Source organism: Malania oleifera, chromosome 9, assembly GCF_029873635.1.
Source record: "Malania oleifera isolate guangnan ecotype guangnan chromosome 9, ASM2987363v1, whole genome shotgun sequence".
NCBI lineage: Eukaryota > Viridiplantae > Streptophyta > Magnoliopsida > Santalales > Ximeniaceae > Malania > Malania oleifera.
Genome location: NC_080425.1, coordinates 52,786,988 through 52,931,166, shown reverse-complemented (window position 1 = coordinate 52,931,166; position 144,179 = coordinate 52,786,988). Strand labels below are relative to the sequence as shown.

Below are 144,179 nucleotides of genomic sequence, written 5' to 3'. Positions count from 1 at the left end.
ATTTAAACATCCCTAGGCCAATACACTCCATTTAATCAATTAAATTCTAAGTAGTTAACACATTTTTCACCCTTACCTCAACTTTGGAGTGGTGCCTAGGAACCCCCAAAATACGAATTCGCTCCGATTAACTTGCTAAGGGTCGCTCCTAGTACCCTGTAGTGGTGTTTGATCGTCGAATCAGAATGAAATTAGAGAGAAATCGAAGAGAGAAGGGAGTGGCTTCCGCAAGTTTTAGAGAGAGATAGAGAGAGGTTTATATTTTGATTACATTAAAAAAAGGTTGTAGGATCTATTTTATTAAGCACTGCCAGACGAAACTGTCAACGCTTTGGATTTTTAACCCCTCCGTTTTTCAAAGTTTTATCGTTACTAGACCGCGATTACACAAAATCATCGACGATTTTCTAGCCTCCCACCAAACTGTCGAGAGTTTGGTCTACACCAAACCATCTTCCATCTTTTCTTTGTTTTTATTATTATTTAACTTTTTTGAGTCTCTACACTGCTGCACACACGCACACACACACAGCCAGGCCCAATTCTACATCTTGCCCCACTCACAATTACACACACATCTCCTTTATATAGCCTTTAAAGGGGGGGTGTAATTCAAACAAGGTGGGCAAGATTGGTGGCTGCATTTCAACCATGGTAGGCGAGGTTGGTGAAGTGCTACTGGTCTTCTCTACAAAATCAACATAAGCTGCTAGGGTTGGTGGCTTCCGTCTCCACATATGGCGCACAGCTCGACAATCTCCCACTTGGAAACGGAGACACCATCTCAACCAGTGTGTAGATAAATGATGTGCTCATATCTGTCTTCAACCATGAAGACCAACCGAAGTTGAGCACAACTTCAACTTCTCTGTAGTCACCACCTTCATCAAAACTGATTTGGTGGTCGTCAATTTCACAACTGGTGCAAAGATGTCGGCGCAGTCAATTCCTTCCATCTGCTCGAAGCCTTTGATTACCAGTCAGGCCTTGTAGTCAATTCCTTCATTCTGCTTGAAGCCTTTGACTACCAACCGGACCTTGTACCTTCTGGAGGCATCCCGCTCCTCTTTAATCTTGTACATCCACTTGTTATGAAGAACCTTCTTACCTTTGGGCAACTCAACTAGTTCCCACGTTCTGTTGGAGGTGAGGGACTTCATCTTGTCCTTCATCGTAAGCTCCCACTTGCTTGTATCTGCCACCTGACATGTTTTATCATAACATTCAGGCTGTCCTCCATCTATAAGAAGTAAACAATCCATATACCTTTTTTTTGGTACATTGGTGCATCAAACATCTCTATCTATAAGCTCTTCTTGTTCGACATCTCTATTTGCCAATTTAGAGATGAAATTAGCTCAAATGGATAGCACAGTTGGATCCGAAACGACCGAAAACCTTAGAGATGGTTCCATTCGTTCGAAAAATCGACCCGAAATGACTCTGAAAAGCCCAGTCAAACCTTTGGTCAAAACGATCAAACTTTAGTCAACTATAACGAAATATTCCCTTAACTGACAGAATATCCTGACGACGTTAGTGACGCTGTTAACTGACGTCGTCTGTTGATGTAGCATCATAGGGCCCACCTCCTATAGGACCCACTTGCTGATGTGGCGATAATGTGGCCTTTTGACTATACTAACATCGTGTTGGCGTGGCATGCTGACGTCACTCTAACGTCAGGTTCCTTCAACCTCCTACCTTGCTATTTGTTCGCCGGTGTGTGGGAGCGCATAAGCCCATCGTCTGATCACCTGTCGGTGCGTAAGGGTGCATGCAACTTTGTCTGAGCTCCGTTCGAGCTCCGGTTGCCATTGTTGGCTTCTTCTTGATGAGTGGAACATGTTGGTGGCCTCAAAACTGAGTTTTGAGCTACTAGATAGAGGCTCCAATCTGGCAATTTTGCTTTGATTTGGCGATTTCGCTCCAACCTCGCTATGATACCAATTGTTGGGTTGGATCTAGGAGCAACAATCTCACACGAACAAAAATACACAAGCAAGCAATGCAACACCAGATTTACGTGATTCGGTCCAATCGACCTACGTCCACGAAGCACACACAACTTCATTATAAACTAGGAGAATAATATAAGGAGGAGGAGCCACACTGCTCAACTCTCTCTCTCTCTCTCTCTCTCTCTCTCTCTCTCTCTCTCTCTCTCTCACCACAACTCTTTGTTCCTCACTCTCTACACACTATGCTCACAACACACCACACAGCATACAGGAACTCTCTGTTCTTGCCACAACACACAGCTACACACAATTATGCATCTTGCCCCAACTCACAACACAATTCTGCGTGTACACATAGCTCTGCACACAGCTCCCTGCTGCACGCACACACACACACACACACAACTCTCTACTGCACACACACACATATAGCCACGCCCAATTCTACATCTTACCCCACTCACAATTACACACACACATCTCCTTTATATAGCCTTTAAAAATGGGTGTAATTCAAACAAGGTGGACAGGACTGGTGGCTGCATTTCAATCATGGTAAGCAAGGTTGGTGAAGGGCTACTGATCTCCTTTGCAAAATCAACATAAGCTGCTGGGGTTGGTGGCTTCCGTCTCTACCTATGGCGCACAACTCAACAAGGACTAAATCCTAAATATTAACCTTACTTTTGGGAGTACAAATTTCTTTAATTGGACTTAGATTTGTATAGGTTTGGACAAAAAATATAGTATAAAATTATATTAAAATTCTTACAAATTTATAAAAATTTAAATTCAAGCCCTGAAATTTATGCTTCCTAACAGTAATTAAATGAAAAGCCTCTTTAAGTAAAATTCCAAAGTGGATTCTTATTTGAATTTTGATCTCATGAAGCATTCATATATTTACACCAAAACTATCACAACGTAAGAGGGATTCATTTCATTTACGCTATAGCAGCGCAAATTTTTGCGATTACATAGCCCATCAACCGTTTGAGTTTATATTTTGACAATCCAGGGGAACATCTTTATTTATATCTTTAAGGGGTTCAAAACAATACCAAGGATGCATAAATACGCCTCGTAGAAAAATCTCCCAGGAGACTCCCAACGGTTCTAGTAAACTTCTCGAATGCGAAAACACGGGCAGAAGCAGCGGATCAAATGGTAGCCGAAGCTGGCTGCACGCCGGAAAAGACCCGCAGCCCTCTCTGCTCTAGCCGCAGGCACAATGGGCACGCCATAAGCAGGATTTGGGACCAAATACTGTTGATAAGAAGAATTGGTGATGGGTAATGTTGGACAGAGCGGGCTGATCTCTGAAACATAGTCCTGCGAGGAGGTAACTAAGTGAGCTCGACTCGAATCGGCTAGAAAACCGGATGAACCCGGCCGATCCGCAGCTGCGAAAACAGCCGGCTCCGGGGTCTGCTGGGCATCGAGCCACACCGGGATGGGCGGAGCGGAAGGCTGAAGTGAGGAGGAGCAGGAGCAGCAGCAGCAATGATGCGTTGGGGGAGGATGCAGGTAGAGATTGTGGGAATGCTCGAAGGGGGTTTTCTTTTTCTTCTTCTTTCTTGACCAGAACTTGAGCTTCTTGACAGTAGTCTTCATCATTTTGGATCTGGAAATGCTGTGGTGGGAGATCGGAACTTGAATTTTTGGCGTTGTGTTTATGCTCAAAAAGCAATGACACTGATATATTTGGAAAGCAAATGGGCGCCTACCTGGATGGCCGGTTCAAAGCGTCAAAGGCTGCTTCAAATTTAAATGCACCGTTTTGCTTTCCGGTGTTTAAAAAAGTTTGAAAAAATAATAAAAAATCTTGTGACCGTTGCCTTCCAATCAACTTTGCCTACTCTGCAACAAGTCATCCAATTATAGGCCCACATCACTGTAGCTTATTAGATCAAATAAGTAAAATCAATTTTATTGTATCTATTTTCTTCCTGTCACACACATTATAGGTCTATGACACTCAGCATTTTGTTACAAATTGTTGTATAATTTCGGTGGCTCGTGGAAATAATAGTCACGTGTTTGAGGCGTGGATGTAAGGTAAGGTTGCATACTATAAATCCATTGTAATTCGCCCCTTCTCTGAACCCCACATACGTGAGCATTTTGTGTATCAGATCGCCCTTTTAGTAGAAATAATAGTGCCCTAGTGAAATTTGTTCAGACTCCCATTTTGCCTACTCCTTATATCAACCCGCAATCGTCACAAAGTCATAACAAGCAAAAGGAAATGTCATTAGCATTGAAAAGTTGCATAAAAAAGATTATATAAGTAATTTAAAAGAGAGTTTAAAGTTGTTAGTATATCATGTATTATTTGAATAACCTTTGAGAATATAAATTTCAATTTCAATTTGAATTTATATGGACTCGAAAAAATTTAGAGTGTGAATTTTGAGATTTGAATTTAAACTTTGTGTATATTTAGACAAAAATTCAAATCTAATTCATGTCCTAATGCTATGCTCTCAAACGTAGGTCGATATAATTTTTTACTATGTTTTGTCCAAATTCAAGTTATGAAATAATTTCATACTCCCAAAGAAAAGGAAAGTGATTTTGAAAAGCCTTCAACATTAGACAAACCATTGAATGCAAACTCTATTTGTTCCCTTCTTATATTTTCATTACCATTTGGGAGAATAGTCTTGACCCTATGTTTGGAGAGACCTTACCACTTTGGATTTATAGTTGTATTGGATTTGAATAAAATGTAATACAAAATTGTATTGAAATTTATCTAAATCTATCCAAATTTAAATTCAAAGTCCAAATTCATACTCCCAAACGCAATGTGAGTACACATTTGTTTCCAAAATAAGAATTCTTAGGGGTTGTTTGGTTCATGGTATCAAAAATATTTCCATAGAATGACATTTTCAAAAATCTCATTCCTGATAATAGGATGTTTGACTCATGGGGATATTTTTATTTGGTTCACTTTATAACATTTTTAGGAATATACATAGGATTCTTATGACAATATTTGCTTCAATATGAGAATCTTGACAACTATTTAGAAATATAACCATTATACCCTTGTTATGTGAGTGTAACTAATATATGAAAACAATCATATACTTAAATAAATAAATATATATCCTACAATTTTCAATAATTATAAATTTAAAACATTTAGAACTTGATAATTAATTGACCGAATAATTGAGGGTATATAGTGTCTAAATATTAACTATTGTATTAAATTTTTGTAAGAACATTAATAATATCAATTTTATTTAATAACAATTACTAATTTCGATATTCAGTTTTAGTTTGGGTTTTAGAAAATATAAATTTTCAGTTTCGATTTCGGCTTCAGTTTCCAAAATATAGCCAAATCAAAAAATTGAAAAAATAGATTTAAATTTAAATTATATATTTAAATTAATAGAATTACTTAATTAGAATGTTAATACATGATTGATCTATTTAATATTTAAAAAACAAAATGTCCAATCGATTCTCAACAACCCTTGCGAAAAGTAATTATTGAATATTTAGAAAATTGAAAAAACGGTAACCGAACTATCAAATGTTCAGTTCGATTTTGATTTTAATTTTGATTTCGATTTGGGAATACTAAAAATCGTAAGGTTCGGTTTGGTTTTCTATTTGGCCCATAACTGAACCATAATAAACTGATTACACGCTTGGAGCTAAATAAGGAAGGTCATGAAGATAAAGGGAGTTCATGTAAGTGGGGAGGTGAAACTCAAGAAAAGAAAAGAAAAAGTGTGTGTGTGTGTGAGAGAGAGAGAGAGAGTAAAGAGAGAAAGAGAAAGGGAAAAAGTAAAAGAAAAATGAAAAAAAGAAAAAGAAAAGGAGAAAATAAAAGAATATAACAAGGGAAGAAAGAAAAGATGAGAGAAGAAGGAGGGGGGCTGGGATGAGGTGTTGAGCTGCGCACAGTATGTGGAGATGGTAGCCACCGCCCCAGCAGCTTATGTTGATTTTCTAAAAGATACCAATAGCCCTTCACCAACCTTGCCTACCATGGCTGACATTAAGTCACCGTGTATGAATTTTTGCTAACCACTCCACCTCCCCATGGCTATATATAGCAGTGTATCGTGAGTGTTGTGTGTGTGCAGCGTGAGGATAGCTGCGTGCATGAGTGTATGAGGCAGAACATAGAGTGTTGTGTGTGTGTGTGTGTGTGTGAGAAAGAGAGAGAGTTTAGTTGAGAGCAGTAACCTCCTCCTCTTCATTGTAATCATTCTCCTAATTTATAGTAAGATTGGCGTGCTCCGTGGACGTAGGTCGATTGGATTGAACCACATAAATCTGGTGTTCTTTTTTTGTTATTTATTTTTACCCGTGTGTGATTGTGGCTCCAAGATGCATCCCAACAATTGGTATCAGAGTGAGGTTGGAGCAAAATCATCAGATCGGATAAAATTTTCCAGATTAGAACCTCTGTCTAGTAGCTCAAAACTTAGTTTTGAGGCCACCACCGCATTCCTCTCGTTGAGACGAAGCCAACGGTGGTAACCAAAGCTCGAACGAAGCTAAGACGACAACGCACGCGCCCGCATGCGCCATTGATAGTCAGATGACGTTCCTACGAGCCACATGCGCCCTTAGGCGCTAATAGGTGATCGAAAGGTGGCCTAACGCGCTCCTACGCGCCGACGATCGGCCAACGAAGCAGCGGAAGGTTGAAGGCGGTCCGCATCAGTAACACGCCATTAGACACCTCAACGCACAGTTAGCACCCGGTCAGCGTGCCTCATCACCGCCAGAAAGCCACCTCATTAGTGGTCCACATTGCCGCACATAATCTGGGCCCCACTCCACTTTAGCATCTGGGCCCCACAGTGGGTCCCATAATGGAGCGCCAGTAAGTGGGCCCCATAGTGACACGTCAGCAAACGGCGTCAGTAATGATGTCAATGACCATTAACATCGTTAGGTATATTCCGTTAATGGAGGGAATATTCCTTTAAAGGTGACCAAGTTTGACTAGGTTTGACTAGAAGTTTGAACGAACTTTTCGAAGCCATTTCAAGTCCGTTTTTGAACTACTTGAACAATTTCTAAGGTTTTTGGCCGTTCCAGATCTAACCATGCTATTTTTTTGAGCTAGTTTCATCTCTAGCTTAGTGAATCAAGATATAAAAAAAAAGGGCTCAAAGATCAAGATGTTTGACTACACCAACTTCGATTTCTGGAAAATGCAAATTGAAGACTACTTGTTTGATAAGGAGTTGCACTTACCATTGAAGGAAAAGACAGAATCCATGAAGGAGAGTGAGTGAGAGTTGCTTGACTAAAAAGCTCTCAAAGCTATTAGAATGATGTTGGCAAATTTTTTCGCCTTCAACATCAAGCACTTGACAACAACCAAATCCCTTATGGATGCGCTATCCAATATGTATGAGCAGTCATCAACCGCGAATAAGTTACACTTGATGAAAAGATTGTTTACCACGAGTATGTCTGTAGGTGAAAGTTTAGCAAAAACTTGAATAATTTCAATGAGCTATCGGATCAACTCGTCTCGGTTGGAATTACATTTGACAGTGAGATCCATGTCGTATTGATTCTTAGTTAGCTGCCTGAGAGTTGGAAAGGTATTGTTACTGCGATCAATAGCTTCGCAGGAAAATCAAAGTTGAAGTATGATGAGGTTATCAACATGATTTTGAAGAAAGAAATCAAAATGCAGTCGATTAATGCCTCTACTTCAAGTTTAGCCTTGAACGTGGAAAGCCGAGGAAAAGGAAGCGGGCATGGATGATCAAACACTCGCGGTAGATCTAAGACCAGACGATCTACATCCAAAAATCCCAAAGGTTCCCAGGGCACAAAGAACGTTGAGTGCTGGAACTATAGAAAGGCCGGACATTTCAGAAATCATTGCAAAAGTCCAAGAAATGAATATGAGGCGAAGACAGAAGCAAAAGAGGAGCATGATGACTCCAGGAGGTACAAGGCTCAGTTGGTAGTCAAAGGCTTTGATCAAAAGGAAGGAATTGACTACACCGACATCTTTGCACCAGTTGTGAAGATGCCAATCCTCATATCACTCTTGAGCATTGTTGCCTCGAAAGGCCTACATCTCTAGCAGTTGGATGTGAAGACGACATTTCTTCATGGTGATCTTGATAAGGAAATTTACATGCATCAGCCAGAAGGATTCTCAGTGAAAGGTAAAAAGAATATGGTGTGCAGGTTGAATAAGAGCTTGTACGGTCTCAAACAAGCTCCAAGATAATGGTTTCGGAAATTTGATGACTTTATGCACAACAATGATTTTCTAAAGTGCAACGCCGACCACTATTGCTACTTCAAGAGGTATCAGTATAGCTATATTATTTTGTTATTATATATGGATGACATGCTAATCGCTGAACCAAAGATAGGAGTTTGACATGAAGGACTTGGGCTCAGCAAAGCAAATACTTGGAATGCAGATCTCTACAGACAAGCAACAAGAAATGTTGCAGTTATCTCAGTCGGAGTACATTAGCCATGTTTTACAGAGGTTTAAAATGAGCAGCGCCAAAGCAGTAAATACACCATTAGCAGGACACTTTTACCTCTCTAAGGATCAAACTCCTCCGACAGATGAAGAGAAGGACTACATGGCTAAGGTACCTTATGCCTCAGTCATGTGAAGTATTATGTACGCCATGGTTTGTACCAGACTAGACATTGGCCAAGCAGTGGGAGTTGTCAGCAGGTTCATGTCAAATCCAGGAAAGACTCACTGGGAAGTAATGAAGTGGATCTTTAGGTACCTCAGAGGCACTGTTAATAAGTGCTTATGTTTTGGCAAAGGAGACTTGAAAGTCAAAGAGTATGTAGATGCCGATTTTGTTGGTGAAGTTGATCCCCACAGGAGCACCACCAGATATGTGTTCACTATTGGCAGAACAACTATTAGTTGGATGTCGCAGATACAAAATATTGTTGCCCTAACCACTATAGAAGCTGAGTATGTAAAAGTGGCAGAAGCCAGCAAAGAGATGATTTGGCTTCAGGGTTTGTTGACAGGGCTTGGATTAAAATAGCAGAGGAAGGTTTTGTACAACAACAGTTAGAGTACGATACATCTGGAAAAAAACTCTGCATTTTATTCCAGAACCAAACACATTAGACTGCATTATCACTTCATCAGATCTCTATTAGAGGATGGAGTGCTGACACTTTAAAAGATTCAAGGTTGTATGAATCTAGCAAACATGTTGACGAAGGTGGTGACTACTGAGAAGCTGAAGTTGTGCTTAACTTTAGTTGGTCTTCATGCTTGAAGACAGATATGAGTGCATCATTTGCCTATACACTAGTTGAGATGGTGTCTTCGTCTCCAAGTTGGATATTGTTGAGCTGCACACAGTATGTGGCGAAGGTAGCCACCACCCCACCAGCTTATGTTGACTTTCTAGAGGAGACAAGCAACCCTTCTCCAACCTTTCCTGCCATGGTTGACATTAAGCCACCGTGTTTGAATTTTTGCAAACCACTCCACCTCGAGATGATTTGGCTTTAGGGTTTGTTGACAGAGCTTGGATTAAAGTAGGAGAGGAAGTTTTTGTACAACAACAGTCAGAGTGCGATACATCTGGCAAAAAACTCTACATTTTATTCCAAAACCAAACACATTGGATTGCGTTATTACTTCATCAGATCTCTATTAGAGGATGGAGTGCTGACACTTTAAAAGATTCAAGGTTGCAAGAATCTAGCAGACATGTTAACGAAGGTGGTGACTATTGAGAAGCTGAAGTTGTACTCAACTTCAGTTAGTCTTCATGCTTGAAGAAAAGTATGAGTACATCATTTGCCTATACACTAGTTGAGATGGTGTTTTTGCCTCCAAGTTGGATATTGTTGAGCTACACACAGTATGTGGAGAAGGTAGCCACCGCCCCACCAGCTGATGTTGATTTTCTAGAAGAGACAAGCAGCCCTTCACCAACCTTGCCTGCCATGGTTGACATTAAGCCACCGTGTTTGAATTTTTGCTAACCACTCCACCTCCCCATGGCTATATATAACAGTGTGTCGTGAGTGTTGTGTGTGTGTAGAGTGAGTAGAGTTGCGTGCATGAGTGTGTGAGGAAGAACAGAGAGTGTTGTGAGAGAGAGAGAGAGAGAGAGAGAGAGAGAGAGAGAGAGAGTTGAGAGCATTAGCCTCCTTCTCCTTATTGTAATCATTCTCCCAGTTTATAGTGAGATTGGTGTGCTCCGTGTACATAGGTCAATTGGACAGAATCACGTAAATCTAGTGTTCCATTTTTGTTGTTTATTTTTACCCGTGTGTGATTGTTGCTCCTATATCCATCCCAACAATTGGTATTAGAGCGAGGTTGGAGCAAAATCGTCAAATTGGAGAAAAATTCCTGGATTGGAGCCTCTGTCCAGTAGGTCAAAACTCATTCCTGAGGCCACCATCGCGTTCCTCTCATTGAGAAGAAGCCAATGGTTGTAACCGAAGCTCGAACGGAGCTAAGACAACAATGCACGTGCCCACATGCGCCACTGACAGTCGGATGATGTTCCCATGTTCCACACGCACCCTTACATGTTGCCAGGTGATCGGCAGGTGGCCTCACACGCTCCCATGCACCGACGATCAGCCGACAAAGCAATAGAAGGTTGAAGATGGTCCGCGTCGGTGCCACATCATTGGACACCTCAGCGCACAGCCAGCACCCAGTCAGCATGTCACATCAACGCTAGCAAGCCACCTCATCAACGATCCATGTCATCCGCACAACATCCGAGCCCACACAACATCAGCTACCACGTTAGCATTTGGGCCCCACAGTGAAACGCTAGCAGATGGGGCCCACAGTGATGCGTTAGCAAACGACATTAGTGACCGTTAACAGCGTCAAGTATATTTCATTAACGGAGGGAATATTCGATTAAAGTTGACCAAGTTTGACCAGAAGTTTGACTAGACTTTTCAAAGCCATTTCGGGTTCGTTTTTCGAATGAATTGAACCATTTCTAAGGTTTTCAGTAGTTCCAAATCCAACCGTGCTATCCACTTTAGCTAATTCCATCTCTAGTTTAGCAAATAGACATGTCAAATGAAAAGAGCTCACATATTTTAGATGTTTGGCGACACCAACATCGGTTTATAGAAAATGTAGATTGAAGACTACTTATTTGGTAAGGAGTTGCACTTACCATTAAAGGAGAAGCCATAATCCATGAAGGAGAGTGAGTGGGAGTTGCTTGACCGAAATGCTCTCGGAGCTATCATAATGACATTGGAAAAGTCTATTGCCTTCAATATCAAGCCCTTTACAACCACCAAGTCCCTTATGGATGCTCTATCCAATATGTACGAGTAGCTATAAGCCACGAATAAGGTACACTTGATGAAAATATTTTTTTACCATAAGTATGTTTGCAGGTGAAAGTTTTAGCAGAAACCTGAATAATTTCAACGAGCTATCAGATTAACTCGCATCAATTGGAATTACATTTGACAGTGAGATCCATGCCCTACTAATTCTTAGTTAGCTGCCTGAGAGTTGGAAAGGTATTGTTACAGCGATCAGTAGCTCCACAAGAAAATTGAAGATGAAGTACGATGAGGTCATCAACATGATTTTGACGAAAGAAAAATGCAGTCGAATAATGCCTCCACTTCAAATTTAGCCTTGAAAGTGGAAAGCCGAGGAAAAGGAAGCAGGCATGGACGATCAAACAATTGCGGCAGATCTAAGACCAGATGGTATTGATCCAAAAATCCCAGAGGTTCCTAGGGCACAAAGAACGTTGAGTGTTGAAACTATGGAAAGGTCAGGCATTTCAGAAACCAATGCAAAAGTCTGAGAAAGGAATCTAAGGCGAAGACAGAAGCAAATCTCACCTCTTCCTAAGGAGAAAAAGATGCATTGATATACTCTCTAGAGAGCAAGCAAGAGTCTTGGGTCTTAGACTCTGGAATGTCATTTCATGCCACTTGCAGCAGAGATTGCCTAGAGAAGTACACACCAGGTAATTTCGGTAAGGTGTACCTTGGAAATGATCATCCTTGTGACATAGCCGGAAAGGGAGTTATGAAGATCAAGATAAACGGGTCAGTATGGAAGCTGAAGGATGTTAGATATATTCCAGACCTGAGAAAGAATTTGATCTCAGTTGGTCAACTAGCAGATGAGGGATACATGACGAAATTCATTGGCGATGAATGGAAGGTTTCAAAGGGTGCACTAACAATTGCACGAGGTAAAAAAATCAGAACACTTTATCTAACCTCCAATGCCTCAATGTCTATTTTAGTTGCTACAGGAAATGATGATCGCAATATTTATAAAAAACGACTCGGTCACATGAGCAAGAAAGGACTCAGGGTGATGCACTCAAAAGGAAATTGAGTGGTCTACGGTCGGTCAATATTGACATATGCGAGGATTGCATATTCGGGAAATAGAAGAGGATTAGTTTTTAGACAAACACATGTGCCTTAAAGAAGGAGAGACTAGAACTAGTCCACTCAGAAGTATGGGGACCGATGCCCATCTCAGCCATAGGCGGAAGGAATTACTTCATCGCATTCATTGACGATCATTCTCGGAAGGTATGGGTTTACTTTATTAAGTATAAGTTGGGAGTCGATGCTTTCAGGGTATGAAAATTTTTCTATGAGCATGGTATTAGGATGGAAAGAATTGTTCCAGGTACGCCTCAACACAACAGCGTAGTTAAGCAAATGAACCGAATGTCGACTAAAAGAGCCAGAAGCATGCGTATATAGTCAGACTTACCATTGAAGTTTTGGGCAGAGGCAATTAGTACAGTAGTGTACTTGATTAATAGGCCATCAGTACCATTGGACCATCATATACCAGAAGAGGTATGGAGCGAAAAAGAGGTGAGACTTTCATATTTGAAAGTTTTTGGTTGTGTCGCATATGTACATATCAGTGATCATATCAGAAACAAGCTTGATCCTAAGACTCAGAAATCCACATTTGTAGGTTATGGTGAAGATGAATATGGGTATCACATTTGGGATGATTAAAACAAGAAGTTGATCAGAAGCAGAGACATGATTTTCAATGAAAAGGTGATGTACAAAGACAGGTACATAGTAGAATCCACCGAACTGGTTCAGAGAGAGTCAACCTATATAGATATGGATGATGTCCTAGAAGGTGTTGGGAAGCAACATCAGAATGTCTAGAATCCTCAAGTGGAGGAACCAATGGAGTTGATCGTCACACCACCGCCTCCTACTTCAGCTCCAAAGCTTAGCAAATCTTCTCGGCCCCATGTACCAAACAGAAGGTATATAAATTATTTACTTCTTACAGATGGAGGAGAGCCCGAATGCTATGATGAAGTATGTCAGGTGGCAGATACTAGCAAGTGGGAGCTTGCGATGAAGGACGAAATGAAGTCCTTTACCTCCAACAGAATGTGGGAACTTGCTGAGTTGCCCAAAGGTAAGAAGGCCCTTCACAACAAGTGGGTGTATAGGATCAAAGAGGAGCATGATGGCTCCAGAAGGTAAAAGGCTAGGTTGGTAGTCAAAGGCTTTGAGCAAAAGGAAGGAATTGACTACACTGACATCATTGCACCAGTTGTGAAGCTGACAACTATTAGATTAGTCTTGAGCATTGTTGCCTCGAAGGGCCTACATCTCGAGCAGTTGAATGTGAAGACAACATTTCTTCACGGTGATCTTGATGAGGAAATTTACACGCATTAGCCAGAAGGATTCTTAGAGAAAGGTAAAAATAATCTAGTGTACAGGTTAAAGAAGAGCTTATACGGTCTCAAACAAGCTTCTAGGTAATGGTACCGAAAATTTGACGGCTTTATGCACAAGAATGATTTTATAAAGTGCAACACCAACCACAGCTGCTACTTCAAGAGTTATCAGTATAGCTATATCATTCTGTTATTATATGTGGATATCATGCTAATCGCAAGACTAGATATAGAAGAGATCATAAAATTAAAGCAGCAATTGTCAAAGGACTTTGACATGAAGGACTTGGGCTTAGTGAAGCAGATACTTGGAATATGGATCTCCAGAGATATGCAACAAGGAACGTTGCAGTTATCTCAATCGGAGTACATTAGCCGTGTTTTACAGAGGTTTAACATGAGCCGCGCCAAAGCAGTAAATACACCATTAGTAGGACATTTTCGCCTCTCCAAGGATCAGGCTCCCTAGACAGATGAAGAGAAGGACTTCATGGCTAAGGTATCTTGCACCTTAGCCATGTGAAGTCTCATGTACGCCATGGTTTGATAGAGTTTGGATTAAAGTTGGAGAGAAATGTTTTGTACAACAATAGTTAGAGTGCTATACATCTGGAAAAGAACTCTGCATTTCATTCCAGAACCAAACACATTGGACTGTGTTATCACTTTATCATATCTCTATTATAAGAGGGAGTGCTGACACTTGAAAAGATTCAAGGTTGAAAGAATCCAGTAGACATGTTAACGAAGGTGATGACTATTGAGAAGTTGAAGTTGTGCTCAACTTCAGTTGGTCTTCATGCTTGAAGACAGATATGAGCACATCATTTGCCTATACACTAGTTAAGATGGTGTCTTCGTCTCCAAGTTGGAGATTGTTGAGTTGCGCACAGTATGTGGAGATGGTAGCCACAGCCCCACCAGCTTATGTTAATTTTCCAGAAGAGACTAGCAGCCCTTCACCAACCTTGCCTGCCATGGCTGACATTAAGCCATCGTGTTTGACTTTTTACTAACCACTCCACCTCCCTATGGCTATATATAGTTGTGTGTCGTGAGTGTTGTGTGTGTGTAGAGTAAGCAGAGCTGCGTGCATGAGTGTGTGAGGAAGAATAGAGAGTGTTGTGAAAAAGAGAGAGAGAGAGAGAAAGAGAGAGAGTTAAGTTGAGAGCAGTAGCCTCTTCCTCCTCATTATAATCATTCTTCCAGTTTATAATGAGATTGGTGTGCTCTGTGGACGTAGGTCGATTGGACCGAACCACGTAAATCTGGTGTTCCATTTTTGTTATTTATTTTTACCTGTGTGTGATTGTTGCTCCTAGATCCATCCCAACAATTGATATTAGAGCGAGGTTGGAGCAAAATTTTCAGATCAAAGAAAATTTTTGAGATTGGAGTATAACAAAACCAGCAGATCATAATCAACTTGAACCTGTGGGTACCAGGGATACATCGCAATACAATACGGAAGCTTAAGTAGCAAGAAACATAAAGTCATATAATATCATAAACCCAACATCACTTATCACAATATCAGAGTTACTACATCCATTGTATTTATATATACACAATACACAACCCAAAAGAGACCTAGGGTCACTTTTCATAGAATCCATTTGACCCTATCAAAGTACTTACCCTTTAGAAAGGGCAGATCAGTTGTATCTATCTCAGCGGAGCTTTATTCGCTCTCCTATCAGGGGCTCCTGAAATGATCTTGTAATTTTGGGGCGAGACACCTCTCAGTAAGGGAAATAATTTAATAGTAGTGTGTGGCAATATGAGTTTATCCGTGTTATACATAAAAGCATATATAAGCATATCAAGTAAATATGTCTATCATTTCTGGGAAAAACATGTATAATTATAACATGACAGAACATACTGGATTTTCATAGTATAATTCATCTCATATGATAATAATACGAAAACAATCCAGGTAGGTTATTTGGCTGTTGTCATGTATTACCCCCACATGATTGGATTGTGTGGCCCGAAGGTGGAACCTGACAATGGTTAGCTGACCACTGCTAAGTTAAAAGTACAGTCTGTAAGTCCAATGGGTCTGCTAGACCTGGTCTGTACACCAAGGGTGTCCACACTTCTTAAAACCACATCTATCCGTCCTCACGCTACTCCTTACAGCAGTGTTAACATAATATCATGACGACCATGAACATATAGCAACTGTACCGTGCAAGTGTTAGCCTAAACCAAGCCAACCAGGTTCTGATAACATATAGTATATAATGAAACTATGATACATGGATATTTCATACCATTAATTACCAAATCAATATCATCATATCATTTTGCATATACATATATATCATGAAAATCATCGGTCTGTACGCCGGCATTTCATATTTTAACAATCACGGCCTGTACGCTGTATCACATATCAATAGCTCAGCCAGTATGCCAGCAAAACATATCTATAGCTCGCCCCGTATGCCTAAAAAATATATCCATAGCTAGGCCCGTACGCCAGCAAAACATATGCATAGCTCGGCCTGTATGCCGGTAAAACATATCCATAGTTCGGCCCGTACGCCGGCAAAACATATCCATAGCTCGACCCGTACGCCGGTTTTTCATTATAAAAATCCATATCATTATCATATTCCCATAAAACAATAATTCATCATAACCTCTACTCATACCACACAAAATGGGTATTACGTACATTCCGAACATATAGTCATTTTTAACAGTATTATCCAACATAATGCATAATTACATATAAATACATATATTTCTTTGAAATCAAATGCTATAAAATTATACTTATATTTCATAGAACATCTAGCTTAGTTTATCCCCTTACCTGATTCTTCAAAAGCCCATAAGATAAACAATCCTGCACTCGCAGGATTCCCTGTTCAATACCCTGAAAATGATATTCCCCAGAACTAAACTTTAGTATTTCTATGCATACTACACTTTCTACAACTGTTAAGAAACCAAATACTGAGTAGAAAGCCTTACCCTGGATCTGGGATGAATTTCTAACTAGCCCCACCAACAATCCTCTCTAGTAGATATGCAGAGAACTTCCCCAGGAGTGTCGTGGTGGCTTTAGATCGTCGAACTGGCAAAAGATCGGCCCAAGATATTAGAGAGAAGTAAGAAGGGACGAAATTAGGAGTGATAGAGAGATTCTCGTAGGGTTTTCGGCTATAAAATGAGGGTTAGGCCTATTTATACGTTGGCCTTCGTCGACGAGCCACGTCACCTCGTCAACGAGGTCATAAAGACAACTCGTTGATGAACTCTCTCCTCGTTGACGAAATTCAGAATTACCCAAAACCCCTTATTAGTATTTTCTCGTCGACGAAGTGCACCCTCGTCGACGAGCTCAATATGTCACGTTGTCGACGAACGCGAAGGACCTATTGTGTCCCCTTTTTTAATTTCCTTTTTCTCCCTCTTTATTATTTAAATAATATAATTTCTCTAGGTCACTACATGGAGCCTCTGTTCTGTAGCTCAAAACTCTATTTGGAGGCCACTATCGCGTTCTTCTCGTTGAGACGAAGCCAACAGTAGTAACTAGAGCTCGAATAGAGCTAAGGCAAAAATGCAGGCGCCCGCATGCGCCACTGACAATCGGATGACGTTCCCATCCACCACACACATCCTCACACACTGGCAAGTGATCGGCAGGTGGCCTCACATGCCGGCGATCGGCCGGTGAAGCAACGGAAGGTTGAAGACGATCCGCGTCAGTGCCTCATTAGCGCAAAACCAGCACCCGGTCAGCATGCCACATCAGCACCAGCAAGCTGTCTCATTAGCGATCCACGTTACTTGCACGTCATTCAAGCCCATGCCACATCAGCTGCCACGTCAGCATTTGGGCCCCACAGTGAAAAGCCAGCAGGTGGGCCCCACAGTGACGCGTTAGCAAATGGCATTAGTAATGGCATGAGTGACCATTAATGACATTAGGTATATTCTGTTAACAAAGGGAATATTTCGTTAAAGTTGACCACATTTGACGAGGTTTGACTAGAAGTTTGATTAGACTATTCAAAGCCATTTTGGGTTCGTTTTTCAAACGAATTGAACCATTTCTAAGGTTTTCAGCCGTTCCAGATCCAACCATGCTATCCGTTTGAGCTAATTCCATCTCTAGATCAGAAAATCGAGATGTCAAATAAAAAGAGCTCACAGATCGAGATGTTTGACGCCACCAATTTTGGTTTCTAGAAAATGCATATTGAAGAATATTTGTTTGGTAAGGAGATGCACTTACCATTGAAAGAGAAGCCAAAATCCATAAAGGAGAGGGAGTAGGAGTTGCTTGACCGAAATGCTCTTGGAGCTATCATAATGACGTTGGCAAAGTCTGTTGCCTTCAACATCAAGCACTTGATAACCACTAAGTCCCTTATGGATGCTCTATCCAATATGTACGCGCGACCATCAGTCGTGAATAAGGCACGCTTGATGAAAATATTGTTTACCATGAGTATGTATATATATGAATGTTTTAGCAAACACCTAAATAATTTCAATGAGCTATTGGATCAACTCGCCTCGGTTGGAATTACATTTGACAGTGAGATCCGTGCCCTACTGATTCTTAGTTAGCTTCCTGAGAGTTGGAAAGGTATTGTTACAGCGATCAGTAGCTCCACAGGAAAATCAAAGCTGAAGTACAATAAGGTCATCAGCATGATTTGGGCGGAAGAAATTAGAATGATGTCGAACAATGCCTCCACTTCAAGTTCAGCCTTGAACGTGGAAATCTGAGGAAAAGGAATCGGGCATGGACAATCAAACAATTGTGGAAGATCTAAGACTAGGCAATCTTGATCTAGAAATCCTGGAGGTTCTCAAGGCACAAAGAACGTTGAGTGCTGGAACTATGGAAAGGCCAGACATTTCAAAAACCAGTGCAAAAGTTCGAGAAAGGAATCTGAGGTGATGACCAAAGCAAATCTCACCTTTTCCTTAGGAGAGCAAGTAAGATTCTTGGGTCTTAGACTTTGGAGCCTTATTTCATGCCACTTGCAGTAGAGATTGCCCAAAGGAATGCACACCAGGTAATTTCGGTAAGGTGTACCTTGGCAACGATCATCCTTGCGACATAGCCGGCAAGGGAGTTGTGAAGATCAAGATAAATGGGTCAGTATGGAAGCTGAAGGATGTTAGAAATATTCCAGACCTGAGAAAGAATTTGATCTTAGTTGGTCAACTGGCAGATGAGGGATACACGACGAAATTCATTGGCAATGAATGGAAGGTTTCAAAGGGTGTACTAACAATTGCATGAGGTAAGAAAAGTGGAACACTTTATATAACCTCCAATGCCTCCGTGTATATTTCAGTTGCTGCGGGAAATGATGATAGCGACATCTGGCACCAATGACTCAGTCACATGAACGAAAAAGGACTTAGGGTGATGCACTCAAAAGGAAAATTGAGTGGTCTACGGTTGGTCGAGATTGACATATGCGAGGATTGCATATCCAAGAAATAGAAGAGGGCCAGTTTCATGACAAACACCTGTGCCCTAAAGAATGAGATACTATAACTAGTCCACTCAGAAGTATGGGGACCGATGCCCATCTCATCTATAGGTGGAAGGAATTATTTTGTTACATTCATTGACGATCATTCTCGAAAGGTATGAGTTTACTTTCTAAAATATAAGTTGGAAGTCTTTGATGCTTTCAGGATATGGAAATTTATGGTTGAAAACGAAACTGGTTTGAGAATCAAGAAGCTGAGAACAGACAATGGTGGTGAGTATCAAGACACCAAAGTCAAGAAATTCTGCTATAAGCTCGGTATCAAGATGGAAAGAGCTGTACCAGGTACGCCTCAAAACAATGGTGCAGCCGAGCGGATGAACCGAACGTTAACTAAAAAAGCCAAAAGCATGCGTATACAATCAGGATTACCATTGCCGTTCTAGGAAAAAGCAGTCGGCACAACAACGTACTTGATTAACAGGGGTCGATCAGTACCATTGGACCACCGTATACCAGAAGAGGTATGGAGCAGAAAAAAGGTAATACTTTCACATTTGAAAGTTTTTGGTTGTGTTGCATATGTACATATCAGTGATCATGTCAGAAACAAGCTTGATCCTAAGTCTCAGAAATGCACCTTCATTGGTTATGGTGAAGATTAATATGGGTATCAAATTTGGGATGATGAAAACAAGAAGTTGATCAGAAGCAGAGGTGTGATTTTCAACAAAAAAGTGATGTACAAAGACAGGCACACAACATAATCCACCAAACCAGTTCAGATAGAGTCAACCTATGTAGATTGGATAATTTCCTAGAAGGTATCAGGACGCAACAGAAGAATCCCGAGAATCCCAAGCGGAGGAACCAGTGGATCAGGTCGTCGCACCACCGCCTCCTACTCTAGCTCCGGAGCTTAGGAGATCTTCTCGTGTCAGGCGGTAGATACAAGCAAGTGGGAGCTTGTGATGAAGGGCGAGATGAAGTCCCTTACCTGCAACAGAACGTGGGAACTAGTTGAGTTGCCCAAAGGTAAGAAAGCTTTTCACAACAAGTGGGTGTACCAGATCAAAGAGGAGCATGACGGCTCCAGGAGGTACAAGGCTTAGTTGGTAGTCAAAGGCTTTGAGCAGAAGGAAGGAATTGACTGTGCCAACATCTTTGCACCAATTGTGAAGCTGACAACCATCAGATCAATCTTGAGCATTGTTTCCTCGAAGGGCCTACATCGTGAGCAGTTGGACATGAAGATAACATTTCTTCACGGTGATTTTGATGAGAAAATTTACATGCATCAGCCAAAAGTATTCTCAGAGAAAGGTAAAAAGTGCAGGTTGAAGAAGAGCTTGTGTGGTCTAAAACAAGCTCCCGGATAATGGTATCGAAAATTTGATGGCTTTATGCACAGGAATTATTTTCAAAAGTACAATGCTGACCACTGTTACTTCAAGAGGTATCAGTATAATTACATCATTCTGTTGTTATATGTGGATAACATGCTAATCGCAAGAACAAATATAGAAGAGATCATAAAATTGAAGCAGTAATTGTCAAAGGAGTTTGACATGAAGGACTTGGGCTTAGTGAAGCAAGAACTTAGAATGCGGATCTTCTGAGATAAGCGACAAGGAATGTTGCAGTTATCTCAATCGAAGTACATTAGCCGTGGTTTACAAAGGTTTAACATGAGCAGCGCCATAACAGTAAATACACCATTAGTAGGACACTTTCGCCTCTCCAAGGATCAGGCTTTCTAGACAGATGAAGAGAAGGACTTCATGGCTAAGGTACCTTACGCCTCAGCCCTTGGAAGTATCATGTACGCCATGATTTATACCAAACTGGACATTGGCTAAGTAGTGGGAGCTGTCAGCAGGTTTATGTCAAATCCAGGGAAGTCTCATTAGGAAGTAGTGAAGTGGATCTTCTGGTACCTCAAAGGCACTGTTAATAAGTGCTTATTTTTCAGCAAAGGAGACTTGAAAATCAAAGGCTATGTAGATGCCAATTTTGTTGGTGAAGTTAATCACTTAGGAGCACCACTAGATATATGTTCACTGTTGGCATAACAACTGTTAGTTGGATGTCGCAAATACAAAAGATAACACCCTATCCACTATAGAAGCTATGTACATAGCAGTGACATAAGCCAGCAGAGAGATGATTTGGTTTCATGGTTTCTTGACAGAGCTTGGATTAAAGAAGGAGAGGAATGTTTTATACAACAACGGTTAGAGTACGATACATCTAGCAAAGAAATCTTCATTTAATTCCAGAACCAAACACATTGGACTGCGTTATCACTTCATCAGATCTCTATTAAAGGATGAAGTGTTGACAATTAAAAAGATTTAAGGTTGCAAGAATCCAGCAGACATGTTGACGAAGGTGGTCACTACTGAAAAGCTGAAGTTGTGCTCAACTTTAGTTGGTCTTCATGCTTGAAGACAGATATGAGTACATCATTTTCCTATACGCTGGTTAAAATGGTGTCTCCATCTCTAAGTGGGAGATTGTTGAGCTACGCATAGTATGTGGAGACAGTAGCCATCGCCCCTATAGCTTATGTTGGGGAAGTCTCATTAGGAAGTAGTGAAGTGGATCTTCTAGTACCTCAAAGGCACTATTAATAAGTGCTTATTTTTCAGAAAAGGAGACTTGAAAGTCAAAGGCTATGTAGATGCCAATTTTGTTGGTGAAGTTAATCACATAGGAGCACCTCTAGATATGTGTTCATTGTTGGCATAACAACTGTTAGTTGGATGTCGCAAATACAAAAGATAACACCCTATCCACTATAGAAGCTATGTACACAGCAGTGACATAAGTTAGCAGAGAGATGATTTGGTTTCAGGGTTTCTTGACAGAGCTTGGATTAAAGAAGGAGAGGAATGTTTTATACAACAACAGTCAGAGTGCGATACATCTAGCAAAGAACTCTTCATTTAATTCCAGAACCAAACACATTGGACTGCGTTATCACTTCATTAGAACTCTATTAGAGGATGAAGTGCTGACAATTAAAAAGATTCAAGGTTGCAAGAATCCAGCAGACATGTTAACGAAGGTGGTCACTACTGAAAAGCTGAAGTTGTGCTCAACTTTAGTTGGTCTTCATGCTTGAAGACATATATGAGCACATCATTTTCCTATACGTTGGTTAAAATGGTGTCTCCATCTCCAAGTGGGAGATTGTTGAGCTACGTATAGTATGTGGAGACAGTAGCCACCGCCCCTATAGCTTATGTTGATTTTCTAGAACAGACCAGTAGCCCTTCACCAACCTTGTTTGCCATGGCTGACATTAAGCCACTGTGTTTTAATTTTTTCTAACCACTCCACCTCCTTATGGTTATATGTAGCAGTGTGTCATGAGTATTGTGTATGTGAAGAGTGAGTAGAGCTACGTGCATGAGTGTGTAAGGCAGAATAGAGATTGTTGTGTGTGTGTGTGTGTGTGTGTGTGTGTGTGTGTGTGAGAGAGAGAGAGAGAGAGAGAGAGAGAGAGAGAGAGAGAGAGAGTTGAGTTGAGAGCAGTAGCCTTCTTCTCCTCATTATAATCATTTTCCCAATTTATAGTGAGATTGGTGTGCTCCATGGACGAGGTCGATTGGACCGAACCACATAAATCTGGTGTTCTATTTTTGTTATTTATTTTTACCCATGTGTGATTGTTGCTCCTAAATCCATCCCAACATGAGGAACCTTAAGAAGAAAGAGGGCTGGGCTCCTCGTGCGAACAAGCGGCCATGGTCACTATCACCGACTGCCGGATCCCCGTGCGCGATTTCATCATTTGTCCACCTTGACTGCCGCCCGTCTCAGATATCTCTCTCTGTGTGGATGCACCAAGCGGCCACGCTACCACCGCTTAGCCTCCAAACAGCGCTGCACGACATAACCACCATCAACAATGCTAGGACCACTATCGTGCAAATACAACGCCTCTCCTTTCACAATGTCAACGATTCCAAGATCGTTGCCAAAACGAAGGTTGTGACGAGAGAAGAGATTGATGAAGAAAATGAGTTGGAACAATTGTACTATGCCATGTACGATAATGATGATGTTGATCATGATGATGCACCATTGTCAAAAATCTAATAGCTGGTGTGGTCGTAGACGACAATGGAAAAGGGGGAGGAGGAAACAAAGTGCCCTATATTTTTGGAAGTGACAAGTTCGCCAAGCTCGAGTGTGCTCATATATTTTATTATAGCTTCATAGTAACCTGGTTGCGCCGCAATCCCTTGTTCAATATTTACATCTCTTAAATTCACTAGCTAAGTAGCCTAAGCTGGTCTTCTTAGTTACTTTCTTTGAAGTTGAGAGTTTTTTTATTATTATTATTTTTAATCTCTTTGTTCCAGACAGCACTGATTGAGTTGTTTTGTTCATAATTCATATGAATGAATTTGATTTTTCTGCATAATTCCATCGATTTTTATTTTGTTTCTTTTGCATTTAAACTTCTCTTTGTAATTTTTATACTTATTATTAATTATTATTTGCAATTTTCGTGAGTAAAAGAGATTTACTCTTCTTTTGAAAAAAAAAAAAAGAACTATTCACATGACATTTTAAGAGAGGTCACGTCCTTGATTCTTTCTTTTTTCTTGCACTACAAGAGAAATTTTGAATATAATTATTAATTATTAGAATTATGATAATCTCTATTTTTATTATAATATTTTAAATTTTAATTTTCATATTGTCGCAACGTCCCGGAGAAAATTCTGGAATGGCGAGGGTAATAATAGTATAGGTTTGATGGAATCGCTACTAACCTGTTATTTGCTTAGGTGTGATTAGTCACCCAATTACGACTCGTTGATTAGTCTTTAGACTAATTCTAAGCTAAGGAACCAGTAGTTTCGGTCTGCATTTAGTAGAGTTGTGATCGAAAGTTCAGTTATGTAAGAAGAAGGTACTAACACCCCTACATACCCATTCTACAAACGGTACCTAGTTAATTATAAGCTATCCCTAATTGAATCAAATGGTTTTTAATTAAATCAAAATAAATAAATAAATATTAAAAATTAAAAAAATTAGAATTTAGGAACATCTAATAAGACCTTCAAATGAGGGGATCTTATTAGATAAACCCCCTAGAACTAATAAAGGTGAGGTGCAAAATATTTCTTTACCTTTTGTTTAATCATTGGGATGCACAAACATAAAATAAAGTATATACAGATATTAAATACATGAAATGATAAAAAATTCATCAAACTAATGCCAAAAGTCTTCAAAACATCCCAAATTTTTTCCAAAATTTTTCAAGATTTTTTTTAACATTTCTACAATTTTCTATGATTTTTAAAGAATGTTTCCTCCATTTTATCTATTATTTTATTTTTTATATTTTTTTGTTATCTAAGTAAAAAATAACTCAAATAATTTTATTTATTTTTCTTGATTTTTTAATATTTTTTTACTATTTTTATTTTAAAAATTAAAAATTAAATTTTTAATTTAGAAATAAATTGGCGATTCAGGATGGGTCAGACCAGTTCAGCTGATGTGAACTGGGCCAATGAGTTAGTTAGCTCAAGTTGACCCTAGTCAAACCAAGTTAATCCAATTGACGAAAAGGGGCTACCACATTTCAGCCGATGATGGCAACAAGTTACACAAGATATATATATATATATATATATATATATATATATATATATATATATATATATATATATATTAAATTATTGCAGTAGGATGACATCAGCATGACGTCACCTGCTACTTGCCAAAATTCGACCAGCGCTAGGCTTATAACATGAATCGCTGACATGCCAGCGATCCGACCATCCAGAGAAAACATATATTGGATGGTCAAGATCACACCACGTCACCCCCAAATATGTTGTTCTCGCTATGCTATGTGTCATCATCCATATGGTGACTTGTGTCCTACTTATTTCTTCTTCTTTTTTTTCCCTCTTCAAATATTATAACATTTTTTTTATTTTTTTTATTTTTCTTTTCTTTTTTGTTCTTTTTTTTCCTTCTCTCTCTCTCCTCTTTGTTTTCCCATCCTCTCTCTCTCTCTCTATCTTCTCTTGCACAACTCGCTTTCTCCTCTCAATACTATGCTTCCCCCTCTATCTCTCTCTCTTCAAGCCTCTCCTCTCTCTTTCTCTTCTCTTTACTCTTCAATCTCACCCTCTCTATCTCAAAAATCTCTCTCATCTCTGTCTCTTTTGATTTCTTACAGCTCTCTCTCTTTCCTTCCCTTTGTCTTTGATCTCTCTATCTCTTCTTTCTCTCATCTTCTCTCCATTTCTTTCGCACAACTCTTTATCTCCCTCAATCTCTTTCTTTCTTTCTTTCTTCTTGTTTTCTTTTTCTATTTTAACATTCTTACTTTGTCTTTTCTCATTTTGCAAGTCTTGATTGAAAGAGGAACATAAGCAAAGAGCTTTAAGCTCTGCAGTGGAGAATAATAATAAGGGTCTGTAGCAGTGGCTGCAATATTCTGATTTGTAGTAGTAGTAGTAGTAGTAGTAGTAGAAGTGAATAATTGTTTTCCCAGGGCTTCAATGGTCATCTCTGTAGTGATCCTAAAAATAATAATAAATAAATAAATAAATAATAAAATAAAAAATTAAAATTAAAATTAAAATTAAAATTTAAAATAAAAAATTTAATTAATTAAATTATTATTAATTAAATAATATAATATAATAATATAATAATATTATAGGAAAATATTTTATATATATATATATATATATATATATATATGTTATAACCTGAAGGATCTTAGGATCCTTCAGGAAGCAGTTATAGAGGTAGCGCCTCCTTCATCTTCTCTGTCTTCTCTCTCCCACTCTCCTCAATCTTTTCTTCAATATTCAGCCAATCGCAAATCTGAAGATATCGTTGGATTCCTATCACCGCCACCTATAATCCTACTAAAGCGGATTTGTCATAGGAGTGATGTAAGCATATCTCTCAGGGTAAGGTAAATCCTCACTTTTACCTCAATTTTTATTAAATCTTAAGCCCAATTTACGAACAAAAATTGTCAGGAGATTTGTGGGGAGATTCTCTACAATCTAGGCGGAGCGGGTTTTTGAGTTGGAGCTCCGGGTCACCAACCCTAAATCAAGGTAAGTTTAATAATTTAGGCTTTTATAGGTTATTTAAGGTATTCAAAACCTAAGGGGATTTTAGGGAAAGTTATTCTAGGGATTGTGATGAATAATATGGTAAAATTTGAATTTCAGGGTTTCAAGGGTTTTGAACGCCGTGGGTCGTAGGTTGGGGTTTTATCGGGATTTTTAGGAATTAGGTAAAGGGACTAAGTTAAGTCGGTAATTTTATGAAAATTGAATCAATTTAACTGTTATGTTTATATATATATATATATATATAAATATATATATATATATATATATATATAAGAATTTAAATGTTATTTTGAAAACCAATCGTTCGAAATGGTTTTTACAAACTTAGGATATATGGTATGGTATTTTTGAATAAAATGAACGGTGGAAAGCTTGCTTATTTATATGGTTATGTTAAAATGTAGAAATCGTGTGGTAGATGATTTAATCGGTATGAATTATTGTATATCTGGATTTGAGATTTTGAAATACTGAACTGTTTGTGAAATACTAAAATTATTTGCGAAATACTAGAAATGCTCGTGAATAATGCAGGGATTTGATATGAGGGCCAACGGCCGGAGTTTTGTTTAAATGGATGTGAGCCAGATTGTATTTGTGGCCGGGGGCCGAGTTTTTGGAATAAAAGGAAATATATGTAAATTGATGTTTTAAATGGTGATTTCTATTATCTAAATTGCATGATATGCTTTAGGAACCCTAGGGACTAGTGTATTGTGAGCATGATACCATTGCTAGGGATTTGTTATGTGGCTATGTGCTCCCACACCTATGCTGAGAGGTGTAGGGTGGTCTTATCTGATTTGCCTACGTGAGGTGAATGTACCCCTTAGGCGAGGGCATTCAGACCAATAGTTGGAGTTGCATAAACCCGCGGAGTATGTTTGTGGAGAGTACAGATGATTATTGTCTGGGTGGATCCCCCAAGACAATAGTCTAGCCTTTGGACTGCACAACCTGTGCCATGGGAGAAGTAAACGGCGTGTTTGTCATAGGGAGTGTCTTATATGCATATCTGTTAATTCATGTAAATACGAATAATTAATAAGATAATTTCGAGGGTTTGCTGAGAATGTTGTGTGCTCTAGTAGCAGTAATGGTATTAGAGCAGAGGGAAGCTACTAGTATGAGCGGGTAATCTTCCCTATCCTCGGCTAATTGTGCGTGTGAGTGTAAAATAAGAATGATTTCATAAATGTATTTATCTACTTAGTGAACTGGTTATTTTCTGTACACTAAATGCTTGTTGGCCACACACTGACATTAACTTAGTCTTTCCCTTACTGAGCTGTGCCTCACCCCTACTTTACAAACTATCTTTTCAGGAAATCCTAGGGATTGGGTCTAGTAGGCTAGAGGATTCGAACTGGTGGTTTAAGTTTATGTATGTGGTGTGTATGGACATAGATTTTATTTTTGTATAGTTTTATGGGATGTAATTATGTGAAAATGGATATATTTGTATATAAAGATAGTTAAAACTATAGTAATGTAATTTGTGGATTTGGTATTTTATTTTCGCTATGTATATGTGTTTTATATATGATGGATAACGTATCAAGTACAAAGACGTCACTAAAGTAGCACCCCAGGCCCACGTGGCGGGTCGGGGTTGTTACAGATGGTATCAGAGCCTAGGTTTGCTAGGTTCTGTAGACTTTGAGGATTGATAATTACTATAGTATAGGTTGAGATAAGATAGGGATAGAAGTGGGTAGGTTAAGATGAGTTTTGGTCTGGAAGCTTGGAGCCAGAAATCTTTTAACGGACTTCTGTGATTTTCTGAATTAGTCCCAAGTTTTAGAAAACCATGGTAAATCCATCGATGGTTTTGTTTCTGAGTTGAGGGACTGGAACTCAGAAAATTTAGGTTTGAATGTTGGGATGAGTGGGTATGTGGGTGAAGTTAATGTTAGGATGGAGATTTTTACATCAATGGTTTTGTGATAGAACTGGAATACGAATTATTAAATTAAAACTTGTGTATTACATCAATTCTATTATTCCATATTTGCATTAATTATGTTAAAGGTGAAATTTCCAAGTCGAGTTATATCCTATTTACATACTATCATGTAGTGCCATTGTATTATTTGATTCAAGTGCAACCCACTCATTTGTGTTTCGAGGATTTGTTAAACTATGTGGGTTGGGGGCTCAACTTTTAGAGACTGAGTTAGTAGTGGGCACATTGACAGGGTCAGTGTTAATATGTAGCAAGGTGATCAGGGATTATCTAGTAGAGGTTCAAGGGAGAATGCTGCCTACTAGCTTGATAGTCCTTGATATGCATGGTTTTGATATTATTCTGGTCATGGACTGGCTAGCATCCAACTACATGTGCATTGACTATTGCAGAAAGGAGGTTGTATTTAGACCTCTTGAGGAGCAGGAGTTTGTATTTGTTGGGTCGTGTGTGCGTTCGGCACCACGGATCATTTTCTGCTATCCAGGCGAAGAGGTTACTTTTGGGGGGATGCCAGGGTTACCTTGCACTTGTGAAGGAAGCTCCAAAGGAGGAGCTCAAGTTGGAAGATATTCTAGTGATAAGAGAGTTATCTGATGTTTTTCCAGAGGAATTATTGGAGCTACCTCGTGATCGTGAGGTGGAGTTTGCAATTGATCTGATCCTAGAGACTGCACCCATCTCCAAAGCCCTATACATAATGTCTCTAGTTGAACTAAAGGAGCTAAAGGAGTAACTACAGGAGCTTCTAGACAGGGGGTTTATCAGACCGAGTGTATCGCCCTGGGGTGCACCGGTGTTGTTTGTGAAGAAGAAGGACGAGTTGATAAGGATGTGCATCGACTACCAGGAGATTAATAAAGTAACGGTGAAGAACAAGTATCCATTACCCCAAATTGATGACTTGTTTGATTAGCTTTAGGGTACGCAGATTTTCTCTAAAATTGATCTGCGATCTGGATATCATCATATGAAGGTTAGATCAGATGATGTATCGAAGACTGCTTTTCAGACTCTGTACGGCCATTACAAGTTCTTGGTTATGTTGTTCGGGTTGACGAATGCTCCGGTGATTTTTATGGATCTGATAAATAGGGTATTGCACGAGTACTTAGACGAGTTTGTTATTGTATTTATAAATGATATTTTGGTCTATTCGAGGAGCCTTGAGGAGCATGAAGCTCATCTGAGACTAGTACTTCAGGTGCTCACAGAAAAGAAGTTATTTTCTAAACTTAAGAAACGTGAATTTTAGCTAGAGCAGGTTGCATTTCTGGGTTATGTAGTATCCAAAGGAAAGGATTTCAGTGGATCCAAGCAAAGTAGAGGCGGTAGTTGTTTGGGCAAGGCCGAAGAACGTGTAGGAAGTCAGAAGTTTTCTAGGTCTTACTGGATACTACCGTCGATTTGTCAAGGGGTTCTTCAGATTATCAAGGTCTTTAACACGACTCATGAGGAAGAATGTGAAGTTTGAATGGACTGAAGAATGCGAGCAAAGCTTCCCGGGGTTGAAGCAGCATCTAGTCACTGCCCCAGTGTTGACCCTTCTATCAAGTAAGGGTGGATTTGTAATTTATAGTGACGCATCGCAGAAAGGACTTGGTTTTGTTCTAATACAGCAAGGGAAAATCATTGTGTATGCGTCTCATCTGTTGAAAGAGTACAAAAAGAACTATCCTACGCACGACTTGGAACTGATAACAATTGTGTTTGTGTTAAAGATCTAGAGGCATTACCTTTATGGTGTAAGGTACGAGATCTTTACTGACCATAAGAGTCTCAAGTACTTCTTCACCTAGAAGGAGTTAAATATGAGACAACACAGATGGCTGGAGTTGATAAAGGATTACGACTACACCATTAGCTATCGCCCAGGAAAGGCAAACGTGGTAGTCGATGCATTGAGCCGAAAATCTAGGGGTACGTCAGCCTTAGCAGTTATGGCTTCGCACCAGATCATGATAAACCTAGAAAGGTTGGGTGTAGAATTGGTAGAAGGGAATCATCAGGCGTTTATTTCTAGTCTAGTGGTTCAATCGACTTTACGGGAGAGAATTAGAACAGCTCAGTTGAAAGATGTAGAGTTGATGGAGATTGTAGAGAAAATATAGGATGAGTAGCAAAAAAACTTTAATGTTTCAGAGGATGGAGTTCTCAAATTTCACACTCGATTGTGTGTGCCAGATGACGCAGAGATAAAAAGGATGATTATGGGGGAAGCTCACCGCTCTCTCTATACTATTCACTCGGGTAGCACGAAGATGTATAGAGACTTGCGAGAATCATTCTGGTGGAGTAACATGAAGAGGGGGATTACCAAATTTGTGAGACAATGCTTAACATGTCAGCAGATGAAGGCAAATTACCATAGGCCAGTGGGACAACTTCAACCACTTGATATTCCTACGTGGAAGTGGGAGCAAATCTCGATGGACTTTGTAACGGGATTGCCTTCAGTAGTGCATGAGCAAAATGTCATATGGGTAGTTGTTGACAGATTGAAGAAGACTGCACATTTCATTCTAGTTAGAACCAGTTACTCCATAGATAAGCTAGCAGAACTCTATATTTGGGAGATAGTCAAAATGCATGGCATGTCTGTGTCCATCATTTCAGATCAGGATCCACGGTTCACCTTCCGATTTTGGAAGAGTCTGCAGGGAGCGTTGGGTTCCCAACTCACTTTCAGTACTGCATTTCACCCTAAAATGGATGGACATTCTAAACGAACCATTCAGATTCTTAAGGATATGTTACGGGCATATGTGTTAGATTTTGGGGGCATTTGGATTCGATTTCTGCCATTGGTTGAGTTTGTATACAATAATAGTCACCAGGCTAGCATTGGAATGGGACCATATGAGGCCTTGTATGGTCATTGATGTCGATCTCCATTGTACTAGGATGAAGTAGGCGAGTGGCAGATTTTGGGCTAGAACTTGTTCAGCAAGCCTCTGCAAAAGTCGAGCTTATCAAGGAAAGGATTAAAGTAGCCCAGAGTCGGCAGAAGAGTTATGCGGATACTCACCAACAGGAGTTAGAATTCGAGATAGGTGATATGATATTCTTAAGAATTGCTCTGATGAAGGGGTGATGAGGTATGGAAAGAAAGGCAAGCTGAGCCCTAGATACATTGGGCCATTTGAGATTTTGGAGAGGATTGGTTTAGTAGCGTACAGGATAGCATTACCCCCAGCATTGTCTAGGATACACAGTGTGTTCTACGTATCCATGTTAAGGAGGTACGTTCCAGACCCTTCACATGTGATCAGTTATGCGTCATTAGAGATCGGGGATGCTTTAGCATATGAGGAGGTACTAGTTCAGATTCTGGATCGAAAAATACAGGAACTGCGTACTAAGGATATATCGTTAATGAAGGTGTTGTGGCGGAATCATGCAGTTGAGGAGGTTTCTTGGGAGTTAGAAATGAAAATACACCAGAAGTACCCACAACTGTTCAGTAAGGGCTAATGCCAGACGGGTAAAGGTATGGTTGTATATGGATGGATTAGAGTAGGTTGTGTAGTTAGTTGTTTGTAGTTTAATTATTGATACTCTTTGGGAAAATTTGTTATGGTTATTGTAATTTTCCAAAGGCAGTATTGTAACCACAGTATTCCTCCGCCATAAGTGAGAATAATTAATAAACTTTGGACGGGACTACTATGTGGGTGGTTATTGACTCTTCCATAGATAGGGATAATAAGTTAAGAAAGTGATTGGTAATAGTTAACAAATTTCGAGGACAAAATTTTTGTGAGGGGAGAATGTAGTGATCCTAAAAAAATAATAATAATAATTAAATAAATAAAATAAAATAAAAAATTTAAATTTAAAATAAAATTTAAATTAATTATATTATTATTAATTAAATAATATAATATAATAATAATATAATATTATAATAAAATATTTTATATATATATATATATATACATTATAACCTGAAGGTTCTCAGGATCCTTCAAGAAGCAGTTATAGAGGTAGTGCCTCCTTCGTCTCCTCCGTCTTCTCTCTCCCACTCTCCTCAATGACTACTCCAATATTCGACCGATCAGAAATCCGAAGATATCGTTGGGTTCCTGTCACCGCCATCGACAATCCTACTGGAGTAGATTTGTCGTAGGAGCGACGTAGGCATATCTCTTTGGGTAAGGTAAATCCTCACTTTTACCTCAATTTTTCTTAAATCTTAAGTCCAATTGACGAACAAAAACTACCAGGAGATTCATGGGGAGATTCTCTACAATCTAACCGAAGTGGGTTTTCGAGTTGGAGTTTCGGGGCACCAACCCTAAATCGAGGTAAGTTTAATAATTTAGGTTTTTATAGGCTATTTAAGATATTTAGAACCTAGGGGGGTTTTAGGGAAAGTTATTATGGGGATTGTGATGAATAATATGGTAAAGTTTGAATTTCAGGGTTTCAGGGATTTTGAAGGTCGTGGGTCATAGGTCAGGGTTTTATCGGGTTTTTTAGGAATCAAGTAAGGGGATTAAGTTAAGTCAGTAATTTTATGGAAATTGAATCAATTTAATTGTTATGCTTATATATATATATAAGAATTTAAAGGTTATTTTGAAAACCAACCGTTCAAAATGGTTTTTACAAACCTAGGATATATGGTATGGTATTTTTGAATAAAACAAATAGTGGAAAGCTTGTTTGTTTATATGGTTATGTTAAAATGTGGAAATCGTGTGGAAAATATTTAATCGATATGGATTATTGTATATTTGGATTTGGGATTTTGAAATACTAAATTATTTGTGAAATACTGAAATTATTTGTGAAATACTGGAAATGCTTGTGAATAATGCAAGGATTTGATACGATGGCTGAGGGCTGGGGTTTTGTTTAAATGACTGTGATCTGGATTATATTTGTGGTCGGGGGCCGGGTTTTTGGAATAACAGGAAATATATGTGAATTGATGTTTTAAATGGTGATTTCTATTATCTAAATTGCATGATATGCTTTAGGAACCTTGGGGACCAATGTATTATGAGCACGTTACCGTTACTACGGATTTGTTACGTGGCCATGTGCATCCACACCTGTGTTGAAAGGTGTAGGGTGGCCTTATCCGATTTACCTACATGAGGTGAATGTATCCCTTGGGTGAGGGCATTCGGATCAGTAGTTGGAGCTGTATAGACCCGCAGAGTATGTTAGTGGAGAGTACAGATGATTATTGTCTGGGTGGATCCCCTAGGACAATAGTTCAGCCTTCGAGCCACACAACCCGTGCCATAGGGGAAGTAAATAGTGTATTTTTTACAGGGAGTATCTTATATGCATATCTGTTAATTTATGTGAATACGAATAATTAATAAGATAATTTTGAGGGCCTGCTGAGACAGGTGAGTGCCCTAGTAGTAGTGGTGGTATTAGAGCAGAGGGAAGCTACTGGTATAGGTGGGTAATCTTCCCTATCCTCGACTAATTGTGTGTGTGAGTGTAAAATAAGAATGATTTCATAAATGTGTTTATTTACTTAGTTAATTGGTTATTTTCTGTACATTAAATGCATGCTGGCCACACACTGAAATTAACTTAGTCTTTCCCTTACTGAATTGTGCCTCACCCCTACTTTACAAACTATCTTTTTAGGAAATCCTAGGGATCGGGTCTAGCAGGCAAGAGGGGCCGGGCTGGTGGTTTAAGTTTATGTAGGTGGTGTGTATGGATAGAGATTTTATTTTTGTATAGTTTTATGGGATATAATTATGTGAAAATGGATATATTTGTGTATAAAGATAGTTAGAACTCTGGTAATGCAATTTGAGGATTTTGGTATTTTATTTTCGCTACGTATGTGTTTTATATATAATGGATAAGGTATTAGGTACACAGATGTCACTAAAGTAGCACCCTAGGCTCACATGGCGGGTCAGGGTTGTTACAATCTCTATGGGCTTCTTCTTCATCATGCTCATGAGCTGTGGCTGAGGCTGAGGCTGAGGGGCTTGTACTAGTGGAGTTGGACTACTAGTGGTAGTAATTAGAAATTCATTATTAATCATGTGATGGATCATCTTCAAACAATTCTCAATGAAGGAGGTCAAATCATGTAGATCTTTCATGTTAATATTGTTAATGACAAGTTGTTGTTGTTGTTGCTATAGCTCTTGAAGGCAACCATACATGAGTTGTTATAACTCCATCACTTGATTCTTGTTGGGGAGTTTGAGCAGCTGGTCTCATGCCTTGGAGATCCTCCATCGCGTGAAACCTTCTTGGTTCACCATTTCCAATCTAGGAATACCTATACATGGATGCCACTCTCAAGCATTGCAAGTTTCAATTCATTTGTGCATGCTCAACTTGAGAGTATCATTCAGCCAAGTCTTCAACCTAAAATGAGGGCTTCCATAGGCCATTTGGTCATAATCATGGGCTACTTAGCCCATCTATTCATTTATCTAAGTTATAGGTTGCATAAACCTAACTTTTTCATACATTCATTGTAATGATCTCAATATATATATATATATATATATATATATATATATATATATGTAATGATAATTGATACAAGGTTAATATGGGTATTTAATTAAAAGTGTGGGGATATTTTTGTAAAAAGGATAGGACAAATTAGGAATATAATTGGAGTACAATGGTAGTTTTGGAAGATTAAATGGTATTTTGAGTACTTTTGGAGTTAGGAAGGGGCATGTATGTCATTTAGTAAACTTTAAAAATAAACAAATAAAAAGAAAAAAGAAATTGAGAAGGTGACATGTGGAGGAAACATGTCACTTTACATGCTTTGAGAAATGATAAGGAGACATGCATCCCCTTGGTTGAGGGATGGGTGACACATGTCCCCTTATTAATGTTTCTTAGCACATTTATATAAAGAGGGAGGGGTGCCATATGTAGGAATTTCAAGAGATGGGAGAAGGAGAAAGAGGAGGAGAGCAAAATACAGAGAAGTATAGGAAGAGAAAGATAAAGAGAATGAGAAAAGGAGAAAGAGAGAAAATAAGAGAGTCCAAAATTTTGAGGATTAAAATTTTGGGTCTTGAGAATTTGTAGCATGAAGGGTTAAATTAAGGTATGTTTTTTAAATCAAATTTTGGTGGTATAATTTGATTTTTAATATGGTATAAGCATTTTCTTAGTTGTTCAATTTCTTAATTTTAGAGGTATTTATGGTCTTTAGAATTTTCAAGATTTATATTTTGAACCTTACCGAAATATTGAATGTCTAAAAGATGAGGATATCCCTAGGGCTGAGGTTAGGCCCAAAAATTTTGAAATTTGGTGAACTGCTAGTTAATATAACAATATTCTTAAGGATTAAATTTTAAAATTTTCTGAAGTCATTTGATATGGTTTTTTATTTTTTGAAACTACAGTGGGTATGTTGTGAGTATGCTATTAGAGCTATGACCAGATTTACGTTCTGAATATAGTTTATAACTTATGCTTTGAATATGACCACAAAATTTGGTAGGCTCATATATAACATATATAGAAACATTTGGATTTAATTTAATTATTTTTTAAGTTTGATAAGATGGCTTTTTGATTTTTCGAAATCAGTGCTAAATTATGGGATGCTCAGTTCAATTAGCATAACTGAAAGTCAATTTCAAAAATCAAGTTTACTGAAAAAACGATGTTGCATGGATACAAAATTTGACTCTAAATTCTAACCATAAAAAGAAGATCATTTTGAGATAAGCCTCATATTATTCTGAATAGCAGTTTATTAAATACTATCGAATTTAGAATTAGATTCATGAGGGGATTCAAAGAAAAATTATAATTCATTTTCTAAACCACGGATTTGTGGTTATCTTGTGATAGGTTAATGATTTACTAGAAGGTTTTCAATTACAGAGGAGATCAAGGTAAGTGGGTTTGATTATACCATTTTTTTTATAAAATATACTTGAGTTTATCTTTAAAGAAAATATTTTAATTCTCTCGAATAATTTATAGTATTATGATGTTCTATTGACAATAAATATTTTCAACACGAAAACTGTGTTGCATGAGCTTATTTTTATTAAAGTACATTACATGCTTTATGAAACAATGAGTAATGATGATATTTTTACTGCATTATCTACATATTTTAAAACCTTATGGCTCAGAGATTACAGAGTTACATATACTCGATATCGTAACTTACAGTTTGCAGTTACAGAGAACGCATCCACACTGTTCTACAAAGTGGTTTTTAGAGCAATGGATTCTACCGAGTGCACATTTGGTTCCAGATCAAGACTTAATAAGAAAAATCTCACTTATAGTTATAGTTTTGTCTTAGTTTGGTTAGCTGCCGATTAAGTCCAATCTTCGCGCCGCACAACCCTATTATGGGGGTAAACATGGCCCACAGTTTACAGTTATAGCCTAAGGGATGTTTTATAGAACAAGTATCAAAGAATATATATATAAGTATTACAGTTATAGATCACTGTTTTAAAAGGCAGTTATAGTTTACAATTAGCAATTACAGTGTACAGTTACAACTAATTGTTTACAATTTACAATATACAATATACAGTTACAAAAGTTGCAGTTATAGATTAGTGGAAATAATTTTGTGCAAAAATTTATAAATGTTTTACAGTTTTACATATGTAGTTTTTAAGCTACAACATTACATGTTAACTATTACAAAATTTGGTCTAGTAAAGCTTATCATAACTACACACTGATATAATCTTTCTTACTTACCGAGCGTCGTCTCACTAATTTATTTGCCTACCTTATTGACAGCTTTAAGGAGCGTATAGAGAATCGCGCATAGCAAGCACGTGGGCGGGTTTAGAGAGAGCAGTTTAGAATAAATACTAGTATAGTACCAGTGGAAAATGCTTTTATGTTTTGGAATTTTTAAGAATGTTAATTTTTGATATTGGAGATACTCCTATAATGCATTTATTTAGCACTCTGGTATAAAATTTTATGAATTTTTTTTTATTTTCGTTATTTCTATTTCTTACATCACCTATGCAATTTTTTATAGAAAGTCACACCTTAAACCCTAACAAGTTTGGGGCATGACAGTTGTGGTATCAAAGCACAGGTTATATATTCTGTAAACTTTAGCGAATAATTTTTACCAGAGTATAGACATAAATCATGATGAAGGTAGGATTGGGTAGGCTAGCATGTTGTTAGCCTATTATTTTTTTTATCCTTTACAATTGATTTATGATTTTGAAATAACTTTGTTCATTATTTCAGAATAGATACCAAAGATAGTAATGTGAACATTGGAGGGAATGAGAATAATATGGAGACTCTCAATGAGGAAGACATCAAAGCTACTGAGGTGCTACACAAGGTAGCACAACAAGTCATGAAGGATATTGTGCGAAACTCTAGCGAACAGAATCATCAACCCACTTTCGATGGTTGTACTATTGAACAATTCAATCACATGAACCCTCTGACCTTTGTAGGAAAAGCTAATCCTATTGGTGCAAAAAAAAAATGGATCCAAGAAATGGAAGAGCTACTACAAGTCCTTCACTACACAGACAAACAAAAGGTGCTTTACTCTGCCTTTAAGATGACTGGTGAAGCCAAACGCTGGTGGAACTCAAGGAAACTTCTCCTAGAATAAAAACTAGGTCTAGCAATCATTGCATGGGAACGCTTCAAGGAGTTTTTCTTCAAACGGTATTTCCCCACATCTACTAGAGATGCCAAGGCCAAAGAGTTTGCAAACATATTACAAGGAAACATGACCATCCAATAATATGTGGTGATATTAATTTAGCTATCCTGTTTTGCATTGTATTTGATCCTTGATGAGTTGAAGAAAGATCAAAAGTTCAAAGAGCACTTAAGCCCTAGGATCTATGATCAGGTCATGGTATTCCAAATTAAGGACTTCTTCGAGGTGGTGGACAAAGCAACTATTTTTTAGAGAAGTCTAAAAAGGAACACTAAGATGTACGACCAAAGAAAGAGGCACATGCCTTAAGGATTCGACTTTGGTAGAAATCAAGGTCCTTGGAAGAAGAAGAAAAATAACAACTTGGGCCAGAGGCAAGCAAATGGAAACCAAACCTATCTGTTAGCCATAGTGGCAAAGGCTTCTCATTCCAATTGGTTTTGATGATAAAAACCCATTAGTGACCCTCAGGTTACCTAATCTATATTCCCAAGTTTAAGTTCAGGTATAAAGTTCAACACCAAAGCAAAGCATTATGATCAAACAAATCTTGATGAGACAATGAGCAAACGAATCATTGAAGAAGCAATAACCAAAGGACATTGTTGGCCTAACAAGGCTTATGAATCTTGTTTTGATGAAAACAAAGCAAAGGATCTTAACATGATTTGCTAAGATACGTTTCAAGGATCAAAAGCTTTCATAAAAAGAGATCAAGCTCAAAAGTTTTTATAACAGATCGAGTCTCTAAAGGATCAAGCTTAAGTGTTTGTAAAGAAGCTTACATGAATATTATGCTTGGCCTATGATGAAAAAAAATAAAATTGAAGAAAGAAAAGCTTGGATTCAAAGATAGAAAAATTTTGATGAAACTTTAAGTATATTGAAATCAAAGAAAGACAAGCATGAAGACTCCAAGCTTAGAACGTTCTTAAGTCTTAAGAAAGTCTTTTTGTAAGTATTTCATTCAAAAGTCAATATGGACTCTTTGAAGCTTATTAGGATAAATCATTGACTTAGAGACCATATTTTGAAAAACCCCAAAAAATATTTTCAGAAGTCTCAAAGTGTTTTGAAAGGTATAAAAGAACACAAAATATTTTGGAAACAAATTGAAAAACAAGAATTTTTAACTGTTCAGGCGACTCACCCTTGCTAGCCCAATCAACTGGACAATTATACTAAATAAAATTGGGTAGATAGTAAAGGCCCAGTCAACTGACCCTGGCGAGCCCATTCGACTGACCCTACACTGACTTTGAAATTTCACCATTTTTAAAAGTCCAGGCGACTGACCCCTCGAGTCTATTCGCCTAACCCTTTAAAATTTAAATTTTTAAAACCAATGGGAAGTTTCCAAAATTGAGTTTTTGAATTATAAATGCTATGAAAACTTGGGAAACACTCCAAGTCACTTAGGGAACACAAAATACACTTTTTAAACTTTATAAATAACTCCCAAGACAAAGGATTTTATACACCAAGAGTTAAAATCAGCAATCAAGCCCTTTTTGCTTACAATCTTCAAAAAGCTCTTTTGCTCACATACTTGCTGAAGTTTCTACTGATTCTTGCTGAGATTTTCCACCGATCTTTGTGCACAAATTCTGAATCTTTCAATCAAAGAAAGAATATCATGGTGATAGATATCTAAAGCTTCATCTCTATATTGAATTTGATTGAAGTATATTGTGCTTATCACTTGTACTAATCTGCTCTCATTTTGAGTTGTTCTTGTACACAAGGCTCTAGTTTTTGTTTTTTGTTTTTTTTTTTTTTTAACGGTTCAGGTTGTTTGAATCGTTGTACCGAACGTAGGGTATCTCTTGGAGAGCGGACTCCACCCTACTTGAAGGAGTGTATCGAGCGTGAGGTATCGCTTGGAGAGGAGGGCTCTATCCTATTAAGGAGTGTTGTAAAAGGTTTGCTCCGCCCATAGAGGAGTGGTATAGTGGAATCCTTAGGTGTATTGCCTAAGGCAATGACGTAGGCGGGGATAGTCAAACCTCGTAAAATATTGGTGTCGCTCTCTCTTCCCTACTCTCTTCAATTTTCTGCACATATATATACAAACTGCGTGGTTGTGAATTTAATTTTCTACACATATATAAATTGTGTAGATTGATTATTTAATCGCTGAAAATTAATTTGCTTTTGGGAATTGTGGAAACCATAAAGGAGTACGTTGATTGATCAATATTATTGCGGAAACCACAAGGGAGTACGTTAATTTATCAATACCAAAGCTCATTAATATATTGATTGGTTGCATAATTCAAGTTACATATTTGACATCAATATTTGAGTTTTTGAAGTTTGGTTGAATTTTCTATTGTGTTTCATATTGCTCATCTTGTTGAGTGGACTAACATATTAAAAAGCTGAATCTTGGAAGCATTGTTGGAATTGATATATTGTTTTATATTGAAGCTTATCTTGATTGATTAAACTAATTCATTGGGTGTTGATCTAAGCTGCTGGAAGGAGTCTTGAAAGTATTTAATTTGTTATTCTCATTCATAAAGAATTATAAATAAATTAATTCTCAGCTGGACTTGTGATTTAAATTCAAGTCTTACATGTGTGTTTGCTGAAACTAAAAAGGATTGAGAAAGAATTAACTAAAGAAGTTTCTAAAGAAAAACTTTTAATCCCAATTCACCCCCCCCCCCCCTCTTGGGAGTACACCTTACTTTTCAGTCATAACCAAAGAACATCCATGAAACACCGGAAGCACCACCAACCAGAATATATATGAAGACTTATGTTATTTGCATGATTGTTGGGTTGTGTGAAAGGTAGGAACTGCTTTGTAACTCTTGTACGTATGATGTGTATAAGAATACCTTGCAAGAGCTGAGCAATTGCATATGCATATAGTTCATATTAGTTTAGAACATTAAAATTGAGTTTTACATGCATATTGAGTTACACCGTTGCATAAGATGTCAAAATGAGCTTTCATATATGTTTTATTAACCAAGACATCTTATACTTGGTCAAAACTGCATTTGGACAAGGTCAGATCACAATTAGAACAAACACACTTTATTTGTACTTGTCCTAGTACATTTAAAGACTTATCTATGTAGTAAAACAGGGGACTCATTGACTAGTGCAGGGCACTCGTGGACTAGGAGATCCCAAGACCAACTTGAAAGTGCAGAGGTAACTTATCAACGTGGATAGGGGACTCATCGACTAGTGTATGCAGGTCACTCATCGACAAGTGCATGTGTGTGACTCGTCGGCTAGTACATGGACTCGTCGAATAGTTACTACGGTAGACAGTAATAAATGCGTGATAACAACTAGTGTTTGCTTTTTCGTGCTTTCATTAATGCCCAACGACTAGCCAGAAACTTGCTCGTCTCCTTGGCCATAAATATGACCCATTGGCATTCATTAAAGATATTGATTGAATATTAGCTGTTTAGATTTTTGTTGGAGCATTCATTCTAGGTTTTCATTTGCTCAAACCTCTCTTGCTCTTTGTTCTTGTTAATCATCACTTGCTGAAAGAGAGTAGAGTGAGGCTTCTATTTGTATTATCAGCTCAAGAAGGAACACCTCTTGTAATCTCTATATTTGTATTGATTGTAAGCTTGAAGGTTCTTTGTGAGCCATTGTGAAGGAGGTTCTTGGTGAACTCCTTGTTGTAGCTCTTGGTGAGCAACTAGGATAGGTTCCCATTTTGTGAAGGCTTCTTCGTCTTGAAAGGAGATCATATAGTGGATTTGGGAATCCTTGAGTTGGATTCAAGGCGTGGACGTAGGCTTGGAGCCAAACCACGTTAACATCATAGTGTCAAGTCTTCTCTCCTTATCTTTACTTTGCTTGCTTGTGTTTATTTGCTTTGATATATATTGTGGTATAATTCTCTTATTTCTTGCCAAGGAATTTTTGTGATTGTAGAAAATTTCAATATCCGTGAAAAACATCTATTCACCCCCCCTCTAGAGCACCCCTTGTCCAAAATGCAATAGAATGCATATAGGTGAATGTTATAGTGGATTAAACGTCTGTTATCGATGTGGTGAAGCAGGTCATTATGCATAAGAGTACCATGCGCCACTGAATAACACCTACAATCTTAATAAGTATAAGGGAAACAACCAAGCACCTATAGGCAACAATCAGCAAAACACAGCTCAGGTATATATATAGCTTATGTTAAAATGTGTGGGTTTGGGACCCAACCACTAGATACTGAGTTATATGCAGTTACACCAACAGAAGCCTCAGTAGTATGTAGGAAGATACTTTAAGGGTTTCCCAATTTGTATTGAGAGAAAAATACTACCTACCAACTTAGTAGTGTTCAATATGCATGGGTTTGATGTAATTCTTGGAATGGACTAGCTTGCTTCTAGCTATACCAATGTAGAATGTTATAATAAAGAGGTAGCGTTCAGACCTCTTGGAGAGTAAGAGTACAAGTTCGTTGGATCCCATGTGCGCCCTTCACTGCTAATATTATCGCCAATTTAGGGGAAGAAGCTACTCTTGGATGTATGTCAGGGATACTGTAATAGAGGTATCAAAGGAATAATTGAAGTTTGAGGATATTCCAATAGTAAGGGAATTCTTGGATGTATTTCTTGAGGACTTACCTGGGTTGCCCCTCGATCATAAGATCGAGTTCGCTATCGACCTACTTCTAGGAATGGTACCGGTATCTAAAGCCTTATACATAATGGCACCAGCAGAATTGAAAGAACTGAAGGAGCAATTATAGGAGCTATTAGACAAAGGTTTCATTAGACCCAGTGTGTCACCATGGGGAGCATCGGTGCCATTTTTTAAAAATAAGGACGGGTTGATGAAGATGTGTATTGATTATCGAGAGTTAAACAAGGAGACAATTAAGAATAATTACCCACTACCTTTCATAAATGACATGTTTAATGAACTCCAGGAAACACAAGTCTTTTCTAAAATCGATCCTTAATCAGGATACCATCAGCTAAAAATCAAGTCGGAGGAAGTTCCAAACATTGCATTCAGAACTAGATATTGATGTAGGATAGGATTAGTTGACCTATGTCCTACAATTTCAACCCTCAAACAAGCACATACACTCAAAACACTTTAAATTAAGAATTCAATTAACTTTCATAAACACCATAAATCAGAAGGCATTTCACATGTTGTGAGATTTTTGAAACGGTGAATGATGTTGTCCAGAAATAACTCCTAATTGATTCTTTCATAAAGGAATCAAGTTAAATGCAAAGAAAATGTTATTTCAATATTTCAAGAATAAATTTTTGTTTTTAGCAAAACAACATTCCTAGAATTGATTTAAATCTAGTAAGTATCAATATAAGAATCTAATGGTTCAAATGTGCTATTTAAGCATGGAAGTTAAAATTTCAAGTAAAGGCTTGCTCAAGATTAAGCAAGGATTCAAACCATGTGAAATAATATTGAAATAAAGGTTATGGATAACTTCAGTCACTTGGACTATGGGGTCAGTCGTCTGAAGAATTAAGAAACAAAATTCCATATGGGCAGTAGCAAGTCAGTCGACTGAGCCAATGACCTCAGTTGCGTGAATTTCTGTGAGGCTGTAGTAGGTCAGTTGACTAAACTGTCGTGGTCCGTTGCCTGATCTCCCATGTATAGTGAATAAAATTCAAGAATTCAAGGGCTATTTGTCAACTGGGGTGATGGGGCTTCAAGTAGGAGTTCACAACCAGTTTAAGGGTTAAGAAAAGAACAATCTTACTAAAGAAATTGGTAGATGAATTGATATGTTCACCACAAACTCATAACACACCATAGAATTCCTTGGAACCAGCTTTAACACAATGAAAGAAGTAAACTATTGTATGTATGTAATGGTCCAAATGAATACTGAATTTACCAATCTAAATGATGGATGACTTGACGATATTCTACACAAGTTAGATCTCGTCTGAAGTCCTTCGTGCAAGCTGTGAAATACCAATATGTGTGTAGCAATGGAATGGTGGATTGGTGGTTGTGGGCTGTATCTTGGTGGAGATGATTGTGTGATGAGTGTGGGATATATGGATATGGAGTCACTGGATAGAATAGTGGTCTCTCACCACCTGATCTCCAGGGAGAATGATGTAGCCTCTCACTATACAATCACAAGGATTGGACAAAGCTTAACAAGCTTTAGCAAAGGAAAAACCCTTTTCAATTCAATATCAATACTTAGCTTCATATGAGTTCTTACAATGAGATATATAAAGAATTAGCAAGGGGATACAAGGCAATAACTACCTTACACTCCCTGCACAAGCATGGGAGACAACCTAATAAATACTAACAACTTATTAGACACACTAAATTCTAACACAGCTTACTAATATACAACTTACTAGACACAATAAACACTCACAATTTTCTAAACATGCACATGCAAGCAAGTTGTCTTGCATGTTTATAGATTAAATACAACATAAGTCAAAAGGGAGTCCCACTATGTGTGGGGCCCAATAGAGCTGTGTAGGGCCCATATGGATCTTCTTGCTTCAACACTTTACTTGGGGTCTTCTTATACCGAAAGTCTTCAAGTACCTAATATTTTTGAAATAACATATCCAATCATAATATCATAACAAAATCTTCAACCAAGAAAAGTCTTCCATCATAAGAAGTCTTCAAATCAAAGAGTCTTCAAATGATCCATGTGTACCTACAAAAGAGTTATGAACAATAGGGGACATCCAGAGGTCGTATATATGTCATTGCATCTACAAAGAAGTGGACATTTGGAGGCCGTCCATGTGTCACAATATCTGAAAAGGAGATAGGTAAGGCATGTTGATCCCCATCAGATATGGCCATTACAAATTTTTGGTCATGCTATTCGGGTTGACTAAAGCCCCCACTGCTTGCATGGATCTTATGAACAGTGTTTTCCATGAATATTTGGATAAATTTTTTATGGTCTTTATTGATGATATCTTGATCTATTCAAGGAGCCCAAAAGAACATGGGAACCATTTGAGGCTAATGCTCTAAGTTTTAAGAAAAAAAGAAACTTTATGCCAAACTTAAGAAATGTGAGTTTTGGCTAGAGAGTGTTGCATTCTTGGGATATATGGTATCCAAAGATGGAATTTCAGTGGATCCAACTAACATAGAGGTCATAGAAAATTGGGCGAGGCTAAACAATATTCATGATATTAGGAGTTTCTTAGGTCTTTCCGGATACTGTCGCCAATTTGTAGAAGGATTTTCCAAGATATCGGTCCCACTAACGATGCTGACAAGGAAGAATGTTAAGTTTGAATATACTGAGGAATGTGAGTGAAGCATTCAAGAATTAAAGCAACAACTCATCTCTGGTGCTGACAATTCCTTCGGGAGCAGGTGGTTTTGTAACTTACAGTGATGCAACCTAAAAAGGGCTCGGATGCTTGCTAATGCAACATGGAAAGGTCATTGCATATGCTTTTCAACAACTCAAGGAGTATGAGCAAAATTATCCTAAGCACGATTTGGAACTGGCAGTTGTGGTGTTCGCACTAAAGATTTGGAGACACTATATATATGGTGAAAGGTGTGAGATTTTCATAGACCATAAAAGTCTCAAGTATTTCTTCACACAAAAAGAATTGAACATGAGATAGAGGATATGGTTAGAGTTAATAAAATACTATGATTGCACCATTAACTACCACCCATGAAAATCCAACGTGGTAGCAGATGCTTTGAGTAGAAAGTCATTGAAAGCCTCAATTTCATTTGTTGGATATGTAGCTCATATTGAGTGGAATGTATGTGTCGGGAAAGCATAGTAATGCAAAGAACAAGGAAGCTAGTTGCAGGAGGAAACCATCGACTATTTGGTCGATAGTATAAGCAACAATTTGCTTTTGGTATCAAGCCGTCGATGGTTTCATTTGGCGTAGGTTATAGATTTTTGAATTTGGAGATCAATAAATTGGGGGATTCAGAGGTTTTTCCTCTAGTATTTTCTATATAAGTGTTTTAGATGTATTATAAGTTTTTTGTAAGCTTAATGTTAGATATCTAAACTATATTTGTAACCCTTGATGTAAGCTTTACAATTTGATAGTGAAAATCAACTGCTTGCTTCCATGGATGTTGGCAAATTACCGAATCATGTACATTCTTGTGTCTTTGATTTTATTGCTTTCCTTTATTCTCATTGTGATTGCTAGTTTAGTATTTTTATCATTGGTTGCTTGCATCATTTGTTCCGGATTCGATTTGTGTGTGTTTCTGCTACACATTTGAATCAATAATTGGTATTAGAGCTATTGGTTGCAATGGTTGGGATTTATTCAGCGAAGTTCGATATCAATAAGTTCGATGGAACGAAAAATTTTGGACTTTGGTGGAGGAGGGTTAAGGATGTATTGGTGTAGCAAGGTAAGGTGAAGGCACTATACAAAAAAAAACTGCAAGGCATGGACGACACGAGTTGGAAGTGAAATTTATGGCTACTATCAAGCTTTGTCTGGTTGATGACATGATGTATCATGTCATGGATGGGGAATAGTCAGCATCAGTTTGGCTGAAATTAAGGAGCAAGTACATTTCCAAGTCTTTATTGAACAATTTGTATCTATGGGCTTAAGAAGGCAGATGGTTTGGACCAAAACCAACACATCAATATATTTAATCAGATCATCAATGATCAGAAGCAAGTTGATGTCAAGTTCAAAGATAAAGACAAAGCATTGATGTTGGTGAATTCCCTACCTACATCTCATATGCATGAGAATTTGGTTACAACTTTGACATAGGGGAAAAATACTCTAAAGTTGGAGGATATCACGAGTGACCTATTTAGTTTCCATCAAAGGAAGAAGATCAGCGATGAAAATACTCAAGGTAAAGGGCTCATGGAAAAAGGGAACCAGGATCATAGGAGGATCAAGTTCGGGGGTGGACCGAGTAACAATAGGGCTCAATCCAATTCTAAGAAGAGGAAGGATGTGCGGTGTTTTAAGTATAGGAAAAAGGGGCTCATGAAACCCAATTATCTGGTAAGGAAGAAGGAGAATGCTAAAAATAAAGAAGGATCATCAAACATGGTGAATACAATGGAAGAAGGAGACTCTGGGAGCGGTGATGGTGATATGCTTTCAGTTTCATCCGGGTTAGATGTGTTCGCGAATTCTTAGATCTTAGACTCGACATGCTCTTATCATATGATGCCCAACAAATACCGGTTCACCACTTACAAATTGGTGAGTTTTGGTTCCGTTCTTGCCTGCGAAGTTGTCGAGATGGGGAATATCATAATCAAACTATATAATTATGTAGTAAGGACGTTATGTGATGTTAGGAAAATACCAGTGTTGATAAAGAATCTAATTTGATTACGCACCTTAGATTGAAATGGGTTTAGTTACAAGTTTAAAGGTGGGATAATGAAGGTGAGCAAAGGTATTCTGACCGTGATGAATGGGCTGAGAGTACCGAGGAATATATATATACACACTGTTAGGTACTATGGTTGTAGGTAGATTTGCAGCTGTAAAGTCTAAGTCTAATAGAACTATTTTGTGGCATATACGGTTAGGGCATATGGATGAGCATGGAATGAAGGAACTTCACAAGAGAAATATTTTGAAGGGGTTCAAATCATGTAAGCTAGATTTCTGCAAGTACTATGTGCTTGGGAAGCAAAATAGGGTTCAGTTCACGGAAGTCACATACAAAACGGAGGTAATACTTGACTACATTCACTCGAATGTTTGGGGCCGATGAGAGTGGCATCACAAGGGGATCATGCGTACTTCATGAGTTTCATTGATGATTACTCACAAAAGGTCTAGGTGTGCTCCATGTGGCATAATTCAGAGACGTTTTCCAAATTTAAATTATGGAAAGCTGAGGTGGAAAACCAGATCAGGAGAAAGATTAAGTGCCTCAGGTCATACTATGGCATTGAGTACAAAAACTTGAGTTTTAAAGAATTTTGTGAGCAACATGGCATAAGGAGACATTTTGCAATACGCCGGACACCACAACAAAATGGTGTGGTGGAAAGGATGAATCAAACCCTAGCTGAAAAGGCTCAGTGTCTCAGGTTGAATTCTGGGCTCGCTATGAACTTCTGGGCTGAGGCGGTGAGTATGGCTTGTTTCTTGGTTAATAGATCACCAAGGGCATCACAAAATGGGAAATTTGTTAAGAATGTGTTGATAGGTAATGAGGTAGACTACTCCAGCTTGAGAGTATTTGGGTGTCTAGCCTATGCACGCATTCCTAGTGAAGAGAGATCAAAGCTTGAGGTGAAGTCTAGACGGTGCATATTTCTACAATATCATAAAGGTGTGAAAGGGTTCAAGCTATGGGATCCGATAGAAAATAAGGTGGTGATCAGTAGAGACGTGATTTTCGATGAGAAAGCCATGTTGCAACGTATTTAGGAAAAAGGATAGAAACATGTGCCAGAAAACTACAGCAGCAACGAGCATGTTATGCAGGTAGAGCTGGAGACTCAGGGAAAAAATGTAGGGAGATTGCTCAAGAGATCAGCAGGAAGTGTAGGTGGAGTGGGAGACTCAGGGTAGAGATGATAGTGCAAGGTGCTCTAGCTCGGGATACCACCAGCATCGCAGTATGGATGTAGACAGATCCAGACGCACCATCAGACATCCCCCTAGATATGGATTTAACAATCTGGTGTCTTATGCACTTATCACTAGCAGTGGGGATCCTACAACCTTTCAAGAGTCAGTGCATAGCCAAGAGAAGGGTAGTTAGATGGGTGCTATGGTGGAGAAGATGGAATCATTGCATAAGAACCAAACGTGGGACTTGGTGGAGCTTCCAGCTAGGAAGAGGAAGATTGGATGCAAGTGGGTGTACATGAAGAAAGAAGCAGTTTCTAGAAAATGAGAGAGAGAGAGAGAGAGAGAGAGAGAGAGAGAGAGAGAGAGAGAGAGAGAATTTCAAGGTTTTGTTGGTAGGAAAGGGATACTCATAGAGGAATGGAGTTGCTTATGATAAGATCTTCTCCCTTGTGGTTAAGCACACTTCCATCGAGGTAGTGTTGGGATTGGTGGCACAATATGACATGCATCTGGAGCCAATGGATACGGCGTTCCTCCATAGTGATTTGGAGGAGCTTATACACATGACACAGCCAGAAAGGTTCTGCTAACCTAGATAGGAGCACTTAGTTTGTAAACTGGAGAAGTCACTTTACGGGCTAAAACAGTCTCTGAGGTAGTGTTACAAATGGTTTGATGCCTATATGATCCATATTAGCTACAGTAGGTGTGATTACGATTGCTGCATCTATGTGAGGAGTCTTGAGGATGGTTCCCTCATATTTTTGTTGCTTTATATTAACCACATGTTGATTACTACAAAAGACATAACTGAGGTGAATCAGTTGAAGACTTTGTTGGGTAAAGAGTTTGACATGAAAGACTTTGGTACAACCAAAGGATTCTTGGCATAAAGATTCGTAGGGACAGAGTTGCAAGGAGATTATGGTTATCTCAAGGCAACCATGTTGAGAAGGTGTTAGAGAGGTTTAGTAAGGCTAATGCTAAACTGGTGAGTACACCATTAGCAAGTCATTTCAGGTTGTCTTCCACCTAGTGCCCAAAAACAAACGATGAGGTTTGTGACATGTGGAAGGTCCCCTATGCCAGTGCAATTAGGTGTCTGATGTATGCTATTGTATGTACGATGTCGAACCTAGCACAAGCATTCAACGTGGTGAGCAAGTTCTTTTCGAATCTAGGTCGATAGCATTGTAATGCAGTCAAGTGGATTGTTAGGTACTTAAGGGGTATTGTTGATGCGAATGCACAATGAAAACCTCACAAACTCGAATCAATACAGAACAAGTAATAAAAGCACTCAATGATGAATATAAGGAACAAGCAATCACTCACAATGAGAATAAGGAAAGCAAAAAATTAAAGACACAAGAATTTACATGGTTTGGCAATTTTCCAACATCCATGGGAGCAAGCGATTGATTTTTCACTATATCTAGTCAAACTTACATCAAGGGCTACAAATATAGATTAAATACTAACCTTATACATGCAAATTACTTAGACTATATCTAAAACACTCTTGTAGCAATCTCAGGAGGAAAATCTCCTGATTCAAAGTCCGTAATCTATGCCAAACAAAACCATTGACGTTTTCAAGCAAACTATTGACGGAAAGATACTACAGATGATTGAAATCATTGACGGTTTGATACTAAGAGCAAACCATCGATACCACCATCAACTAATCGTTGACGGTTTTCCTCCTACAACCTCCTTCTTTGTTCTTTGCATCACTATGCTTCCCTGGTGTATATGTTCCACTTAAATATGAGCCACATCTCCAACAATCTCTACCTTGGCGAATATTCACCACTTAGGAGAAAACCAAAAGCATAATCCCACTGCTCCACCTGGGACAGTAGATTGGGACCATCTCTTGTCTAGCACCTGGAGATGTAAACCAAGTCCAAGCAATGCTTGAACTTGTCCATGGTAGCAGGAACTCTACCTAATTGAATACCTAGCTCCTTAAACGATATTTTAAACCACAATGCTACCTTGGCAGCCTCAGCCACTACCAAGTAATCCGACTTAGTTGTTGAAAGTACAACCTGAGACTGTACCCTAGACTTCCAAAAAATAGGCCGTTTCACAACATACCCTATTATAGAACTCCTGTCATCCAAGTCCCTTGTGTAGTCTACATCCACAAATCTCACAAATGACAGATCACTTTATTGCCTGCCGAAACACCGCATTGATCTAGTGTAGGGGACATTTGACATAATACGAACATCACCGTCCGTCCTTGGGTACTGAGTGGTAGAAAGTTTACATTGATTCGCCACCAGTGTACCACCCTGAGATAACCAAAATTTCCCTGCGGTTATGTCCAAAAAACCACGCCACCCTGAGATAACCCCAATCTTCTTGTAGCTTTATACTTGTGAATCTCCAACCCAAGAATCCTCTTGGCCGCATCCAAAACCTTCATGTCAAATTCCTTTCTCAACAGAGTTTCCGACTAATTAATCTTAGTCAAAATCTTCCCAAAAATTGGCATTTCATTCACATAAAATAATAAAATAATTACCCACTTGCATATTATCACCCTCTTCCCCTCTAGAAGCACAACCAACTCCCACATCTGATTCTTATGCAATAACTTCATCTCCTCCACTATAACACTCATCCATCTATTTTTCCTTTTCTATGCACCGCATCTTAAAAATTAGTAGGAACCTTGCTGGCAGTAATGAATGCATTAGATATTAGATCATCAAATTTATACCTAGGTGGTGGCTTGATAGTGCACCTGGGCCCGTTGTGATCCTACTGGACTCTCGAGTTAGAACTCCCTACAATATAAACGATGTCATCTCTGCCCTAAGTTTGTAACTCGACTTGCATCACAATCTCCTTTCTATTGTTGTTTATATTGTGATACTGCAGGTCTTCTAAGCTAGAACTCCTTGCACTTCTGCTCTGAATCTCCAACTCCTCCACAACATGCTCATTGCTACTACAGCTTTCTGGTGCCTATTTCTCTTCATCTACTTGAGTACACTACACCATGGCTTTAACAACAAAAACCATGTCTCCACCGATCACCACCATGTTTGCCATTGGATCACAAAACTTGAACCCATCTTTCTTATACCCTAGAAAGATGTACCATCCAAACATTGCACCAAGCTTAGATCTCACCTCACTAGAAACGTGCATTGCTGGACCTCCAAATTCTCTCAAACTAGAGAAGTCTACTGCATAACCTGTCCAAACCTCTCCTAAAACTCTCCCGTCTAGTGATACCCTTGGCGATTGGTTAATCGAGAAACATGTCATACTCGCTGAATAAGCTCCTTGCAAGCCCTACATACAACCTGACATGCTCACAAAACTCCTTAAACACCAACGTACTTGGCTCCAATGTCTAATTTGAGGAACTTTCTCTCGGTTTGGCATTCCACCTCAACCACAAGTTAACCCTGGCAAACATCTCCAACTTGTGTTGCATGAAGTACCCCCATACCTTTCGTGATAAACTCACGAAGTGCCTATATCCAACTTATGATGATGCCCTCACTGGTCCCCAAACATCCAAAACAATTTAGTTAAGAATGCCTTCCATTTTTTGTGTGGTTGTTTTACAAAAAATGGTATTATCTTACTCAGAATTTTCAGTTGTAGCTCCACCTACAACTATGTTACCCAATAATGCGTAGAGATTCCCTGCTAACCTCTGTCCCTTCATCACCATCAAGACACCTCTACACACCTTCATTGTCCCACTTTCAAGCTTGTAACTATATTTGTTACAATCCAAAGTACCCAATGATATCACATTCTGTAGATCAGGTATATGTCTTACACCACATAACGTCCTTACCACACCATCATACATCTTGATTCTAATATCCCCTATTCCAAAAACTATGTAGATAACATTGTTTCCCATCAAAACGAAACCAGAACTCACCAATATATAAGTGGTGAACCAGGCTTTGTTAGACATCATATGATAAGAACATCCCAAGTCTAGGATCCAAGAATTTATGAGCATTCTGAACTCGATGAAACAGAAAGCATATCATAATCACTGCTCCCTGAGCCTCCTTCTTTCACTACAATTGCGGATTTTGATGAACCCTTTTGAGTTCCTGTATTCCCCTTCTTCCACTTCGAACACTTTGATTTTATGTACCCAATTTTCCTGCACATAAAACAGCAAACGTCCTTCCTTCTCCTGGACTGCAACTTAATTTTATTACCACTCGATCTGCTCCAAAACTTGCCTCTCCCACGATTATGATTACCTTTTTCCACGAGCCCTTCACCTTATGAACTCTCATCGCTAACCTTCTTCCTCTAATGGAACCCCAAAAATGCACTCGTGATATCCTCCAACTCTAGGTTTTCTTTCCCCCATGTCAGAGTCGTAACTAGATTCTCGTACATAGGAGACGTAGGTAGGGAATTAAGCAGCATCAACACTTTTTATTTTTCCTTGAACTTCACATCAACTCGTTTTATATCATTAATGATCTAATTGAATACATTGATGTGCTGAGTCAGATTCAAGCCCTCTGTCATCTTAAGCCAATATAGTTTATGCTTAAGATACAACTTGTTCATCAATGACTTGGACATGTACCGGCTCTCCAGTTTCAGCCAAACCGCTGCCAAAAATTCCCCATCCATGACATGATAGATCATGCCATTAGCCAAAAAATGCATGATAGTAGGCACAACTTTTGCTTCCAACTTGTGTCGTCCATGCCCTCTGATTTTTTTTTCCATATAGTGCCTTCACCACACCTTACTGCACCAACAAGTCCTTAACCCTCTTCTGCCAAAGTCCAAAATTTCCCATTCCATCAAACTTACTAACATTGAATTTCACCGAAAAGATCCTAGCCATTGCAACCAGTAGCTCTTATACCAGTTGTTGATGCAATGCGTAGTGGAAACCTTGCAAACTCGAATCAGTCTAAAAAAATTAATGCAAGCACTCAATGATGAATATACGGAACAAGCAATCACTCACAATGAGAATAAGGAAAGCAAACAAAAAGTAAAGACATAAGAATTTATGTGGTTCGACAATTTTCCTACGTCCACTAGAGCAAGCAACTGATTTTTCACTATATCTCGCCAAACCTACATCAAGGGTCACAAATACAGATTAAATACTAACTCTATGCGTACAAAATACTTTGATTGTATCTAAAAAACTCTTGTAGGAATCCCCAGGGGAAGATCTTCTAAAATCTCCCAATCTACTGATCTCCCGATTCAAAATCTATAACCAACACTGAACAAAACCATTGGCAGTTTCAGGAAAACCATCGACAGAAAGATACTGAGAGCAGAATCCTACTGATGATTGAAATCATCAACTAACCATCGACAATTTTCCTCTTGTAGCTTCCTTGCTTGTTCTTTGCATCACTATGCTTCCCTAGTGCATGTGTTCCACTCAAATGTGAGTCATATCTCCAAAAGGTACTACCAGATACAACATTATGTTTAGTAGACAACAGAGTGATCTATCAGTGCTAGGATATGTGGATGCTAACTATATAGGAGACTTGGATGACAAGAGTTCTACAATAAAGTACGTATTCACCTTTGTGGGAGGACCTATTTATTGGAGGTCTATGGTGTAGTCGCTTGTTGCCTTATCTACTAACTCAATCGGAGTACATGGTAGTGGCTGAGGCTACCAAGGAAGCATTGTGGCTCATAGGATAGGTCAGAGAGCTGGGTGTCCAGCAAGGTGGAGTTCGAATGCAGCATGATAGTCAGAGTGTTGTCTATTTAGCAAACATCAGGTGTATCATGCAAGGACAAAGCACATTGATGTGCGATTTTACAAGATCAGGGAACTAATTGCTTTAGGTGCACTTCTACTTGAGAAGGTTCACACATCTGACAATGCAGCTGATATGTTGACAAAGTCTATCATAATGGATAAGTTCAAGCATTGCTTGGACTTGATCAACGTCTCCAAGTGCTAGACAGGGGGTGGTCCCAATCTACTATCCCAGGTGGAGTAGCAGGTTATGCTTTCATATTTCTCCTAAGTGGTGAATATTTGTCATGGTGGAGATTATTAAATATGTGGCTTATATTAAGTGGAATGCATGTGTCAGGAAAGCATGGTGATACAAAGAATAACGAAACTAGTTGTAGGAAGAAATCGTCGACTGTTTGGTCAATGGTATGAGTAACGGTTTGCTCTCGGTATCAAACCATTGATGGTTTCATTCTATAGAAGAAATAGCTCTCGGAATTTAACTATTGAATATTTTCCTAAAACCGTTGATGGTTTCGTTCGACACAGGTTACAAATTTTTTAATTTGGAGATTAGTAGATCAGGGGATTTAGAGATGTTTCCGCCGGGATTTGCTACAAAAGTGTTTTGGATGTATTCCAAGTCTTCTATGCGCATAGGGTTGGATATATAAACTATATTTGTAACCCTTGATGCAAGCTTTGCAATCTGAAAATGAGAATCAGTTGCTTGCTCCTGTGGACGTAGGTAAATTACCCAACCACGTAAATTATTATGTCTCTAATTTTATTGCTTTCCTTTATTCTCATTATGATTGCTTGTTTCATATATTCATCGTTGGTTACTTACATCGCTTGCTCCAGATTCGAGTTGTGTGTGTTTCCACTGCGCATTCAAATCAACAGAGGCAATGGTTACTCAACATCAAATCATAATGGATCTTGAAAGGTTTGGTGTCGAAATTGTTAATCGATCCAACCCCGGGAGTATATAGTCCAGAGGGGGGTGAACGGCACTTTTCGCATATTAAAATTTTCTTTATACAAAAAATAGTCTTGGCAAGATGGCAAGCAATTATATCACAATATACAAAATATAAATCATGTACAATATACAAAATATAAATCATGTACAAGACAAATAGTAAAATAAAGAGTATGGAGAGAAAAGCTTAACACCGGGTTTTAACGTGGTTCGGCACCAAGCCTACGTCTATGCCTTAGCACCAAGTTAAGGATTCCACAATCCACTATAAATGCTCCTTCCCCGACAGAGCAAGCCTTACAACTCAGGTACACAACCCAACTCTCAGGAAAAAATCCCTACATGCTCACAAAGACCTTTCAACTCACAGAGAACCCTCACCAAAATGGTTCACAAAGAACCTTCCAAAAAATGGTTCACAAGTAACCTTACAAGATAATGGAAATACAAAGGATGCTCCAAAAATGAGCTGATATAAATTACAAACCAAACCTAACACTCTCTCAAGGATTGTATCAAATAAGATTGGAGAACAAGAGAGTTTGAGCACGTTTGAATGAATGAACTAAATCTAAAGTGCTTAGGTTTTGTAATCATAAATATTTTTCACTAAATGCTGGTATAAATCACAAAAACCATGCTAAACAAGTCTATGGACTTGTTTTTATAGACAAAAAGCCCTTATAGTCGTTAACTAGCCGTTGGGAGCAACTCGCAAACAAAACTAGCCGATTTCTAGCCGTTACAACACTGGGCACAACGCCACTGGTTGACCATTCAATTTCTTTGGTCGACCATTCACCTGGTTAGTGAGGAAAAATAGCTATTGGAATTTTTCGTCGACCATTCCCCTACTCTGGTCGACCATTACCCTGTTATGGTCAATCAGAGCCCTGAATTAGAAAAAGTTATCAACATAAAAGTTGTGGTATTTTTTCTTAACTTTCTATAAACACCAATATTGTCCTTTTTGGACTTTTCTATCAAAAGTTATGTTTAAAATACTAAAAGGTGTTCAGGACTCGAGGATGCACTACGTTAAACGACGATTGCTCGATTTTTCCTTGTCAAAAAGCCTTTGGATGACTTAAAACATTCTTGAACAAAAGTATATGAAATATATTAAGTCTAATAAAGCTTAATACTTGTCCAAGTTTTTCCTCAAATATAAGATATCTTGAATAAAGAAAACACTTTTGAAGCTTGATTCGATATCTTATATGCTTAATATGTCCTTCATAAAATATTCTTTACTTTCATGAGACCTTTAGGACATTCTCATTTTGACACAAATGTTCTTAAAACTAATACATACTCATTTTGACACAAATGGGACCAAGTATGAATATGTTCTTAAAATTAGGATGTTAAAAACTTGTCCCTTTGAAAACATATTTGAGTTTAGGATTCATTTGACAAACTTTTAAGTTTAACGTTGAAAACCATGAAAGTTGAGTTTGTGATTTTAGTGCAATCCTATAAACTCATGTATCATGGATGCATGTGCATTGCTCAACTCTTGTTCAGAAATCATGCAAGAAATGCACTCACAAGAGTTACAACATAGACTACCTCAAACACTCCCCAAATACATATAAGACTACACTAAGCTTCCTTTGGTCATGCCTGGGTCCTTCCATGTACGTGTCCATTTGATCTTTCCTTCTTGACGTCTACTCGGTCTGATCTTTGCCTTTGATCTAGTACTTCATGTATGAGTACCTATACTAAACATGATTTGCAAAGATAAGATACTAGGAACAATATATAGGTTAATATCATCAAAACACTTTAAACGATGATGGTGTAGCCACCAAGGCTAACATTCTCCTCCTTTTTTATGATGTCTAACCTATTACTAATTTACTTAATATTTACATTTGTATTTATACTTACTATGACTTGATATCCAAAGATAAGCTAACCTAAAACCACTGATGGGTTGTTATCATCAAAACAAGACAATTAAGCTTACGTAGCCTCTAAGGCTAACATTCTCCTCCTTTTTTATGATGGAAAACCATTTGTGTTCTCCTATAGGGTATATTTTAAAGCTCCCCCTCAATTTATGCATATTCTTAGATGAGACTAACATTTGCTCCCCCTTCCTATATGCATATAAAGTACAAATATTTAACTATATTTTCCATATCTATTAGAGTTCTAAACATGCATACCATAAAATAGAAAGTTCATGTAAGATAAAACAAATAAGCAATTAGAACTTTCATATTATCTTTGAATTACCACATGCATTCTACCCCAAATGCATTTCCCATGCATTTCACTTCTCCCTCTCACATAACACCACACATATTTTTCCTAACATGTAGGACACCAAATATCTTCTCCCCCTTTGATCATCATCAAAAAGAGAGGTACTGTTCATTTAACTAAAATTTCTCCCCCTTAATATTATATTCCATGGTGGTGAGGTGAGTGTGTGCTAGACACATATGCCAAAATATTATTCCTAAACCATAACATTTGAAAAGCCTAGATAGGCTTCCTTACATAGACATGAATGATGATTTCTAAGAATTATACCATTTATTGTAGATCAATCATTCAATGCAAATTTTCCAAAAGTTGTTATGATTAGCTTTCACTAAAGCTCAAGTTCATGAATGGGATATGTTATGCTATGCTTAAGATAACCTATAATGTATCCAAACAAGAGCATATACCACCAAAACACATCATAGCATGCTTTTGAAAAAAAAAATTCAAAATCTTAGTAATTCACAAAAGAAAAACAAGGTTTTTTCCATTTAATAAGCTTGGAGTACATGCTATTTCATTTCACAAAACATTAGCCAACATTTTCAAAAAAAAAAAAACCAATTGATAAAGACATGTACACAATTAAAGCATCACATTGGTTTTATACTTTGAACTCATCAAATATTGGCATGGTTCTCAAAAAAAAAATTCTAGCAAGATAATTTAAACAAATTATAATAGAAAAGCTAAAATTTTCACATTTTGAGCTCAATCCAAAAATAAGTGTTTTTATTTTATCGTAAAGACAATTTACTTTCTCAACACTTATTCCATTTCTCCTAAGTTTCTACACAAATCCTGTTTCCTAATCCTATGTCCTAAGGAAGTAATTCAAGGAATTCATGTGATTCCTTTTGGTACCCATTCCTCCTTGGGTCCCAATGGGTTTTTCTTCACAATCCATTCCAATTTTCTTCCTTTGCCTCTAGCTCCTCTATAAGGGCAAAAGTATCTTATATGACTATTTCTTTCACAATATAAACAAATCTTGTTTTCATGTGAGGGTCTTGACTTATTTGCATTATTTTTACTCGTTGAGACATATCCATGTGAATTACAAGAGGATTTTAAAATCTTTTTGGAAAGATTATTTCTTTTAACTCCCAAGAATTTATTTTCTTTTCCTCTTGTGACTTTGCCATGATTTTCATTTTTCTTTTTCAAGCAAGTGTTTTCTTTCAAAATGTTTCCAATTTGATTTTTCAAATTTTCTACTTGCTCTTGAAAAATTTTGTGGTCTATTTGAGCTTTTCATTAAGCTCTTAGGAGGAACAAAGACAAGGTTCTTTTCCTTTCTATTTTGACAATTTTTCCTCCAAGTTTTCTATCTTTACTTGCTCCTTTTGAGAATTTAAAACAAGCTCCTTATTATTCTTTTTAAAAAGAATCATTTTCTTCTATCAATGAGGATTCCCTATGTTTTGACAAAGCAAACTCTTTCTCAATATTTTTGTTCCTTATTTTTACTAGAACTAATTTATCATATGATTTAGGCCAATTTTCTACTATTTCATCATAAGAAGGTGCATGGTCCTCCTCATCATCATCCTAACTAATATCTCCTTGTTCATTTGCTATGAAGCAAAGTGCTTGTGAATATCACAAAATGTATCTAAGGTTAAGTCCACTTCTTTCCTAGGCTCTTCATGGGTGCTTTGAAGCAAATCTCATATTTCTTTTGCGGTTTCACATCCGCAAACACGCCTATATTCAATATCATTTAAAGCACAATAAATAAAATGTTTTGCTTTAAAATTCAACTCTACTAACCTTATTTTCATGCTTGACAACTTCTTAATTTCTTTTGGTTCCCCATCTTCATTTTGAAGATGTAATCTCCCTTTGTGATGACTTTCCACATTTGAAGATCATATAACCGGATGAAGGTCATCATTCTATTTTTTCCATTTGGGGTAGTTTAACCGTTGAACAATGTCGATCTTGTCACAGATTGTCCTTGGCAAGAGGTACTCGCAAAATACTCCATTTGATCTTTACACTCTGGATTTTACTCCGTTAAATGCAAGCGTTTATCTCTGATACCACTTATTAATTGGTCTAGCCCCAGGAGTATATAGCCCAAAGGGGGGTGAATGGCTCTTTTCGCATATTAAAAATTTCTCTCTTAAAAACAAAAGTCTTGGCAAGACGGGAAGAAATTATATCACAATATAAAAAATATAAATCATGCACAATACAAATAGTAAAATAAAAAGTAGGGAGAGAAAAGCTTAACGCTGGGTTTTAATGTGGTTCAGCACCAAGCCTACGTCCACGCCTTAGCACCAAGATAAGGATTCCACAATCCACTATAAACACGCCTTCTCCGGTAGAGCAAGCCTTACAACTCAGGTACACAACCCTTCTCTCGAGAACAAATCCCTACATGCTCACAAAGAACTTTCGGCTCACAAAGAACCCTCACCAAAATGGTTCACAAAGAACCTTCCAACAAATGGTTACAAAGAACCTTACAAGATGATGGAAATACAAAGGGTGCTCCAAAAATGAGTTGATATAAATTACAAACCAAACCTTACACACTCTCTCAAGTATTGTATCAAACAAGATTGGAGAACAAGAGAGTTTGAGCACTTTTGAATGAATGAACTAAATGCAAAGTGCCTAGGTTTTGTAATCAAAGAAATTTTTCATTAAATGCTTGTATAAATCAAAAAAACCAAGCTAAACAAGTGTATGGACTTGTTTTTATAGCCAAAAGCCCTTACAGCCGTTAACTAGCCGTTAGGAGCAACTCCCAAACAAAACTAGCCATTTTCTAGTTGTTACAACGCTGGGCACGAGGCCACTGGTCGATCATTCACTTTCTCTGGTCGACCATTCACCTGGTCAGTAAGTAAAAATAGCTACAGGAATTGCTGGTCAACCATTACCCTACTCTAGTCGACCATTCCCCTATTATAGTCAATCAAAGCCTTGAATCAGAAATAGTTATCAACATAAAAGTGGTAGTATTTTTTTCTTAGCTTTCCATTAACACTAAGATCTTCTTTTTTGGACTCTTTTATCAAAAGTTATGCTCGAAATACTGAAAAGTGTTTAGGACTTGAGGTTGTACTACATTAAATTACGATTGCTCGGTTTTTCCTTGTCAAAAAGCCTTTTAATGACTTAAAACATTCTTGGAAAAAAGTATTGAAATATATTAAGTCTAATAAAGTTTAATACTTGTCTAAATAAGTTTTTCCTCAAATATAAGATATCTTGAATAATGAAAACACTTTTGAAGCTTGATTTGATATCTTATATGCTTAATATGTTCTTTATAAAATATTCTTTACTTTCTTTAGACCTTTAGGACATAAAACTCATTTTGACACAAACAGGGCCAAGTATGAAAATGTTCTTAAAACTAGGATGTTAAAAACTTGTCCTTTTGAAAACATATTTGAGTTTAGGATTTATTTGACAAACTTTTAAGTTTAACTTTAAAAATCATGTATGTTCAATGAAGAAGATATTAAAAGAATGATTTTAGATAAAGCTCATCAATTTCTCTATACAGTGCATCCGAGAAGCACGAAGATATATCGGGACTTACAATACACATTTCTATAGACTTTGTGATAGGATTACCACAAATACTTCATGGGAAAAATGTCATTTGGGTGATTGTTGACTGTTTAATGAAAACTGCTCATGTTATTCCAATCAAAGTTAGTTATTATATCAATAAGCTTGCAGAATTGTATGTTCAGGAGATAGTTAGGCTACATAGTGTACCAGTGTCCATCGTATCGGACAGAGATACAATTCACTTCTCGATTTTGGAAGAGTTTGTAAGGAGCCTTAGGATCCCGAATTAACTTTAGCACGACATTCCATCCTCAAACTGATGGACAAACAGAGAGAACAATTTAGATATTGGAGGATATGCTAAGAGCATGCGTACTTGATTTCAAAGGAAGTTAGATTTGGTATTTTCCTTTGGTTGAGTTTGCCTACAACAACAATTATCAATCAAGCATAGAGATGACACCTTATGAAGCATTATATGGTCAAAGGTGTCGATCCCCATTATATTAAGATGAGGTCGGTGAACGACGAATTTTAGGTCTAGAGATTTTACAAATAATATCTGAGAAAATTAAGCTCATTCGAGATAGAATAAAAACATCTTAGAGTTGAAAAAAGAGTTATGTCAATACTCGTCAACGAGAGTTGGAGTTTGAAGTGGGGACAAGATATTTCTAAAAGTTGCTCTAATGAAAAGGATCATAAGATTTGGAAAGAAGGATAAGTTAAGCCTCAGGTATATTGGATCATTAGAGATATTAGAAAGGATTGGTTCAGTCGCTTATAGAGTACCCCTACCTCCTACATTATCAAAATTTCATGACGTGTTTCACCTTTCCATTCTGAAGAAATACATTCCAGACCCTTTTTATGTGATAAGTTATGAGTCATTGGAATTCATTGATACTTTATCATATGAAGAGATACCAGTTTAAATTTTAAACCGCAAGGATCATGAATTGCGTATCAAGAAAATTCCATTATTAAAAGTTATCTAACGCAACTATGTCATTGAGGAAGCATCGTGGGAACTAGAAGAGGAAATAATCTGGAAATACCCACCTCTTTTCGACGATGGAAGGCTAGACTAAAAGCTTGGTACTAGACAAGGTACTGATATAAGTGATTCAACAGATTTTAATTAGAGTTATATTTAGCAAATTTCAAGGACGAAATTTTTATAAAGATGGGAGGACGTAATAATCCCAAAATATATAATGATAACTAATAAAAGATTAATATGGGTATTTAATTAAAAGTATGGGGATATTTTTGTAAAAATGATAGGACCAGTTAATAATATAATTAGAGTACAATGTTAGTTTTGGGAGATTAAATGGTATTTTGAGTTATTTTGGAGTTAGGAAGGGGCATGTATGTCATTTAGAAAGTTTTAAAAATAAACAAATAAAAAGAAAAAAAATTGAGAAGGTGACATGTGGAGGAAACATGTCACTTTGCATGCTTTGAGAAATAATGAGACATGTGTCCCCTTGGTTAAGGGATAGATGACACATGTCCCCTTATTAATGTGCCTTAACACATTTATATAAATAGGGGAGGGGTGTCATACGTAGGAATTTCAAGATTCGAGAGAAGGAGAAAGAGAAGGAGGGGAAAATATGGAGAAGGAGAGGAAGAGGAAGAGAAAGAGTTGGAGAGAAGGAAAAAGAGAGAAAATAAGAGTCCAAAAGTTTGAGAATTAAAATTTTGGGTCCCGAGAAATTGTAGCGTGAAGGGTTAAATCAAGGTATGTTTCTAAATAAAATTTTGGTGGTATACTTTAATTTTTATTACAATATAAGTATTATCTTAGTTGTCTAATTTCTGAATTTTGGAGGTATCCTAGTATGGAATATTGAATGTCTAAAAGATGAGGATATCTCTGGAGCCGAGGTTATACCCAAAAATTTTGAAATTTGGTGGGCTACTAGTTAATATATCAATATTCTTTAGAAATAAATTTCAAAATTTTATGAAGTCATTTGATATGATTTTTTATTTTTCGAAACTACAGTCGATATGCTGTTAATATTTTGTTAGAGTCACAGCCAGACTTAGGTTCCGAACTTATTTTATAACTTTTACTTCAAATCTGACGACGAAATTTTGTAGGAGCATATATATCATATAAAGGAACATATTCATTTAATTTTTTGATTTTTGAAGTTTGATAAGATGGCTCTTTTATTTTTCAAAGTAAGTGTTAAATTTTGGGATGCCCAGTTCAATTAGTAAAATTGAAAGTCAATTTCAAAAATCAAGTTTAGTGAATAAACAATGTTTTATGGGTACACAATTTGTCTCTAAATTCTAAGTATAAAAAGAACATCATTTTGAAATAAGGCTCATATTTTTCTAAATAGCGGTTTATTAAATACAATCGAATTTAGAATTAGATCCTTGAGTGGGTTCAAAGTGAAATTGTAATTCATTTTCTAAATCATGAATTTGTGGTTATCTTGTGATAGATTAAAGATTTACTAGAAAGTTTTCAATTCCAGAGGAGATTAAGATAAGTAGGTTTGATTATGCCAGCTTTTTATAAAATCTACCCGAGTTTATTTTTAAAGAAAATATTTTAATTCTTTTATGTAATTTAAAGTATTATGATGTTTTATTGAGAATAAATATTTTCAATATGAAAATCGTGTGTCATAAGCTTGTTTTTATTAAAAAACGTTACATGTTTTATGAAACAATAAGTAATGATGATATTTTTATGATGCTATTTTTATTGCATGATCTACATGTTTTAAAACCCTTATGGCTCAAAGATTATAGAGTTACAAATGCTCGGTATCGTAACTTACAATTTATAGTTACAAAGAGCGCACCCACACTATTGTACTAAGTGGTTTTCAGAGCAGTGGATTCTCCCGAGTGCACACCTAGTTCTGGATTAAGATTTAATAAGTAAAATCTCACTTACAATTATAGTTTGGCTTAGATTGGTTGGCCGCCAGCTAAGTCCAGTTTTCGGACCGCACAATCCTGTCATGGGGGTAAACATGGCCCATAGTTTACAATTACGGCCTAAGGGATGCTTTACAGAACAATTATCATAATATATATAAGTATTATAGTTACATTCACTATTTTAAAAAGTAGTTACATCTTATAGCTAACAGTTACATTGTTCAGTTACAACTATTTGTTTACAATTTATAGTATACAATATACCATTACAACAGTTACAGCTATAGCTTAATGGAAATAATTTTGTGCAAAAATTTATAAATGTTTTACAGTTTTACATATGCAGTTTTGAAACTACAGCATTACATGTTAACTATTATAGAATTATGGTACCATAAAGCTCATCATAACTACACATTGATATAATCTTTCTTACTTACTAAGCATCGTCTCACTAATTTATTCTCCTACCTTATAGACAACTTTGAGGAGCATATCAAGAATCAAGCATAGCAAGCACATAGGCGGGGTTAGAGAGAGCAATTTAAAATAAATACTAGTATAGTACCAGCTGGAAATGTTTTTATGCTTTGGAATTTTTAAGAATGTTAATTTTTTATGTTGGAGATACTCATGTAATGCAGTTATTTAGCACTCTGGAATAAAAGTTGATGAGGTTTTATTTATTTCCGCTATTTCTATTTCTTACGTCACCTATGCGATTTTTTATAGAAAATCATACCATAAACCCTAAGAGGTTTGGGGCGTGACATTGATGCACTCATAAGGTCATATGTTCATACATTCATAGTCATTCATACATCCATGCATTTATGTTTACATGCGTTTATTGATAGAAGCTTTAGTCCATTCACTCATACATTGATTCATTGGCTTGGTAAAAAAAAACATTCATTTACTCATATTTTATGCATATATTAGAAAGATTAAGACATAGACTTTGCCAAATAAATGTTTTCGTATCCTCAAAGTAGCAAAGGTACCTTGATGACTTTTGCAAAAGCAAACTTTCAAATGCATACTTCTTGTTGTGCAGAGTGGCCTGAATGTCAATGCGCAGTAGAAACCAAAAAATCAAATCCGGAACAAGCAATGCAAGCAACCAACGATGACTATGTGGAAACACAATCAATCACAAAGAGAATAAAATAAATCAATAAGAATGCACGACACAAGAAATTTACGTGGTTTGGCAATGTGCCTACGTCCACAAGAGCAAGCGGCTGATTTTAACTATCAATTGTCAAAGCTTACATCAATGGTTACAAATATAGCTTATATATCAACCCAATGCGCACAGAAGATGTTGACTTTTTGAGTCTGATCTCTGTTTTGATTATGACAAACCACAGTATCTCATTTGTGTGCTTTGAGTATTTGAGCAGGTTTATGTTTTAGTAAGCACAAATGATGATGCAATTTGGAAGTTGTAAGAGCACCTAAACAAGCATACCTCGACATATTCCATGGAATTACAAAGGAGCAAAAGACTGAAGATTTTATGTGTTTTTCAGTTGTAATAATTATTCACGTTTATTTGTGCATGCATCTCATGGTTTAATTGAAACTCATAAATAATCTTAGATTGACCATAGGACCTTCAAGTAACATGAAAAACCTTTTTCATAAAATGCCTAACCGATACAAAAGTTTTAAAATGGTTTTTAAGTCAAAAGAAGGCAAACACAAATTTTTACAAAAGGGTCAATCGACCGGCTAGTTGACCGAAGCAATTTTCCCAATCCATAACTTCTTATCTTAAAATGTGTTCAATATGAAAGTTGTGTAATTTTATCTTAGCTTATTGTTGATACTAAGAACGTCCAATTTGGAGTTCTATAGAAAATTTTATGGCCAAAAAACTGAAAGGTGTCCGTAGTAGAAAATTTTCCTTCATGTTTCTTCAGCCTCATTGATGCGCGTTTTTCTCAATCCATAACTTTTTATCTTAAAAAGTATTCAACATGAAAGTTGTATGATTTTCTATTAACTTTCTGTTGATACCAATAATATCCAAATTTGATTTTTATAGAAAAAGTTATGGTCAAAACACTAAAGAGTACCCGCACAGAAAACCAGAGGTCAGCCGACCGAGCTTCACCACAGTCGACCGAAGCTCGTGATTTTCAAGCCTCAATTGACCAACCCTCTTGGGAAAGCATCCCAATGGTTGTAAAATGGTTAGTTTTCAAAATAAAAATATATTTTAAGGTCCCAACGTCTATATAACGGCCACAAGGGGTTTTTGCCTATAAATACAACCCCAAAACACTTAAAAAATGTTGAAGAATCATATTAAAATTATTTCTTATCATTCTTTGATTCTCTCCTCATTTTTACACCCCATTCATGTTTTAAATTTATATTTCTCCTACTCCTTGAAAAAAATTTTTGGAGAAAAATATTTTTGGGGTTTTGTTTTTTAAAGGCTCAAGCATATATTTAATTCATATGTATATTACTTGAAGGCCTTGTTCCCTCTATTTTTCAATGTTCAAATTTCTCCTCTACTCTTCTTTTTGAAAAATTCTTTTTGGAGAAAAACATTTTGGGGGTTTTATTTAGAAAGGCATGAGCTTATATTCATGTTTATATATAATGCTTGATTGCCTTTTTATTTACAGCACTAGTTTTCAAAGATCAAAATTTCTCCCATTCTTTTTATTTGAAAAATTATTTTTGGAGAAATTTTTTCGTTATTAAAATAAGGCTTGAGCACATGTTTAATCTCATATATGTGTTGCTTGAAAGCCTTATTGAGTTTGATTTTTTAAGGTCAATCATTTAGAAAGAAAACCCAAGTTCACTTATTTTTATTTGAAAATATTTTTGGAGAAGAATTTCTTGGGTTATTCAAGAACTTTGAGCATATATTTAATTGATATATATTGGCTTGAAAAGGTTATTGAGAAAAGCCTTGAGCATGTATTTAATCATATACATATTTGCTAGGAAGGCTTGTTGATTATTTTTTTTAAGGTCATTTCAAAAGAGAAAATCATTTTCCATGCTCTCACGTTTTTATTTGAAAAATATTTTTGAGAGGAAAAACCATACTCTATTGAGTTTCATGTTTAAATTATATGAAAGTTCATATAGTACTTCAATTTGTACACATCTGCTTTTTGAGAAGCATTTACTTGTATGTAAATTTTAATTACTTTGTATTCCAGACGTGGCCTAAAGAGGGAGACTCGCCCTATGAAGAGTTTCGGATAGACTTAGACCTAGTTGAGAAAGTCTCAGACTAGTTCAAACCCGGTTAGGAAAATTAGGAGCACCTTTTTGTAAGATGTGCTAATTGGTTGTGGCTTGGCCCTATAATTGAGCTGGAAAGTCTCCGCCCCGTAAGGAAAGTGTAAGTGGCATCACTCTGCCCGATTAAAGTGAGCACTTAGTGAATCCTTGGGCTGGTGGCTAAGGTGAGGACATAGGCTGATTTGGTCAAACCTCGATAACAAATTCGGTGTTTTTTCTCTTCCCTATACTCTTTACATTCCAGCACGTGCATGTTTATGTTTAAATTTATTGTGCATGGTTTAAATATTCGCATATTCTTAATACCTGTGAAATTGGTAATGCTGAAAAAGACCCTAAGTTGTGCTAAACTGATTGTGATTTGAAGTCAACTTAGGAAGAAATTTTTAAATACCCAATTCACCTCCCCCCCCCCCCTCCCCTTTTTTGGGAATATGCCATTCCTACTAGAAGACTTAGAATGCATCTAAAACACTTATGTAGCGAATCCCAGAGGAAAATCCTCCAAATCTCCCAATCTACTAATCTTTCGATTCAAAATTTGTGATTTGCACCAAATAAAACTGTCGACAGTTTTAGCAAACCGTCGACAGTAACCATCGATAGTTATCTACCAAGGCTAAACTGTCGATCATACTGTCGACCAATCAATCGAAGGTTTCTTCCTGCAGCTCCCTTCCTTGTTCTTTGCTTCACCATGCTTTCCCAGTGCATGCGTTCCACTCAATATGAGCCATATATCCAACAAGCTCCATCTTGATGAATATTCATCACTTCGGAGAAATATGAAAGCATAACCTGCTGCTCCACCAAGGACAGTAGATTGGGACCGCCTCTCATCTAGCACATGGAGACGTTAACCAAGTCCAAGTGATGCTTGAAATTGTCTGTGGTAACAAGAACTCCACCTAACTTAATACCCAGCTCCTTGACTGATCATGTAAACCACAATGCTACCTCGACAGCATCAACCACTACCATGTACTTTAACTCAGTTTTTGAAAATGCAACCACAAACTGTACCCTGGACTTCCAACAAATAGGTCTTCCTACAACAATAAACATATACCCTGTTGTAGATCTCTTGTTATTCAAGTCCCCTGCGTAGTCTACATTCATGAATCTCACAATTGACGAATCACTTTGTTGCCTGCCAAAACACCACACTACACTGGTGTAGGAGACCTTTTACATGTCCCAAACATCACTGTCCATCCTTGGGTACTGCGTGATAGACAATTTACATTAATTTTCCAATGATGTACAGGTGACCGATTTTGCATTAACTATGCTAAACATCTCTAATACCTTCTTCAAGAAACCACTCTGAGATAACCACAATATCCCTGCAGTTATGTCCACAAAGCCACCCTAAGATAGCCCCAATCTCTCAATCCTTTATGTCAAATTCCTTTCTTAACAGAGTTTCGAACTAATTAAACTCGGTCAAAATCTTTCCAGCAATTAATATGTCATTAACATGAAACAGAAGAAAAATTACCCACTTGCATCCTATCGCCCTCTTCCCCTCAAATTGCTCTACCAATTCCCACATCTGATTCTTATGTCATAACTCTATCTCCTCCTCCAAAGCACTCATCCATCTATTTTTCCCTTTTCTATGCATCGTATCTTGAAAAATACTAGGAACATTACTGGTAGTAATGAATGCATAAGACATCATATCATCAAACTCATACCTGGGCGGTAACCTGATAGTGCATCTGGACTCAATGTGATCTTGCTAGTCTCCTAAATTAGAACTCCCTGCAATATGAACAATGTCATCTCTGTCCTGAGTCTGCAACTCCACCTGCATCACAATCTCCTTTCTGTTATAGTTTATACCGTGATACTTTTGGTCTCTTGAGATAGAACTTCCTACGTTATGAACAATTTCATCTCTACCCTGAGTCTCGTGCTCCGCCTGCATCACATGCTGATTGCTACCACAGCTTTCTAGCACTTGTTTCTATTCATATACCTGAGTATGCTGCACCATGGCTTTAACATAAAAAACCATGTCTCTATTGATTGCCACCTTTTTTTCCATTGGATCCCCTAGATTGAACCCCCCCCCCCTTTCTGATACCCTAGAAAGTTATACCGTCTAGACTTTGCAACAAGTTTAGATCTCACCTCGCTAGAAACGTGCATATCTAGACCTCCAAACTCTCTCAAACTAGAGTAGTCTTCGCGTAACCTGTCCAAACCTTTCCTGCAACTTTCTCGTCTAGTGGTACCCTTGGCGATCAGTTAATTGAGAAACATGACATACTCACTGACTTTACCACAAAGTTCCTTGCAATCCCTGCATACAACCTGAGATACTGCTCGCAAAACTTCTTGAACACCAATGTACTCGGTTCCAATGTCTGAACTAAGGATCTTTCCCCTAATTTGATTTTCCAGCCCAGCCACAAGTTAAACCTAGCAAACATCTCTGACTTTTGCAGCATGAAGTACCCCCAGACCTTTTGTGATGAACTCATGAGATACATATGTCCAACTCGTGATGCTATGTCTTCGGGCTTCCTTCCATATAGTGCCTTCACCATACGTTCTACACCAGCAAGTCCTTAACCCTCCTCTACCAAAGTCCGAAATTTCTCGTTCCATCGACTTACCAATATCGAACTTTGTAGAAGAAATTTCAGAAGCAATTATAACCTAATGCTCTGATACCAATTTGTTGTGCAGAGTGGTATGAATGCCAATAAGCAGTAGAAACCAACAAGTCAAATCCAGAACAAGCAATACAAGCAACTAACGATGAATATACGGAAATACAATCCATCACAAAGAAAATAAAATAAAACAATAAGAACACACGACACAAGAAAATACGTGGTTCGACAATATGCCTACGTCCACGAGAGTAGGCGATTGATTTTCACTATCAATTGTCAAAGCTTACATTAAGGGTTACAAATATAATTTATATATCAACCCTATGCGCACAGAAGACTTAGAATGCATCTAAAACACTTCTGTAGCAAACCCACAGGAAAATCCTCCAAATCTCCCAATCTAGTGATCTCCCGATTCAAAATCTATGATCTATGCTGAACAAAACCGTCAACAGTTATCTATCGAGGCTAAACCGTCAATCATACCGTCGACCAAATAGATGATGGTTTCTTCTTACAGGTCCCTTGAGGAGGTAAAGGAAGCCTTTATTTCATATTGACCAACCCATCATATATTAATTTGTTTATATGTATATTTAAATATTAATTTGTTTATGAATGGGCAAGAAGTGGATATAGTAGGCACGAAGAAAGAACTGCTGAACTGCTCGTTTCAAGAGGGGTGGGGATGCTGGCTTGGCTTGGGTTTTCAGTTTTCAAATTTCAATACAAATGGGAAGGACAAGAACTTTAGGGGAAAGTGCATTTTCTGGAACTTAATATTGACAATTCGAACATCCTCCCTTGTCTTGTCCCTCGAGAAGAAGAAGAAGAAGAAGAAGAAGAAGAAGAAGAGGCGGCTCCTCCCCCTCTCGCTGCCTATAAACTAGTGTGGCTATGGATGGCGATGGAAAAGGGGGAGGAGGAGTCAACGTGCCTTGTATATTTGGGACCATTATCGGATAGCGACGAATTGGCCAACCTCAAGTGCTCGAATATATTTCATTACAACTGCACACTAACCTGGTGGAGCCGCAATCCATCATGCCCTCTCTGCCACTCTCAAATTCACTACCTCAGCTGATCTTGGTTACTTTCTCTTTAATTGAGATTCTCTTTTTTTCTTCATTGATATTTTTGTTCCGAACACTGTAATTGCGTTGTTTTGTTCACAATTCACACGAATGAATTTGAGAACTGTCTTCTTGCAATAGTGGAGAAATTATGTATATGAAAAATATAATTTCACATGATCAATGGGAAATCATGTTCAAACCAATATTTTAATTTTTAGCAGCCACCAATGCTACCACACTAAAACTAACATTTTCAAAAAAAATATATGCATCTTCAATTTAAAATCCGCTTGCCGATTTGTCTATCTAAAATCCTGACGATGTTCATATTTTAACCAAAAACACTTTTTAACTATGCCCTAAACATTAAGAAGGCCTTGGAGAAACCGAATCCAAGTACATTTACTTCTTATGTTGTGTAAAAGAGAACACAATTTTAAATTTTTGTGTTAACAATTGTTGTGGCTAGATCAAAGGTCACGCCTGCTTCGCTTTGGGAAATTTTTTATTAGAAAATAAAATTTCATGTAAACAAAACACAGCTTCAATTTTGAGATATCACATTTTGTGCCCTATTTAGTTTGAAACACTATTAGCCTTTGCAGGCGATCTCCAGGAAAATGTTAATGTTCAGTTTTATTCTTGAAAAAGATTTTTTTCTTGTAATGTATAAGAGAAGTAGCATTTAGAAAGATTGTTTTCTCATAACCTACATAGGAGAATATCCACTTATCAAAGCCTTTCTAGACTGACACCTCAACAGGGGTGGTTTTGCACCATACCCCCAAATAAATATAAGTGTTCATGAATTACAATTGCAAGCGTTCCTAAAGCATGATTGTGTACAATTCCTAGAAGCAATGAAATCCAAGAACCTGCCTACTTGAAAAAGTCACAAATATAGAGATGCTGCGAAAACAATGTCTCTTTTGATTTTGGATACAGCCTCTTCAAACTTCATTTCAAGCTCAGTTTCTCCAATGGACTTTGCAGCTTGTATCAGCTGCTGAAGGACTTCCTCCAGTCTTCTGATAGCCCTGATCAAGCTACCCTCAAAGACCTGTGTAATTTCCATGATCTCATAGAATTTAGATCCTTTTGCCCAAGCATACACAGCCTCCATTATATCAGGCCGGAATGAGCTGACAAGACTATCAACATCAATTTGGACCTGTGGCATGCAAGAAATTGAACAACTTTAGTGCACTATGTTGAATTAAAAGAAGAATGCACACGTACATATGCAGCAAAGCCCAAATGTAACAACTATCACTTGGAAAAATAGGATGACGGGTGGAGCCTTAGTTGTTCATTATTGCAGTCATTGGGCGTTAAAGCCCAATCAAACCTTTCACTATAGACTCTTCTCTCAACGCTTTTTGACAGTCGTAAGATGATTTAATGACAGCCTTCTGCCAGAACCACAGCTTTGACTGTCAACTATAAGAGTTCAACCTAGGGGTGCAAGTGAGTCAAGCTTACTAGTGAGCTACTTGGACTCGACTCGTCCCTTAACTCAACTTGACTCGGTTCTACTCGAATTTGAGTCGAGTTTGAGCTTAATAATAGTACTTGAGTCAAGTTTCGAGCCTAATCGAGTTTTTTATTTTTTATTTTTATATTTAATATATATCATATAATATTTTAAAAATATATTTAATATCATATATACATTACATATATTCATATATGCCTTTAATATTAATTTATAATCGAGTCGAGTTCGAGTTTTATGAACTTATAGTCAATTTCGAGCTTTATCAACTTATAGTTGAGTCAAGTTCGAGTTTAATAATTATGAAATTGATCGAATTCGAGTCGAATTTCGAGCTCAACATTTTTGAGTCAAGTCGAGTATGAGTATTTTACTATGTTGACTCGACTCGAGTCAACTCAACTCGAATACACCCCTAGTTCAACCGAAAAATGGTATGCAATTGATAACAAAATTTTTCACTCTTTCAGCTATTTGTGAATTGTGACAGTGGACTGCAAATGCCACCCATGAAAGTAGTAGCAATGACATAACTCCTTTGTCCATGATTCAGAATTCCCTTGCAGCAAGTATGAAATTTTACAGCAGAGACGAGCAATTTTGGGCAGTAGGGATGGCTTTATTTTATTTATTTTAATCAGAAAATGATGCAAATCCATAAAAAGAAAGATTCAAAGAGAGACAACTTGAATATACCCAGCAAAAAACAGGAAGCGTATCAACTAACACAAGTATTTATCAACAAAAGTTACAAGATCCAAAACAGCCAAAGTAATGAATTCTTTTACTTCTACTGTTTGATGGCAGGATAGACATCAAGCATGTTGGATGCTCTCTTCCACTCCCACGTCTTAAATTTTAGGTCCAAATAATGGAAGTTGACAAAGAAGGTTGGTCATAACAAAGGAAACTACAATATAGAAGAAATATACTGGATGCTCTCTTCCATGCCAAACATCTTTCCCTATGTGGCACATTAGGAAGAAAGCAAAGCTTCAGTCTAGCAATATGATATAGTTTGTCTTGCACCATTTTTAAATGATTAAAGAATGAAAAGCTCAGTGTTTAGCAAACCAAGCAGCTGAAATGTTCTAAATATTAGCACATTAACATAATTTTCAAACAACTAAAGACTAGAGAGTGAAAAAACTCAGATGACCAAAACTAGAGACCAGAGTCACTAGACAGTCCAAAAAATCAGATAAACAACCAGTATACATTATATAAAAAATTAATATAATTAATTTAATGCAAGTAGGTAGTGCATTCCAATATGCAAGTGTGTGTGGTGCTAACAGCCAGGTATCCTCAAGTTTTATGACTCCTTTTCTTGAGGGTAGGGCATCACAAAAAGTAATTTTGGCTGTTGGATAGAAATTCATTTCATTCCTCACAAATCAAATCTGGATTCCCCCCAACAACAAGTGGACCCATCTCAGTGCAGTCCAAAATTTTCTTATATTTTGAGATTTAAACATTCTTAAAATACAGATTATGGCAACCTTGATCAAGATATTGCACAACAAACCAGGTGCTACATGGAACTTTCAAGCCCATGGTCCAGATCATGTTTTGCAGCTCTAAAATTAGTATAGTTAACCTGATATAAGTATACAGCAAACTCTAGTTCAGACACAAGCACACACTAATGCTCTGCTAACACCTAGGTGTCTCCAAGTTTTGTGACTCCTTTCCTTGTGGATCTGTACGACATTACTAAAAATAATTTCACTGCTTGAAAAGCTCATTTTTAATTCTAGGAAATACCAACACTCCAAGTCTCCAAAAACCTATGAGTGGTGATATTTGATCAGCGTCGTACTGTCTTGGTCCCACATCATATGTGTACCAGGGAAATCTTGGGTTTATAAGGATGGTTTGAGCTCCAACTATGTGAGGCGCCTTTTATAGGAAAAACTGTGAGGCCTATGGGTCATAGAGTGCAATGCCTCACTAGAGTTGGGTTCAAGACCCTTACATTTGGAATCAAAGCCACCTTGGGAGTACTATCATATGAGTGGATCCTACAAAAAGGCGTGGACCACTCTGAAAAAGGCATCAAATATCGGACAGGAAAACATGTCACAGTCTAGCATCATATGTGTACTAGGGAGATCTTGGGTTTATAAAGATGGTCTAGGCTTCAACTATGTGAGGTGCCTTTTATGGGACAAAATTGTGAGGCCAGTAGGCCAAAGCAGACAATACCTTGCTGGAGTAGAACTGGAGACCCTCACACATACACTGATACACACCCAACATGACCAGAAGCATTCAGCAGATGGCAGAAATCAGATTAATTAATTTTATTTTCCAACACTTTTGAACATGGCCTAACATGCGTTGGATATGGCCCTAACACTTCACTACACATCTCAGATGATTTTTCAATGTCGATGGAACTTATATGGTTACATTATAAATCTGATGGTATTTTACATGTAGTCAAACTATGAACTATAAATGATGCGGTTACTAGTTAGCATAGTGAAGTTGCAGTGAATGAGTTCAATGTAAATTTTGATTTTTGTTACACCCTTTAGGATAGTTGATTTCTTGTACTTTGGGTTGGCATCCACTTGATGCCCTCTTAACTGATCCAAAAAAATACTATGAACTATAGATGCAGACACTGTATGTAGATGAAATCCCCCCCCCCCCCCCCGACAATGTTGTATCCTAATTTCTTGGAAATTACAGTATCAGAATCATGCTGTGTCTGTGTCACCTGTCAGTGTCGGTGCTTCTTAGATTATATTCCCAACCCTACTAATAAAATTTGGGCCTATCTGATAACAAATTGACCCCAATCAATAAGATTAAAGTTTAGTTTTATTTTGAGTTTTTTAACATAAAAGCTTACAAAAAAGAACCACAATGTTAGTGAGACAATATTTGGCTACTTCTGTTAACTGTGTAAAGCTTCTCCCATTTCTGCTCCATCCTGCTGTACCTCAGCTCTTGATCAACCTCAAATCAATCACCCAACAAGTTTGTGTGGGGAAGTTACTGCCTTGCTTTTGAGAGATGAAAATTGATGTGATTTTTTGGATATGCAAAATGATGAACAATTCTAGATCTGGCAATAGAATGACAGCGAATATGGAGCATGTGACGGCATTTGGGAATCCGGAGTGGAAACCACATGCAGCAACAGGGAAAATGTCATTGGCCTGTTGAATATTGGGCTTTCATGTGTGCCAGCACTGAAAATGATACCCCAAGTTTTTTTGCATCCCTGTACACCGATTGGGAAAGCTGATTTCTAAATGTACAAGCATCTGGAAGATGATGTACAAACCTGAATCATGGTGGGAAACCAGTGGGGACAGCAGAGAAGGGAATAGGTAGGGCTAGTAAATTGAATGCCTATCTCTATTTTGGTTCCTCGTGATATTAAATGATCCGTCCCCTTATATACATGCACAAACAGGGGTATATTATGTTAATGTACCAAAGAAGCGTGATTGGTAAGGCTACACACACACACTGTATAAAGAAGGTAACATTCTGTTAATACCTTGCATTCCAGCTGAACTTTAGCAACCCTTCGTGCTGTATCCTGTAATTGTGTAAAGAGCAACTCAAGCTCATCCCTTGGCTTCGGAGCATCCTGAAGCTTTTCCTGCCATACGAAACAAGAGAGAAGAGACACCATTTCTTCCACCTTAATGTCCTTCAAAACCCCATTGAACATCAGCTCTGTTAGTGTCAACTCATCCGCACTACTGATTTCGCAGGCAACCTTACCCTTCAACTCAACAACATCATCGCTTGTGATATATCTGCAGTCAGATCCACTCTAGGCATTTTAATCTCACTATTCATTTCTTATGCACTGATAAATCCAATTTCCTATGTCTGTCCACAACATACACAACTAAATTTAAACATGAAATAAATCGATAAACAACACACATACAGTATGTTTCTATTCATTTCTACAACAGAAGATCCAATGTAGTTCTCATAAAGCTTCATTTACATAAATATGTGCTCCCTCTTCTCTTTCCTCACATAAGCTCTCAATATATCACTCTTCCATTATAAAAACAATTAGGTAAATGCAATTTTTTCTTGATAAACCAATATCATTGTTTCATTTTTTTATACTGTTTATTACTAGATTTATTTATATATTTATATTACTTGCAAAATGGAATAGGGCAAGAATGGAATAAATGTTGCACAAGCATACAATAACTTAAAATATTTTCTTTGGTGAGGTGTAGGAAATAGGAGAGAGCACTTATTTAAGAGGGAGGTGGCGTGTAGAGTTGGGTCTGAGTAAATTGCTGCCTAAAAACACTTCCCTTTTGACTAAATGGCTGGTTGTGGTGTTTTCCATGGAGGTGAATTCCCTTTGGAACAGAGCTATAAAAAGTAAATTCAGACTGCAAGAGAATGTAGGATGCAAATACGGGATTTAGAAGTTTCTCAGAGAGTCCTTGGATATTCATTTCACAGGTTTACCCATTTTTCCTTCCCCTTAAAAGTTTCATTTGGGTAAGGGCAATTGTATTCAGTTTTGGGAAGATGTTAAGAAGGGAGTGGATGCTTAGCATCGCTCATTTCCTTGTCTGTATCATCTTTCTTCTATCCATAATGATGTGATTTCCTCCTTTCTTTTTTCTTTTATTTCTTTTTTGTTGGGGGTGGAGGGGGGGAGGAGGAGGCATTTGAATGATAGAGTTGGAGCATCTTACTTCTTTGTTCATTGTCTTGGAGGGGAGCATTATCTCCAATAGGAGTAAGGCTAGAATTTGAATTTTGGATTCTTCAGGGAATTGTTCATGCAAATCTTTCTTTCCTTGTCTTGTTTAGGTTTATGCGTCTTTTCCTCTTTTTCAGGGCAAATGATACTAAAGTTCCTCCCAAGATAAAGACATTTGTTTGGTTGGTGACCCTTAATAGAGTTAACACCAACAACTCGGCTACAGAGTAGGTGGCCTTCTAAAGCTTTGTCTCCAGATATGTCTTGTGTGAGAGTAGTTCTAATGATGCCTCACATTTGCTTTTACACTGTTCATTCGCATGGGGTTTGTTGAACACACTTTTTGGAGTTCTACGTAAAGTGTGGGTTTGCCATTAAATCCACATAAAATTTTGAGTATTTCTTTTGCAGGTTTTGGGAAGGGTAAGGATGAGGAGACACTGGAGGTCTGCTCTCTTTGCTGTTTTATGGGGAATTTCGCTAGAGAGGAATGCTGGAATTTTTTTTCTGGTAAGAGAATGTCAAAGGATCTTCATAAGGATGGAATACAGTATTCGGCTCATAGTTCAGGCTGTTGTAAGGGCTGCCGTTTTCAAAATGGTAATGGAGATTTTGTGGCTTTGTTAAGATGATGCTGGCTTTTCTTTTTTTTCCCCGTTTTTTATTGTGGACATATTCTCTTTTTTTCTATTTTGTATTTTCTTCTCCTTGCTACTTAAACGAAGCTTCTTTTTCAATAGGAAAATAGTTTACAGGAAAAAAGACATTACCATTTTAAGACAAATGATCATGTCCAAATTGGTTTTATTTCAACCAACATGGAATAGACAATGAACGTGTATTCCCAAATCTCACTATGCGAATGTAAATTTTGATGTCATTGGAGTAACACCAACTTTAACATGGTAATTTTCCTTCAATTGGCAATGTCTCACCCCACTCACCCCTTAAAAACTACTATGTATTTTTCCCTGAACTACTATATTCATATACCATAGCTACTCAATTTTTTTCCATGCTGAAACCAAATGTAACATAATGATGACCATATATTAATGTGTCATAGGTGCCCAGAAAATGCATTGGAGAAGTTTCATTAATCAACAGAGATAAATGAAATAAATTTGTGGAACTGTTCAGAGAGTGTCGGACATGTTGAGAAGTGTTGATGTTGACAAAAAATACTTCATTGTAGAATTGCCCACTAGCTACAGTTTTCCCTTATTAATGGTTATTTAGTCTTTTAGGCTTTTAGCATTATTATTATTATGTGTTAGAATTTTGTTAGTAATAAGTATGAGTTAGTAAGGGTATTATGGTCATTCCCATTGTACTTTGATATACTATAAATAGAGGGAGAGACCTATCATTGAGTTCAAGTCTTCCATTTTACCCAATTACTCAACATGGTATCAGAGCGTGATCCAAACTATTAAAATTGTTTCTTATAAGTGTTGGAAACGTCTCTTTAATTTTTCTTATATTTTGATCTAAAAAGTATAATTTTCGTATTATATGTTATAAATATCATATTTCGTAATGGTAAAACCATGAGAATTGTCACCTCAATAAGATTACCATATTCCTATCATGTTTATGCACTTAACAATTCTCAGACACTTCTTTGAGACACATTCAAGATGTCATAAAAATGTTCATAATTTTTAAAATGTATTTTTCACAAATGAGAATTTTATGATACTTCTTGGGAAACTTTTTGAACGTTCTTTCAACATTTTTAAAATTTGATGACTTTATTTTATTTTATTGATAAAAAAGTAATTACAAAAAAGAACATTATAATTTTGGATTTTAAAAATATATATAATTACAAAAACAATAAAATTAAAATTTTGGGTTTAAAAAATCACAATAAACTTCTTCGACATTTTCAACGGAAATATATATATTGAGGTTTTTTACAAAATTTATAAAAAATAAAAAATAAAAAAAAAATGCATATGTATTTAATACATTTTTTATACAATGTTATATAAATAGATGTGAACATATGCATGTCTATGTATGTATGTGCATTTATGTACTATGCATATGTATGTGGATGCATTCATATTATGTATGCTTTTATGCATGGATGCATGCATAGATGGCTGTGTTATAATTTATATGAGTACATATATTGCATGTACAGTGAGGAGCAAGTTACAGTTTTTTACGATCTTGGTTGGAATTGGAATTGGAATTTGATTTAGGTTACAAGGCAGTAATAAAAAAGTGGGCAAAAGAAGGAATCCGGTTCAAGCACTCAATAGGAATCAGAATGGGATTCCAACCAACCAAATGTCATGAATCAGAACAGACCATTCAGATTATAATTTCTAGAATCAATCCCCAATTACCAAATACTGCCTTAGAGGAAGACAGTAAACAGATATCTTGGAGCAACTGAGCAAGAGCACCCTAGGACAATTCCAGATTCCTAATGAGATGCAGATTTAAATCAGGCTTACCCACCCCACATACCGATAAACAGTTAAAAATGAAAGGAAAATTAACAACTTCCAACATGCTATTGTAAAGATGTAATCAAGTTATTACCCTAGTCTTCGTAGAACTCGTCTCCTTGCCTTGAGTTCATCTTTGAAAGCCAACACTGTCGATGTGCGCATTGTTCTCCTAATTGACTTGATCTTTGCTGTTAATTCTTTTTTCATGTGTAAAACTTTGAGCTTTTGCTCAATAAGTGGAGATTTTGCAACTTCATGCTTCTCAAATAGACTTTCTAAGGCCTCTAACCTGCGGGCAGTTTTTTTGAATGAGCCACTTTGAACCTGAAGAAGGCATATAAGAAAGATTAAAATCCTCCAAAACAATAATGGATAATTAAATAAAAGGGTGAAAATCAAAATAACAAGAAAAATAAGGTGTAGGAAATATATTTAGAATAGTGCACCTTCATGTCATCTTCAGGATCCAGGAGGGGCACACCTTTAGAAAATCTTGAAAGAATTTCCAACACCTTCTTCAGGGTATGCTCTCTAGTCTCCACTGGCAAAAGATCTTTTGATATGATCAAGCGGATGCTACTTAAACTGTCAATCTGTTTCATGAAAAATCCAGCAAATGAGTTTTTGATTCACTGGACATCTTGTGAAATATATTATCAGGAAAAAAAACAGGTACTAAACATAATTTTTCTCTGATGACAATCAAAGCCAGCTAAACAACCTAACTTATACATTCTACGACATCCCAAAGAGCAATTAAACTTATACTTCTCAAACATAATCATGTATTTGATGTGAAATTGAAGACAAACCTTATCATAATTTCTATGATTGTACAACAGGTTGTAATAGTTATGACACATTTTACTGAAGAGAAGTTTATAATTTTGTAGGTTTATCATGCAACCAGAGATTAAGCGAATCTGAAATGGACACTTCAGCAATTTATTCAATGCTTATTCACTAACAGAGATAGAGAGAGAGAGAGAGAGAGAGGACAACAAGAAAACAAAGAAAAACATTCATAGATGGTATGATAAGATCAGATTTTTGCCTGAGAGATTGGGACAGACACAACAATAGGTTCTCCAGATTCCTTCAATGGAATAATCTTAATTGTTTTTTTGGCAACTCCATCCCTATTTACTGAACATCTCGTAAGAACATCCACTGTGTAGTTGGCATCCTCTGGTTTTCTGCTCATATCATCTGCATCATGCATTGAAAATCACTTAAGAACTTTGAATTAAAAAGGGAAGGTTTGAAACCAATAACCATTTCAAACTCTCACCTCCTTCAGAAAGTCCTTTAACCCTTTCAAAATTGATTATCACTCCCCATGTGACCTGGTCCTCAATGGAGAAAGATGGGGAATTTTCATCACTTTCAGTGCATTGGATACACACAAGCCTGCCAGGCTGCAAAAACGGCAAACAGTACCTTGGAGAAAAGATAATATCACGGATGTCCTTTTTCAAACTTTTATATTGCTGCAGCAGAGTGTAATAGTCCTCCAAACTTTCTTCTTCTTCAATTTTAATTGAATCTCTCTCTTCTTCAAGGTCCTTTGCTTGTTTCTGCATTTACAGTGTTATCTTTGAGTATGCACATGTAATTTTTTGTCCTCTTCCCTCCCCACTTCCCCCCCCCCCCCCCCCCAACTTTTTTTCGTTTGTGTGTGTGCGGTTTTTTTTTTGTTGGCAGCAGGGGTGTCTGCAGTTGTTCAATGCCAAACTAACCTCAAGATCTGGAATGGCACGATCAGCTTGAAATTGGTAGAATGAATTTCGAAGCAAATCTTCAGGATCACCATCTTCACATCGCATTTGATTTAAAAGCATGTTGTAGCTTAAATGGAAGGCACTGGAATGTATAGGAAAATGTGTCAACATAAGCACTAGGGCAGGGAAAACACCATCTGAAAAATAGCTTGAAAGTTCAAAATCATTCAATATAGAATGCCCAATGGATTTAGAATTGATTCCTTTCATGTGCAACAACAATCAAAATCTAATGTATATTTTATGACTGCTCAACCAGATATAGCAGATAATGAAAAATTTTCAGAAAGTCACATATATGATCTACGCCAATTATGTACAAAATTGATAGACATTTGTCCAATAATTTACAAAGCTGTTCCGTAAGCCTGGAAGAAAAATTTACAATATAACTTCCAGGCCATTGAGAAAGATATATCTTAATAAATAATAAAAAGTATATGCTTAAACATCAACAATCCGAAAAAAATTATATATGAAATTGCCAAATTATGTGGAGCATATAAAGAGGAAACAACAATGCAACAAAAATACTCCTAATCCGTTTATCCTAAATTTGTATCTTCCCACTAGTAGTACGTAAAGAGAAAGTGCCAAAATAATGTACACTCGTCCTTTATTATTATATCAGAGAAATAGAGACGGATGCATAATAAACAAGAACACAAAGATCTGTTTTTACTGTGATTTCAAATTTCTCTAGGTATGCTATGCTTCAGCTTTTCTGAAAGAGATGCATTCAATACAGGATCAAGAAACCTGTCAAAGTTACAGATTGATTGAAAAGACAACTACTGATTAGACGACTTCCAAGATTGCATAAATGAAATTCAGCAAACACTTCAAAATTCTAAGCGCGACGGATGAAGGAATTAGAAAACTGACCCCTCCTGACAAACATAAGAGAAGACAATTTATTAATTAATATCCAAAAAGCAGAATACAAGTCTTGGAGGACAGGGAGGAAAAAAGCAGAAAATATACATGTCCTTAATCACAAAAGTGTTGCCATCCAATCCTTTCTGAGATCAGAAAGCAATAAACCCCAAAAAAAAAACAGAGAAACAGCATCTAAAAGAAAGCAAGGAAGATCACTCTATCCCATAATAGCTGAGAGTAGACTGCACGACTCTTAAAATTCTAGCATTCATCTCAATCCACAAGGTCCAAAGAATTGTGAAGACTGCTACACCCCGAGGAGCTCTACCAGTTCTGTTTTTTCCAAATCCCCCATACTTAATCTGCAAGAGCTCTCCTACTTTCCACATAGCGACCCAGTCTTCCCCTGCATAAGAAAAGAGAGTGTTTCAAAGCTGAGTTGCAACCCTGCAATGCACAAAAAAGGAGAATCCCTTTCATTGCACTCACGACACATGATACACATGTCGGGCTGAGAGCCATGTAGGGCCTTCATCTACAAAGCAGATAATATGTGTTAATCCTTACCAGGATCACAGTCGAGGCAAAGATCCGAGTCTTCCCAGGAACCATAGCGCTCCAAAGCGTGTGGTTCCAAAGGAAAATGTTAAGAGGACGGGGTTCTCAATATGTGTGAGAAAAAAACATTTGAAGTGAACATACCCGAAACATAACCCTCCCACTCTCTCTCGTCCTCTCAGAAGAAATATGATTCCAGTCAGGAAAGTAAGGTAGTGAGCTCATCGACCCCTCTTTCACCAAAATATTCAAAAAAATGGAAATTCCATAGTGGAACTGGCCTCAGCATAAATGAAAGAACTGAAGGGAAAGAAGAAAGTTTAAATACTCAAGACACCTTCAGCTCCAATGAAGTCTAAACAACCCGCACATCCTCCTAGAAACGAACCTTCTTACCTTTACCCACCTTGAACCAGAGGAGAGGAAAGAACAGATAAGCCACCTAGGGCACGAATTTCCAAGGACACACCTGAGAGATGATATTTGGTACCTCTCATTCCCCATCTGTTCAGTTGGATCCCATAATTGCTTTTGATCACCTTATGCCATAGGGAGTTAACTTCCAAAGGGAATCTCCGAAGTGGCTTATCTATTAGGGATATTCTTTTGGACACCACATTGCTAATGCTAGGGGTGAGCAAACGGTCGGTTCGGCCAAATTCTATTAATTAACCGAATTAACCGAAATTTTCGATTAATGATTTCTGATAACCGAACCGACCGAACAAAGGAAGCTCACCGAACCGAACCCGACCGAATTACCTTTTCGGGTAATTCGGTTAACCGAATTTAACCGAAATAATTTGAAAGTAATTATTAAAAACAGAATATAATTATAACTTTTTTACTAATTCGAGCTTAATTAAGCATCTAATCTATTAATTTTATTAATAAAAAAGATATTTTGGTATTAAACTATAAGAGTAGAATCACTAGAATCATTAATTATCAATTCGGTTAATTCGGTTAACCGAATTGATAATTCATATTAACCGAACCGATAACCGATTAACCAAAAATTGGTAAAATCGTAACCGAACCGAACCGACCCCATTTCTTGACCGAACCGAACCGGCCGAAATTGGTCGGTTAATTCGGTTAATTCGGGTTTCCCCGAATTATGCTCACCCCTAGCTAATGCCCAAGCCCTCCTAGGACTTGGGTCTGCTAACCACTTCCAAGCTCTCTTCTACCCTCCCTTGAGCCTAGCCAAAGGAAATCACACATCAACCTCTCCAAGGATGTAGCTACTTTTGAACGAATTTCAAATAGGGGCTGGTAATAGATTGGAATATTGGAGAGAGAGCATAAGGAGTGTGGCACAACCCCTTAGAGAAAAGTTTGTCGTCCTCCAACCTCCCAGTCTCCTACCCAACTTACCTAACACAAGGTCCCAAGAGGATTCAAAGGTTGGGTTACCTCCAAAAGGGAAGCTGAGATAGGGGAGGGACCACTCAAGGGAAGCTCAACCCACTAATATTTAGAAATCCATAGGTCCCTTCCTCATATTGATTCCAGCAAACCACTCTTGGACAATTTGATTTTTAACTTGAAATTTTCTCCAAAATTTTGAGCAGCAAACTGACTCCGGAACTATGTCATCCTCAAGTTTAAAAATTGGGATGATCCAAGTGACAAAAAGGACTCAAACTGTATGAAGATGTTGGAGGATTGGGCACAGATATTAGGTTAGGATTTGGAACATAGTGCGAAGGAAGGAACTCATTAAGGTCAACAGAACTGAAGGAATCAAAGTAGTATGGTCTAAACTCAGAAAAGGTGACATCAGCAAAGACAAAGAATCAATGTAAAGTAGGGCTATAACAGTAATATCCCTTTTGAGTATAGGAATACCCTAGAAAAATACATTTGATAGCACGAGGATCCAACTTAGGAAAGATAATTGAAAATGGGATTTCACCACTAAGGACAGAGGAATGGCATTTTATTAATGAGAGAGCAAGCAATGAGCAAGACATCACTCCAAAAATTTTTGGGGACATCCATTTGATACAATAGGGTACGAGTGACTTCAAAAATATGTCTGTTTATCCGTTTTGCAACTCCATTTTGTTGTGGAGTGTGGGCACAAGATGACTGCTAGATCGTACCAGAATTAGTCATATAGGTGCTGAATTGGGTACTGAAGTACTCCTTAACAGTATCACTACAAAGGATCTTGACTGGCATAGCAAACAAAGTTTTATTTGAAAACATAAGGCGCAAAAGATATTAAAAAACTAAGAACAACCTTTCATTAAAAACAACCAAGTCATCCTGGAGTGTCATCGACAAATGTAACAAACTACTGAAACCCCAACTTTGACGTGACAAGACTCGAACCCCAAACATCCGAATGGCCGAGCATGAAAGGACTATCTGCTTGTTTATTGACTCGAGAAGCAAAGGGAACACGATGATGTTTTGCCAACTGACAAAACTCACACTCAAGACTAGACACAGAACTCCAGGTAGGAATTAGTTGTTTTAATTTGTCCAAGGACGGACGACCAATGCAACAATGAATTTGAAGCAGTGTAGCAGCAATTGTGCACGTAATGGGAGAAGAGAGCAACTCAAAGTAGTAAAGTCCACGAGGCTCACGTCTTGGTCCAATTTTCTTCCTCGTCTTCAGATCCTGAATAATCACAGAGTCAAGAAAGAAGGTTATAGAACAATTTAGTGCCTTTTTGTAAGCTTACTAACTAGCATAAGAGTGAAAGGGGACTTTGGAATGTGTAAAAAAAATGAAAGAAAGATGGAGGGAGTAGGATTTACTATTCCTATCCCTTTAACTGTAGTTGTCAATCCATCAGCAAGGGTAACTTGAGGTTGATTTTAAGGATACAGGAGGGTAGAAAAAAAGTAGGTTACACCTGTCACATGGTCAGTAGCAGCAAAGTTGATAATCCAAAGACTAGTGCGAGAGATACCGGATGACATACAAACTATAGAATTATCCTTTTGAGCAAAAGATGCACTGTGACGAGATGCTTATTGGGATGTTTGATACTATAGGAACCTTGAATATTCTTCCTCCCCAATAGTTTTAGTTTGTTGTTGCTTGAACAAATACATGACAATGGAAACACCCTTTTGGAATTCGAGGATGCCATCCCAACACACACCTCAATATGGCAGCAAACAAATGATCTTGGAATTCCAAAAGTGAACTTCTAGACCAACCGAAACAACCACTAGTAAACTTCTAGACCAATCAAACCAAACACAAACGAGTCAACCGCTGAATCTACCACGAATGAGTCACCAACAACTGGACATAGCACTGCCACAACCCTACAAAATCAATGTATCAATGCTGCCTCTGCTCCAAAAGACTTAAGACACAGCCCCAAGAAACCAACACACAGCTCTAACAGTACCAAACAGCTTCTATACAGTAGAAAATCTTAAGTACACACTGAATAACATCCTCCTAGAATTTATGGACGTCATCCCAACACATAACATTCGATGAGCAAACCACAAACACACAATGAACAAGAAAGATAAAAACGAATCAAGAGCACAGCAATACCACTGTTTCAGGCCTCAATGAACTCTATAATTATTGATCAACAGCTTCTGGCACTACCAAGCAATCATTCCCGGAACTGCACATGGCCAACTAAAAAAGTTGATATCTTTGGACAAAGAAGATCACAAACAACTTGGTATTATGGTGCGAGGAAGGATTCAAGACATTTGGGAGCAAATGGAAGCTAATGGCTGCTCAAATGTGTCTCAAGCACTGACGCATGGGATCAGCACTGCTGGCTTTCAGCCAGTGCGTGACTGCTCCTCTGAGGTTCTATGGCTTGCTATGTGGTTAGTTTTGCAAAATATGAGGTATTCCATGAGGTGTTGAAGAGGACAACAGCGCCCAGGATTTTTTCCAGCAACTGCTGAACCTGCTCCTGAAATTTGGTGATGCTGATGACCCCTCTAAAGCAGCAGGTTGTGTGTATTATGATGTTTAGGGTTTGATTTAGTGGTGGTCGTGCAATTAGGGTTTAGGTCGGATCTTGCTTTGATAACAATCTACCATGTTGAACAAGCCAGATCTAAATTCACCTATGGACTTCCCCTTGCTTTTTTTTTTTATAACAAAAGAAAAATATTAGGCGAGTAAAAGAGAAATTACAAGCTAAAGGGCATTCACTCATCAAAAGAGCTAAAGGAGCAACCACTAAAAACATAACAAAAGAAAAAATAAACTAAGTAAAAATGGGAACCAGTACAAATCTGCAAGAGGAGTTTGTAATATAGGAGAAACATTCTATAAATACATGTCCAAATTACATCCATACTGCACTTGACACTTCATCCAAGAATAAACTAATGTTACACCCAAAATACCATCAAACTCTCATTCTTCCCCTAATTCATCTACCTATTTTGTATCAACAACCCTCACACTACTTATCCCCCGAACCACTCTAACCATTTTTTGTGTGCTGCTCCAGATTACAACTCATATTGTAACCATTTATGCATTTCAATCGGCCTAAAATTATTCAGGGAAATCTTTTGAATACCCTTGGTAACCATTTTACAATCCTCTACAACAAGGTTTCCTTTATGCCTTCAGAAGTAACTATAATAAAAATCCCGTGTCATGTCATTATTCCTACGAATGAGGTCAACTACCTTTCTCGTTGCCGAACTTCAGATGACGTCAATTCTTGTTTCTCTTTCTTTTGTTGTTGAGGGAACCAACCACCATCGTGCCTAGTTTATAACTCAGACCTATGAAACTCCCCATCACCATCGTAGCTCTTCCTGCAGCCATCAGTATCTCCCCGGCCCCTCACTTTGCTTCCAGAACCACGTGGGATAATGGGAGGGGAGCTTTCCCCCCTGCCCCAAACACTACGAGTGCGTGCAGACATGGTACATGCATGCACAGAGCACTTGAGGTGACGGGTGGCAGGAAAGGTTCCCTTCCCTTGCCCACACTGCCCCCTTTCTTATAAAATGCAGCCCCCCTTCCCCTTTTCTTTTACGTCTCTTACAAATCATTGATGATAATCTAGCCCTAAGCATAAACATTTTTTTTTTAAAATTATGTAATTAAAATAATTAAAAGAAAAAGGCTAAAATAAACACACAAGAAAAATTAGAACTTCTTAAAATTTTAAATAAATATAAAACATTGAACTATATGTGCCTCATTCAATTTTTTGGTTCAGCTTACATGTAAAATTGGAACTGAAACTGGCCAACATTTAAAAAACAAAAAACCAAAACAAAAAATCAAAGAAACTGAAGACCAATTTATCAAAAATTAAAATCCAAAAAACCAAAAAAGCAGAAACTGAACAACCGAAACAAAGGACTGAATCACGTGCTAATTATAATTTATGTCACAATTAGCATCACTTTTCTTCTGTTTCAATATGGTCTTTATTTCTACCATTCAACAAAACATATTAATATATATATATATTGATTGATAATAAAAGAAGCTTATTAAGAAAGGAGGAGAAGATATTGCAACCTAAAAGAGGACAAGAAATCCTCAAGAAAATGAATATTGATAATGAAAGAAATTTATTAAAAAAGGAGAAGCCATTACAACCTAAAAGAGGACAAGAAATCCTCAAGGAAAAAATGAAAACAGCAAAAGAAAAAGAAAAGAAACTAATGAAAAACTAGATAAGAAATCCCTTCTTCAAACCCTTCCCGTCATAATTCAACGAACAGTGTAGATTAGCTAAAACTAAATAATATAGGCATGCATTGATTTCACGAAATCTCACCCAGAATGCACGTGACAAGTTAACAAGTCAATATATAAAATGCTTATCCATGGACAATCAAACTACATTGGGAGGCCAATGGGGTGAAGTGAGAGTGAGTACCTGTTCAAAGAATCAGCACTTCCTTTAAGCATCATTTTGGCTGTAGAAGGTTCCAACTTCTCATCCACCATGAGTATGCATATCCCCCGTTCATCAATGCCTCGACGGCCAGCACGACCACTCATCTGTATATATTCTCCACTAGATAGCCATCTAAACTTATCCCCATCAAATTTACGAACATTCGTAAACACAACAGTTTTGGCTGGCATGTTCAATCCTATGCTGAAAGTCTCTGTGGCAAACAAACACTAAAATAAAATGTATCAATCTTCATAGCACTTAATTAGCAAAAGGTACACTACTGGACAAAAATAGAGTTATAATGACTGATGACAATTCAAACACTGGCCAACATGTATTGTCCATCCACTTGTGTGTGCCTACATGTGCATATAAGAACTGTAAATGCAACAAGGATCAAGTCCTCAACAAAAGTGTTACATTAAGGCTATAATGGCTGCTGAATAAGGAAGAATACAGTAGGTATTGAACTGACATGCTTCACACCGTCTATAACAATTAATTTTCTTAAAAAAAAAGGTACAAATTCCTTTAAGAAATATCTTAAAAAGAAGAAACTAATTCCTTATAAAACAACAGGCTAATGAGACAGGAGATACCTTGTCATTCAATTGCCCTAAAAGTCCAATTAAATTAAAGAAGAAACAATAGCATCCAAGTTCAAAAGGACAAGAAACAACAGATAACTTATATAAGCATGATATATCAGATGTCTGATATTAGAAGGGTAACATTCCGCTTCACATTTATTGGCTGTTTTAACAATATTAAAGGACGAGAGCTTCATGTTTCAGCAAATATTACATAGTGCACGTTAAAAGATATATATTTCACAACAGCAAACAGTTCATAATTTATAGATTGAGCATCCAACCTTAATGAGACCTTCTTGAAATAATATCTCAATCACTTCTTTTAGTATGGGGAGCAAGCCAGAATGATGTACACCTATACCACGTTTCAAGAGGGGCAGCATATTTGAAACCTGAAAATTGTCATAATAATAAAGGCATTATTAAGCTCCATCAGATCTACAATGGGACTGGAATTATTTGCTTGACTAAAGCTGTTTTTTAATCTTTATTCACTGGTTGTCTAGTTTGTTCTTATTTTTGTTGTATTGGGAGGATATCTTATCTTCCTGCTTTCCTTCCTTCTTTTTTCTTCTTGTTCTCTTTTTTCACTCTAATAGAATTTTTTGTTTATTAAAAAGGGAGAAAAAACAATAACAACAAGGAATGACGTCTTGCCTGAGGTAGCTTCTTGTCATCATCTGAAAGCATGTCCATAGCACTCCAAAAGATTGTTTCTATGTTTACTTTCTCATCATCCTCATTTAGATCCATTTTTGCCATCTACAAAACAAACAAGAGACCAAAGCAGCTTCTCTGAACTGTTAAAATATCAAAAAATCAGAAATAAAAAATTAATATAAGAACGAACCCCTCAATTCACAAGGGCGGGGGATGTAGAGGAAGATGAGAGGTAGAGCTGCAAGTAGAAAACCAAAATGTAGAGGACGGAAATGCAAAAATGGTTTATGGATATGAGTCAACAAATTTGACATGGATAACATCTATACAAGAGTGCGAATGTCTAAAGTGTGTACCCTCACTTTAGAGGATGTTTATGCTAAAATAATCTTATATGGAGCTATCTCAGGTATAATTTTGATTTTTTTCTTACACAAACATGCACGTTTAAACAAAAATATATGCAGTTTCCAAATTTATTTACATTTTCACTTGAACTTTCAAACAAATGACTTGAGGGTAAAAAATCTTAATTCAAACGTCTCTCAAAAGAACTTAAACCAAAAATCTAAAAACAAGGTGATACAATAGCGGGCATAGTAAGACTGTTATTAATGAATATGATGTAATCTATGATTTGTGCAACACATCAATGCCCTTCAGGTTGCTTGATTTACTGTACCATGGGTTAGCATCCCCTTGATGCCTATTCAATAAAATTTCCTTTACTAATTAAATTATCAAAAACAAAAAGTGATTAATGTGTTCCCATAAGAAATTTGAATATTAAGATATATAAATAAATAAAAAAAAAAAATATATATATATATATATATACATGCTATACATGTGTGTCTTTGTGTTTGTGTATCCCATCTTACCTCTATCAAAATTAATTATTAAACTTTATTTAATCCACACCAACTAGAAAAGAATAAAATAATATAATTCTAAACATCTTTATTTTCTATAATATATACATATATATATATATATATAAATTCAATTTATCTATTGTCTCATTATATCTACATTAATTTTTTTTCTTTTAAAACTTCAACCTTATGGAAAAAAGAACTATTACAAATACATAGTATCTACATCATAATCAAAATAAATATAATTACAACAAACTGTTTCCAATTTATCTAAAAATACAAGATATACTCTCATAATTCATATGATGTGATGAAATTTTGAATTTTTCTTTTAGAATTAGGTATGCACAAGAATTATAATTTTGAATATTTTTAAAATTTTAGAATCCATTCGTACTATATGTTATATCATATTTTAATTATTGTGGAGAAAGATATAACATAGTTGAAAACATTTGTATCTGAAAGAAAGAATACAAAATGAATAATTTAAATATATTGTAGTTGTAGTTAGAATATGTTTTGTCATTTTAATAATTTGCATTATATCACATTTCTTTATGTGACTTTTAGGTGCAATTCATATTTTTGATAAATATCTTCATTTGCATATTAATTAACTTGAATATATTTACTCAACATTAATCAATCCCAATGCACATGTCATATTTACTAACGCTGAGTATCATGCAGGCATGAATACCCCAAGTTGGTGCTGAAGATGCCACAAAAGAAACTCAGACTTCTTGAGTAACTAAATTGATAAACAAAGCCACAAGGAGATGGCCTGACCGCATCACAGAGAAAAGAAGTATGCAACCTTTCTTAAAACCCGCATTTTACACCAACAACAAAGCTGTACCTGCATTGCAAGAGATTCACATTCCCTTTTGCTAAAGCTGAAAAGTATAACAGGATCATATTGACGCTGAATAATCATTTTCACCATCTTGAAAATGTCACTTTCTTCACCAACTCTGCCCACCACAAAACCCTTCTTCCACTTCCCATTCTCCCTTCTCTTGTCACCATCGGCAGCAGCAACAAGTGCATTCAATGCTTTCTGAAAGCTATCCTCACGAAATTTTCCCTTTTCATCAACCACCAAGTATAAGCCAACACCTCCAGAGGGGAAAATATAATGCTGAAGGGGTGTAGGCCGATAATCAGTATAAACAATATGGCATGGTTGATAGTGCACCTGCATTGTCAAAAAGAATTTATGTCAAACATGCAAACAACTGCCCCTCAACTTTACAAGTCAATTTAATATAAATAATCATTCCAAGAAAATCACTGATGTCGTGCTCAAAAGACTTAGAATTGAATAGGCAGCCAAAAATGACCCCAAACAATCAAGTAAAAAAGGTGGCATATCACCAGACAAAAAAAATGGACCTCTGAATATGAAGTGCTTTACTTTTTACTGGAGTAATATAATATTAAAGGGCACCAAAGAAATGCCAACCCACGAGCGTAAAATCATTTACAAGACAAAAAATGAACAGACTATGATTTCCTGAACATGGTTGATAATTTTAGCACCATACCAAAAACACAAGCGTTTTAGCAATCTATCTAAAACTGTCCCGTTAGATGGATAAATCAGTACCCTCAAAAACTCTCCCATTTTATTCTGTCACATTGTTTTAATAGGACAAAACTTCAATCATTCATATCACAAAGGCTCTCAAATTCTCTTTTTTTGGCTCCTAACTTTCCTTTCCCTCTTCTTGTTTGGTTACTGCGAAGGGAAATAATCATTGCTCAATTAAGTCCCTTTTTTACCCATTTTTCTCATGTTCTGAAGGAACTGTGAAGGAAGATGCACGTGTCCAAGACAAACAGGGTAAAAAGCCTCACTCGATAACACTTGATGTTCTCAATCAGATTGATTTTGAAAGGAGAAGAGAGGCCCATTTCTAAATGCCAATTTTCCTGGCTCAATTTTCTATTCTATCAGAAGAAGGAAAAGGATTCTCCACTCACATTTTCCAACCTTACAAAATTGTTTCAACTTTTCCCTTCTTTATTATTTATTTCCTGCTGTTTTTTGTCTTTTATATTACCCTAGATTATTTATTTCCTGCTGCTTGTGTCTTTCATATTCCTCCTCCCCCCCCCCCCCCCCCTCTTCAAACCCCAGTCCCTGGCTGTGTTGTGCTCTTTTTTCCCCCAAATAGAAAAAGAAATTTATTAAGAGAGTAGAAAAAGTACATAAGCTGGAGAAGAATGACTTCTACTAAAAGAAAAAAAAAAAAAAAACTACAAAAGACCTGCCACCAATTCCTTTGCAAATCAGCCTATGAAACACCTCATAACAAGCTAGAACCTAAGACAAACAAAAGAAAGAAAAACACTGTATCCCTTGACTATAACAAGATGCAGCTTGATTTTTAAAGATTCTGGTATTCCTTTCATAGCACAAAATCCAAGAGGAAAGCCACTTTCTCTAGCTTTTTGGAATCTGGAGGTGACTAAGGCAGTTAAGCAGTTGATGATTGGAAAGGGTCATCTTTCCCTTCAGGTTGTAGAATTACTCTCATACAGGCCAGCCTTTCAACAATTCTTTTTTTTTTTTTCCTTTTTTTAAAATTCTGAAAGAGGTAGCTCGAAATCTTGAGAGAATTATGCAGGATTCGTTTATGAGAGAAGAGAGAACATTTGGTTAAGTGGGAGGTTGTCTGTAGGTTAAAGGAAGGAGGCTTGGATCTAGGTAATGTGGTGTCTAAAAACACTACCCTTTTGGTTAAATGGTTGCAGCAGGTTTCCCTTGGAGGTGGATTCCCTTCGGTCAAAATAGTAAGAAGTAAATGTGGCATTCAAGATAATGGATGGGATGCTAATTTGGGCTAAATAAATTGAGTCCTTGGAGGTTCATTTCGCAGGTTTACCCTTCTTTTTTTTCTTTAACAAAGTTTCATTTGGGTAGAGGTAATTGTATTAGGTTTTGGGAAGATGATTGGGTGGTCGTTTTGGGGAGGCATTATCATGTTCCTTTGCTGGTTTGTATCATCTTTCTTCTTGCCACATTGACGTAATTTCCTAATTTCTTATCCTTGAGAGGGATTTTTGTTCTTTAGACTTTCATTTAGAAGGTATTTTTTACATATAAAAATAAAATTCATTAATGTACTTTTTGAAGGGATTTAAATGACACAGAGGCAAAAGAGTTGTCTTCCTTTTTTTTTTGATCGGTAAAGGTAAATTTTATAGATCAAAATGGAATATGTACAGAAAACTCCAAACATACACCGAGCAGGGAGGCCAAAGCTCCCAATCGAAACAAGAAGCATCAAAACTAGGAACACCTAGAAGCAAGTACAATCAAACCTGGGCATATCCAGGGCACAAAAACTAGGAAAAACCTAGAAGCAAATACATTCAAAACTGGGCATACCCAGGAATCCAAGGGAACGCGAGATAATCAGACCTCAAGGAGGCCTAGAACCCTTATTCCTGATCTTACTTTTCACAGGTTGAACAACCATCCATCCATTTTCCATAGTCACAAGGGAAGCATGTCCTGTGCCTTTAATCCTTTCAGCAACATCAACACCATGATTTTCCGAATTAGGAAGGGAGACCTTACCAGTATCCAATTTCTTTCCATTTTCCTTCACACCCTGCATGGAAGGCGTAGTGATAGTCTTTTTTGTTTCTTTAGACCCTGCATTATTAGGGCCATCACCAGCGCTTGTACTCTTTCCACCGTCAACCACTGCTTTCATTTGGTCATCAACGGCCTTACAAGAGTCCAGGCAAACATTCAGTGACCCGTCCATAGAAGCAGGATCTTTCTTCTTCTTTCCTTTCTTCTGTTCTTGCTCAATCTTATTCTTGCAATTCCCCACAGCATGACCAAGCATATTGCAGGACATACAGAATTTAGGCACATTCTCATAAGATACCCTTTGAATAAAAGACCGACCATCGGGCAAACGGATTTTCACACAACTCTTCAATTCTTTAGCAACATCAATTTCTACCAATGCCCTGGCAAAGGATATACTTTCCCTGTTGGCAGCCAATTTATCCGCATGCACCAGACGTGCCAAAACAGAACAAATCTTCCCAGGAGCATTCAAGGTCCAGAATTCAAGAGGAAGATTTTCCAACTGAACCCAAATCGGCAAAATGCTCAATTCCTCATTGTTGAACTGAAAAATGTTTGGTAATCTTTTAAGGAACAAAGGCCGACCAAATGCATGATAAGGACCACTGAGCAACACCTGAATCATGTCCTCTTCTCTGAAAAATCTTAAAATAATCCAGCCACTCTTATGATGAAAAATCTCAGCCTTAACGTGCCAGGATTCAACAATTGCATTAAGGGCACCTTTTCCTGGAAATTTGCCTGCAAAGAAGCCCACCAAGAAAAATTTCCACTTCTCTTCAGGGTCGACCAAATCTTTATCTTCAATAAGTGCTTCATCACCACCTGAATCAAAGACCAGGAGAGCACCACAATTTTCTTGGTGTCTGTTCTCAGCAAAGAGTTGAGCCCATGGAACCTTCTTATCCCCTTTCATGTAGAACTCTTTCTCTCCACCTTTGGACTTACTAGAGCAACCTGCAGCAAGTGGGTCAGCACCTGACACACAAGGTTGAGCACCTCCAGTGCACTTTCCAATCTCAGCCTCACCATCCACCTGCACATCCTTTTTTTCACCATTAAACCTTAAGATCATCATTATAGCTAGTCTATTGAATTCAGCCATAATTTCAGAAAAATCCTTTTCTACCCACACATTCCGATTGCCTCCTTTAATTTCAATAAATGTCTAAGCATCTTCAATCTCCTCCAATTCAGGGTCCAGATTTGTTTTCCTTGAAAGCTGTTCACAACCACCATCCGAGTCCGTTTCCGTTTCAAATTCATCCAAGGAGGGGACCTTCTCCTTCAGTGGTGAGAAACGGTTTCCATTTTTCAGATCCAGAATTCCAGAAGCCTTAGAAGTACCACGAAGACCCATCTTCACACAGATAAATCAATCACGAAGCATGCATGCACGTGAAGCTATAAGACACACGAAAATAATTTAAATTCAGTACAGGATTAAGACCCGAACTGGAGACGAAATGCACACTCCAACACGTGGCAGAAGGAAATTACAAGGCACATATAACAGCAGGGAACGACACCTTACCAGAGTACGTGGCAGCCACCAGTGCACAGTGACACGCACAACGGCTGACACGAAGAATAAGTAACGTGATACTGCAGGAAGGAGAAACCAACACCAAACAGAAGCACATGGCAGTCACCTGCACACAGCAACCCAAGGAAATTGAAACTGGTGAGCAACAGTGAAGCCTGACAGCACTTAACTGCTGCAGGGAAGGAGTGGCCAGCACGGAAGCACGTGACAGACTTTACAGAGGCGAAGTCACTCTGCACAGATCCTCGCAGAGACAAATGGGCTCTAACACGACAGCTCTGACCCGAAACAGTAACTGGAGCGCACAGACCAATGACCCAGGCAGCCTTTGAATTTCAAACAACCTGACCAGAAACAACAAAGAGCCAAAAAGTGACCCGACGAACGGATCAAACAGGCACAAACGAACCAGTACTGAAGCAAGAACTGAAGAACAAAAAAACCCAAACAAACCTGAAATCACTCTCCACTGAAACTTCGAACCAAAATCAAAACCCTAAAAGACATAAGCCGTAGCAGAATCCATTTTCATTTAGAGTGAATCTTTCATCTTAATCTTTCATTAAAACAACAAAACACCAGATCTGACTTTGTCCATAACCAAGCGCCAAGGAGAAGAAGATCTGAAGCGGCAGAACAACTCACAGCCAGAAGCTCCAATACCAGAGAGAACTGGGATTGCACTCACTCCAATTCCAAAGTCCACCACCCACAGCCACAATCCTATAGAGAATCCAGGGCTGAGGTCACGAAACCCATACGAACCTTACGAGCACAAAGCTTAAAATTTCAAGTTTTCCGAACGAACAGAAAACAAGAAACTGGAAATCAAATCATCAAACCACCACTGGAGGTTGCAAGCAACCTACAGCAACTCCAAATCGTGCACCACTGGCAACAGATCCCAGTGCTACACGAAGAAATCAAGTCCACAAGAGAATTCAGCCCCACGGACATGCGCTTCTCTCTAGAGAGAAGTGAGAGCATCTCTCTATAACATGCCTTGACTAAAGAGTCGTCTTCCTTGCTCATTGGGCTGGAGGATTGCCATATCTTCAACAAGAGTGAGTAAAACGTTTGGTCCTTAGACTAATCAGGGGATTATACTTATATATCTTTCTATTCCTATTTTCCACTGTACTAAAGCAGATGTAGTTTTTCCTCTTCGAATGGGAGGCTGAAGTTCTTTCTAATACAAAAGCCTTTGTTGACCGGTGGCACTTCATAGAGTTAACACCAACAATATGCTGCAGAATGAGAGGCCTTCTAAAGCATAGTCTCCCATTATGTGGCTTATGTGTGGAAATAGCTTGGAGAATGCATCTCATTTGCTTTTTGGACTTCTTGGTGAAGTGTGGGTTTGTCAAACTCCAAAGTCAATGGAGGAGCTCTTGACTATTTCCTTTATTGGTTTTGGGAAAGGTAAGGATGTTAAAAGGCTGTGGAAGTGGGCACTTTTCACTGTGTTATGGGAAATTTGGCTTGAAGGAATGCTAGTATTTTTTCAAGAAAGAAATTACCAATGGAGATTCTTTGGGAGGTGCAGTGTTTGTCTTCTTTTTGAGCTTATGGTGCAGGTTGGTTTTAAGGGCTGCTATTTCCAGTAGGTTGACTGAGATTGGGTGTTCTTTATTAAATGGATGTTTACCAACAATAGGCTACAGGTAGGCGATCTTTCTAAAACCTTTTTTGATATGTGACTCATGTGTGGGAATAGTTCTGAGGATGCATCTCATTTGTTTTTATATCTCTTTTGCTCATATTTGTGGAGTAATCTTTTTTGGAAATATTGGTGAAGTGTGGGCCCGCTTTGGGATAGGATCCGCTTTGGGATAGGATGAGGTATTTGGATTCTCTTTGTGTTTATAGCAGACGATGTTTTTAAGGGATGTCTTAAGATATCAACCAAGACTGGATGGCTTTATTAAATTGATTTTGTTTCCTTTTTTTTTTTTTTTCCCGTGAGTGAGGAGTTCTTGTTCTCCATCATTTTATTTGCTCCTTACTAATTCAATAAAGCTTCTTTCCCTGACCAAAAACAGAACATGTTAATTTTCCTCTTTTTTTTTTTTTTGATAAACAAAGTAGTTTATTATGGGATCTAGGTGCATAAGATCCTAGATAAAGTGATATCTAGGAGATTGTCCACTATCCAGTGTCTTGGTGAATATTATTTCCCATAGTCGGAGCATGTTCATTGGTAATAGACAGATTATGGATGCAGCGTTGATTGCCAATGAGATTGTTGAAGATGCTGTCAGAAGAAAGAAAAAGGGTTTGGTTTTGACATTGGATTATAAAAAAGCATATGATTGTGCTGGTTGGGGTTTCTCGGATTGAGTGTTGGACAGAAAAGGTTTTAGAGCTAGATGAAGGGAATGGATTACAGAGGCCTCTCATCTATGGCCTTGTCTGTTCTAGTGAATGGAGAGGCTAAACCATAGTAGAGCCTCTAGGGATCTAAGACAAGGAGATCCTCTTTCCCCTTTCCTTTTCACAATTGTGGCTGACGCTTGAAGCAAAAAGATATAGGGGTTGATAGGCTTGATGGAAGGTTTGAAGATGGGCCATAAGAACTCACCCATACTGCATAATTTGCAGATGACACTATTCTCTTTCTGTCAACCATCCTCCATTTGTTTGAAAAAGTGTGTAGTCTCAGGATTAACGCCCCTATGAACAATATTGTGGAGTATTGGGACCAACCCAAGTCCCTTCACTAGATTAGTTGATTCTTCTGCTTTGAGTTAGCCTATCACCTATTTAGGTCTTCCATTAGGCATTTACCCTACCATGGATTTTTTTGGGACCTGGTTTTCAAAGAGTTGCCAAAAGGTCGGACTTGAGGTAGCGACTTATTGTTCTCCTTGTCATATTTGTTTATCCTTGCTATCTTCAATAAAGCTTCTTTTTCTATCCAATAGAAAATATTAGGAACCAAAGTCTAGGTGAATGCATTATCTTTAGAAGGAATTTGGGGACCATTTGGTATAACTGTCAAAAGTTAAGAAAAATGAAACTAAAATCCAAATCAAAAACTGAAAACTGAAAACTCACAACCTGTTTGGTTAATATTCCCAAAATTGAAAGAAATTAAAAGAAAGCATGTTCGATTTCTGTCCTTGAATCAAATAACGATTAATAAATATTATACTAGGGTTAAGTAGCCACTTGGAATATAGGGACCCGTATGGATAAAAGCTTGAAGATAAAAGAAAAATTAACATAATTTGCAAGAAACTAAGCGGATAGGAGAGCAGGCCAGAGGAATTGAAATTCTGGGATTTAAACTTTGCTACACTAGAAAAGAAAAATATAAGGATGAGATAGAAATCATTGTAGACAAAGACCTAAAAAATAATGTCGTAGAAGTTAAAAGAGTAGAGGACAGAATCATAAAATAGGTATTATGACAAAAGATAAAAAATGTCATTAGTGCTTACGCTCCTCAAATAGGCTTAGCAGAAAATCTTAAAGACAATTTTGGGAAGATATAAATAGTTTCATACAAGGGATCTCAAGTACTAAGAAAATATTCATAGGAGCCGCTTTTAATGGACATATTGAGAAGTACAATGAAGGTTGTGAGAGGATAAATGGAGGCCATTCTTATTGAGATAAAAAAGAGGCAGTAATATGATCTTAGACTTTGACATGCCATATGATCCTATTACAATGAATGCATGCTTTAAGAAGAGAGAAGAACACTTTAACCTTAAAGAGTAAACAAAATAAAAGTCAAATAGAGTAAAGGCAACATATATCAATGCAAAAGAACTAGGTGGTGCCCTAGAGAAAATATAATAAAATTTAAAGATAAAATTATCAAAAATGGTGATTTGACAATAGGGGATAGTCTAAGATGCTAATGGAAGCAGGATAGCTAACTCTACTAAAAAATTCACAAAAGAGATTTTGGATGAATCTAAAGGAAGATTCTCAACCAATAATGAAAGTAGATGGTGGAATCAGATCTTCAAAAAATGTAAAGACAAAAAAATGTTGGTCTAAAACATGGCAAAAATATAGAAACGTGGAAAATTTTTTGAAGTATAAAGAGGTAAGAAAAGACACAGAAAAGGCCATGAGTAAAGCTAAGCATAGAGCATATACTAATTATATGCTAGATCAGATACAAGAGAAAGGGAAAGAGACATATTTAAACTTGCTAGGGCTAGAGAGAAAAAGCAAAAAAGTTAGGTAATGTCTAAAGAACAAGATATAAACGAAAGATGGTGAAGTTACTTTAATAAGATATTTAATCAAAACCAAGTAGAAGGCTCAAACTTAGAATTGACAATGAGAAGAAGGCTAAAAATTGGAAATTTTTTTGCAAAATTAGAGTTAGTGAAGTTAAGTTTGCATTCAAAAAAATGAAAAAAGGAAAAGTAATAGGACCAAATGCTTGTTGGAGTTTAAAAATGCCTAGGTGATAATGGATTTATATGTTAACTAATTTAACACAAATATAAAAAATAATAAAAATGTCAATGAATGGAAGGAAAGCACTTTAATACTTACAAAAATAAGGAGATATTAAAAATTGTAATAACTATTGTGGAATTAAATTTATGAGTCATAAAATGAAACTATGGGAAAGGGAAACTTAAACAAGGTCAAAAACAAAGGTTTTAGAAAATAAGTTTGGTTTCTTGCCTAGGAGATAAAATACAAGAACTATAGAGTATGCAGTAGGTATGCCAGTGCCATTAAGGATACGTACTCTAGAATAATGGCTAGCGTCAAGGCTCCAAATGGAACGTCTAAGAGATTTCCAATGACAACAGGCGTACATCAAAGATCTACTTGAGCCCTCATCTTTTTGCGTTAGTGATGGATGAACTTCCTAGAAGTATCCAAAATGAGAGGCGTATGTTGTTTGCATATGATATTGTCTTGATTAATGAAACTAGGGGTGAAGTAGAATCCTTAGAATTATGGAGAGAAACTCTAGAAGCTAGAACATATGAAATGTAATTTTAGTATGGTAGGAGGAAATATTGGAGAAAAGATTAAATTTGATGATCAAGAAATTAATAGCACTAGTAGTTTTCGGTGCCTTGGATCTATTATGCAAGCTAAGGAGAAATTGAATAAGTTGTAATGCATAGATTTAAAGCATGTCAGGTCAAATGCAGAAATGTTTTGGGCGAGTTGCGTGATTATAGAATACCCTAAAAATTAAAAGGAAAGTTCTATAGGACGGCTGTAAGGCCAGCTATGCTATACGGATTAGAAAGTTGGGCAATTAAAAACAACGTATCCAAAAAGAAATATTTGCCAAAATGAGAATTCTAAGGTGGATGAGTGGTATAACATTAAAATATAAATTAAGGAAAGAGCATATTCGCAATATACATAGATTTAAAGCATGTCAAGTCAAATGCAGAAATGTTTTGGGCAAGTTGCGTGATTATAGAATACCCTAAAAATTAAAAGAAAAGTTCTATAGGACGGCTATAAGGCCAGCTATGCTATACGGATTAGAAAGTTGGGCAATTAAAAACAACATATCCAAAAAGAAATATTTCCCAAAATGAGAATTCTAAGGTGGATGAGTGGTATAACATTAAAATATAAATTAAGGAAAGAGCATATTCGCAATATAATAGGCATAGCACTTGTAAAAGATAAGTAAAAGTTTCGGCGCAGAGAATGTAGGCCAAAGTGCACCGGTGAGGAGTGAGCTAGTTACTGTAGAAGGCAAAGCCGCACAGGTACCCAGAGCCTAGGCATGATGCAGAGGTGCTCGCCTCACCAATTATTAAAATTGTCTGCAAAATACCCTATATAATGGATTCTTGATTGTAAACGCATTAGCACTAATATTTGAATTTTAGAATATCAAAATATTAAATACTAGAACATAAAAAAGAATACTATAATGCAAATTTCTAATAGTATCCGATGTTCATTCCATAGGTTCCACAAAATAGAAGCGAAAAAATGAAGCAAAAAAAAAAAAAAGCAAAAGCAGCGGCAGTGCTGCTCCGACTGAGATGCCAGAAATTCCAGGTAACAGAAGCAAAAAATGCCAAGAAAAAGAAATACTTCAGGAAAAACAGCTCAGTTTCCAAATAACAAAGAAAAAAAAAGGAAAAAAAAAACAAAACATCAAAGAGCAGCAGAGCAGAATTTCAAGAAAAGGAGTAGAAATTCTAGACAGAAAAATATTTAAAATAAAAGTGAAAAGAAGGTTGGCAGCTCTGACTGAGAGCAGCACTGCAGGCCGAAAGAAGAAGAAGAAAAGAAGAAAGAAGTCAGTGAGCAACTGCCAGATATGTCAGGAAAAAGTGGGAGAAATTCCATAAAAATAAAAATAAAGAATAAAGAAAAGGGGGTCACAGCAGCTCTAACTGATAGCATCAGAGCAACAGAAATCTAGAAGAAGAAGAGGATGAAGAAAAGACTGTAACTTGACCTTTGATTCAAGCATGAGAGTTGGCCTTGGGAGTCTAGGGCTGGCCTGTGATCAAAGCTCTGCCCATATCATGAGACGCTGATATCTTTTTTCTTTTCTTTTTCTCTTTTTTTTTTTTTTTTTTTTTAATAGAGAAAGAGAGTGAGAGAGAGAGAGAGAGAGAGAGAGAGAGAGAGAGAGAATGCTAACTTGCTGAGAGTTGAAAAGTATTAACTAATGATGATATTGTGCTTTTAACCTTTTTTATGCTCGCACACTCAAATCAGATGGTTCAGATTAAAAGAGAAGGGGGGGAGGGGAACAAAATATAAGGTAAACATGTGTGAGGCGTGCTGCACTGCATCTCTTAAAGGCTGCCTCACCTCGACCCCTATGAGGTGCAAAGCCCCATCAGCACAGTATGCCTAATGCCTAAGCACGCCCCAGGTGCCTTTGACTACAGTGCTAGTTCCTGTTAGTGGCAGTAGAAGGCGAAGGTGTGGACCTGAAATAACTTGTAGTGAGATATCAAAGATTTAGAGGAAATTGCCCACGACCGCTTAAATTGGTGAAAAAGATTTATGTAGCCAACCCCAACTAGTCGGACTTAGGCTTGGTTTCTCAAAAGCTAGCCTATAGCTAATAAAGAGACTGCTCTCTCAAAAGTACAACTATACAAATGCCATGTTTGGTCTGTGACTTTAAAGAGATACAAGGGCAGCTTTAGTTTGATAGTATTGTTCGTACATTTTGTTGCTTTTTGAGGGTCATCTCATCCCCTTTCCATTGTAATATCATTTTGTTTTGTTACTCAATTTTTCTCTTATTCAAAACAATTTATGGGTCAGATCCAAGCAAATTCAAACCAATCCAAGCTCAAAGTCTAAATCATATTTACCTAGAAGTGCATGGGTATGGGACAGGGATGTCACATAGTTTTAGTACATGGTATTTAGTACATGCAATTACAGGTCATGGTACAAAAATTTAATGGGGTTGCTTTGTCGGCACAACATTACAGACAGTGAAATTTTTATATCACACAAACAGCAACAGCAACAACAACAACAACATAGCCTAAATCATTATCATTATTCAAAAAAAAATTAAAAAAATTTTAAATTTCACCAAATGAATAGCAATTCTTTAAACAGCAACACTAACTATAAAGTCAAGAAAGTGATTGAGTTTTTATTTAAATAGTTTGTTTAGATAAAAAAATAAGTTATGAAGATAGAATTATATGCATGGCGGATGAGAAATCCCTCAGACAATCAAAAAATAAAAAATGACAATAAAAACAAAAATACAATAAAATAGAATAAGGAGAGACAAAGTTAGGAGGCTAGGAAGGCTACTTTATTTCAAAAATAATTCAAGCAGTGATTAAATCAAACTTGCCCTATAACAATAATAAAACCAAGTGCATATCTAGCTTACTTTCCCAAAGTTATACATTTTTCAAAAACATATCAGCCATCAGCATTCCTCCCTCAGTTTTCTGAGCCCCTCCTTTTTGTTTGTATATAGCCACAAAATCAGTTACTCAAAAAATAAATAAGTTTTGCATCACGTGTCTCTCTCTCCCCCCCTCTTTTTCTCACCCTACATGCAAAAGACTGGCAATACCTCTTTCTCCTCAACAACTTCTGCAAATTCCTTGTGGCAATGACGATTTCTATGGCATCATAACCAGATGTTGCATGTCACTCACATAGAAACCAACGACTATCAGGACAGTAGCACAAAATTACAAAAATCATTCTTCAAGGATTCCAAAAGCTGACTTTCCCACTCCTTCTAGTTAGATCTTGTGGTATAGGTATTTAATGCAAAAGCATGAATAAAGATCAGATTTATCAGGTTTTTTACACATATTTTCACAAACTCAGATGTAGATTTCCATAAAAAAACATATGAGCACCATGATTTTCCCTCTTTTATGTCAGTTGTCAATTGTTAGGTTCCCAGGCCAAAAAAATAAAAAAACAACTGTGGCTGGATCTGCTGATTTTCACATGGCTTTCCACGGAAAATTTGGCTCTTCCCATAATCAGGTATTATGCTGGTTTACTGGGTGTAGGTCTTTGTAAAAGGTACTGACCCTGTAGCAAATATTGTTACTTCAGTCGGTCCTTAATGGCTCATTGCTCATCTATTCAGCATATCAAAATTAAAAGATCTGCAAAAATTTCCATTTCCTAGTCTTGACATTCATCTCAAAAGAGATGTTCCACATCATCAATTATAAAATAATACTTAGTATCTTACAATTGGAAAGTTTGGCTAGCAAAAGTCGCCACCCACTTGATGACAAAGAATATTTCGTGGCCAAACACTTGACTTGAGTTTAACCTTCTTTTTAGATTTTACACATAAGGTCTCGTGAAAAGGATAACTTGACCCACAGTCTAACCCATGAATCAAAAGTACAGCCCACATCCAGCAACTTTAAAATCACTACAATGCCCTTTACTATTGAAACATTAAAAAATTAATATAAATCAATATTAACATTCTAAGCACTGCAAATGCCCCACTGTGATCATCATCAATTCTACTAAAATTTAATTCTATGCTACACATGTATGGTCCTAAGAACAACAATGCTACATGTACACACATCTTCAACAGACTAAAATGGAGGCAATCAAATTCAAGCAGGAGTATATCACCTTGGCAACCCAATCAGCAAACTCCTTTGCATTAGGCACCGTTGCTGAGAGGAACACAAACCGTGATTTCTTCGGGGCCATAACAATGCTCTCTTCCCATACCACACCTCTTTCCCTGTCACGCATGTAATGTACCTCATCAAAAATTACCCAAGCCACCTCCCGTGTAACCTCTGATCCTTTGTACTGCATACTCCGCCAAATTTCTGTTGTCATCACCTAAAATCAAACCGCAACTTAGAAATCCAGGAAACCAACTCTTTGACAATCATAGAACAAATCAGATATCATCAAGCATCCAGCCCTACCAAACATGAAGCATTGGGATCAATTGTGACATCCCCAGTCATCAGACCAACATCAGAGAACTCTTCTTTAAACTCTCTATATTTTTGGTTGCTGAGTGCCTTGATAGGTGATGTATAGATTACCCGTTGCTTGTTTTGCAATGACAAAGCAATAGCATATAACGCTACAACAGTTTTTCCTGCTGATGTATGGGCAGATACCTATCAACCAAAGAGAACATAAAGTCATCAAAAAACTAATTAATCAGGAAGCACACCTCTAACATTCCATAGCTATATAAACAACATTGAAACTAAGGCTCATTTCGTTTGGCAGAATAACTTTCCATGAAAAAGATGGAATAGACATCCCTATAGTAAAATTTATGCTTGCTTTGCAGAATATCTATTCCTAGGAATAGATTTGTTTTAGTAGGTTAATTACAATTAGTTATACAAGAAATTATATTGTTATTATAAAGTAAATAATAATTTGAAATATTTTATGAATCCATAGTAAGGTAGACACAGGATAACTATACACAAATTTCATCATAGGGGTGTCTATTCTTTTCTTATTACATATATTGAATGAAATAAGGAATATATAAGGAATAACTATTTCTTAATTCCCAAAATTTAAACTCTATTTCATCTTAATCCAATGAATAACTATTCTGCAGAACCAAATGAGCCAATTGGCGTTGTAACACCACATCACAATAAACAATGGACAGATGCAGCAGAGCTGAAATTGCCCATTTAATAAGATAGACAAACTAAAATTCAAATGCCCTTATAGAAAGCATTGGTAGAGTACATAAATGCTGAAATATCCCCTTACAGCTCAATGCTGCAAGATATTATGACTACTTAAAAAACAAAACTTTTACTCATGCAGTTTTTAAATCTGCATCCTTAAGTTTATACACTCGTTATACATGGATTTTCATACAAGAATTTACGTATCATCTTGGTGTGTAAGGACGAATGCGTACAACCAACTACGCGAAGCAATTTACCATAACAGACTCGCAGCTGTCGATGCATTTGATTGCTTCGGACTGGAAGGGGTCGAGCACGAATGGAAATTCCTTAGCTGGCTTCGAATTCGGCGGGGCAGAAGAGGAAATCGTGGAAGGAACGTACCCCTCGGGGTAGGACACGTCGTGGACGCAAGCCACGGGCTCGTTTAGAGCAACTAAGCCGTCCTCTCTCTGTAGCTTGTGTGGGGGGAGAGAGACTGCCGGTTGCTCTTCTTGAAGTTTTCTCTTCTGCGACCCCATGAGTGCTTCAAGTGCAGAAAACAAACCAACACAATCAATCAAACAATCAAAACGTTGTAGTAGGCTCGCTGAGGAGTAGCTTCAAGAATGAGATTATATTTTATCTTCTAGTCTATAATTTTCTTGGCAGCCAAACAAGTAAATAACAGGCATGAAAAGAGATGGAAACCTCGGAAGAAAGGTTGGCTGAGCTAGGTGGTGTCGCTGCGGCAATCGAAGCCCTTGAAACCCAATGAAGCACTCAGCCGCAGGGACACAGAAACCTAGAGCAGGGACAGAGGAGAGGGTAGACGAACCCTGCTAAGTCTTAAACGACGTCGTTCCCATTTTAATGTTTCCCGCAAATTAAAATGTTTTAATTATAGGAGTTAGTACATTATACGTCACTACAAGTAAAACTCGTCTTAGTCATAAAACTCGTTCCCATTTTTTAAATTTTAAATTGTGATAATTTATCCCTCAGAATTTTAATTTTTCGATTCCAAAATTTTTAAACTTATTTCATATTCAAAATAATTTTGTAAACAAAATGTCAATCCAAGCTACCAGTTAAATCTACAAATTAAAGCTGATTTTCAATTGGCTTTCAATTTGATTTCATAATGTAGATTGCCGAAAAAGTAAACATGCATAATTTAAGAATGAGATGAGATCAACACCTATTACTTTAAAGGGTTGATGGTGGGATGATGTCCATAATTTGAGCAATCTCGTTTCTCATGTAGTCAACTCCATGTCCTTCTTGAATATTGTGACCTCTACTATACCATAATTCTAAAATCTCTCTTAGCCAACAGTAAGTCTCTATCTCCCTATAAATCTCCTTGTTCTACTAGTGAGGTCCCGTTCTCAATATATCTCTTCTAAAACCCCTCCTCCTTTGTTCTTTTCTCTTTTTCCTCTCGCCTTTTTCTTCTTTTATAGCAAAAATTTCTTTCTACTCTCTCCAATAGAGCTCCTCCAGTAAATCTTTGTTTTTTTCACTAATACTCTCACTACATCTACACTCTCTTCTACTTTTGTACCTAAATTCTGCTAAATTTCTCCTCTCCAGAAGTCTACTCTCGTTCGCACAGTGCGCTATTTATAGAGGAGCCTCTACTCTAATTCTTGCCCAATTTTAATTTTTAAATTGTTGATTTTGTGTTGGCTAATTGAAATGCCTCCATGTGTCTAGCTGGTTAAGGAGAATCATTTAGGCTATTAAGGGGCTGCCAAGTGGCCAATTTGTTGAGAAAACTTTTTTTTTTTTTTTTGTTCTTTTATTATTATTGTTCTTACCTAAGCAAGAAGGGGTTGGAGCAAAGGTGGGAATACATCTATGTATGATGGGTGGTGCATGTAACAAATTCGTGGTTTGGACTAAAATGGGCTTGGAAGGCTAAATAAACTAAAAATGAGCTAATCTCTAATGGTTCTCTTTCTCTTGTGTAGGTGACGATGACATGAAGATGGAGACATGAAGGCTTTATGAATTTTATGTATTTTTCTATTTTTTGCGATGCATGTACGCATGAACGTAAGAAACTACCTATTGAAGTTCTTTTCTTGTCATTTCTTTTATTTATACGCAAGGAGGATAATGGTGAAGAGAGAAAGAGAGAGGGCACCCATCTAAGGTTTTTCCTAGTGTCTTAGGGGTCTTAGACCTTAAGACGCTAGGAAAGACCTTAGATGGTTCCCGAAAAATGATAAAGAGTAGGGGCTTTAATTGACCCTTCCTAAGACCCCAAAATTCAATTTTTTTGGAAAAAATAAAAGTAAAGTGATTGAAAAAGATAACTTTGCTATATAACGACTCGGACAAAATGGGGTATCGATTGACTCACAAACCAAATGTAAAGCAATTGAGTGCATCAATGAAGCGTACCTTCCTTTTTTTCTCAACATAAATTGAGGGAGAATAATGTCTCTGCCAGGATTGTTGGTACTAGTTTTGTTCCCTTTTTCTTTATTTTAGCAAACACCAAGGCTTCCTTGTGATTAATGATACACACGATAGAGGGCAGTAACACTAACCCATACATAACAAGCGCTAGTAACTATAGTCATTATGTGAAGCAAGGATCTTATAGGTGTCAGATGAAGCAATCCTTTACATCATCCCAGTGCCAGCCTTGGGTCTCTCCCGTCTTTTGGGTCTTGCTGATGAGCTTATCTACCTATATTCTCATTATTTCAATCAATGCTTGATTTGGCGAAGCTTTAGGTTCATAAATGTATACCCTATGTTATGCTTGATTTAGGATACATAGCAGCTCCTCGTTTTGGAGACATAAGTAAGTTGGGTCCTAATACTAAAGTAGAGTATCCATAGTTTCACAGTTGACTTCTGCATATAGCATATTCGTTATTCACCCATATTTGTTACTAAACTAATGCTAGTCTTCTTTGGACGACTAATTCCAATAGACTAACAAATTGTCGATATTATGCTTCTTGTACTAGAGCCTTATGGTGTATGGCGGTGTGCTTTGATAATCTTTGGGTAAGGCACCCCTTTCCTCAATTTGTCACCATTTTGATTTCACTACTTCTTCTGATATCCTTATGATTTCTTGAGGCATGGTGTATCACATAATGCACTAACTTTAGAATCAAAAATAAATTAGGTTAGTTTGATAATCTTAGGGTAGGGCATCCCTTTCCTCAATTTGTAACCATTGTGATTTCGGTGCTTCTTTTGATATCCTTATGATTTCTTGAGGCATGGTGTAACGACCAACTATTCATTTTCTAGTTTTTTTTTTTTTTGTTTTTTTTTATACAATAAAATTTATAATGCTCTGATACTAAACTGAATTAAACCAAACCATCAACCTAAGTAGTGAGAAGCTGAATTCATATAAACACAACCATATATAAATATATACAATAATACCAGAGTGCTAAAATGTTCCCCAAAATATACATATATGACTATTTCACAAAATACCCTCAACTGGGCTAGGGCTATACATAAATACTCCTCAAAATACTCACTCTACAAATAGGGCGGTACTAAAGCCCCTCTACCTGCGAGGCTGATCTGCTCGCCTACCTGGATCACTTGAAAAATGTTAAAGTAATGAGATGAACCAACACTCAGTAAGACGAAATATGTTATTACTAGTGTGTGGCAAATGAGTTACGATACTATAAAAAGTTGTTTCTATATAATCATGTATAACTGAATCTGTAAATACTGTACAAATAATATAAACTACCACGCTTTTCCATGTTACTTAACATAACTGTATTTTAGGTTTCTATACATAATACTTTTAATATATATATATATATATGTATATTCCCTATTTCTGTGAAACTGTACATACATAATAGTAACTGAAAGCATCCCTGGATGTATAATTATATGTCATGATTTAACCCTTCATGACATGGTTGTGTGGCCCGTAGGCCGGATTTACCCTGGTTGGCCGACTAGGATAAACCACTATACTCCATCTGTAACGACCCAACCCTTTATATGGACTAGCACTGTTAACCCAAATACAAAACACCTGTACCTGTTCAAGATACATAGACAACCCACCCTAAACAAGGACCTACAGGTGTAAACCATACATAATTACAATGTAAATGTTGCGAAAAAACATAAACATTCATTGGAATTTCTACTAAACTTATATCAGAGCTTACTAATACATCCATAAGTACATAAATCTAGACATAGAATAGATCATGTTATTACAATCCTCCAGAAAGGACCTTCATCCAAGTTTAATACATGATTCAAATGCTTACGTAAGCTAAACCAAAATACAAGCTCGCCAGTCCCTTTAGCTACTAGGACCGACATACAAATGGACCTGAAAAAAAAGATTGTATAATAGGGTGAGACACCTCTCAGTAAGGAAGAAAGTGTTACAACAGTGTGTGACTACATATATGCACATTTTCGTACAAACTCATACATTTGAAACATTTGTTTATAATACTGTACATATAACATTTATCTGCACATCAAGTATTTAAATCATGCATATGATTATTAGAACACCTCCAGCTTGATATGACAATTTGCCTATTTACCTTGTGGCACGGGTTGTGCACTGATTACCTCTAATAGTATCCTGTTCGTGCAGATAAAGCTGAGCATCTTTTATAGTCCGACCGCCCCCTGGTTTATTTTTATCAGCAGCTTACTAACTCCTCGCAGATCGATTTAACGTACCTATACTGATTTCTCATGTATGGTTGCACTGCACTGCCAGCATCGGTACCTAGCCCTGGGATTTTATTTCAATCCCCGAACTAGAGTATCTTTCAACCCCTTTTACTGAAGTTTCTTTCAACTTCTTTTGGTCACAAGCTGTGGTTCCAGTATCATATATACAATTTATAGCAAAATATAGTAACCTGTGCAATTCCAGTATTTTCACAATTTTAGATAATCTCATCGGGTTCAAACCGGTGCCTATCCACTCAGTTTACCCCTTTTGTTTTACTGATACAGCTCGGTGTATCACCGGCCTCTATTTCCACATACTCAGTATAACAAATTGGAACTCCATTTCCATAATCTATATCAATAGTATAAAAAATTCATACATTTCCATTTCAACATATATCACACGAGTTTAGTCTAAAATCCGCTAAATGATATAAATCCAGTAAACATCATTTAAAAGGAAAAGTAAAGGATTCAAGCATCTCCTATTATAACATAAATGCAAATAAGTGATTTTCGTAAGATTTGGAGATCATACGCCAAAATCCTCATTTTTACAAAAAATCGTAAAACCAGCATTTCTACTTGGTATAATTTAGCAAATAAACAGTTAAATCATACATATAAGTATAACATAACTCCTATGTAAGGAGTGACCGAACGAGGGAATATCGTTTGGAGAAGGTGGGCTCTAGCCTTAACTAAGGAGTGTTGTAATCAGCGTTGTTTCACACGTCAACGAAACTGAACTAGTGAATCCTTTGGTGGTTTGCCAAAGGCGAGGACGTAGGCTGGGTATAAGCCGAACATCGTAAAAATCTCCGTCTCATTCTCTTTTTCCCTTTCTCTTTATTTTCAGCATATTTAAATCGTGTAGATGGTTTTAAATTTGAAAATCATATAAACTACATATATTTGGAAATGGAATAAACTTAAGGTTTAATTTTGATTTGGGTTGCGGAAATCGAAAGGGAGTACGTTGGTTAGACCATGTCTTGCGGAAACCTTACGGGAGTACGTTACTTGGTTAACATCTCAAAGATAAATTTACCAAGAGTTTATTTGAATTATAAATATTTGAAAAGAGTGATTTGATTCATCTATATAGGGCTTTACATCAACAAGCATAAATTCTCATTCACTACAGGGCTTGGTTCAAATTTGGCAAATACAAACAAACAACCATCTTGAGTTGTTATATTACCAAAGTGCTGAATATCTTATATCTTGGTGTGGTTGTTTGTTGTTTAACTTGTACTTGGCAAGTAAATTGATTGTTTGACTTGAAGATATTGTTTAATTAATTGGTTGTTTAATTGTGTTATTGATTGGATAAAAGAACTAAGTTCTTGATTGATTAAAGAATTAAACAAATAAGTCAAGAATTGGTTAAAAGAAATAAAGGAAGTTTAAAGTATCTCAAAAGGAATTAAAAGAAAATTTTAAAAGCCAATTCACCCCCCCTCTTGGGAAGCTATTCTTAATTTCACAAACTTTCTTCTCTCTCTCTCTCTCTCCCTCCTCTTCGGTGCTCTCTCTCTCTCTCTCTCTCTCTCTCTCATCAATTTTGGGCCAGTTTTACGCTAGATCGACAATCTGAAGTCACCACGACGCTCCTAGGGAAGTTCTCTCCAAATCTGCCGGAGCGGATCGTTGGTGAAAGTAAGTTGGAAATCATCCCTAAGTTAAGGTAAGGCTTTTTAAGCCAAATTTGGTCTTACGACAGTTATAGGAAGTGATGTACACGTAGAAATACTGAAGTTTAATACTGGGAGTTTTTAGTTTCAGGGTATTGATCAGGAAATCCTACGGGGGTTAGGCTAGGATATTTTAGGAGCTTTCTTAGTAGCCAAGTAAGGGAATAAACTAAAGCAGTTACTTTCTTGCAAATTATTGTTATTTATGAGAAAAGTTATTTTCAGGAAAAGCATATATTATATCTGTATATTATGAAGGGAATGTACATTTGAGAAAAATACTGTTACTATGTTGAAATGTATATATATATGTATGAGATGTCAGAAACTATGGTTTTAGAATATAATGCATGATTTTTATGTAGCAAATGTGTGGCATGGATATTATTTTACATGGAAGAATATCATGATGTGATAAATATACGAATGGAATATGTTGTGAGAAATTATGAAAGAGTACAGTACATTAAAAAGTTGAAATACATGATAAATGATTTATTTTCAGAACGTGATTATGATATGTTCGGCGTAATGTCATAATTATGATCTATTCGGCACGAGGCCATAATTATGAAATGTTCGACACGAGGCCGTAATTATAAAATGTTCAACACGAGGCCGTATTTATAAAATTATGAAAGATGTTATATATTATCATGTACTATATGTTATCAGAACTCAGATGTTAGTTTAGTTCAGTTCAGGAGTTCGGTACCGTAGCTATATAGATCAGATATCTATGTTCAGATTAGTGCTAACCACCCCATGAGGGGGTGGGAGATAGATAGTCGATGTGGCTTTCAATAGAGTGTGAACGTCCACCTAGCAGTCCGGACCAGGGTGTGGCGGGCTCATCGTACTTACAGACATATTTGATCCAGTAGTGGTCGGCCAGCCATTGTCGGGTCCTGCCTTCGGGCTGCACAACCTGTCATGGGGGGTAATACATGACATTAGCTAGTTATTCATTCTAGGTATATTTTCAGTATTATCAGTATAACAGATTTTTATGTACGATACGCTTTACTAGAAAATATGAAAGCATGTGATTATTCAGTATGATATGATGAACGTTTACGAAAAAATGAAATGTACTGTATATGTATAATTACATTAAATGTTCATATTGCCACACAACTGTATTTAGTTTATTTTCCCTTACTGAGATGTGTCTCACCCCCAACATTAATTAATCTTTCAGGAGACCCTGAGTGACTGGCGGGTCGTAGCTGCCGTGGAGTCAGTGATATTACCCCGTTAGGAGGGTAAGATTTTGTACTAGGATTAGGAGTATTTTTTGTTTGATCTTAGAGTTATTTTGATATTTTGGGGAATGTATATAAATACAATATCATGATGATTGTAGTAAACTTTGGTATTATGCTTGATGGATGAATGATTTAAATTTTATAATTGCTGTTGCTTAGGTTTCCGCTGTGATTGACAAGTGTCCCCGTTACCCACGGGTTCAGGTTGATTTTTCCATTCATTATATTACATTTTATGTTAAGGAATTTAGGGTCGTTACACAAGTAGGGCTATTTCTGTTAACAAGAGCAGGACTTAACAAATCGGTCTGTGTCTTACTTCAAGATGCAAGACATCATGAGTTCAATGATTCCTTATTAGGATTGTTAGAATAAAAAACAGCCGAAAGTCCAATTTATTTTGAATGTTACTCAAATATAAGGGCAAACCTTCATGATGAATCAATTTACAAATTATTAACATTAGATATTCAAACAAAAAATTATAATATGGATTCAACAAGAGGTTGAGGACGATGTCGAGCACTACAGTTGGATGCAACTTTTTCTTTTTTCTGTATTTTTCGTTATCTAAATTGATCATGTATATGATAATTCCGAACAATTTGTATATACATTTTTGAACAATTTATGAATTTTTCAATAAATCTGGTTCAATATTATGTGTGCTGAAATGTAATTACAAGTTTTTACAGGAATTAATGGGTGATTTAAAAAAATTAATTATCTTAAACTTTTAGTAACGATTCTACAACCGTAACTAATAATAGTACGTGAGTACTAGTGACGGTTTTAAAACCGTTACTAATAGTTGGTTTTTTAGTGACGATTTTCAGCCCAAAAAATGTGTGAGTTAATAGTGACGGTCTTAGGCTTTTAATGACGGAATAAAACTGTCACTAATACTCCATTATTAGTAACGATTTTAAAAATCGTCACTAATAATTAGTTGTCACCGCCGTTTTAGTGACGAATTTGAAACCGTCACTAATAAGTATTAGTGACGGTTTGCGATTATTAGTGATGGTTTCAAACCGTCACTAATAACCTTCTTTTTTGTAATTACTATTACTACAATCGGTATTATCAACTACATTGCTACAAGTTACAATTTTAATTGCAATGATTACTGAAAGCTCCAAACTTAGGGTTCCCTTAAACCAATACAAGTGGGAGGATGGTCCAGGGAGCAAAGTGATAACATTGAATATTGAATTGATTGGAGTAGCCTTTGATTCTCACTGTAGCAAATATACAAAATTCTGAAATGGAGAGTTCAAATTTGGGTTTTGAAACACATGACATTTTTATTTCAAATGAACATATGAAGAAGGGTGAGATTGGACTTTTACTTTTTGTCACTTGAGGACTATCATAATTTTCTTTACAATTTTGGGAGTAGTTTAATTATAAAAAAAAAAAGGGGTGTTCTAAAATGCATATACAACTAAATATATTATAGCTATGTTAAAATTATTTTTGAGTGTCTAATAAGGTATGCTTATAATTTATGACATCTTTCCTTAAAAAAGAAAAAAGAAAAAAGAATGTTCCATTGACTAGTTCCCTTTCTTTCATTTGAGCTATTACAAGTTCTTTCCTTATGTTCTTGTACATAATTTGTAGCTTATATTTTCATCCCCAAATTTGTTTCGATGGTTTCAATAGTTGTTGTGTTAAAATCATTCACAAAACCATCAATAAAGAAATGTAATCAATCCAAGAAACTAATTCCACTCCATTTCTATCACAAGACTAAATTAAGGAGAAGTGGTGAAACTAAAATTTTTGCCTATTTGGTAAATGTTGAGTCAGCAGCATTTGGAATGTTTTGCCTCAGCAAGTGGGAGTATTCCATGAAAGATAAATTAATAAATTAATGTTTGTTACCTTATGGTTCGAAGATGCAAAGAGTATAAAAATAAATAGCTCATTGCTTTAAGGGATAACAATATTTAAACATTTAAGCATTGGGTTCCTATGGCTTTCGGGTTTACCTTGTTCTTATTCTTTCATAAACTAATCAACTGCAAAGGGATGTTCACAAGATGATAAAATGAAACTCTGAAAAATTTGAATCTGATTATATACTTATTGCATTGATTTGGGAAGTATGTAAAATAAGCAACATATAAGTGAGAAGAGAATGACCCATCAGTAAAGTAAACAAAAAATGTGGTGGCTGTAATTTTTCACCGCTTTCATAAGAAAAATACATGCACTATAATTTTTTTTTCTTTTTCAAGTGATTCATATTGTAGGAATATTTATGCGCTCAATGGCCCTTTTGTGTGCCATTCACTAGTCATACCACGCATCCAACAAAGGTCCACATTCCATTAAATCTAGAACAAATGTGTCAATGACTTAGTTGTCTTTACAACACCAGTCCTTGCTAGCTCTATTATAATTAATCTAAATAGGCAAAGTCAATTAGCTCCTAATGTCATTAGATGTATGCACCACCGTAATTAAGAATCTCCACCTTTAAGAGTCTGCATTAAAAATTACACAATCCCATTATTTTAGTAAAAACAGTAATTCTATTCAAGTAAAGGATTGACATATGATTTTGAATTAAAATCATGTAATCAAGATTGTCTCTCATCCTTAATTTGTTAGAGTTGACATAAATTTTCCAAAACAAGCATTACTTTATCACTCCCAAGTGAAGCTAGTTATCTAGCAAACCTTGTGATGGCCTTATTTCTTATTAAAAGTCTTGATATTAAGAAAACTATGGTCACCCCTATAAGATAAAAAAAAAAATGGGGGGGGAGGGGGGGAATATTAAAAAGAAAGCTAGTGCATTATGAAAATCTAGTATATTATATTACCAATATTTACACAATGGAGCTACAATAAAAATATATATATATATATATATATATAGAATCTGCAGGAGGTGCTCTAAAGTTTTGAGAAACCTAATAAAAATACTCTATAGTAGTTGTCATTTTTATGCTTTATGGTTCTAGAAATCCTCAAGAAATGAATTCACATAAACTTGAGATTATTTGTGAGCAATTGTAAGGCATGTAATATATTGATGCAAAAAATATCCTATAAGAAATGGATAAGGCAGGAAAATTGAAAATATTTGAGACAATCAAATATACATTGTTTCAAGTTGAATTGATTAAAAAAACTTAAACAAAAAAAAAAAACACAACAACATAATTATTTGAGAACAAGAAAACTTCAAATACAATAGCGGATCCAACACCCGTAGGTCCAAAATGTAAGGTCATATCTATGTAAATACTTAGGTCATACTCTAAAACACACATCTTGATCAAAATTAACATTCTAAAATTTAATTTAAAAGTAAAATATATGATGAATTTTCCACCAAAAAAGTGTATGTTATGTTGGGAAACTTGAATTTTAGACCTCGAACTTAAATCTCATAAGCGCCATAGGAGTTTAATGATGGAGCGAGCACCAATGAAGGTCCAAAATGTGAGGTAAGAGTCTAGTAGGGAAGAAAAAAGAAAAAGTGCTTCGTGTGATTTAAACAAACATAATCTTGGACGAGAATGGGAAAATTTGAATAGTCAAAAATTTAATAGACACGAGTGAAGATAGACCGGGGAAATTTGATTAACTAGAAATTCTAGAGATATGAGTGAAAATGGAAAGGAGTACACATTCAAATTTGGGTTGAGGGACTTATTTGAAATTTTATTTTTTTATGAAGACATATTAAGGGTATATTTGGTATTATGATTTTTATTACGCTTTTAGAAGTAGTTTAAAATAATAAAATAAAAGAATTTCAGCATATGTTCAAATTTAGAAGCTAAGAGAAACCATAAGAAAGAAAAAGAAGAAGAAGCATCAAAGAATCTAAATAGGCAAGAATTGTGAAGATGCAGAGGAGATGGAAAGGATGGAGGGCCAATTAATTTTCAATTTTAGACCTATGTGGAATTTAAATTTTTATCAATATATATTGAAGAATAAATTTGACATTTCAACTTTGTCTCCTTAGGGACTACCAAATTTTCTCCCTAATATTTACACAATAGAACTAGTGACAAAAATAAAAATAAAAGATATTTGTAGGAAGTGGTTAAAAGTTATGAGAAACCTAATAAAAATATTCTATTATAGTTTTCATTTTATGCCTTATGTTTCTAAAAATATTCAAAGAGTAAATTGACATAAAATTGAGATTATTTGTAAGTAATTTTAAGATATGTAATATATTGATGCAAAGAAGATCCTACAAGAAATGCAGAAGACAAACAAATTGAAAATATTGAGATAATCAAATATATATTGTTTCAGGTTGAACCGATAAAAAAACTTAAATAGATAAAAAAATTACAATATAATTATTTGAGAATACGAAAACTAAATAAATAAAACTTCGAATACATTAATAGATCCAACACCCATAGGTCCAAAATGTAAGGTCACTCATGTAAATATTTAGAGCATACTCTAAAATACACATCCTAATCAAGATTTATATCCTAAAATTTAATTTATAAGTAAAATATATGATGAATTATCCACTAAAAAGATGTATATTGTGTTTGGAAACTTGAATTTTAAACCTCAAACTTAAATCTAAACCAATTATACAAAAAAAAAATGAATTTTGTTGAATCTTTTAAAATTAATATAAATGTAAATTTAAAATCTAAAATTCAAGTTTTTATGTTCCTACAAGCAATCAAAGTAACTCATTTTTGGAAGAGAAGCACAAGAATCTTTCTCTTAGAGGTAACCTTTATCTTATAGAATTGAAATGGAAACGAAATCCAGAAAGCAGGAGGCCTACTTGTCCAAAACATGATCCTAGGAAGCTCAAAGTTATCAACGACGAACGTGGATGAATGCTATATGGTAACATGCGTAGGCACTATAGGGGTTTAATGATGGAGCAAACACTAATAAAGGTCTAAAATGTAAGCTAGAGTCTGATAAGTCAACACCTATAATTGCTTCTTTTGTCAAGCCTCAATTCCTTCGAGTTTTTTACCAAAATATTATTAAAAAAAAATCAGAAAACATAAATATGAAGAAAATTGGGAAAATTTACATAAATGTACCCAACCGATTTTCCAAAAGTCGGTTTGGGCTTTAAAAAAAAAAAGTCAACCGCAATTCTTGACTGCCAAAATAAAATAAAAATAAAAATTGAGAACCAACTTTCCAAAAGTCTGTTTGGGCTTAAATAAAAAATAAAAAATTCAGCCGTAATTCTTGACTATCAAAATAAAAAAATAAAAAAAAAATTGAGAACTGACTTTTCAAAAGTCACCCCCCAAAAAACCAAATCCCAACCCCCCACCCAAAATCAAATAACTAAATATATATTATTTTTAATTTAAATAATAATAAAATATATATATTTAAAAATTTTAAGATTTAAATAAACATTTGTAAATAAAAAAAATATTTTTTAGTGTCATTTAATATTAAAAATATTTTCTACTTTTTATTTATTTTTCAAATGAATTAAAAAAAAAATTTAATTTCAAAATATTATATAGAAATGAATACAATAACAAAAAAATTGAAATAATTTACTTTTGAGAATAATAAGACAAAAATGACATCTTAAAATTACATAAAAAAAATTATTTTAAAAAACTAACTTCCATTTTTTTTTTCTCAAAATAGAAAATTTGTTTCTAATTTTAATTAATCTTTCCTTTTTCCGCTATTATACTTTTCTTTCGTACCAAATAAGACCAATATACTACAATGGAATCTATCATCTCTTCTACCAGCACAACCCGAAGGGAGCTGTGTGGGGTAACATCGTTTGGGCTCATTCCATCTCCAAGAACCTCATCAACTAGGTCGCCCTTGACCCGACCATCTACCCATCCAAGCCCTTCGACATAAATGGGAGCTAGTCCGGATCTGCCACCATCCTCCCGGGCAACAAACCCGTCATCCTCTACACTAGACTCGACCACCAAAACAGACAGGTCCAAAACTACGCCGTACCCACTAACCTATCAACGTGTATCTCCATGAATGGATCAAACCCGACGACAACCCTCTTGTGGCTCCCACCCTGAACATGAACACGAGCGCGTTCCATGACCCGACCACGGGCTGGATCGGGCGAGACGAGCATTGGAGAATGGTCGTCGGCAGTCGAAGGAAGCACCGGTGAATGACCTACTTGTACCAAAGTAGAGATTTTGTGAATTGGGTCAAGGCGAAACACCTACTCCACTATACTCCGAAAATTAGAATGTGAGAATGCCCGAATTTTTACCCAGTTGTGATGCACGAACAGCACGGGTTGGACACATCGGTGATAGAAGAACATGTGAAACACGTGTTATAATTTTTTTATTTCATTACATTTTTCTTCCATTCCATTATTTCATTCTAATTGTTTTTGTACCTAGATTTTTGTACAATTTTTTTGTTTTTTGTTTTTAATCTAAATCGACTTTTGAAAAGTCGGTTAGGTAAGAAATATTTTTAAAATTTTCCTATATAAAATATACATCAAATAATATGTTAAATAGTTTTTCCATTCTTAATTATATATTAAATAAATTTTTTATGTAATTAGGAAGTAAAATATCATTTTTTGTCTTAATATTCCCAAAAGTAAATTATTTCAAATTTTTTTGTTATTGTATTCATTTTTATATAATTTTTTGAAATTAAAAAATTAACTTACTTTTTTTTAATTCATTTGAATAATAAATAAAATGTAAAAAATATTTTTGTATTAAATGACACTTAAAAATATATTTTTTATTTATAACTTTTTATTTAAATATTAAAATTTGAAAAATAATATATATTTTATTATGATTTAAATTTAAAAAAATTTATGATTTCCACTTTCAAGTGGGGAGGCAGGAGCAGAACTGAGGGGATTTGAAGTAAAAAACTCATTTATTTGGAGCCGCATGGGTTCGGCAGCTCACCTCCGCGCATCCCACGCGAGACTTACATGCTAACGGCCATGAATTCTACTCTGCTTCCTATTCGTCAAGTGGGAATTCGTGGACGACCTAGTTGATGAGGTCCTTAGAGATGGAGTGAGTTTAAATGATGTTGCCCCACATAACTCCCTTCGGGTTGTACTGGTAGAAGAGATGATTGATTCCATTATAGTACATTGGTCATATTTGGTTCGAAAGAAAAGTAAAATAGCAAGGAAAAGAAATATTAATTAAAATTAGAGACAAATTTTCTATTTTGGGAAAAAAAAAAAATGGAAGTTAGTTTTTTTAAATAATTTTTTTTTTATGTAATTAGGAAGTAAGATGTCATTTTTGTCTTATTATTTTCAAAAGTAAATTATTTCAATTTTTTTTGTTATTGTATTCATTTTTATATAATATTTTGAAATTAAAAAAATTAATTTACTTTTTTTAATTCATATGAAAAATAAATAAAAAGTAGAAAATATTTTTTATATTAAATGACACTAAATTTTTTTTTATTTACAAATTTTTATTTAAATCTTAAAATTTTTTAAATAACATATATTTTATTATTTTTTAAATTAAAAATAATATATATTTTATTATTTGATTTTGGGTTGGGGGTTGGGATTTGGTTTTTGGAGGGGTGACTTTTGAAAAGTCGGTTCTCAATTTTTGTTTTTATTTTTTATTTTGACAGTCAAGAATTGCAGCTGATTTTTTTTTTTTGAAACCCAAACTGACTTGTAGAAAATTGATTCTCAATTTTTATTTTATTTTATTTTGACAATAAAGAATTGTGGCTGACTTTTTTTTTTTAAAGTCCAAACGGACTTTTGGAAAGTCGGTTGGATACATTTGTGTAAATTTTCTACATTTCCTTTTGTGTTTTTTTAATTTTTTTTAATAATATTTTGGTAAAAACTCCCAATTCCTTCCTTGAAAACTAGTTGCAATTACGTTGTATTTATTGTGTATAATTCCAGCATTCATCTCTGTATAAATTCGTGTATAGCCATGTATTATTTTTTGATTGAATTATAAGATTAATTTCCTATTCAGAGCCTGTCGATTTCTGAAATCGACGAAACGATCGCTTTCTCTTTTTCTTCTCCGCTCCACGCAGTCTCACCAACCAAATAATTCCTCCCCTTTTTTCCCAATTTCCCATTATTCTTATTCCCGGCCTTCAATTTCTCCACCCAACACCTCTTCCTGATCTCTGATTGTCGTTGAAATCAACAATATCTTCATATCGAAATTACACCGGAGATCCGTCAGCTCCAGATCATACACATCGAAGTTCAGGTAGTTTGCCATCACCGCCAGTAAGCTCGGCTTCCCCATCCCCGGCAAATAGCATTCAGAACCGTATCTCTGTGACCTTGTTCGCCGCCGACGAGTTCGCCACCCTCCTCCGTGTCTCTATGACCCTATTCGCCGCCGACGAGCTCGCCATCCTCCTCCCTGCCTGACTCCTATGATCTCGTCCTCGTAAATTGACCCACGTGCTTCGGCTTCTACTGTGCCCACGCATCTCGACTTTTGAGATTTAAAGTGGTTGCAGCGTATGCCCCCTGCGTACATACACATTCAATCTCACCCCTGTTCAGAATCTTCTCTTAGTTCCTCCAATCAGACTCTGCCATCAACCCCCACCCCCCCCCCCCCCCCCCCCCCCCGGGGGCGGCCCGCAACCCCAAAGGCTCCTCGTCCATTTGTCCTATCTTGCTGTCCAGGATTTTCTCTTAACAATTTTCGTGCTCGTGTATCCCCTAAATATAAACTTCTCTTTCTCTCAATCCACCACTCAACCGTCTATACTCTGTAGCTTATCTACCTTTATCTCGGCCTAGCCTTTTAATTATGATCGAATCAAGTGAAGTCACGATTCTATCGGTGGAAATACTCATGTTGTCTCAATCAATATATCCACACTTATTCCTCACAAACTTTCAAACGGAAAAAACTATTCATTGAGAAACTCACATATGACAAATCTTCTTCTTGGGTATGATCTTATGAGATTTGTAGATGGAACCCATCCATGCCCACTAACTAATGATCAAAAGCACAAAACTTGGATTCGTCATGATCGACTACTGTTTTTTGCTATCCAAATAGCTGTCGCTGAACCAGTAGAACCAATTGTATCTTGATGCAAAAATGCTGAGGAAGCCTATCGCAAACTCAAAACTGTTTATGCCAATAAATCTAATACTCATATGGTTAGTCTAATTGACATCCTTACGAAGGTTAGTCAAGCAGGAAAGAGCATTTCTGAATTTATGCAAAGTGTTAAAACCATTACTGATGATCTTGCTATAATTGGGCATGATATGAGTGATGGAGAAATAGTGGTACATATGCTAAATAGTCTCACCGATAATTACAAAGAACTCAAACCTGCCTTACGTGCAAGAGAATCACCAATAGCCTTTGAAGAATTAGTGAAAATATTTATGGACTATGAAATGAGTCTCAAGCAATTGCACTCAATAGAATCTCACATCATTGCCCAATATTCTCAAAAGCAACACAGCAAGAAAGGCGGAAATGACAACATCAATACCTTTCAAAAACAATTTCAATTTGGAGGAAACAATAATGGCTACCCAAGGAACAACCACAATTAGCTCCAACAAAATTTCTATAGAAACTGTGGCAACCAAAATTTTTCCAACAACTTACAAACTCAAAGACTCTCGCCAAACTACTCAAATCATAATTGGTGGCCTAACTTTAATGGGATTCAACCTTGAGTCATTTGTAAATTGTGTGACAAGCCTGGTCATGCTGCCAAAGTATGTAGATCACGTCCCTTACCCATCACCTGGCCACAAGCCAATTTCACAACTCATGAAACTCTAAGTAATTAGTTAGACTGGATAATTGACTCTGGGGCTTGTCATCACATCATCTCAGATTTGCATAACCTATCTATTCACTCTGAGTACGGTAGCAATGATGATGTCATGGTTGGAAATGGTGATAACATTCCATTACTCATATTGGATTTACAACTCTTAATTCCTGTGATTGCACTTTCAAACTCAACAATGTTTTGTGTGCACCCAACATCAAGAAAAATCTTCTTTTTGTCTCTCAATTTTGCACTCACAATAACACCTCTATTGAATTATTTCCTGATTGTTTTTTCCTTGTGAAAGATCTAACCACGAGGGCATCCTTGGTGTAAAGCCGGATTAGAGGAAATGTCTATGAATGACCGACTTTAGTTAGAAGAACATCCCTTTCACCACAACACTCGGCTCTCACAACAACCTTGTCCAGACTTTCCCTCCCAACCATCAGTCTCTGAAACAATCATCTTGGTCATCCATCCTCCAAAATTCTTCATCAAATCATTGCATCTCATAAACTACCTTTCTTTAAGTCTAGTTCCTTGTCTCATTCTTGTAATGCATGTTTATGTAATAAAAGTTACAAACTCTCTTTTGGTATTTCATCCTTAATTTGTTCTAGACCTTTGGAAACTCTATTTATGGATGTTTGGGCACCTACTCCCCTTCCTTCCTTTGATAACTTTCACTATTATGTTGTTTTTGTGGATTACTTTACCAAATATACTTGGCTTTGTCCTATCAAAATAAAATCAGATGTTACTTCTGTATTTGAACGGTTTAAATCTCTTGTTGAAAATTATTTTTCTATAATGATTAAAATTCTTTATACAGATGGAAGTGGCGAAGCCTCCAGTCTCGAACACTTTCTCTCTCGGGTAGGTATTCAAAATCTCAAATCTCCTCTTTATACCCTAGAACATATTAGCACAGTTGAGCGTAAGCATTGCCATGTTGTTAAAACTGCACTAGCCTTGCTACATCATTCATCTGTCCCACTCAAATACTAGTCCTTAGCATTTCAAGATGTTGTTTACCTTATCAACTGAATGCCCTTTTCGATAACATGTCACCAATCTCCCTTCTCTCATTTTTTAAGCAGTCACCTAATTATTTATCCTTAAAAACATTTAGTTGTCTATGTTACCCATGGTTACGACCCTAGACCTCTCACAAACTCCAACCACGTTCCCATACTTGTATTTTCGTTGGCTACTCAATTCCACATCATGCCTATATCTACCTTTATCCATCCACTAATAAACTCTACATCTCTATACATGTCCTGTTTGTGGAACAAACATTTCCCCTTTAGAATAACAAATCTCATACTACATCACCTTTCATCTTACCTTCCTTCACAAATTGGCTATCCAATTCAACCCAAGTGTCCATTCCTGCATCTTCTCCTAATCACTTCAAGCTACCCGTCACCTCTACCCTTTGAGTCGAGTCTATATCTCCTCCTCCTACTTCTACTTCGCGTGGTGAGTCTTCTTTTTGCAGGACTGAATCTTTACACCAGAACATTTCATTCTCGGGACCCTTCTCAACGCCTCCCCCATCAAATGCATCCAATCCTTCCCAGGAACATATCTCATCTCTAATATCCTCTCCCTTATCTTCAATTCCAGCAGAACCTCACCCATAGAGTACCAGGCTATGTAATAACATTACAAAACCAAAACACATTTTTGACCTTCACACCACCACCACTGCCTCCACTATTGAACCTTCCACCATCAAACAGGCCTAGCAACATTTCTTATGGCAATAAGCCATGAGTAAGGAATACAATGCCCTACTCTCCAATCACACATGGTCTCTTGTTCTACGCAATCCTACACAAAATGTTTTTGGGTGTAAGTGGGTCTATAGGATTAAGAGGAATCTTGATGGGTTATAGCTCGTTGTAAAGCTTGCTTAGTGGCCAAAGGTTTCCATCAAAGACCTGGAATAGATTTTTCTGAAAACTACAGCATGGTTGTTAAACCTGCAACTGTTTGATTATTACTTACTCTTGCTGTGACTAATGGTTGCTCTCTTTGCTAACTAGATATGAATAATGCGTTCTTGTAGGGCTCTTTATCTGAGGCAGTTTTCATGGACCAGCCCCCTAGCTTCACCCACCTTGATCTTCTTGATCATGTCTATTGTTTACGCAAGGCCATATGTGGACTTTGACAAGCTCCTCACGCATGGTACCATAAACTTCGCAATTTTCTTATCTCGGAAGGTTTCACCAACTCTCAGTTGGATACCTCATTGTTTATGTTCCACTCTTCCAACACAATTTTTTATCTATTAGTTTATGTGGATGACATCATCATCACTGGATCCTTCACTGCTCATGTGACTGCCTTTATCACTATTCTTTCCAAACGATTCTCTCTTAAGGATCTTGGTAATCTCTCATATTTTCTTGGGGTTGAAGCTCATTTTACCTCTAATGGTTTGTTTTTGTCTTAAAGAAAATATATCCACGACCTCTTGCATCGAGTTAACATGGTCGATGCCAAGCCTATCACTGCTCTTCTTACAACTACTAAAGCTCTCACATTGTTGGATGGCTCTCCACCAATTGATGCTACCTTGTATCACCAAACTCTTGGGTCATTACAATACCTCTCCTTGATACATCTTGAAGTGTCCTTTTCCATTAACAAGCTATCTCAGTTCATGCATTCTCCTTCCACCCTTCATTGGTTTGCAGTTAAATGCTTGTTTCACTATCTGGTTGGAACCTTTAACTACGACATCATGCTTCGCAAAAACTCATCTCGGATACTTCATGCATTTTCTGGTGCTAATTGGGTTGGTGATCCTAATGTTCAGACTTCAACCTCCGCTTATATTATTTTTCTGGGCGTCAATCCCATCTCTTGGAGTTCTAAAAAGCAAAAGACCATCGCTTGCTTTTCCATTGAGGCCGAATACCGAGCCATTGCCTCAACTGCAACATAAGTAAATTGGGTAATGAATCTCCTTCAAAAGCTGCGTGTTCCTGTATCCCCTACTCCGGTCATTTAATGTGACAACGTGAGTGCTACTTATGTATGTTCCAATCCAGTCATCCATTCTCATATGAAACACATCGCAATCGACTTTCATTTTGTTCGTGATTAAGTTACTACAAGTCACCTACGTGTTTCCCATGTTCATACTTTTAATCAACTAGCTGACTCTCTTACCAAGTCATTGTCTTAGTTCCTCTTTCTTACTCATTGAATCAAAATTGATGTCATCAACAAGCCGTCAATCTTGCGGGGGGCGTGATAAGTCAACACCTACAATCGCTCCTTTAGTCAAACCTCAATTCCCTCCTTGAAATCTAGCTGCAATTATGTTGTATTTATTGTGTATAACTCCAGTGTTCATCTCTGAATATGTATAAATTTGTGTATAACCATGTATCATTCTGTGATTGAAATTTAAGATTTATTTCCTCTTTTAGAGTCTACTAGGAAAGAAAAAGAAAGATTGCCTCGTGAGATTTAAATAGACATAATCTATGATGGTAATGGAAAATTTTGAATAGCCATAAATTCAACAAATAGGAGTGAATATGGAGAGGGAAATTTTAAATACACAAAAATTCAAGCGATAGGAGTGAAAATGAAAAGGGGTGCGCATTTAATTTTGTGTCGTGAGACTTGGTTGAAATTTTAATTCTTTTATGAACGCATATTACTGATATAAGTAGCATTATAATTTTTGTCGCTTGGGGACTAGTAAGTTTTCTCCTTTATACTTTTAAAAGTAGTTTGATATATATATATATATAAAAGAGTATATTTTGTTACATAACAATTAATAAATTAAATAATTTCGTATATTGTCACCAAAAGTAACATTTATTTTTCTATTTTTTTAAAATTGATCACCATCAAACGAGACTTGCATGATTGCTTTGTCTAAATGGCATAGGTGCTGTAACCAATAGTCCACGACGGAGGGTTGCCATTTAGAGTTACCCAAAAAAATTAAAATAAATAAATTTCTTTTTTCATAAATATAACCAACCAATTAGGAGTATATATGCCTATAATTATTATATGTGGTTGGCACCAAATCCATGAAATTTTTTTTGACTTCACTCTCTCTCTCTCATTGGATTAGCAATGACTTGACAACATTTCTATTTTCTACAAATCACCTTTAAGAAACAAAAAGTCAAAAAGATTTTCATGGATTTGGTGCCAACCGCATATAATAATTATAGGCATATATACTCCTAATTGGTTGGTTATATTTATGAAAAAAATAATTAATTTAGATTTAAAAATTAATTAAGTTGTTGCTGCCAATAGAACATAAAAATTCAAAGAAAGATAAAATATAATTTTATTATTCTTTAGAAAATAATAATTTAAATAGAAGAATGAGAGTGGTGAGAATCAAACCCATTTTTTCACTTAAAAAATTATGAATATAATATGAAAAATTGATGTGCATAAAAGTTAAAGGTGTTAGGCATGATTTGGTAATAATAATTTTTATTATTTCTATGCTTTTATTTGACAAATGAATTTATTCCTAGTTAATATTTTTTTAGTGAACTTGTTTTGCACATACATGTTTCATGCGAATAATAATGCCGGTTAAATATTCTTTTAACTAAATTCATTGTAAATAAATAATTTTGTACATTTCATGTCGCGACGTTCCCGTATGCGAATTTGTGACGACTAAAAATGAATTGAGTGTGTGTGGACTTTGAAAATGTGATTTTTGTGGAAAACAAAGTGTATGAAGTCGTCACTAACCTTTTAATGTGATTAGAACACTTGATTACTGTCAAATTAAGGGTAGAATAAGTTTGTGTTACCAGAGTCCGACTTAGGAGTTCGATTACGCGAGGAGAAGGTATTAGCACCCTCCCTACACGCTCGTTTTTACGAACGGTACCTAATTAATTGAAAATTATTCTAAGATAAATCTATTAAACCTTCCTATTGTACTCCCTTTCAAAAAAAAAAAAAAAAGTATGAAGAAAATGTAAAAAATATACTATATAGGTATTCCCTCAAAACTGGAACATATCGTACTCCGAAGAGTTCACGCATCCCTTTTAAAATCATCGGAAAAAAATGAGACAATAGGGTACAAAATACTTTTCCAGTTATTTTGAATTTTGTAGGGTTTTTATAAGTGTGAAAATAGTATTCCGAGAGATTTGAAATTTAATTGGGGGTGAAAAATTTGTAAAGATGAGTTTCCCAACTCAAAAATATTTTTTATACTTTTTGTGATTTTTTTTAATGAATTTTTATGACAAAATTTTGTATTCATCCCAAATTTTTGAAATTAAAAAAAAAAGAGAGAATTAAAGAAAGAAGATCAAGCCAAGAACATTTTTTTTGGAAATTTTCCTGAGTTTTTTGAATTTTCCAAAATATCCTAAGTGCAAAAATAATTTCCTAGATTTAAAATATGTCTTTGTGATTTTTTGAATTTTTTATTTTTTGTGATTTTTAACATAAAAATTATTTTTTAGATGATAAGGAATGAAAATAGACTTGGAAATATTTTTTAGAATTTTCCCTTTTTTTTCATATTTTTCTGTGATTTTTATGAATTTTATTGATCTTTGGGAATCTAAAATGATTTATTTAAGTATTTTAAAAAGATAAAGAAAGAAAACCGGTTAAAACCGGTTCAGGGGGGTTGAACCGATCAGACCTCAACCGATTTTAGGGAACCAATTTAAAGTCTTGGTCAAAATTAATAGATGCGTGGCAGCTTCTGATCGTCAATAGGAGAGGCCAATTGGAGGGACGAGAAGCAACCACGTTGCATCCGTGTGGTGCAAAGATAGAGATGCCAGGTGGTGTGCAGTAGGTGGGTAAAGGGTCAGGCTGTCATCAATACTTCTGGTACATGCAATCCTTACTGTTGACGCCGGTGACGATCCGATGACTATGGAGTTGCCGCAAGTGGCGCTGGAAGAACGGTGATCGAGGCGCCACACGCCAGTGGCCATGCGGAGGGAGCAACAATTGAAGGGGCACCTGGGGTGATCGCGTGTGATGCCTCGTTTTTCATACCATTTTTTTAAATACTAATTATTCAAATCACATATCGGCCACGTCAGAATCTCAAATACTGTATTAGCATAACCCGACCCGAAGTGGGATACCGGGTAATCAGTCAAACTTATATAACAATCCTATCAACAGAAGTCAATATATACAAATCATCTAGATAAAAAATTACCAGAGTACTACACATCCATATATATATATACACACACATATCCATCACATTCCCAAAATCAATCAAAACTCTAGGGGAATCCTCCATCCCTAGTTCAAAACACCCACCCTGTCTAATTTGGGTATCAGCTCCCCTCTATCTCGAAACTCTATCTCCATACCTGTCACAGTTCCTTGAAATATTTAGATAATTAGGTGAGACGCATTTCAATAAGACCGAATAAATTATTTATAGTGTGTGATAGTATGAGTTTTATTATATCATAATATACATATACATTTCAGTGATAACACTATATGAGAAAGTACACCAATCATTCTCATAATCATATAGATATAAATCACAAGCTTTTATAAGTTTTATTCCCATCTTTCATCTCATTCACTTGTAACCCATATTTACCAGCAAAGGTTCCTAAGGATAGGGGAGATTACATGCCCATACGTGTAGCTCCCCTTTGCTCTGATATCGTTTGTAACCCTACCCGATTAACTCAGGTAGGACTACAACTGATACTTATCAAGGCACTCACCTTACACAATAAGCCCTTAGGCGGAGAATTTTACTTCGCCTTATTTATTTATGTTATTAAACTCACACTCTTTCTTTTCACTTTCAATTTCATTTCATCAGCTAGCACATGTGTGTCCTTGGTAACCAATAGATCCATATTTGTAACTCATGGCAGCCTTGAGAATGTTCTTTCCACGCCACCCCATGGTCGAGGTTATACTACCTTGAAAATATTCTCCACGCCACGCTTCACCCCATGTGTAACGCCCCAACCCTTTAAATGGGCCCGGAGTGCTACTAATCCATTCATTTACCTACTAACCGACATTCTAATATCACTTATGCAGCGGAAAACATAAATATAATCTTCCAACAACATAATATTAGAGTTTTCTACTTCTATCTATGCACCATAATAAACCATGCATCCATTTGTATTCATATAAATTCATATCTCCAAAACATAACCTACACTTCCAATATTCACAACCATCCATTTCTCAGAAGACTTAAAACATAAAATATAAAACATAAAATATTTACATCCCAAAATATTATCAAAATTATACCTTTTTCTCAAAAATGCTATAACAGCTCGAGCTCTCTAAGCTCGATCTCGTGGAGGTCCTGAAAAAGATAAGTTCATATTCGGGTGAGACACATCTCAGTAAGGGAAGAAATAATATATTAAAACAGTGTGTGGCCAACATGAGGTTTGTATATAACATATTATTCATCATTTTCAAATCATTAATATGATTTATGAAATCATTTTCAGATCCTATTCAAACACGTGCAGGGTATTTTACCCATGAGATTACCTAAGGATAAGGGTGATTACCTACCCATACAAGTAGCACCCATCTGCTTTGATACATTAGACAACCCAAAGGTCACAACTGAAGCATACTAGGGCACTCACCCTACTCAGTAACCCCTTAAGTAATAGATTAATCTCGTACTCACACAGTTCATACAAAAGTTTACCGGCGACAGCTCTTAAGAATAGGGAAATCTACCCGCCCATACAAGTAGTTTCCCTCTACCCTAGCACGTTATGCAACCTATTGTTTCACCTGATACAACCAGGGCACTCGCCTTTCTCAACAAGCCCTCGAGCGAAGAGTTTGCCTTGCCCAAACGTGTAAGAACCCAAACCCTGATAAATGGGTTAAATAAATAAAAAGAGGGGCAAATTGGGAATTTGGCACATTTCATCGACGAAACCTTTGTTCTTCTCATCGACAAAATTCAGAGACTCGTCGACGAGGAGAAACTGAGGAGTCTCAGAAAAACCGGTGATCTTGGATTCATCAACGAGGCCATCGATTTGTCGACGAAGTCAGTGGAAGATTCGTCGACGAGAACACCATTTCGTCAACGAATTGGGTTGGGTCAAAGGGCTATAAATAGGAAATTTCATTACTTCTTCATTAAGAAAACTTCAAATATCTCTCTCTCTCTCTCTAGAACTCTCCTTACTCTCTCTCTAGATTTCTTCGCCGATCATTGCTGGAGTCGGGAATCGGAAGTTACCATGAGGATCATGGAAGGATTCTCTACAAGTTCTATAGATCGGAATCTTGTTTCAGAGATTTTCGGGTTTTGGCTAAAAATCGAGGTAAGGCTCGATTTTCAATTCTGATCCGGTAGTTTTGTAGGAAACAGTCTTGTGAGTATGTTTTGTACTGTGATTTGTAGGTTTTGGAACTCGGTTCGTTATTTAGGGGCCTCAGAGTTCAGGTATTGCTATTTGGGGAAAAGGTAAGAGGAACTGTGCTTATTCGGTTGTTTTTGAAATCAGACTCGGTGGAACTGTGGTCCATGGTCTTGTGTGTGTTTTGGCTACTCATTTGAGGGGATCTAATGGGGAAAATTATGACTTTTTCATTATTACAGTTTTGGGAAAAGGGGACGATGGACTGCATCCCTGGTTTTGTTGACAATTGAGCGTATATGGTGATTTATACTGTGATATTGGGATGGTCGTGCCTTGACTTGTGTTTAAACTGTATTTTTTTTTAAAATCATGATTTAGATTACCAAATGGGTGTGGTTTGTTTGGTTATATGAGCATACATATGTGTGTGATATGTTGAAATGTTAGTAGGAACGCGGTTCCGAATTGTTCCAGGTACTGAGTGTAACGACCTGCTTAATAAAATGAATTTTTTTTAATACTATGATAATCTACATGCTATGATACCATACTGGGGATAGACCCAATCATTAACCTAAGTAGCAAGAAGTAGAAATCAAATAAACATAACCATATGTAGATATAAATACAATACAATACCAATATCAGAGTACTACTATGTTTCCCCAAAATATACACATATATCTGTTTCCCAAAATACCCTCAACTATACTGGGATATACAAAAAATCCTCCCCAATACTCACTTCACTGACGGGGCACTACTGAAGCCCCTCTATCTGCGAGCCTAGTTTGCTCGCCTACCTGGATCACTTGATAAATGATTCAACACTGGGATAAGCCAATGCTCAGTAAGATGAAATATGTTATTACTAGTGTGTGGCAATTGAGTTACAATATTATGAAAATCTGTTTTCATATAATCATGTATAACAGGATACGTAAGTACAATACAAGTAATAAAATACACCACCCTTTCCATGTTGCTTAACATAACAATATTTGTAGGTTACTATTCAAAATACTTCTAGTGTACATAAGTATGTTCCTTGTTTCTGTAAATCTATACATACGTAATAGTAACTGAAAACTTTCCCTGTGGATAATTGTGTGTCATGATTTAACCCCTCATGATAGGGTTGTGCGGCCCGTAGGCGGGATCTATACTTGCTGGCTGACCAGGGTAAATCACTATACTCCATCGATCTGATCTGCCCACCTCAACCCATATCTAATGAGGAGCCTGTCCATGTCAAGGGCCTAGGTGATTGACCTACTACCACATATTATCTAAATAGGTGGTTGCACTCATAACATAACATAATATCTGTAGCAACGGTACCGTCCTCTATAACTGCATAGTTCAATAGGGTCTGATACTATACAATATACCTCTATATACAAGTATCTGATTTACCATGATTCTGCACTAATCATAATAACCATGATACTGCATAAACTGTACTGTAATTCATACATCATAATACTGAGAACTGTATAATCATAACATTGATAACTGCATAATCATAGTACTGAAATTCGTATAATCATGGTACTGAAATTTGTATAATCATGGTACTAGAATTCGTACAATCATGGTACTAAAATTCGTACAATCATGGTACTGAAATCATGGTACTATAATTCGTATAATCATAGTACTAAAATTCGTATAATCATGGTACTAGAATTCGTATAATCATGGTACTGATATTCGTAAAATCATGGTATTGGAATTCATAAAACATATCTCTATACTATATTCATATTCTCAAGCCACACCATACTTTAATACGTAATTTTCATAATTTAATAAACTGTATAATATTTCAAAATTTCCTAGCATAACATATTTCCCTTACCTGTTTACTGAAAAGCCCCTATGGCACACTAGCCTAACACCCGCAGGGCCTCCTACCTAACACCCTGAAAACAATATTTTCCAGAATGAAATATCAGTATTTCTCTACCTATATCATTTCCTATAACTGTCATAAGGCAAAAAATGGACTAAAAGGTCTTACCCTAAATTTGGGATGAAATCCAACTTCGTTTCACCAACAATCCGCTCCAGTAGACTTGCAAAGAACTTGGCCAGGAGCATCGTGGTAGCTTCGGATCATCAATCCGGCGATTGGCAGGGCCGAAATTGAAGAGAGAAGGGAAAGGAGCCGTAGAGGAGAGAGAGGGAGAGGGTTTCGGCTAAAATTCTACGATAAAAATCAGTTTAGGGCTATTTATACTGCAGGACTCGTCGACGAGCCACGTCATCTCGTCGACGAGTCCTTAAGGAAATTTTTTGATGAACCTTATCCTTCGTTGATGAAATTCAAAGTAGCCCATTCTTCTCTCGGTATTTTCTCATCGACGAAATGGGACCTCGTCGACGAAATCCTTAAGACCTTCGTCGACGAATCCTTGTATTCATCGACAAAGCCTTAAAATTCCTTAAAAAAATTATTATCTCCAAAAATACAATGTCGTCAACGAACGCGAAGCGTTCATCGACGAAGCCTACTGCCTCCTTCTGTTTCAGTTTCCATTTCTCTCCCTCATTATTATTTAAACACTATTATTTTTCGGGTCACTACACTGAGAGTGTCCGGCTCTATATCCGATGGCGTATGAAATCGCTAGCCATAGATTAGCAAGAGTGTCTGGCTTTATATCCGAGAGCGTGAGCCTATTCCAGCAGATCAAGCCGAAGGGTGTGGATCCACCAGTTAGCACCGGTACGATGCCATGGGAGTCGGGGACTAGCCATGTGTCGGTGGCACCATGTTCACGGGTTGGCTACGAGCCAACGTCGTATGTCGCGGGCTGGATTTGGGCCGAAGGGTGTGACGACACCGAGATTGCTGATCATGTGTATGTGAATGTGTATGGGTGCGTGTATGCACTGTGGAAACTAGTACTGGATTGCATTTAACTGCATGTATGTTGTATCATGATAACACTCAAATATCACACACCGATATAACCTGTGTTCTTCCTTACTAAGAGGTGTCTCACCCCTACTGTACGTACATTTTTATAGGTCCTCCGAGTAACCGAAACTAGCGTCCTAGTGTAGGGAGCGTAGTGGCCGGTGTACTATGGTTAGCGCTTGGTTAAGTGTTAGGACTGTATTTTTGGTGGGTTGCCATTTTAAGATGTATGTAGGCACCCGTTTGTACGTTTTGATAGAGTTGTGTTCTGCTCGTGTATAGACTCTGGTAAGGTACTATATATGTTATATAGAATACTTTTTTCGCTACGTATGTGATTGCGTTTGGATGTGTTTAGGGTGCTTGGAAACCCCACGGGGTCGGACCCTCATCCATTGTACTGTATCTTTGGATGTCTTATCAGATACAGGGATAGGTTAGATTACATTTTCACCCTTGGGCCCCATTTCAGGGTTCAGGGCTTGACAACTTGGTATCCGAGCTAACCAGGTTACTAGATCTTGTAGATTTGGTTAGGCTTAGTTGTGAGTACATACCAAAGTATAGGATGTGGATATGGGTAAAGTTGGTTGAGGGTTGTTCGGTTGCTAGACTGGGGTTTTTCGACAGTATTCCATGTTTTTCTTGAAATGACGATTCTAGTAAAAGCAGGGCAAATCATTGATGACTTTGGTGTCGGTGTGATAGGACAGACCTAGACCTGGTAGGGAGTAGTAACCCGATTAGTGTAGATCATTGTGTTAACTGTATCTGTTGTAGGGATACTGATAGATTCCTATTGGGTTGCAGAATGGAGCCCAAGGATAATAACCTGAGAAGTGGCTCTGAGGAGACTGTGAGTGATAAGTCTCCTTTTGTGCCTTGAGGTTTGACGAGGCAGGCATTACGAGAGATCGATCAGAGTGTGAGGAGACATGTTCCCCTGTTGTTGTGGGGTGCACCATTGAGAGGTTCACACGCATGCATCCTCCGACGTTCTCTAGAGGACCCAATCCAACGACAGCAGAGGACTGGATGGATAAGACTGAGAAAATTCTAGAAGTTTTGCACTGCACGGATAGGCAGCGAGCCCTCTATGCTACTTTCCAGCTGTCTGGGGAGGTGGGTCGATGGTGGACTGCGGTGAGTCTGCTAGAGAAGCAGAGAGTCGGTTCAAAGAAAATGACGTGGAGCCGTTTCAAGGAGGTGTTCTTTGATAGATACTTCCCAGCTTCAGTACGTGATGTGAAGGCAAATGAATTTTCTGCTCTGATGTAGTGGAATTTGACGGTGCAGGGGTATGCGACTCGATACATAGAACTTTCCCGCTTTGCACCATGTATGATCTCGAGTGAGTATGAGAAGACTCGAAGGTTTGAGAAGGGTTTGAGGAAGGATATCCGCAGACTGGTGGGTATGCTTCAGATCCATGAGTTCTCGGTGTTGGTGGATAAAGCCACAGTGATTAAGACCAGTATCTGAGAGGACGAGGTGGATCGGGAATCGAGGAAGAGGACAGTACCTTCTAGTTCTCAAACAAGATCTCATTAGGGATCGTGAAAGAAGAGGAGCAAGGGCTCAGGTTACTGTCAGAATACCGAGCGTCAGGATTCTCAGGAGAGCCAAACCAGTGGTCGTTGTACCAGGTGCCTCCGATGGCATGAGGGTGAGTGTCGGTCTTTTGATGGTAACTGCTATAACTGTGGTCGACCTGGCCACATGCCTCATGATTGTCGTGCACCGAAGCGAGATGTGCATGTATTCAATGAGGACCAAGGGAGCAATTAGATACCTCAAGGAACCGTTCAGATGAATACAACTCCTGCCAGAGTATACTCTCTTACTCTAGCGGACGCTAAGCATACAGGTAACGTGGTGATAGGTACCTTATTATTGCTTTCAAATAAAGCTTCTATTTTGTTTGATTCAGGTGCAACCCATTCCTTTATGTCTGTAAATTTTGTGGGACGGTGTGGGGCTGAGACCCGAGACATGAATGAGGTGTTATCAATTACTATGCCATCTGGGAGTGTATCTTTCTGTAAGAAGTTGTTGGTAGACTGCCCAGTGGAAATTCAGGGAAAGCTGCTACCGGTAAATCTCATGGTATATGACATGTAGGGGTTCGATATCATTCTAAGGATGGATTGGTTGTTCTCCAGTTATGTTGTGATCGACTGTCGTAGGAAGGTGGTAGTTTTTAGACCTCCTGGCGAGCAGGAGTACGAATTCGTGGGATCGTGTATGCGTCCAACGCCACAAATTCTATCGGCAATATAGGTGAGGAGGCTACTCTTGGATGGATGTCAGGGGTACCTAGTGTGTATGAAGAAACCGTCGCGGGATGAGTTGAGACTCAAAGACATTCTAGTAGTTAGCGAATTCTCGGATGTGTTTCCAGATGATTTACCCGATTTACCTCCAGATCGTGAGGTGGAGTTTGCGATAGAATTGCTGCCTGGTAAGGCACCGATCTCTAAAGCTCCGTATCGGATGGCTCTAGCAGAACTTAGGGAGTTGAAGGAGCAGTTGTAGAAATTACTGGATAGGGGATTCATTCGACCTAGTGTTTCGCCCTAGGGAGCTCCAGTACTGTTTGTGAAGAAGAAGGACGAATTGATGCAGATGTGCATTGATTACCGTGAGATTAACAAGGTGACTGTGAAAAATCGTTATCCTTTACCACGTATAGATGATATCTTTGACCAGTTGCAGGGCACGCAGGTCTTTTCGAAGATCGACTTTCGGTCAGAATATCATCAGGTGAGGGTCAAATCAGAGGATGTAGTGAAGACGGCTTTCCGAATCAGATATGGTTACTACGAGTTCTTAGTCATGTCTTTTGGGTTGATGAATGCTCCGGCGGTGTTCATGGATCCGATGTACAGGGTTTTCCATGAATACCTGGACCAGTTCGTAGTGGTATTCATTGATGACATTCTGGTATATTCGAGGAGTACAGAAGAGCACGTGGAACATTTGAGGTTAGTATTACAGATTCTGCAGGAGAAGAAGTTGTATGCTAAGCAGAAGAAGTGTGAGTTCTAGTTGAGTCAGATTGCGTTTTTAGGCCATGTGGTTACTGGGGATAGTATATCAGTTGATCCTAGTAAGATTAAAGCTATGGTCGACTGGGTAAGGTCGAAGAATGTGTAGGAGGTTTAGAGTTTTCTAGGACTGGCGGCTTACTATTGTCGGTTCGTAGAGGGTTTCTCTAAACTGTCTGGACCTTTGACACAATTGACCAAGAAAGGAGTCCAGTTCAAGTAGACCAGTGATTGCGAGCAGTGCTTTCAGGAGCACCAGCTGGTTACTACTCCAGTGTTAACCATTCCTTCGGGGGATGGTGGGTTTGTGATTTATAGCGACGCATCTTTGAAGGGCTTGGGATGTGTGCTTATGCAGCAGGGTAAGGTAGTGGAGTATGCTTATCGGCAATTAAAAGAGTATGAGAAGAATTACCCTACGCATGATCTGGAATTGGTTGCTGTGGTATATGCATTGAAGATCTAGCGACATTATCTGTACGGGGTGCAGTGTGAGATCTTCACTGACCATAAGTGTCTCAGGTATTTCTTCACATAGAAGGAGTTGAACATGAGGCAAAGACGGTGGCTTGAATTGATTAAAGACTACAATTGTACGATCATTTATCACCCGGGAAAGGCTAATGTGGTAGCTGATGCGTTAAGTTGGAAGTCAGGGCCTACGGTTGTATCTGTTGTTGTAACTCAGTGTCATATCAGACAGGATTTGGAAAACTCAAGTATAAAGTTGGTGGTTGGTGATCATCAGGCTTATCTTGCTGGTTTGGTGGTCCAACCGACCCTATTTGAGCGTATAAAAGCCGCGCAGGCTAGTGATGCAGAGTTGGCAGAGGTTATGGAAAAGGTACAGCAGGGACTGGCTACAGAGTTTAACATCTCTAAGGGTGGTGTGTTGAGGTTTGGGACCAGACTGTGTGTTCCGAATTATGATGAGATCAGAAGGACGATTCTATAGGAGGTGCATCATTATATGTATACAGTACATCCTAGTAGTACAAAGATGCATCGGGACTTCTGCGAGACCTTCTGGTGGTCGAGTATGAAGAGGCAGATTGCTTAGTTCATGGAGCTGTGTCTGATGTGTCAGCAGGTGAAAGCTAAACGTCAGAGGCCGACAGGGCCATTGCAGCCTTTGCCTATTCCGGTGTGGAAATGGGAGTATATTTCCATGGATTTTGTGACCGATTTGCCACCAGCGCTTCATGGGCAGAATGCTATTTGGGTGATCATGGATAGATTGACGAAATCTGCTCATTTCATACCGATGAAAGTTGGCTATCCTTTGAGTAGGCTAGCATATTTGTATGTGCATGAGATTGTGATAATGCACAGAGTACCGGTGTCCATAGTATCGGATCGAGATCCGAGGTTTACTTCTTGATTCTGGATGAGCTTGTAGGAGGCATTGGGGACGAAGCTTACTTTTAGTACAACGTTCCACCCCCAGAATGATAGACAGTCGGAGAGGACAATACAGGTATTGGAAGATATGTTACGAGCTTGTGTGTTAGACTTTGGTGATAAATGGATACAGTTTATGCCACTTGTAGAGTTCTCTTATAACAACAACTTCCAGTCTAGTATCGAGATGGCACTGTTCGAGGTTTTGTATGGTCGGAGGTGTCGATCTCCTTTATGTTGGGATAAGGTTGGTGAACATCAGGTGTTAGGACCTGAACTCATGCAGCAGATGTCTGAGAAGGTGGGTTTGATCCAAGAGAGGATTAGATTAGCTCAGAGTCGGTAGAAGAGTTACACAGATGTTCACCACTGCGAGTTAGAGTTTGAAGTGGGAGGTAAGTTATTTCTGCGTATTGCTCCGATGAAAAGGGTGATGAGATTTGGGAGGAAGGGTAAGTTGAGCCCGAGGTTTATTGGACCATTCGAGGTACTTGAGCGAGTGGGTCCTGTAGCCTACAGAATTGCATTACCTCCAGCACTTTTGAGGGTCCATGATGTGTATCACGTATCCATGTTGAGGAGGTACGTGTTGGATCCTTCACATGTTATTAGTTATGATGAGTTGGAAATTGGGGACACTTTAGCATATGAGGAGATACCTGTTCAGGTTCTGGACGATAAAGTTCAGAAACTTCGTACCAAAGAGATACTGTTATTGAAAGTATTGTGTCAAAACCACGAGGTTGAGAAAGCTTCTTGGGAAATGGAAATGGAAATACGTCGGAAGTATCCACAGTTGTTTTGAGCACTTGTACATGATCCTACTGTGGGTTGGGATAGGTGATTAGTCATTGGGAGTGTGTGTATTGCGAACTCCTAAGACAGTTGCATATGTAACCACAGTATTCCTCCTCCATAAGTGAGGGTATGTATGTGTATGTGTATGTGTATGATGCGATTGCGTTGTAGTAGTCTCTAGTTTCTTGTTGGTAGTTCGTATGTCTGTATTCCGAGTATGATTTTGTGAATGAGAGATGGCAAATTTCGAGGACGAAATTTTTGTAAGGAGGGGAGATTGTAAGAACCTGCACCTTGATAAATGGGTTAAATAAATAAGAGAGGGGCAAATTGGGAATTTGGCACATTTTGTCAACGAAGCCAGAATTCGTCGACAAAGCCTTTGTTCTTCTCGTCGACAAAATTCAGAGACTCGTCGATGAGGATAAGTTGAGGAGTCTCAGAAAAACCAATGATCTCATATTCGTCAACGAGGCCACTGATTCGTCGACGAAGTCAATGGAAAATTCGTCGACGAAAACACCATTTCGTTGATGAATTGGGCCGAGTCAAAGGGTTATAAATAGGAAATTTCATTACTTCTTCATTAAGAAAACTTCAAATCTCTCTCTCTCTCTCTCTCTAAAACTCTCCCTACTCTCTCTCTAGATATTTTCGCAGTTCGTTGTTGGAATCGGGAATTGGAAGTTACCACGAGGATCGTGGAAGGATTCTCTACAAGTTTTATGGATCGGAATCACGTTTCGGAGATTTTCGGGTTTTGGCAAAAAATCAAGGTAAGGCTCGATTTTCAATTTTGATCTGGTAGTTTTGTAGGAAACAGTCTTGTGAGTATGTTTTGTACTATAATTTTTAGGTTTTGGAACTTGGTTTGCTGTTTAGGGGCCTTGGAGTTCGGGATTTTCTATTCGGGGAAAAGGTAAGGGGAACTGTGTTTATATCGATTGTTTTTGAAATCGGACTCAGTGGAACTGTGGTCCACGGTCCTGTGTGTGTTTTGGCTACTCATTTTGGGGGATCTAACGGGGAAAACTATGGGATTTTCATTATTACAGTTTTGGGAAAAGAGGGCGACGGGCTGCATCCCTGGTTTTGTTGAAAATCGAGCGTATATAGTGATTTATACTGTGATATTGGGATGGTCGTGCCTTGACTTGTGTTCAAACTATATTTGTTTGGAAAAACACGATTTATATTACCAAATGTGTGTGGTTTGTTTGGTTATATGAGCATGCATGTGTGTGTGATATGTTGAAATGCTAGTAGGAACGCGATTCCGAATTGTTCCATATACTGAGAGTGTCCGACTCTATATATAAGAGCATATGAAATCGCTGGCCATAGATTGACCACAGTGTCCGGCTCTATATCCAAGGGCGTGTGCCTATTCTGGCAGATCAGGTCGAACGGTGTGGATCCATTAATTAGCGCTGGTACGATGCCATGGGAGTCGGGGACTAGCCATGTGCCGATGGCGCCATGTTTGCGGGTTGGCTATAGGCCAACACCGTATGTCGCGGGCCGGCTTCAGGCCGATGGGTGTGATGACATCGGGATTTCTGATCATGTGTATGTGAATGTGCATGGGTGCGTGTATGCACTGTGGAAACTAGTACTGGATTGCATTTAATTGCATGTATGTTGTATCATGATAACACTCAAATGCCACACACCGATATAACCTAAGTTCTTCCTTACTGAGAGGTGTCTCACCCCTACTGTATGTACATTTTCACAGGTTCTTCGAGTAACCGGAACTAGCGTCCTGGTCTAGGGAGCATAGTGCCTGGTGTACTGTGGTTAGCGCTTGGGTAAGTGCTAGGACTGTATTTTTAGTGGGTTGCCATTTTTAGATGTGTGTCCGTTTGTACGTTTTGATAGAGCTGTGTTCTACTCGTGTATAAACTCTAGTATGGTATTGTATATGTTATATAGAATGACTTTTTTTGCTGCGTATGTGATTGTGTTTGGATGTGTTTAGGGTGCCTGGGAACCCCACGGGGTCGGACCCTCATCCATTGTACTGTATCTTTGGATCTCTTATCAGATGACAAGTTAGATTACATTTGTAGTGACTCAAAGAATAATAGCATTTTAATAATAAAAGGGAGAGAAAATAGATACAGAAACAGAAGGAGGCCATAGACTTGCGTTCGTCAACGACAATGCATTTTGGAGAATAAAATAATTTTAAGGAAATTGCCAGGTTTCATTGATGAACACAGGGTTTCGTCGACGAAGGTTTAAAGAATTTTGTCGATGAATACAGGGCTTTGTCGATGAGAAAATGCCGGGAGACGGATCCGGGCTGCTTTGAATTTTGTCGACGAATATAGGGACTCGTCAACGAATTTACTGAAAGACTCGTCGACGAGGTGACGTGTCTCGTCGACGAATCTGGCAGTATAAATAGAGGGAAACCAAGATATTTTATCATTTTTCACCGAGCTCTCTCTCTCCTCTCTCTCTCTCTCTCTCTCTCTACGCCACTCTCTCCCTTCTTTCTTCGATTTCGGCCCCACCAGTCGCCGGATCGATGAACCGAAGCCACCATGACGCTCTTGGCGGAGTTCTCTATAAATCTACCGGAGCAGATCATCGGGAAAACAAAGTTGGATTTCATCCCAAATTCAGGGTAAGACCTTTTAGTCCCTTTTTGGCCTTATGGCAATTATAAGAAATAATGTAGGTAGGAAAATACTGATATTACATTCTAGCATATGTTGGTTTCAGGGTGTTGTGTAGGAGGTCCTGCGGGTGTTAGGCCAGTTTATCATAAGTGCTTTTCAAAGTTAAGGTAAGGGAAATATGCTATGCTAGGTATTTCTTAAAATACTATACAACTTATTTAATTATGAAAATTATGTATTTAAGTATGGTGTGGCTTATGAATATGAATATGGTACGGGTATATGTTTTACGAATGCTAGTTTCATGATTTTACGAATTTCAGTACCATGATTATGTGAATTTCAGTACTATGATTTTATGGATTTTTAGTATCATGATTATACGGATCTCAGTACCATGATTACATGAATATCAATATTATGATTATGCAGTTTCAGTGTTATGATTATTTAGTTTTCAGTATTACGACATATGGATTACAGTACAGTTATGCAGCATCATGGTCATTACAAATACTTCAGAATCATGGAAAATCAGATAGATATGTATAGAAATATATTATATGATATCAGACCCTTTTGGACTTGCAGCTATAGAGCACGATACCGTTGCTACAGATATTATGTTACTTTACGAGTGCAACCACCTATTCAGATAATACGTGGTAAGGTCGACCACCTAGGCCCTTGAAGAGGTTAGGCTCCCTATCCAGATATGGGTTAAGGTGGGCAGGTCGACTGATGGAGTACAGTGATTTATTCCTGGTTGGCCAGTCAGGGTAAATTCAGCCTACGGGTCGCACAACCTTGTCATGAGGGGGCAAGTCATAACATAGATAGCCACAGGAAAAAGTTTCAGTTACTATTACATATATACAAATTTACAGAAACAGGGACTCTACTTATGTACACTAGAAGTATTTTGAATTATAACCTATAATACTGCTATGTTAAGCAACATGGAAAGGGGTGGCGTATTTTATTATTTATACTGTACTTTTACATTCAGTTATTCATGTTTATTTGAAAACAAATTTCATGATATATAGTAGCTCATTTGCCACACACTAGTAATAGCATATTTCTTCTTACTGAGCGTTGGCTCGTCCCAGTGTTAAAACATTTTTCAGGTGATCCCGGTAGGCGAGCAGATCAGGCTCGCAGATAGAGGGGCGTCTGTAGTGCCCTGTCAACGAAGTAAGTATGTTTTGAGAGAATTTTTGTATACCCTAGCTAGTTAAGGGTATTTTGGGAAAACAGTGATATGTGTATATTTTGGGGAACATGGTAGTACTCTAGTATTGGTGTTATATTATATATAATGGTTTATGGTTATGTTTATTTAGTTTCTACTTTTTTGTTGCTTAGGTTTATGGATGGGCTTATCTCAGTAGGGTATCAGAGCATGTAGATTATCATAGTATAAAATAAAAAAAACCGGTTTATTAAGCAGGTCG

At 37.1% G+C, this 144,179-nt stretch overlaps 3 protein-coding genes and 1 long non-coding RNA gene across 6 annotated transcripts; 1 reads left to right on the top strand and 3 right to left on the bottom strand.

Annotated features, from left to right (window-relative positions):
• Window positions 1-2,876: 2,876 nt before the first annotated feature.
• LOC131163713 (uncharacterized) lies at window positions 2,877-3,712 on the bottom strand. The gene has a single exon (XM_058120406.1). It carries the CDS (start codon window positions 3,576-3,578, stop codon window positions 3,078-3,080), a length of 501 nt encoding a protein of 166 aa, XP_057976389.1. The 5' UTR covers window positions 3,579-3,712; the 3' UTR covers window positions 2,877-3,077.
• Window positions 3,713-62,555: 58,843 nt separating this feature from the next.
• LOC131163712 (uncharacterized) lies at window positions 62,556-64,583 on the top strand. Its single transcript, XR_009139095.1, has 2 exons — window positions 62,556-62,730; window positions 64,378-64,583. It is a non-coding gene; the product is annotated as an uncharacterized LOC131163712 (long non-coding RNA).
• Window positions 64,584-71,633: 7,050 nt separating this feature from the next.
• On the bottom strand, window positions 71,634-106,919 carry LOC131163710 (DExH-box ATP-dependent RNA helicase DExH9). Of its 2 annotated transcripts, XM_058120402.1 has the most exons (15): window positions 106,778-106,919; window positions 106,345-106,613; window positions 105,344-105,544; window positions 105,036-105,254; window positions 91,661-91,999; window positions 89,918-90,022; window positions 89,542-89,652; window positions 88,644-88,894; window positions 81,301-81,424; window positions 80,853-81,138; window positions 80,616-80,770; window positions 80,008-80,154; window positions 79,653-79,885; window positions 75,900-76,164; window positions 71,634-72,055 (listed from the first exon to the last, which is right to left on the bottom strand). In XM_058120402.1, the coding sequence occupies exons 2-15, from the start codon at window positions 106,606-106,608 to the stop codon at window positions 71,777-71,779; spliced, it is 2,979 nt and encodes a 992-aa protein (XP_057976385.1). In that variant the 5' UTR covers window positions 106,609-106,613; window positions 106,778-106,919; the 3' UTR covers window positions 71,634-71,776. The 2 variants fall into 2 exon arrangements, with proteins under 2 accessions (XP_057976385.1, XP_057976386.1); XM_058120403.1 differs by lacking the exon at window positions 75,900-76,164.
• Window positions 93,974-96,927, bottom strand: LOC131163711 (uncharacterized). 2 transcript variants are annotated; one of them, XM_058120404.1, is made up of 3 exons: window positions 96,414-96,927; window positions 95,949-96,304; window positions 93,974-95,818 (listed from the first exon to the last, which is right to left on the bottom strand). In XM_058120404.1, exon 3 carries the CDS (start codon window positions 95,517-95,519, stop codon window positions 94,233-94,235), a length of 1,287 nt encoding a protein of 428 aa, XP_057976387.1. In that variant the 5' UTR covers window positions 95,520-95,818; window positions 95,949-96,304; window positions 96,414-96,927; the 3' UTR covers window positions 93,974-94,232. The 2 variants fall into 2 exon arrangements, with proteins under 2 accessions (XP_057976387.1, XP_057976388.1); XM_058120405.1 differs by lacking the exon at window positions 96,414-96,927 and having other exon boundaries at window positions 95,949-96,066; window positions 96,174-96,190.
• Window positions 106,920-144,179: the final 37,260 nt, after the last annotated feature.

What these genes read in the sequence shown, in the direction of transcription:
- LOC131163713 (XM_058120406.1), bottom strand. Translation starts at nt 3,578, where the DNA reads ATGATGAAGACTACTGTCAAGAAGCTCAAGTTCTGGTCAAGAAAGAAG.
- LOC131163711 (XM_058120404.1), bottom strand. Translation starts at nt 95,519, where the DNA reads ATGGCTGAATTCAATAGACTAGCTATAATGATGATCTTAAGGTTTAAT.
- LOC131163710 (XM_058120402.1), bottom strand. Translation starts at nt 106,608, where the DNA reads ATGGGGTCGCAGAAGAGAAAACTTCAAGAAGAGCAACCGGCAGTCTCT. An exon ending in ATGACAAGAAGCTACCTCAG is followed by an intron (nt 89,653 to 89,917) that starts GCAAGACGTCAT and finishes GACAATTTTCAG; the next exon opens with GTTTCAAATATGCTGCCCCT. An exon ending in ATCCTGAAGATGACATGAAG is followed by an intron (nt 79,886 to 80,007) that starts GTGCACTATTCT and finishes TGCCTTCTTCAG; the next exon opens with GTTCAAAGTGGCTCATTCAA.